The 144,179-nt window shown below is 37.5% G+C and overlaps 1 protein-coding gene across 2 annotated transcripts; it reads right to left on the minus strand.

Moving 5' to 3' along the window:
• Window positions 1-5,331: 5,331 nt before the first annotated feature.
• Window positions 5,332-71,575, minus strand: LOC125146981 (Putative N-acetylated-alpha-linked acidic dipeptidase). Of its 2 annotated transcripts, none has more exons than XM_047823930.1 (19): window positions 71,350-71,575; window positions 68,788-68,896; window positions 64,595-64,781; window positions 57,626-57,727; window positions 46,932-47,057; window positions 45,965-46,151; window positions 43,937-44,030; window positions 37,244-37,342; window positions 36,855-36,940; window positions 35,220-35,339; window positions 32,749-32,831; window positions 27,492-27,555; window positions 23,555-23,622; window positions 20,848-20,939; window positions 19,157-19,247; window positions 14,161-14,425; window positions 13,807-13,888; window positions 9,139-9,231; window positions 5,332-5,682 (listed from the first exon to the last, which is right to left on the minus strand). In XM_047823930.1, exons 1-19 carry the CDS (start codon window positions 71,465-71,467, stop codon window positions 5,493-5,495), a joined length of 2,256 nt encoding a protein of 751 aa, XP_047679886.1. In that variant the 5' UTR covers window positions 71,468-71,575; the 3' UTR covers window positions 5,332-5,492. The 2 variants fall into 2 exon arrangements, with proteins under 2 accessions (XP_047679886.1, XP_047679885.1); XM_047823929.1 differs by having other exon boundaries at window positions 13,807-13,906.
• Window positions 71,576-144,179: the final 72,604 nt, after the last annotated feature.

Below are 144,179 nucleotides of genomic sequence, written 5' to 3' on the forward strand. Positions count from 1 at the left end.
TGGATCGTGTAGGAATTGAAATGTGAGAAATCACGGTAATAGGCCCTAATAATAAGAGATGGCATTCCATGTCTTTTAGACTTTTTAATAACCTTTCCGGTTTTCCAAAGTGTGTATGTTTTATAAACTTCCCTATCAGACGATTGTATAAGGCATTAACCCTTAGATCATATAACCCATGACAGTAAGATGAACATATACAGTACTATCCCTGAGACTAAAAAAGTAACGTTAGTAGACATATTGACTTACTTTTCTATATATATGATTCCAATTTGGTACTTGACTTTTGTGCTGTGAAACCGCTCTATGCCTCCTTACACATACACCTTTCTCCTCTAACTGCACAGCAGACAGCCAGTAGCAGCACTGCCTTCAGCACTGTGGAATCCATTATGGTTCTGAGATTGTCCCAGGAGATTAATGAGAAAGAAAGGTCTTCACTGAGGAAGTACATAAGAACACAGTTCATCTTTAAAGTTCATGCATTGTCTTTCCAATTTTATAAACCAGTGAAATTTGGCCTTAGTATAATCATGAAGTTGCTATCCAAAATATAAATAGCATCTTTATCCTTTCATGCCAGTATAATTTAGTAAATGATTTTACTTTCTCGTTATTAAAATCCAGATCAATGTAAAATTTATTTGGTGTATTTTCTTTTCACGAAGTTAGTTAATTCACCTCATATTTATTTATTTATTTTAATTATTATTATTATTTTTTTAAAGAACACTTTTCTTAAGCAGGCTCGACACCCAGCATGAATTCACGACTGTGAGATCAAGACCTGAGCTGAGGGGTGCCTGGGTGGCTCAGTCGGTTAAGCATCCGACTTCGGCTCAGGTCATGATCTCACGTTTCATGGGTTCGAGCCCTGCATTGGGCTCTGTGTTGACAGCTCAGAGCCTGGAGCCTGCTTCGGATTCTGTGTCTCCCCTCTCTGCCCCTCCCCTGCTCATTCTCTCTCTCTTTCTCTCAAAAATAAATAAACATTAAAGAAAGAAAGAAAGAAAGAAAGACCTGAGCTGAGATCAAGGGTCGGATGCTTAACCAACTGAGTCACCCAGGCGCCCCTCACCTCATTTTTAAATCACACTCAACAAGAAATATATAACTGCAATTTGGTGAAACACATCTTACAACTATAGTAGGTAGAAATAAACAATAAGTAAATTATAAGATGCATGTAAAAGAATAAACAATAATTCAGAATTTTAGTGTTGGAAATTAGAGTAGGTATCTTCTAATTCAACTGTATCATCATGCGGAAGAGAGAACAAAAAAAGTGATGCTTATTGCCATATTAAGAGATACTCGGAGCACCTGGGTGGCTCAGTCAGTTGAGTGTCTCACTTTGGCTCAGGTCATGATCTCATACTGTTTGTGGGTTCAAGCCCTGCATCCGGGCTCTGTGCTGACAGGTCAGAGCCTGGAGCCTGCTTTGACTTCTGTGTCTCCTCTCTCTCTGCCTCTCCGCTGTTCATGCCCTGTGTCCCTCTCTCTCTCTCAAAAATAAATTAATTAAAAAAATTATTAAACAAGAAATACCATTCCAATGACAATATTAAACATGTTTTGATTACTAATTATATGCTGGGCACTGTTCTAAGTGCTTTGTATGTACCAGCTCTTTTAATCCTTACAGCAACCCTATGAAATATTGTTTAATACCCATTTTATAGATTAAGAAACTTAAGAGAGCTTTAATAATTTCCCCATAGTCATATTCCAAGTAAAAGAAGCAGCATTTGAACCCAGCAATCTGTCTCCCAAAGCTGTGCTTCTGTCCCTGTACAACCTCCAGTAAATGACAATTAATGTGTTGCCAAAATACGTTATTAAACCATGCAGTTGCACAAAGTTTTGGGGGGATGCTTATCGCATGCTTACAACTTAACTGAAAATTCACATAATTTTCAGTACTATGTGGGTTTTTATTCATATTTTAGAATGGTGTTGTTCACCTTGTTCCAGGGCCCACGCATCACCTACAGTATGGTCTGTGTATCACTGACATCAATAAAAGCTTTAGTAGGCATGTTCAGGCAGATCCCATTACAAGGCATTGCTGAAATCCTAGTGCCAAGCACACCACTTTCCAGCCCCACCATTTGCCGAACACATCATGTCCCAGACATAACTTCCTATGCACGCTACTGACTATTCACAAAGGAGTGGTTGCTACAGACTGCATTCTGGTATAGAGGGACCAGAGCTACAGTAATGATCAAGACTTGTCCCTAATGACTGGTAGAGGTAAAGATAGCAGGGAATGGGCGAACATGCTGGAAGTCTTTGCAGAAGAGATGAAATGTGAAGAGTAAGAGGGAAGTCTTGTCTTTTCTGAGGGTGAAGCTCTATATGGCATAGGTGTAATGAGAAAAAATTCAGGTTCTGATATCTTGCTGTGTTAATGCCCTTCCAATCCACGTATGCCTAGGCCAGAATTCTTCCAAAAATGTAAATCTTACCTGCTCTCCCCTGCTTAACTTTACTACATGGCTTTTTTTTTTATGCTTTATTTATTTTTAAGAAAGTGCAAGCAGGGGAGGGGCAGAGAGAAGGGGACAGAGGATCTGAGGCAGGCTCTGAGCTGACAGCAGCGAGCCTGATGTGGGGCTTGAACTCACGAACTGTGAGATGATGACTTAAGCCAAAGTTGGATGCTCAACTGAGTCACCCAGGTGCTCCACTACATGGCTTTTTATACAGGAAAATAGTAACACTCCTTAGTGTATCTTCCCAAGCCTTGCATGATCTGATGCTAAATGTATAGACATACTAAATTCTTTGTATTTCTCTAACCTGCCAGTCTTTCTTATTTCTATTCTCTTGTATAATATGATCACTTTGCCATTGGGAATATAGGAGAATAAAACCACTTTGTAACAGTTTCACAGTAAAATTAAAGATGTACATATTTTACAACCCAGACATTTCATTTAGGATAGATGCTGCCCGAAAAGATATTTCTTGTATATTTGCATTGGGAGACATGTTTGTAGGAACAAAAGACAGAAAACATTCCAAACTCCCACCAGCAGGAAAATGAATAAATACATTCTGTTATGTGTCAGCTGTCCAATTTATTGCTTCTCTGCTCCGAACTTACTCTTCATTGCCCGCTCTTTGTAAAGATATCTGGATCCTTTAAAATTTTTTTTTTCTTTTCCGAGAGACATGATGTTAAACTTTGTCAGTAGAAGGCATTGTAGAGACCTTGCAGGAAGGGGCTTTCCTTCCTGGTTCCCGTGTGCTCACCTGGCAGGTCTCTGCCTGCAAAGGACTTCAGTGCGTGGCTCATAGAGCATACAAGGCTTCACCAGTGCTGCCGTCCCGTGGTGCCCCGTCCTGTGGTCCAGGCTGCTCCTCTGGCACTTGCTTCTTGCCATTCAAGGCAACCAGAACAGTAGCCAGGAGCTTCTTTTAAAACCGCTCATGGTTGGTTTGCTAGTGCAGTGCCTCTGGCAAGACAATTCCCCACAATCACAATTCCCACAGTAGCCTAGAGTGCAAATTTCTGAGGAGTTTCACAAGGTCTGTGAGCACAGCACCACAGTGACTTCTCTGCTATTCGGTAAGGCCCGTGGGGTGGGGGAAGTTCATTAGCTGCTCCATCTAAGCCCTAGAGACAGTGACTGCGCCTTGTGTCTGCTACGCTTATATTCTTTAGAGCTCCCTTTACCTTTTACTAGAAGTATCTCCTTACTGCAATGTTATTATAACTAATTATCCTTACAAAAAAAAAAACTTAAATCCAAGTTAGTTAACATATAGTGTAATAATGATTTCATCTATGTTCATCTATCTTGTTTCTCAAGTTCCACATATGAGCAAAATCATATAGTTATCTTTCTCTGACTGAATTATTTCGTTTAACACAATGCACTCTAGTTCCATGTTGTTGCAAATGGCAAGAGTCCATTCTTTTTTATGGCTGAGTAATATTCCATTGCATGGACATTCGGGCTCTTTCCATAATTTAGCTATTGTTGATAATGCTGCTGTAAACATTGGGGTACATGTGCCTCTTTGAATCAGCATTTTTGTGTCCTTTGGATAAATACCTAGTAGTGCAGTTTCTGGGTCATAGGGTGGTTCTATTTTTAATTTTGGGGGGAATCTCCATACTCTTTTCCACAGTGGCTGTGCCAGTTTGCATTCCCACCAGCAGTGCAAGAAGGTTCTTCTTTCTCCACATCCTTGCCAACATCAGTTATTTCCTGAATTGTTAAATTTTAGCCATTCTGACAAGTGTGAGGTGGTAGCTCATTGTGGTTTTGATTTGTATTTCCCTGGTAGTGACTGATGCTGAACATCTTTTCACATGTCTAACGAATCACTCTTTATAATAACTTTTCCTGTTTGTGTTGCTGTGTGGTTTCCTTGTGTTAACTGGGCACAGACTGATAAATGTTGTATTCACTCAAGTCCACTGGTTTATATCCATGAACTACAACCATAGTAACACATGTGTGGATGCACCTTCAAAGGTGAGTGAAAAAAAAATCAAGTCTTAGAATATACATACACAGTATGATTTTATTTATAAACAGTTAAAAAACATACACAAAGCCAAATACACACAAGGGATATATACCATGTGTGGTATAATTATAAATAACAGAAAAACTCACAGAAGATTAAAGGAAGTGAGTATCTCTGGCAGAAGATGAAGGCACACTGGTCAGTGGCACACGGAGGAGTCAAAGATATTGGTAATGTTCTTTTTCTTAATTTGGTTATTTGTGGGGATAGTTCTACAAATGTTCATTTCTTTATTATTTTTCACTATACACATATTATATATACCCTTTGACATAAATAAAATATTCGCTAATTTAATAAAAGTAATTATCCTTTATGGTACAGAGCAACTATGTTTACCAGCAGTGCGAGTAGACCAGAGTTGTTCCACTGGAACACTAAGATAGTGCTCTCTCAGCCCTGGGTGGCCAGTAGGGCCAACACAAGTGTTGAACTAGACTTGATTCTCTGGTAATGTCACATGGGTGTTTTAATATAGTAGGTGTTCACCTTAATTTAACATTTAGTTCAAACTCAGAATAACCTTATATTATTATTTTTATCTACTTATTTATTTATTTTGAGAGAGAGAGAGAGAGAGAGCAAGTTGGGGAGGGGCAGAGAGAGGAAGAGAGGGAGAGAGGGAATCCCAGGCAGGTTCTGTGCTGTCAGCGCAAAACAAGGCATGGGGCTCGAACTCACAAGCCATGAGATCATGACCTGAGCCGAAGTCAGACGCTTAACCACCTGAGCCACACAGGTGCCCCTAACCTTCTATTATTATAGAATAAAAATTGTCCATCTTTCTTTTTTGATTCGAAGGGAGAAGAAGAAAGAATGCTAAGATGTGTGTGTGTGTGCATGTCTATATACATATACATATACATAGTTTTATGTTTTAGTTTATCAATACACCATAGTGATATACCTACCTATTCAACACGGGTTCTCTGAAGAACCACCTAGGCTACTTCTCTCAGGGTCCCTGCTGCAGCCCGCACTGTAAAGGCTGCAATAGCAATCTGTCTCTTCACTTCTCCCCAGGCCTTGGAAGGATCATCTTTGTTTTCGATGTCAAACAGAGCATCATAAATTCCTGGAAACGACTCCCCCGCATACTTGTTGTGGCTGCTTGGAGCGTAGATGACATGCCTGTTGATAAAGACAGTGTGTTATCTATCAGTTGTCCAAATGATACACACAAGAGAAAAACAGGATCGCTCTATCAGCCCTGGACTGCACAATTCTAATTTCATGATATGAATAAGCCACTCATCAGCTGAATTTCCAAGTTTAGTCACTTCCAAAGACCAGTCTATGAAGTGTGTGTTAATTAACTATGTTTTGACTTTTTTTGTTTTTTTACATTTTTATTTGAAGTCCAGTTAGTCAATGGGGCGCCTGGATGGTTCAGTCAGCTAAGCGGCCGACTTTGCTTCAGGTCATGATCTCACAGTACTTGAGTTCTAGCCCCGTGTTGGGCTCTGTGCTGACAGCTCAAAGCCTGGAGCCTGCTTTGGATTCTATGTCTCCCTCTCTCTCTGCTCCTCCCCCACTTGCACTCTCTCTCCCTTTCAGAAATAAATAAGCACTAATTTTTTTTTAAATTCCAGTTAATATTAGTTTCAGGTGTACAATGTAGTGATTTAACATTCTATACATTACTCAGTGCTCATGATGAAAAGTGTACTCTTAAACCCCTTCACCTATTTCATCCACCCTCAACCCTCCCTTCTGTTGACCATCAATTTGTTCTCTATAGTTAAGAGTCTGGGGGTGCCTGGTTGGCTCAGTTGGTTAAGCATTCTACTCTTGATTTCCGCTCAGGATATCATGAGATTTCCCCACATCCATGAAATCAAGCCCCACATTGGGCTCTGTGCTGACAGCCTCCTTGGTCTTCTCCCTCTCCCTCTCTCTCTCTCCCTACTTTGCATGTGCTTGCTCTGTCTCTCAAAAATAAATAAATAAACTTTGAAAGAAAAGAGTCTGTTTCTTGCTTTGCCTCTCTGTCTCTTTTTTTCCCTATTCTCATTTGTTTTGTTTCTTAAATTCCACATATGAGTGAAATTATATGGTGTTTGTCTTTCTTATTTCGCTTAGGATGATACTCTCTAGCTCCATCCACATCGTTGCAAATGGCAAGCTTTCATTCTTTTTTTAATGTTTCTTTATTTTTGAGAGAGAGAGAGAGAGAGAGAGAGAGAGAGAGAGAGAGAGAGAGAAATGGAGCACAAGTTGGGGAGGGGCAGAAAGAAAGGGAGACACAGAATCTAAAGCAGGCTCCAGGCTTTGAGCTGACAGCACAGAGCCCAACGCAGGGCTTAAACTCATGGACTGCAAGATCATGACCTGAATCGAAGTCAGATGCTTCGCCAACTAAGTCACCCAGGCACCCCAAGATTTCATTCTTTTTAATGGCTGAGTAGTATTCCATTGTAGATACATAACACTTCTTCATTATCTGTTCATCAGTTGATAGACATTTAGGCTGTTTCCATGGTTTGCCTACTGTAGATAATAACACTATAAACACTGGGATGCACGTACCCCTTTGAATTAGTTTTTTGTTTTGTTTTGTTTTGTTTTTTTATTCTTTGGGTAAAAACCTAGTGGTGCAATTATTGGATTGTAGGGTAGTTCTATTCTTAACCTTTTGAGGAACTTCCATACTGTTTTCCAGAGTGACTGTACCAGTTTGCACTCCTGTCAAAAGTGTAAGAGGGTTTCCCTTTCCCCACAGCCTCACCAACACCTGCTGTTTCTTGTGTTGATGATTTTAGCCATTCTGACAGGTGGGAGGTGATATCTCATTGTAGTTTTGATTTGTATTTCTTTGATGATCAGTGATGTTGAACATCTTTTCTTTCTTTTTCTTCTTTTTTAAAAATGCTTACTTATTTGCTTTTGAGAGAGAAAGAGAGAGGGAATGAACAGGGGAGGGGCAGAGAGAGACAGGGAGACAGAGAATCCCAAGCAGGCTCTGCACTGTTAGCGCAGAGCACAACTCAGGGTTCAAACACACAAACTACAAGATCATGACCTGAGTGGAAATCAAGAGTCAGACGCTTAACCCAACTGAGCCACCCAGGTGCCCTGAGCATCTTTTCACGCGTCTGTTGTCCATCTGTATGTCTTCTTTAGAAAAATGTCTACTCATGTCTTCTGTCCGTTTTAATTGAATTATAAAGTTCTTTATATATCGCGGATATAAAACCTTTCTCTAATTATGTTTTTATTTTAAACAGGTGACTTAACGTGGTTCATAGCAACAAAAATAACAAGAGCCACAATAGTTGGCACCTACTAGGGATCACGCTTGTTATATAATTTGCCTATAATTTTTCTAACCCTTGAAAATAAACTCTACAAAGTTGATTTTAGCATTTCAAAAAGGAGGAAATTAAGATATGAGAGATTATGGGATCAGTCTCAAGTTACATTGCAAGTAAGTACTGACTTTTCACTATCCCACTTTACCCCCTGAAATGTAGCACAGTTGTGATTATCAAAGTCCTGTTTGTGGCCTGCCAACTTACTACTGTGTTTTTCTCGTTAAAAAGGAAAACACACTAACATGTTACAATGCCTACCTTAAAGTATGAAGAACTATTAAAAACAACCTTGAAAGTTTAACATGACCTAGGTAGAAGGTGATGTTTTATTAAAAGACCTATGTCAGGGCACCTGGGTGGCTTAGTAGGTTAAGTGTCTGACTCTTGGTTTTGGCTCAGGTCATGATCTCACAGTTCTGTGAGCTCGAGCTCCACAATGGGCTCTGTGCAGCTGGCAGCACAGAACCTGCTTGGAATTCTCTCTCTCTCCCTCTCTCTCTCCCTCTACCCTACTCGCACTGCCTCTGTCTCAAAATAAATTTAAAATCTTAAAAAAAAAAGAAAAGAAAGAAAGATCTATGTCAGTTCATGTAATAGCCCATGAAGGGAAGGATAAGTTCCCAAGCAAAGAGGTAAGGAAAGAGGCACAATCATGCTGCCATTGGGAAATGAGTTACCATGCTTGGATCATGCCCAATTCTGATCCTTTGATAATCTATAAACAGACAGATGGGGCTATTTCTTGTTAGTCAGTGATCTAATTCATTCTGCAACTTTCAGTAGGATCAATCTAATGTTCACCACTGATGTTTATCAGAAATATTTAGGATTGTCAAGAATTAGTAAAAAATGTGAACATTAGGGGAGTAAGTAAATATATATTTATTATATACATTTCACATATATTTATTATGTCTTATATACATACATAAACACAAATATATTTAAAATGAGAGAGGGGCTAAAATTATCTAAACCAAAATATAAGCACTGATGTAATTGGGGATATTTTTATTTCCCACCTGTGACTTTGTGAATCTTCTAAACTTCCTACAATGAACATATATTCTTTTATTATCAGAAGTAAAAAAAAAAAATTAAAAAGAAAGGTATATAGCCATCATATTACATTATATGAAGAAATAATATATTTATCATCTACTATATATATTTTGAAATTTTCTATTTGCTTACAAGAAATCAGCTATAGTTTTTCCACAGTGCAAAAAATAAGACAGAATGATATAATCAATAGTCATATTTGTATCCTTACCTATAGAAAGGCCTGTCTGGTAATCCTAAAGGATCAATAAATGCTCGTTCCAAAAACATCAATTGATCATTCATAATTCTCAATAATATTGGGCTAAAAAAGAAAATGAATACAGTTGTCACTTCACGAAAACATGAACACTACACAGCAAACTAAAACTTCAGAACAAAACAGGGTTTCCTGGGTGGCTCAGTCCATTAAGCAACGAACTCTTGATTTCAGCTTGGGTCACGATCTCACGATTCACGAGATAGAGGCCCACATCAGGTTCTGTGCTGACAACGCAGAGCCTGCTTGGGATTCTCTCTCTCCCTCTCTCTGTGCCCCTCCCTGGCTCACACTCTCTGTCTCTCAAAATAAATAAATAAACTTTAAAAAAGTAAATAATAAAATTCAGAACAAAACTAAACACAACTAATATATCTTAAATTCCTATGATATGCAAATTAAGAACAGCATACACAGTTACATTTAAAGAAACCTATAAAATACTATTCTCCTGGGGCTTGTAAAAGCACATGAAGTTATACTTTCCAATTGAAAAGATGACAGTAATTTTTATTTATTTTGAAATAATAATGAATTGACAAACCTAGGCATTTAAAAATAGGCAAGACTTTTTTCATCTTAGGTATTCTAGTAATCTACTCAAAGTAGTCACTTCAATATGGAATGGGATAGCTCATGAAGAGAAGGATAAGTTCCCAAGCAAAGAGGTAAAGAAGGATAATCTATTACTGTTAATGTAAGGTTCCTGGAAAATTATACATATTTTACCAAATGACAGCTAATGTTTTTATTGTTATTAAAGATAAACTATAATAAACACAAGAAATGGTGTTTATCCTTTTAACAAGATTTGAATGTCTGCTGTTATCAAATATCAGATACTTCTAGAGGCGCCTGGGTGGCTCAGTCAGTTGAGCGACCGACTTTGGCTCAGATTGTGATCTCACGGGTTGTGAGTTCAAGCCCCGCGTTGGGCTCTGGGCTGACAGCTCAGAGCATGGAGCCTGCTTCAGATTATGTGTCTCCCTCTCTCTCTGCCCCTCCCCCACTCATGCTCTGTCTCTGTCTCAGAAATAAATAAACATTAAAAAAATTTTTTTTTAAATAGCAGAGACTTCTCCTGCTATCACAGAATTCATATTCCAAAGAGGGGGGTGTTATTGTAATAAGAATGATCCGATATCATTGAAAATGTATCAAGTTTTGAATAGTTGAACAATGAGTTATTAAATTCAACATATTAATTCTGCTATAATTTAACTATTGATAACTGTTATTTAATAATTTAATTCTTTATTTTGTTATATTTTAGTTTTAATAATACTACTGATTCCTATATGCCAATTACTATTCTGAATGGTTATGTAATATCTTCTTTCTTTTCTTTTCTTTTTAAGTAGGCTCCATGCCCAACATTGAACTCATGACCCTAAGATCAAGAGTCTCCTGCTCTACTGTCTGAGCAGCCAGGAACCCCAGTAATGTTTTCTTTAATGTTCAGAGCAATCCTGCAAGTTAGGCAGGAAAGCAGTCCCATTTCATAGCTAAGATAACTAAGACTCAGTAGTTAAATAACATGCCCACATTCACAACTAGAAAGTTTTAGAATGAAATAGAAGCTCAGTACTATTCTTTCAACTGCACTATGTTGACAAAAGGAAAAATAAAATAACTAAAGGCCCCATAATCTGGTTTGAGCTATTTTTAACATTTATTTATTCAACATCAAGAAGTCAGGTTTTGTGATAGTATCAAGGTAAACTCAGTGTAAACTTTACCTGTGAACACCTCACATAAACTAACAGTGGAGACAACTGCATAAAACACAATTTCAGCAAGATACTAAAGGTTTCTGAACCAAATTCATAAAGCATTACAACAACAACAACAACAACACATACACACACACCTCTCTCTGGATTTCTGATCTTGAGGCTACCACTGAAAAACCATGCTGTTCCTTGTACAAAGCACAGCCTAGTTTGAAATAGCCCTGGGAGGTAAATGCTGAGAACACAGGACTTAAGTAAATGGGATTTCTGCATTCCAGAAGCATGCTGACCTTCCCAGGACAACCGAAGAACGAATAAGTCTTCAGGTTGAATACTATGTGAATATGAAGGTACCAAGGAGACAACTTTCTGAATCCTTTGATGGATCTAGGGATTGATTCAGCAGAAGCAGAATTAGAGAAGTGTCTTTTCCTTGGATTTCAAAGTTTGGGTTGAGAAATTCAACATTCAGTTTCATGTACTTTAGCCAGCATTTAGTATTATCATGGGTAATGCATTTTTACAGATGTTTCAGGATTTGTAAACATAGTGTGGAAACACAAACTATACCTTAACTACTATTTAGAGAGGATAGGACAAATACAGAAATATCCAAAGTGAAAGCCAAATGTCCTAGAAAACCATAATCTATGCCCATAAGGCATTGTGCCCGCAAGAAGAAGTATTTTATTTTTTTAAAGATAGAAAATCAACTTCATAGAATATATGGTGTTTGGAATGTCCTTAAAGTTTATTTCTCGTTGTGGATTTTTTTTTTTTTACCCACACAAAAAATTTGGAAAGAATTGGAAAGTATATGGAAAAAAACCCCTCATGTCCACCCCAAGAATAACACAATTATTATACTAATTGGTTTACCTTGAGTTTTTCTCTATATTTGTTCAATAAAAGTATAATCAAACTCTATTTAAATTTTACATATTTTTGCTTGTTTCACATTTTATTATAAATATCTTACATTATATTTCCTTTATAATCATCTATTTTAATGCTTATAAATTATTCAAATTAGTGGACAACTAATTTTTTTTTAGTTAATTTCTCCCCTCTTAGGTAATGACTGTTTGGAATTATTCGGTATTATAATTCCTATCTTTCTCTGAGAAGCCCTTTTTCTCTTTCCAAACTTGAAACTCTTTCCTGAAGAAAAAGTCCAAGAAATGGAAATACTATGCCAAAGTCTAAGAACTCTGTAAACGGCTCTTGAAACATTAGTAGTATGAGTTTGTGCTTTTCCAAAGGTTTTTATTTTTTATTTATTTTCTTTTTCAAAAAGGTTTTCAAAGCAATTCACAATGCTATCAAAAGAGTGTGAGAATGCTGGCTCCAGTGAACCATCTGGAGCAATGTGTATGACCAAGTTTTAAATCATTAGTTGATATGAAGATAGTACAACACTATTTTCATCTGTAATTTTTAACTAGTGGTGAATTTGAAGGTTTTTTTGTCTCTGTTTCTGTACTGGTAGTATCTTCTTTTTTAATTGGCTTGCCCATTGCCAACATTTTCAACCTTGTTCTTTTGGATTTTTTTTTTACCAATTTTCAAAAATATGTTTATGACATTTATTATATTATTCCCTTTCCATATTTGTGGGAAAAGAGGTTTCCCAGTCTTCTATCTTTGCTTTGGATGATTAATTTTCGTATTATTAACCATTTTGGTGTCCTCAAACCTCATTGCTTTCTCATTTCCTTGTTGCGTCTAAACTTGTATTTCACTTCCAAGAAATTTCAATTTTTAGTAAAGAATTCTTCTATATCCATCACTTATGTTTGCATGTGATGTGAAGTGAGAGTTTTGAACTCAACTTCTTATCAGCTGCTAAAAGGCTTACACATCACTATTGTTGAATATGTCTTTCCTCTCCATTTATTTTTGATGTATCCTTCATTATAAATACACTCTTAAATGTCACTCATCTATTTTCGGACCGTCTGCTCTTATCTTTCTATGTATTTTTGCATCAGTCCCCAAGGATTTGATATTTGTAACTTCATAATAAGTTCAATATACAGAAGATGTTCACTCTCAAAATTCTACTTTAAAAAAATTTCCTTAATACCTTCCCATTATTTTTCTCCCATCTAAAAATTCTGTTCCAATTATCTTTTACTTTTGCGATTTTATACAGAATTGATCCTAAACGCTTACTACTAGAAGAAAAACGGCTTCACAACACTTGTTATGCTGGAAAAAGAACTTGTCAGATGGAAGTGGAAATGAGGAACTCCGAGGTAGTGACATTAAGAAGAGGGAGAAAGAAGGTGTGCTCTGGGAATAGGAGAATTTGGTGGGAGTATGATGTACAAACATTGAAAGAATGAGATAAAACTAGAAAAAGCTGGGGTCACAGAGCGAAGGACCTTCAGGGCAAAGGTGGGAATTTCATAACTATTCAGCTGGTAGTAAAGGGGCACTGGCATTTCCCAGCAGCACAGTCGCCACTCCGAATGTTAGAAATGGGTCTTGGAGATGGGGCACCCGGGTGGCTCAGTCAGTTAAGTGTCCAACTTTTGATCTCCACTCAGGTCATGATCTCACAGTTTGTGAGATCGAGCCCCATGTCAGGGTCTGTGCTGATGGTGTGGAGCCTGCTTAGGATTCTCTCTCTCCCCGCCCTCTCTCTGCCCCTCCCCTGTTTGTGCTCTCTCTCTCTCTCTCAAAATAAATAAAAAAATAAAAACTTAAAAAATAAAAAAGGAATGAGTTTTGGAGAGATATGGTAGCCCTGTATAGGATGCATTACAGTGGAGACAGAAATCAGCAAAACGCTTTCCAAAGACATTTCAGCAACAAACATGTCAATTAGTATCTCTATTTCATTGTATCTATTATATGCATAACTTAAAAATGTACAACATACTTGTTTTTGTCCAAGCCTTGGAGTCTCTCACTGAACTTAGAAGCAATTTCTGTAAAATTCTTCACAGCAGAAAAAAGTGAATCTGAAATAGAAACAGGCCCTAATGGCATTGATGAATGGCTTATGCAAAGGGAACAATATAGGAAGTTGTCCTCTTTTGCATTTGACAAGGTATTTATAATTAAATATTACAAGATGAGCATCAATGATATGGAAAGCACTTTTATAGATGTAAACAACGTATCTGATCCCATGGAATGGCAATAATTAATAAATGCACTAAAGTAGGTCATTGCATTTTGGAGATTAAATAAAACCCAGAGATAATGAATTTTGAAAGAGGAAGAAGCTTACCAAATGACACACTGTACATTTTCATTTCTTGAGGATGTTTCATTGAAATATTGTAGATTTTGTCAGCATACTTTCTTAAAACTGTAGCATAATCTCGACCGTCAAATGGGAGCACTGTGGAATCAGCCAGTTCAAACACCATCCCTCCTCGAACCTGGGCCACAGTGAGGTGATACTTAAAAGTTGGATCATAGAACTTCTCCACCAGTTCATAAGTTTCATAGACACTGTGATACAGCGGATAGCTCCTGAATTTGTTTGTTGCCTACAAAAAAATAAAAAAAAAAAAAGAAAGAAAAAAAAAGAAAAGGAAAAAAACATAAAAAACCAAAAACACAAAATATTTCTCTTGTAAGATAGCTTATAATAAAATGCAAGGATCATATTTACTATTAATATTAGTAAAACTGTTTGGGCCAATAACGAATAAATAAAGGAAAGTATTTCAGTGCCTCAATAAGCCACTTACTAATAGGTTAGTATTATAATATTAAAACACACCCCAGGTTTTTAGTAATTAAAAAATATGTGTATACAACATAAATGATAGCATAAAAATTATTTGGAAAGGCCTAACAGTCTTGCCTTCAAGAACACAGGAGATGGGAAAATGTTTTGAAACTTTAAAGACAAGATAATGTTTCATTTCAGTACAAATAATTTAAGAAGGCAGAGAATTGGTAGAGGCAAGGAAATGAGTCTTATATACTATTATATAGGGGAATGTTGCAAATTGTTAATGATTGAAATGCCACAAACAGATCATTCTCTGACAAGCAGTGTGTGAAGTGTGAAGAATAGGCACAGTGAGTTCAGTAATGGATCCAAAGTCTCACTCAGGAGAGAGAAGAAATGCTCAGACATATCTAAGAAACCAAGAAAATATACAAAAGCCAAGAGGCAAGGACCTTTCCAACTCTGAATTGCTGATCTATGCCTTTTGCCTGTTTTATTTAGCTGCTTATCATTTTAGTTGCTCATTTTTTATTGATATAAAAGAACACTTTATACAGTGGTGTGTTGAAGATACTAAGACTCTAAAATTAACCAGAGTTTGAATCCAGGCTTTAGGATTTATTACCAAATAACTTTTGAGTGTTTATTAACCCAAAGATTCTTAGCCTTTCTTTACTGTAGTTTTCTCACAAGTAAAATGTAGATAATATGAACATCGATACTCATCACTACCCCCATCTAACCTTCCCTAACTTCCTACCCCAAAGGCAGGATTAAAGATTTCCTATCTGGGGAGAATAACTAGTCCAAGAGAAAAGACATACAGATTCTCAAATTGTTGCCTCCCCGTGACGCAACCAGAATAGGCATTCTTGATCACTCTTCTCAGAAGCTTCCCATTTGACAAGTGCCACCCTTGTATACAGGACTTCAATCAGCTTGCCTAAAAGACAGGTTGCCAAAGATGACCAGGCATTTGAAAACAGCCTTGACATGAAAGATACTAGACCAATCACACAAATTAAAATAAAATCAACTCAGAGTAAGGAGGTACTGTATGGAATGGAGGGAGACTTAATAATAATAATAATAATAATAATAATAATAATAATAAATAATAATAATAAAGGTATCACTTAAAAATGAATGACAGAATTGAGAAAAATATTCCAGATGGTAAAAAAAGACACAGATAGAAACAAAAGATAAAATATAAATACATTAGAAAAGAATCCCCAGGTATTAAACAACTAATAATAGTTCAAAAAAGAGGAAAGAGGGAAGAAGTGATCAAAGGAAAAAGTATTCCCTCCAAATGTGAGACATAGGTTTCCAGACCAAAGGCCCACTCTGTGCCCAGCCCAGTGAAAGGAAAAATGTATTAACCAACCAAGGCACACACATACACCAGGACAACATGAAAGGTATAAAACCTTCCTTTCAAAATATCATAGAACCAGCATGAAAATAGACACATAGGTCAATGAATGAAATAGACAGCCCAGAAATAAATCCATTCATATGTGGTCATTTAATCTATGACAAAAGAGGCAAGAATATACAGTGGGGAAAATACAGTCTCTTCAATAAATGGTGCTGAGAAAACTGTATAGCTACATGCAGAAGAATGAAATTGAACCACTTTCTTATCCCACACACAAAAATAAATTCAAAATGCATTAAAGATTTGAATGGAAGACCTGAAACATTAAAACCCTTAGAAGAAAACATGGTCAGTAAGCTCTTTGACATAGTCTTAGCAATATTTTCTTGGACCGGTATCCTCAGGCAAAGGCAGCAAAGGCTAAAAGGTGTACATAGGACTACATCAAAATAAAAAGTGAAGGAAACAGTCAACAAAAGGAAAAGACAACCTACTGAGAAAGAGAATATATGTGCAAATCATACATTCATTAATGGTTTACTATCCAAAATATATAAAGAACTTTTACAAGTCAATATCAAAAACACAAACAACCAAATTAAAAACTGGACAAAGGTGGAAAAAAAAAGGGACAGAGGAATAAACATTGAATAAATATTGAATAAATATTTTTTTACAAAGTGTACATACAGATGGCCAAGCGACACATAAAAAAATGCTCAACATCACTAATCATCAGAGAAATGCAAACTAAAATCACAATGAGATATCACCTCATACCCGTCAGACTGGCTATGATCAAAAAGGCAAAATATAGAAAATATTGGTGAGGATGTGGAGAAAAGAAAACCCTTGTGCAATATTGCACAGAAAGCAAACTGGTGCAGCCACTGTGGAAAACAGTATGGAGGTTCCTCAAAAATGTAAAAATAGAACTACCATACAATCCAGCAATTCCACTGCTGGGTATTTATCTTAAGAAAAGAAAAACAGGGGCGCCTGGGTGGCTCAGTCGGTTAAGCGGCCGACTTCGGCTCAGGTCATGATCTCGCAGTCCGTGAGTTCGAGCCCTGCGTCGGGCTCTGTGCTGACAGCTCAGAGCCTGGAGCCTGTTTCAGATTCTGTGTCTCCCTCTCTCTGACCCTCCCCCATTCATGCTCTGTCTCTCTCTGTCTCAAAAATAAACGTTAAAAAAAAAAGAAAAACACCATTTCAAAGAGATACATGTATCCCTATGTTCAATGCCTATTACTTACAATAGCCAAGACATGGAAGCAGCCTAAGTGTCCATCAATAGATGAACACACACACACACACACACACACACACACAGGAATATTACTCAGCCATAAAGAATGAAATCTTGCCATTTGCAACATGGATAGGCCTAGAGGGTATTATGCTAAGTGAAATAAGTCAGACAGAGAAAGGCAAATACCACATGACTTCCCTTATATGTATAATCTAAAAAAAATAAACAACTGAGTAAATAAAACAGAAACGAACTCACAGATACAAAAAACAAACTCTTGGTTATCAGAAACAGGAAGGGTTAGAGGGCAGGCAAAATAGGTAAAGGGGATTAAGAGGTACAAACTTCCAGTTATAAAATAATTAAGTCATGGAGATGTATATGTACAGCACAGAAAATATAGTCAGTAATATCATAATAACTCTGTATATTGATAGATGTTAACTAGATATTGTGGGGGTCATTTTGTAATGTATAAGAGTAGTGAATCACTATGATGCACACCTGAAGCTAACAGGATATTGAATGCCAATTATATTTCAATAAAATAAAAAAAAAGCGAAGCGATCAGGGATCAAATAGCAACAGATTTCTCAACAGCAATCCTGAAGGCTGAAAGTCATTGAGTGATGAGTTCAAAATTCTGAGGATGTAGCATTTTCAACCAAAAGCTTTGTGCCCAGGCAAACTGAGAAAGAATAGTGTGTAGTTGAAATGCATTTCAGACATGCAAGGGCTTTAGATTTCATACACCCTTTTCGAGAAGTTCTTGTAGGATGTGCTCCAAAAACAGTAAAGAATAAACAAGAAAAAGGAAGATACAAAATCGAGGAAACAGAAGATGTGAAACAGGAGAGAAATGAAGGTGCTCTCAGATTTCTCAGTGAAGGAAAATTTCACAGGCAAGGATGTGCCACAGGCAAAGAGAACAAGCAGAGAATTCAGAGTAACAGGAGAAGATTCCAAGGAAAATGAAATCTGCCAGATCGCCTGATGTTTTTAAATATACTAAAAGTTTGTGGTGAACCAGTTATGGATACATGGAGAAGAAAAAAGATATTCTAATGAACAAGTGTGGTACAAGTATATACTGAGAAAATGCAATGAGGGAAAGTACTTGGGAGTTGGGAGAAAAAGTGATAAAGAGCTAAATGCCGTCTTCCCTAATGAGATGTAAACAGATAATACATAACACCGAAAAATAAATAGCAGCATGAGCATATTGTCAGCATGCAGACAGATAGCAGAATAAAACAATTAAAAAGTTGAAAAAATCTGAATCTGTTGAGCAGAATCAGAAGTGGGACAAGCATGGATATGGGATAAGGACCACTGTTTTTCATTACACACTCTTACAGACTGTATGACATTCTATGAACTATGTTCCTAGGTTGCCTTGATAAAAATAAAAACTATAAGTGTCATTGTCATCATTAGCAACAACAGTAGCCAAAAAAATTAGGACTTGTATAGGTGCTCATGGTTTATTGTGCTATTCATCATGATAATCTATTGTGATAAATAAACTTTCATGTTTAATGACTGGGGAGCTAATGACATACAAATCCAAATATTTGCAGGTCTTGATAATAACTAATTTTGAACAATAACAGGTAGAGAGGAATCAAAGACAATTTTGACATTTCTAGTGTAAGTAACTGCATGAAAGCAATGCCATCTAATGAAACAGAAAACATATTTAAGGGAGTTCATCAAAGTTCAAGTTCAAAGGCTCAAAATACCAGGTGCAGGAACTACTCCATTAGTAGTAGCACCATCTCAACCACATCTGCTTCAAATTCCTCTACTTCTCTACTGCTGAACTCACTTTTTAAAATTCAGAATTATTTATTTAGCTAAAATATATTCATAAATAACCTTGAAAATCTTATTGATAGACTTACCCAGTTTTTAGTGTACCGTGCTCTGCCTGAAGCAATTCCAAGTCTTTGGAAGAACACCTCAAAATCATTACCAGATCCCAACTTGCTAATCCTTATAGGGATTAAAACATGAAATTATTTGAGTAATTTCTTCAGGGAGTACAGATTAAAGATTAATTAAACTCCATTCTTTCTACTATAAATATAATTTTTATTTATAAAAATCATGTTAGGCAAGTAACAACAAAAAATAATTGAGAGGAATATCAATTTTGATCATGGAGTATCTACTTCCTTAAGACTGTTTTGGGTAGTAGTGACCATTGTTCTTTTGGGTTCCTGAACCCAATTCCAACATGTGGAGGGGTGTGTGTGGTGTTTCCCCATACCAGCAACAAGCAATTCTCTGGGATGCCAACTGGGTGTCCTAAAATTCAACTCAATTCTGACACTGAAGATAACACCATACTCCATAAGTGAATGGCTCCATCCCAAAAGACTGCCCCTCCTCTAATTTCAGAAGCCAAAAACAAACCCAGGTAGATTTCTCAACAATGGGCTACAGATTAAAGATTCCCCAGTTCCCCTCCTTGGGTTCGATTAATTTGCTAGAGCTGTTCCCAGAACTGGGAGAAACATTTTATTTACTCGATCAGATCACTGGTTTGTTATAAAAGCATACAACTCAGGAACAGCCAGGTGGAGGAGACGCAAAGGGCAAGATGTGGGGAAAGGGCACAGAGCGCTCCATGCCCTTCCTAGGTGTGCCACTCAATGTGGAAGCTCTCTGAACCCTATCTTATGGAAGCTTCATTAGAAAGTCATGATCGATTAAATCATTGCCCATTGCAGATTGATTCAACCTTTGCTCCTAGGGTGGGACTGAAAGTCCCAGCCCTCTAATTATGTGGTTGGTTCTCCTGGCCATCAGCCCTCATCCTTAGGTGGGGATCCAAAGGTCACCCTGTTAACATAACAAGAGGCACCCTTATCTCTTTCATCACTTAGAAAATTCTAAAAATTTAAGTTCTCTCTGCCAGGAAAGGGGCCAAAGATTAAATATATACTTCTTATTATAAATCACAATATCACACCTATGTAAGTTACTTTTTTAAAAAGATTCATTAAAAAAATAATGAAACAAAATAACAAGTTCATTATGCTGGAAAATATTTCCCCTCATTAACTTATTTTACTACCTGTATTTGTTGTGCATGATGAAGTTAAAAGAAACAGAAATTTTTTAGATAACTCAGATGTAAATACTACCCTTAAATTTTTTTTAAGTATTCATACTCTTTAAAGCTATAATCTCATCTCTACTCAATCTTTATCTCTGAGAGATTTATTCCTGTAATTTGCTGTGAAGACACAACCAATACTGAAATGATGCCTATATTTTTCTTAGAGTAACCAAAATATTTGTTAACTGTATGATATTCAGAAAAGAGAAAATGTATCTAGTAACTGGGGGACAGAACTGTGAGGGGAATTACTTTCTACCATACTTTTGACTTACGTAACAGGTATATATAGTGCTTACTCAAAAACGAACCATTTCTTGATGGCCTACAGATTTAACTTCAAAACACAATAATATTTTATTTGTGAACCAAAGCATTGCCTTTTCTTTATCATTGAGAGAAAATACACTTTCATTTTCAACACAACCCCCTACTGTATGCAACAGAGACTCTTGTTTGCATGGTTACCTGGGCTTGCCACTGAACTCAGGGGAAGGACTTTTTTCATTCCAGCTCTCATAAAGAGATTTGCCTTCAAAGCCTTCATCAGGGCTTTGGAGCTACACAGGTTAAATGGGAAAAAAAGAGAATACTTACAAATCAGATATTTTAAAATCAAAATGTCCATCAGCCAGGGAATGAATAGCTAAACTATATTCAGCAAAAGAAGTGATGCAATTCATATTATTAGCAGTCATTAAGAATTACAATAACGAATTTCTGACAATATGGTAAAATGCTCATGCTATTATATACAGGTGGAGCTACTATAAGAAAAAAAAAACCATGAAGTGTATGGACAGGAAGGCCTAATTATTACCAAGCCATCATATTCAAATGAACAGTCCTATTATAAGATTTTTTTGGTCTATTTTTTTCTGAATGCATGAAGGCTGCTCTCAAAAACAGACTTCTCTTATAAAAAAGAAAATGAAAGGAAGCAAGGTGGTTAAGAGAACGTATTTCTTTTAATATCACTTCTTGCCAGTAAGGTCGCTAAAGGTCATTAAATAATACATAATAAAAACAAATGCATTAATATTGAGTATTTATTGTAATTTCAATAAATACTGGGCTTTAACTACATTTTCTGGTTTTACTGATGAGAAAACTGAGGGAGAAAAATAGAACCAATTATTGAATTCTAAACCTATACTTGACATCTAGAACATTAGATGTTATCCCAAAAACATTTTGCAAACTCAACTTCAATTAATGTTCTATAGTTATTCACAGGTTATTTATTATACATTATATGGTACACAATTGTTTTTATTTTATATTTAATAAAAGTCCTATGTTCTGTTTTTCAACAAATTCAATTTTCAAAAATTAATAGAGTACCTATATTGTTTAAGACTTTTTGTGAATGCCATGAAAACAAAGCTCAAAAAGACACATTAGATACTTTCTACTAGTGGGAACTAGAAGTAAAAATGTGAAATTCAATGTGCTAGGTATGTGCAAAGGTCTATGGGAATACAAATAAATCTGCATAAAGATGGGGAGAGAATCAGAAATTATGTCAACATCTTAACTTGCAAAATATGAATAAATAAAGCCACAAAATAATTTCACTCGAGCTTATAAATTTACACAAAACCTTGATATAAGGGACAGTACCACTCTGTTTATTCTAGGAAATGCAAATTTAGAGGTTGAGCTTCTGACTTCAGCTCAAGTCATGATCTCACATTTGGTGGGTTCAAACCCGTTGTGGGGCTCTGTGCTGAAGCTCAGAGCCTGGAGCCTGCTTAGGATTCTGTATCTCCCTCTCTCTCTGCCCCTCCCCCACTCACACTCTGTCTCTCTCTTTGTCTCTCTCTCTCTCTCTCTCAAAAATAAACATTAAATTTTTTTTAAAAAGAAATGCATATTTAGAATAGTGTAGAAATACATAACTATATTTTCAGTTCATCACTAAAATTTAAAATGCTATGAATCCCTCTCCCCCAATAAACAAAACAGAATAACACAGACTGCCAAAACTGTCAAGCATCGAATCTGACTTAGAGTGCTGCGTTTGCAATTGTCCCTGGGTGCCACCAAACCACCCAGAAAACAAATATAACTGCCAAGCTTCCTCAGCATTTACCTTAAATTACATGAATGGTGAAATTTCTCTGAAATACCCTGTTTTCAGGTATTACAGTTTTTATACATTTCATGGAAACTGATAAAAACTACAGGCAAATGATGCAGATCTTGAGTAATGACATGAATACATTTTTTTCAAATTAATTTGCTTCTATTCCTATAGGGGAAGTTAAGTTATAAGATGAAATTCCATGCTTTGAAACCAAAGGTTAGTGATATTAAAATCCCTATCTGAAGGGCAATAATTGTGTTTTTCTTGGTATTTATACTTCAGTTGGTAATTCCATTAAATAGGCAACTCTTTTTTTTTTTTCCTTTCCAGTTCAAATCAGATAATTAACAATAAAAACAAAAATCTGCCATGCAACAACTTCTTCATTATGACTAACTTTAGTCCCAGTGGGTTTAGGAGCAGGACAACTAAAGTGAAGAGTTGCCTGTCAGTCCTACAGGAATTCGGACACTGTCTCTCCAGCAGGTTCTGTACCTTGTGCCTCTGTCGGCACTAAGAGAACTTTAGCTGTCAGCCCAGGTCAGTGGGGCTCAGTGGAATGCAGCTCAAGTCAGGAAGTCAGAAAGGGGGGTACGTGGTCTCACTTAGCCTCTGCCCCAAATTGATTTGACCTTGGAGTCAGTACTTGGTGTTTTTACACATACTCTTTCTCAATCACTTAGAAACTTTAACTCTTCCTGCATCCTGGGATAACTGGTATCATGATATGAAGGAGTATAAAGCAGTTTTAAAATTAAGGACTTAAACCACAGGACCAAGTCCTGGTTCAGCTACTGCACAAGTTGTGTGACTTTGGTGGCTAATGCTTTTTGATCTCAGTGTTCTCCATTTTACATGGGGATGGTAGACGCAATGCTATCCAAAGGCTGCTTCAGGGCAGTTGGGGGAAATGGGATAACACGTGTAAATAGTTTATTCGATGCAATGTTCTCTGGAGTGGGTATTTGCTCTATGAGAGAAAGACAAGCTATAAAACAAGGCAGCTGCTTAACATACTAATGGTATCTCAATGAAACATCATTTGTAGAACTCAAATTTTCTAAAATGATATGTAATTATTTTTACCTCCTTTGTTAGGCTGTATACCAAGCTGTACATCAGTGGGGAGCAATCAACTCGTAGAGTATAGTTTCCTTAAAGATAAAAAAAGAATGGTTTTTTTTTATTTCATTTACTTCATTCTTTCATTCAAAGACCAGTGTTAACTCTTTAGCCAGAAAGATCCTTTTAGAACCTAAGTCCAATCAAAACCCTCCAACTCATGACTCAATAAAACTCATCATGCTTACCTTGGTCCTCAGTTCCATACAAGAAACAACCCCCGTCACCTCTTCAAATCTTCACATCCCACTCTACCCAAGCAGGGACCTTCTCAGGGTCTTTGCACATACTGTTCCTTCAGCCTGGAACAGCATTCTGCATTACATCTGCATGCCTTAAAACTCCCCCACTTCACTTAGACCTCTAATGTCATGTTTCGGAGAGTTGTCCCCTGAACACCCTACCTAAAGGAGCACCCTCTCTTCCCTTCATCCTAGCTACTCTTTCTCTCTTGACCTTGGATTATTTTTCTCCTTATTAGTTACCTCCCACATGTATTAAATATTTGCCTTTTTATTTGCCATCCTCACACCAGACTGTAAGTTCCATGGGAACAGGTAGTCTTTTTATTTGTTGCCATATCCCCAGGGCTTAGTACAGTCTTGGCATTTAGCATTTACCCAATAAATATCTGTTGTAAAAATGCATTTGTAAGGCAGGTGCTCTCCATCTAGTTGTGAATACAGAGCAGAGATGGGGTTCCCATTCCTCAGGAATTCTATGTCTAATGAGCTTGAGAATCTTGCAAACCAGCCAGGAGAGGTGCCCTCAAGTAGCTGTGGGAGCATAGCGAGGTGAGACTAGAACAGGCTGGGGGCCTGGGGAAGGGGAAGTTAAGACAACTTCATCAAGGAATAGCCTGTACAAATGCCCAGAAATATAAAAGTACATGATGTGCTCAGAGAATGGCCAGAAACTCTTATCTCAAAGCTTAAGATCCATGTCTAGGAACGGCAAAAGTTGAGGCTTTAAAAATAAGTAGACACCCCAGCAGAATTGTTCCTGAAACTTGAAAGGCTGGTTCTAAAATTCAAGTGATGGGGCACCTGGATGGCTCAGTCGGTTAAGCATCCGAATTCTGCTCAGGTCATGATCTCACTGTTCACGGGTTGGAGCCCCTCATCAGGCTCTGTGCTGACAGCTCAGAGCCTGGAGCTGCTTCAGATTCTGTGTCTCCCTCTCTCTCTGCTCTCCCTTATGCTCTCCCCCCCTCAAAAATAAATAAAAAAATTAAAATAAAATAAAATTCAACTGGAAGAAGAAATATGCACAAATTTTAGCTACCGCAATTTTTAAAACAGATAAATAGCCAATAAGAGTGTAAACCAGAGGGTCAGAGAGATAGTTTGGCAGCATTTATTGCAATGTATTGCACATATACCATGAGCAAGCAATGATACTGTAGTTCTCCACTCTCGACTTGTGTAGAAAAATGTAAGGCAGGCAAATAAAAAAGATATTGACTACAACAAATGGAAACAATCTGACCATCAGCTGGAGAACTGAGACATAAATTGTTCTGTTGAATACACTGAAGAAGTTTAATTTTCAAGTGGAATAGATCTATATATACTGACATGGAAAGTTTTCCATAATATGCTGTTGCATGAAAAAGGCGAGATGCAGGACCATTTAGCCTGCAATATGTAAGATTGCATAAGATTACATAAGATGTAATATGTAATGAAAACCTGTATAAGGTAGTGAGGGGGAACAGAACATAGTGATAAGAAGGATAAAGTTGACCAGCTTGATTTGAGTTTCAGCTCAATTCTTTACTAGCTGTGTGATCTTGGGAAAATTACTTAATCCCTCTGAATTCACAGTTTCCTCTTCTACACAAGGGAGACAATAAAGTACTCACCTCAGTGGATGATTGTGAGTATTAAATAAATTTTTACACATAAAGCCCTTAAGAGAGTACCTCCGACACTGTTGATAGGTTGTGTGAGCTGAGTTCTATATATGAATGTCAGTGTGATGGGAACACCCCAAACTGAGAACAGTAGTACCTTCAGAGAGAGGGCTGAGTTTGACATTTGTAAAGATTTTTGCTTTGTCTGTAAATTTTGCATTTTAACATGAGAAAGCCAGTGTATCACTTATTGTGTTATTTTAAAAAGTCATACTTAATAAGATTTTAAATATAAACCAAAGTAAGGTAAGTGGTGTCCTAATCTTAGGGTAACATGTGTGTCATTTGCTCTGGGTCTTGAAAATGATGGGGAGACCATGCAGCATTTTAAGGCAAGGAGTGACATAATCAACAAATTCCAATGATTTAAAAATATACATTAAAAATCAAATCTTGCAAACAAAGCTAGCAAGAAAGAGAACATTATTCTGCTTTTGAGAAATATATGTTTATGTATTTATTCTGTGTAGCGAAGGGGTTTCATCCTACCATGTGTTTGTTTTTAAATATGGGTAATAGTTCCAAGCTAATATTTTTGAACTTTTACCCTGTGCAAGGCACAGGTGTGGGAGTTTTGTAAATATTAACCTCTTTTGCCCTTCTAAGAGCCTTTGAGGTATATGTTCTTGGCAACTCTATTTAGAGCTGAGAAAACTGAGACACAGAAGACAAGTAACAAGCTGAGGTCATACAACTAGGAAGTGGCTGTGCCACGAAAAAGGCCACACCCTTCACCATGACCATAAGAGGAGGGGGAAAGGATTACTGAACTGCACTGTGTGAGCCACCTTGGGGATGATGTAATTTAGACACCTGGACAAAGAAGAAATGTCAATGCCAACATGCCTCTGTCAAAAGGCATTGTCTAATTATTGTGGATGTGAAAAGTTTATCAATATACTACCAAAAAGATTCTCAAAGTCTACCCTTCATTGACTCATTCTTTGCTGCATGAATGCAACTCATGTGTCTTTAACAAGACATTAGGAAACCAGGAGTTATCAAGAAAGATCCTGTCTGTTACTTGCTGAAGAATATAGCCCTGTAAAGCAAATAATTGTTTAGTAATGGTCATGAGGAGAGCTACAGACATGGCTTCCCTGAAAAAGTACCATTTCAGGAAGACTGTAAGAGTAAGAATGAAACAGATAGAGTGAGTGTAGAACAGCCATCCTAGGACAAGGAACAGCAGCTGCAATGTCTGGGAAGTTGCATGTAGTCAAGAACAGATAGATGAATGGGTATGGAGGGTAGTGACAATGGACTGCTCGATCTTGGAAATAGACCTGAGAATGTCCTTTCGATTGAATCTCTACTTATCAAAAGCAGATCCATTCTTAAAGGCCAGTCTTGAGTGTCTATCTCATTTCTCAAGCCTTTCCTGAACTTGCTACTCTTCTCTCCTCTGAACTCTCAGACCAGCCTCATTATAGCCTTCTTATAGTACCTGCATATATTAGAATCCTAGACTAATTTATTTCCTCATTTGTACTGAGTCACAAACTTCCAAGTGCAAGACTTACTAACTTCTGATTCCTCTGAAATACTGGAAAATTCATTGCATACAGAAGGGCTCAGTAACTATTTCTTGAATAGGAGGAAAAAATATTTAAGAGAAAATATACCTGGACATCAGTATTTCTTCCCAAATCTATCTACATGATATGATAAAACTAGCATTATATTTAAATTACACTTTTTTGCTACCCCATTCTAAAATCACAGAAATCTTCCGTTCTATGATTTACTGATTCATTTAACAGGTATTTACAATCCCTAGTGCAGACAAGGTAATCTGCCAGGTGAAGCAAATCAGAGAGGGCTGCTTTCCCAGATGAGCACTCTAGGTCTCACAGCTGCTGTGAGGCAAGGGTGGCATCCCAACACATGGGATGGATTTGCCTTCCTTATTAGTGCATAATTTATGAACTAAATGGCTGCTACTACCATGATCACACCTTTTCCTACAAGACCAATGAGATTCACCTTCTATAGAAGAATCAGCATTAATATAGGCCACACCACGCTCTTGAAGGAGTCTGGAATTCTCCTACAATAAAAAAAGAAAGAAAAGCATAAATATATACCATAACCTCCCCCTAAAACAATCATCTCTACATTTGCTGTGTGCAGCTTTCTGAATTAAGCTGACCACAAAACTGATATGTAGGATTCTCAAAGCGAGTTTGTTTGAAAGAATTTAAGTAAAGACTACTGCTAAGAAATAATAGGCAAAACATTTTTAAGACTAAAAATTAAAATGAACCTTTCCATCTTAATATGGTAAATAGAAAAGGAGTTGATTGCTTAACCATACCATAGTTTATCCTTGAAGAAATTCTCTTAGCAAACATGAATGACCTAAGAAAGAAAATCTGTGAGTGGAAATTTTCCCATGATTTTTTTTTAATTTAAATAGAGATTATTACCCAATTCTCAGGGAATAAATAATCTCAAATTTATGGGTTAAAACTATGTGAGGTTTCTTTCTGGTCTATACTCAGAAGCCTGAAGTTCTCCTGTAGGATACCACCACCTACTGGTCAAGACTGATCATTGCACAACTTTAAAATGCTGACAAAAAGTGCAGCAGTTTTTTGAGCTATTAAGTGGATTTGAGTCTTCAAAACATGCAATTTCCTAAGCGTCCTGACAGTAAGAAAGAGAGTGGAAAAGATTTGCAACTGTAGGTGGGGAAAATAATTGAAGGAGATAAATAAACCTCAAAATATTTAGGCTCTTCCTGATGCCACCATAAATCTTTCCTGTCTTTAGGAACACTACTTTTTTTTTTTCCCCAAAGAAAATTGAAGTTTACAGGGCTTCTCCTAATTCCTAGAGAATATAATAGGAGCCAAATATGTTTTAAAGCATTACTGGAAGTAAACGAGATAAATTTTAAGTTTGCCTATATTTACAGCTAATGCTTCTATTACACAAAGCCAATAATATATGCAAGTAAAATTAATTTATTTAAAATTTTAAATCCAGTATAGTTAACATACAGTGTTATATAAATTTCAGGTGTATAATATAGTGATTCAACAATTCAACAATTATTCAGTGCTCATCCTGATAAGTGTACTTTTAAGTCCCCTTCACCTATTTCACCCATCCCCCCACCCTCCCCTCTGATAGCCATCAGTTTGTTCACTACAGTTAAGTCTCTTTCTTGGTTTCTCTCTCCTTCTCTCTCTCTCTCTTCCCTCATTGTTTGTTTTGTTTCTTAAATTTCACATATGAGTGAAATCATATGGTATTTGTCTTTCTCTGACTGACTTATTTCACTTAGCATTATACTCTCTGGATCCAACCATGTTGTTGCAAATGGCAGGATTTCATTCTTTTTGTGGCTTAATAATATTCCATTACATATATATGTGTGTGGGTGTGTGTGTATATATATATATATATATATATATATATATACACACACCCATATATATATATATATATATATGCCCATATATATATATATACATACACCACATCTTGTTTGTCCATCTATTAATGGACACTTGGGCTGCTTCCATAACTTGGCTATTGTAAATAATGCTACTATTAACATAGAGTGCATTAATCTTTTTGAATTAGTGTTTTTTGTATTCTTTCAGTAATTACCCAGTTGTGGAATTACTGGATTATAGGGTAGTTCTATTTTCAATTTTTTGAGGAGCTTCCATACTGTTTTCCACAGAGGCTGCACCAGTTTACAGTCCGAACAACAATGCATGAGGTTCCTTTTTCTTCACATCTTGCCAACACTTTTGATTTTAGCCATTCTATCAGGTGTGAGGTGATCCTTCATGGTTTTGATTTCCATTTTCTTGGTGATAAGTGATGTTGAGCATCTTTTCGTGTGTCTGTTGGCCATCTATATATCTTCTTGGGAGAATGCCTGTTCATGTCTTCTTCTACTTATTATTATTATTTTTTATCAGATTACTTGTTTTTTTGTGTGTTGAGTTGTAATAGTTCTTTGTATATTTTTACAAATATCTTCTCCCATTCAGTAGGTTGTCTTTCAGTATCATTCATGGTTTCCTTTGCTGTTCAGAAGGTTTTTATATTGATGTAATCTCAATAGTTTATTTTTGCTTTTGTTTCCTTTGCCTCAGGAAACATATTGAGAAAAAATGCTGCTATGGCCAATGTAATAGAAAGTACTGCCTATGCTTTCTTTTAGGATTTTTATGGTTTCAGGTCTCACATTTAGGTCCTTAATCCACTTTGAGTTTATTTTTGTGAATGATGTAAGAAAGCGTTCTTTGTCAAAGGCTAATTGACCATATAATTGTGGGTTTATTTTTGGGCATTCTATTCTATTCTACTGATCTATGTGTCTACTTTTGTGTCTACTTTTGTGCCAGTACCATACTGTTTGGGTTACTACAGCATGGTAGTATAACTTCAAATTTAGAATTATGATACCTCCAGCCTTGATACCTCAACCTGTAGATTGCTTTGCAGCAATCTGCATATATGTCTATATGTCATCTGCATATAGTGAAAGTTTTGCTTCTTCCTTACCAATTTGGATGACTTTGATTCTCTTGTCCAATTGCTATGGCTAGGCCTTCCAGTTCCATGTTGAATACAAATGGTGAGACCTCCTTGTTTTCTTCTGGACCTTAGGTGAAAAAAGTTTTGTTTTTCACTATTTAGTATGATGTTCAGCTGTGGATTTTCGTTATTATGTTGAAGTATGTTCCCTCTAAACCTACTTTGTTGAGGGTTTTCATCATGAATGGATGTTGTATTTTGTCAAATGCTTTTCTCCATCTGTTGAAATGATTATATATTTTTTATCCATTCTCTTGTTGATATGATGTATCACGTTGATTGATTTGCAAATATACCACACAGGAATAAAACCCACTAAATCATGGTGAATGACTTTTTAAATGTATTTTTGGATTCAGTTAGCTAACATTTTGTTGAGGATTTTTACATCTATGTTCATTAGAGATACTGGCCTGTAGTTCTCTTTTTGTGTAGTATCTTTATCTAGGCTAGATATCAGATTATTGTTGTCCTCATACAATGAATTTAGAAGCTTTCTTTCTTCTTCTATTTTTGGATTAGTTTGAAAAGAATAGGTATTTGTTTTTGTTTTTGTTTTTTTAAATTTTCGGTAGAATTCACCTGTGTAGCCATCTGGTCCTCCACTTTGGTTTGTTGGGAATATTTTAATTACTGATCCAATTTCATTGCTGGTAATTGATCTGTTCAAATTTTCTGTTACTTCCTGATTCAGTTTTGGTAAATTATATGTTTATAAGAATTTATCCATTTCTTCTAGATTGTCCAATTTGTTGGCACATACAATTTTTCATAATATCCTCTTACAATCTTGTGTATTTCTGCGGTGTTGGTTGTTATTTCTTCTCTTTCATCTCTGATTTTGAGTACCCTCTCTTTTTCTTTGTTTTTTGGGGTTTTTTTGTTTTGTTTTTGGTTTTTGTTTTTTTTTTGTTTTTTTGTTGGTTTTTTTTTTTTTTTGGATGAGTCTAGCTAAAGGTTTACCAACTTTATTGATCTTTTCAAGAACAAGCTGGTGGTTTCATTCATCTGTTCTATTATTATTATTTTTTTTGTTTCTATTTTGTTTATTTCTGCTCTAATCTTTATTATTCCCTTCCTTCTACTGATTTTGGATTTTGTTTGTTCTTGTTTGTTCTTCTTTTTCTCCTTTTGTTTGAGATTTTTCTTGCTTCTTGATTTAGGCCTATATTGCTATAAACTTCCCTCTTAGAACTGCTTTTGCTGCATCCCAAAGATTTTGGACCATTGCGTTTCATTGTCATTTGTCTCCACGTGTTTTTTTAATTTCTTCTTTGATTTCTTGGTTGACCTATTCATTGTTTAGTAGCATGTTGTTTAACCTCCATGTTTTGTGGTCTTTACAAATTTTTTTCTTGTGGTCAATTTCTAGTTTTATAGCATTGTGGTCAGAAAAGATGCATGGTATGACTTTGATCTTTCGGAATTTGTTGAGGCTTCTTTTGCGGCCTAATATATGACCTATTCTGGAGAATGTTCCATGTACACTTGAAAAGAATGGTCCAGTGTGTCATTCAAAGCCCCTGTTTCCTTTTTGATTTTCTGATTGGATTATCTATCCACTGATGTAAATGGGGTGTCCCCTACTAGCATTGTATTATTATCAATTAGTTCCTTTATGTTTGTTATTAACTGCTTTATGTATTTGGGTGCTTTCATTTTAGGCACATAAATATTTACAATTGTTGTATCTTCTTATAACTGTATCTTTTATGATTGTATACTGTCCTTCTTTGTCTCTTATTACAGTCTTTGTTTTAAAGTCTACTTTGTCCACTGTATTACTACCCCAGATTTCTTTTCACATCCATTTGTATAAATGTTTCTCCATCCTTCATTTTCTATCTGCATATGTCTTGAGGTCTAAAATAAGTATCTTTTAGGCGGAATGTAGATGGGCCTTGTTTTTTAATCCATTCCATTCCCCTTTGTTTTTAGATCAGAGTGTTTAGTCCATTTACATTCAAAGTAATTATTGATGGGATGTAACTTATTGACATTTTGTTACTTGTTTTATGGCTGTTTTTCAGTTTTTCTCTGTTCCTTTCTTTGCTCTCTTCTCTCATGGTTCGTTGGCTTTCTTTAGTGAATTACTTGGATTCATTCCTCTTTATTTTTCTCAAGTCTATTACTAGTTTCCGATTTGTGATGACCATTTGGTGTGTGTATAACATCTGCATAAAGGTAAATTTACTTTTAAAGGGGCCTATCAAATATTCTGCAGTGAGACTTTCTACCTCATTTTTAGCATGATTTAATTTAGAGTCAGTCATTAGGATATAAGGAACATAAATCTGAAAAGTATACCTTACTGTATAAGCTCAAGGGGTTATTTTAATGTGGTTAGCTTTAGTAGTTAATTTGCAAAGGGTAATAGAAATGTGAAACCTTATTTTGATATTTGGTTTCTAGTGAATTTACTTATTTGCCATAAAACTCCCAGAAAATGAAAACTAAATTACTTTGACAATTGACATTAAGTACCTTTAGAAGTTGAAACAAAACAGTTCTTTAATGACAAAGAGATTTTTCTTTTTGGACAAGGATATGTTGTTTCAGATTTTCTGGAAAAAAAAAGTTTGAATATGCTCTCACTGAATTCACTTGTTATTTTTGCCTCCTTGATAAGTCCTAACTGCTTTGTTGTGTAAATTTATATTGTAGCAAATTATCAACTAACCTCTGCCCACTCAGTAGAGCCAAGAAGACCAAATTCTTCTGCATCCCAGCTTGCAAACAAAATTGTTCTTCTAGGTCTCCATCCTAAAATATATGTGTATACACATAAATGCTGGGAAAATGCATTATACATCCAAGACACTATAAAACTCAACAGCAAAACAACACTAAAATTCCACTGTTTGTTTAGAAAATGTGAACTGTAGTGAGAATTTTTACTTATATCATTTCCTTTTGTGAGATGTTAAAGCTGATTTGTCAGTACAAACGAGCACATTTGCACTGAAAAGTGGGGGGGGGGATGTAGACATACCAAAAATTCCATTAGGTCATAATATTCTAAACAGTTTATAATGATTGGATACACACAGGCAGCCATCTGTGCTCTGCAGCTGCCTGGAGTGAAAGAAGAAAGTGCTAGATGTGGTCTGTGCTCTGAGAGCAGATCGAACCGAGAGAAAATTCCTTACAACTCTTCCACACTCTGGCATCATACACGCAATTGTTCAGTGTCAGCTGGTTGTGTGATTTCACTCCATTCTTTGCCAGAATTAGTCAACAGAAGCTCAGTTAGCAATACTGATGTCTGTGGCTGCTGCAATAATTCAGCATAACTCAACAAGGAGGTAATATGGCTTGGAGTGATAAACACTGACCTTGGAGTTAAAGAAAGATCTTATTTCAAATCCCAGTTCTTTCACCTACTAGCACTATGACCGAGGGGAAGTTATGCAAGCTTCCTCCGCTTCCCTCTCTTCATCTGTACACCAGAAAAAGCAAAGTGAGATGAAGATACTCCTTGATTGTTAGGAAGATTAAATGGAGTCGTGTTTACAAACACAGCACTTCAAACGTGCTCAAAAATGTGTCATTTTTTCCGCAAATAGTTCATTTCTGCTTAAGAATGTGTATCCCTACAGCTGAGTCCAGTGTTGTGTCAATTTGTTAATAATATAATTCAAATTTCCTATGAATTATTATTCCTCATCATTGCACTCTCTTGGCACACTATCATTGTCACTGCAATGTTTTGTATTTATCATAGGGAATCTTATTGCAAAATCATAAAATTTTTTGTGTTCATGTTCAACACTACCTAATTTATGAGCTTTGTAAATTCAGATCTTCATAATTCTGTGTTCTTAAAACATAAAATAGCTTTGTGGAAAAAAATAATAGAGCCCCTTTACATTTTGTTTTAAAGAGAGACATGGTTTTGTGGGCTAGTAGCCAGAAATTTGAGTTTATTTTATTTTTTTAATTTTTTTTTAACATTTATTTATTTTTGAGACAGGGATTGACAGAGTACGAATGGGGGAGGGTCAGAGAGAGAGGGAGACACAGAATCTGAAACAGGCTCCAGGCTCTGAGCTGTCAGGACAGAGCCTGACGCGGGGCTCAAACTCACAGACTGCGAGATCATGACCTGAGCTGAAGTCGGACGCTTAACCGACTGAGCCACCCAGGCGCCCCCAGAAATTTGAGTTTAAACCTGGGTTCTTTGACTCTGCCACACACTAGCTATACAGCCATGGATGACTCACTCAATTCTGTGAAACTTGGTTAGCTTATTTGTGAAATGAGAACAGAAATAACTAAGTTAACTTCTCCCTGGTTGCTAGGAGTTCAAAACAAAGAATACGTGAAAGCACTTTCTCTGTGAAAACAAGTATCGTACAAACTTAATACAGTTTTGCTGTTGGTTGTTATTGCTGCTAAAAAAACACGGGTCACAATTAGAGCCCCCACACCCTGGTTTGCAGGGTCAGTAAAGAGAGTGGACTTTCTGCTCTCAATGTGTGATTTATTTTAAAAAGCAATCATTTGAACTAAGTGTTATCTTTGTTTTCATATGAAGATTCTAAAAGGACTGAAGCAATGGAGCTAGGAGTTTAAACCTAAGTTTTAGGAGAGCACACCAAGACTGAGGATGTGGGGACGAAAACATCAAACTTCTGAGAATCCTGTTAGACAGACACCAAAACTTCTCAGAGGAAGCTTCAATCCCCTCCCTTACTTGATGCCCTTGACCTGTTGTGTGAGGCTAGAAGGGCCGAAGGAACTTCTGCTCACAGTTCTCTGATCAGGACACGTTGGCCCATGACCTAACTTTGGTTTGTCTTCTGTGAAGAAATGCGTCTTCACCTTCTTTGTTGTCAAGAGCGACCCCTAACAGTATAATTCCCTTATTTCAGATTTTAACTTTATAAATATCAATAATGTAAACATTATTATATAAATAAGCAAAAATAAGTAAACAATATAATTATCTAACCCACACAAGAAACATGGCAACTAGTTACTGAAAGCTGTTCTATGCTACTAGGTATTACCAAGCACTTGATGTTTGCACGTATCCTGTCAGGTGGTCCCTCTCTCAGACCTACGAGAAGGTGGTAATTTTACACACTTTACAGAGGACCAAACTGAGATTCAGAGAGGATGATCTTTTTCCCTTGCTGTTTACATTACCTTCTTTTTTCAGTGTCCCAAAACTCCTCACAATTTCATGAACAACAGCTGCTCCACTCTGAGGGTCGATGCCTCCAAACACCCATGAGTCACGGTGACCTCCAAGAATGACATATCTGTCTAGGAAGCATCATTGCAAAATTATTTGTCATTCCAGGTCAATAACAGAGCGAACTGCAAGTGAGTCAAGAACATCTAAACACAGAGCACTCACGACTCAAAGAAAGAGCAAGGTTCCTGAAGACTTGTGTAAATATACTATTTTGGTCTGATTTTGATGGACAAAGAGAGTAGATGGGACAAGCAAAGGTATACTCAGTGTACAATGTACAATAACAATCATAAACATGTAAGTGACAGGGCACCTGGGGCACTCAGTTGGTTAAGTGTCCAACTCTTGATTTCAGCTCATGTCATGATCTCACGGTTCGTGGGTTCAAGACCTGCATGGGTTCTGCACCGAAGGTGTGGAGCCTGCTTGGGATTCTCTCTCTCCCTCTCTCTCTCTGCCCCTCCCCCACTCACTTGCACATGCTCTAAGTAAATGTAAAAAGAGACATAAGTAATAATAAGTAAGTATGGAATTATTCTATCCATCTCTTTTTATAATTCTCTGTCACTCCTCTCTTAGCTACTTAAAACTTTGTTTCCAGTATTTTCAGAGTAAGAGAACACAGTGGCCTCATAGTATGTTCTCCACTTCCTACTCCCATTCAGTTTTCAAGACACAGATCAACGATTTTACCTCTCCATGACCTTTTCCTAGCTTCCCCAGGGGAGAGAATTGCTCCCACTCTCCAGCTCTCAGAGCAATCCTACCATATCTGACAAAGCATTTACCACGCTTGAATGTATGGCTCCTCATCCCTGGCTTATGTCTTCATTTTTTCCCTCCATCCCCAATGCCTAATACGGAGCTGGCACAAAACAGGTAGTCAGTGAGATTCAATGAACTGCCAGTTATATATTATTTAGTACCCTCTGGAAGTATACCAGTATTCTTTACTCCTGAAAGAAAGCATTCGCTGCTTCTACAAAAAATATGTGATTTAACTGTATGCCTGTTAGTCAGAAATATATTACCCTAATTCTTAAGGAATTGAAACACAATGAAGTAAGACTATTTACAGAATAGAGTAAGCTGCAGGGTATCTGAAATTCTGTGGAAATCATGTGTCTATAGATCTCATTAACTTCAATAGAAGATAAGACTACATAAAGGATTCATTAATTCAAGGTTACCTTAATCTTCTAATAGTGTTATCTTTCACATAGATGTTTGTAGTTAACATGAAATATTACCCCAAGCAAACTACGTGGTAAACAAATCCAGAAAACCCAGAGAAAAGACCTCACAATGATCCCTCCCTGACCTTTCTCCCTCGATCCTTTAATTGAAGCATGCACAGCTTCACATTTACTATCCTTGGGCATCTAACCAACTTAGCCCCACGTTTACTCTTCTTCAAACATGTATCCCAATACAAAATTACCTCAATTTGTATATTTTGTGTCCATGTAAGTTCCATTAGGGCCAAGAAGTGCTTTGTTCACCTTACATTCCCAGAGCTCAGAGCAGTGCCCGGCCCGGAAGGATTGCTCAATCAATATTTGCTGAGCAAATGATTAATTTACCTGGTTCCACTGCTCCTCTGAGAGTTCCGATCACATTGTATATTCTGGTTACTTTATTGTTAGAATGGATGTGCATCTTGACTTTTCTAATGCAAAAATAAAGAATGCATTCTGAAAATCCTGGTTAAAACTTTGCCACCTGCAATTTTTTAACTCTTACATCATTTTAAAGATTTCTAAATGTACACATGCAAGAATTACATTGTCCAGCTGTCCAATACAAATGATGTAAGTGTATTCCCCTCTACAACCTGTGGCTTTGTTCCCTTTTGGTACCAGATATATTTTACTTTTCCAGTCATCCTCTGTAAGTATTTTTTGTTTTTTTGTTTTTTTTTTTGAAAAAAGTTTTTCTTGCCTGAGAGTTACAATAAAAATAGTCTCTTAACTGCGAAGAAAAGTTTCCAATAAAGCCAGGGCCAACATTGTAGGGCACTTGGAGACTTCCTTTCCAGCTGCTGTCTGGCGGTGCTGATCCACCCATTTTCCTATGGAACACAAAAAGTATTATTAGCTGAAGAAAAACTTTGGAGCTATCAGCTAAAATGTCAATGAGCTTGCTTTCTTGAGTGCCTGCTCATGATAGCTTCAGGAGTCAGGGATATGCCAGTTAACCCTTACTCGGACTCGTAGGAGGTAGAGTCTAAGTTCCTAGTCTAAAGTAGACTAGGTTCCTAGTCTGAAGTCTGAAGTAGAAGTTCCTCCTACTTCAGAGATGAGGGCGTGAGGCTCAGAGAGATAGGCAACTTGCTTGTAGTCATGCAGCTGGTAAGTGGTATAGCTGAGGGTCAAATGTTTGGGAAGAATCCAGACTCTTCGTTCTCAGTTTCTAATAGAAAGTCTGTTTAACATGCCTCCAGGGAATGCTGTGAGGAAAGAGCTCTGATGTCAAATTCTGGGATTTTCCATTTTGTTATTTCTCCTACTGATAAATATATCCCCAAATATGGACATGCTAATCTTTCACAAGGTATCTTCACTCATAAAGAGCAAAGGAAATGATTTTACTTCAATCAACAGTCTGTAAAAGCTTCACGAAATTTTTGCAAACTTTTTAATTTTTATTTATTTATTTTTTAAGTAGAGGGGCACCTGGGTGGCTCAGTTGGTTAAGAGTCTGACTTCAGCTCAGGTCATGTTCTCACGGTTCATGGGTTTGAGACCTGCATCAGGGTCTGTGCTGACAGCTCAGAGCCTGGAGGCTGCTTCAGATTCTGTGCCCCTCTCTCTCTCTCTCTTTCTCTCTCTCTCTCTGCCCCTCCCCCATTCACGCTCTGTCTCTCTCTCTCAAAAATAAATAAACATTTAAAAAAAAATTTAAGGTAGAAAGATTCAAGCAGACTAGCCAGTACATGCAACTAGCCCTGGTTATTTCTCAGCAGGTGACTGAGAAAGGTAATATGATAGTGTTTATGGAATGAAGGAGTTCTTGTGGTTTTATCTCAACATATCTGCCTTTATTCTTTTAAGAGCATTGACTTATTCTTGGTTTGGGCACAGAAACCTTTGCTAAATTGCAGCAAATAGAAGAACATGGTTCAAGAGAAAATGAAGAGTGTGGAAAATATCAATCTATCTTTTATGACTTTATCTCTCATCATAGAACTTCATGCACCCTAGGCTTTGCAAAGGAGCATGCTTTACAGTTCCCTCTTTGTTGTGTGCCTACACACAGGCACTGTTCCCTGCCTACCTATTTGAGGAAATTTGACTAGTTCAACTTGACCTAGAATCTAGTGCACACACAATGCTAAAGCAATTGATTAGATTATCTTCTCATGGAAGCCTAATTATAAGTAATATTCTGTTTTAAAATGCTCTATCAGGGAGTAAATCCTTTTTTTCCCCCCATATCACAGAGGAGTTTGGCTAATAAACATAATTTCAAGTAACATACTATAAAATTTGTCTTTTTATATTAAAATTTCACATAAATAGCATCAAGTAATATGAAGGGGCCTTTTACATTGGTAGAAAGCATAATCCGTCAAAACAGCAGAGTACTAAGTATGTAAAAAAGTTGCAGAGCACAGGGGCACCTAGGTGGCTCAGTCTGTTAAACATCTGACTTCAGCTCAGGTCATGATCTCATAGTTCATGATTTCGAGCTCCAGATCAGGCTTTCTGCTGTTAGCACAAAGTCCACTTCAGATCCTCTGTCTCCCTCTCTCAGCCCTTCCCCCCATAAAATAAACATTAAAAAAAAAGTTGTGGAGCACAAGTGAAGAAAAATATACCATGCTTCATTATATGTAAAATATTTCTATAATGATATATTATAAGTTAACAACACTAATTGTTCTTGAGGTGGAAATGGGTTAGATGGAAACCTCTTCCTGTATACCCCTTTGAATTTTGAACCATGTAAATGTATTTCCTTTTCAAAATAAAAACATGAAAAATATAACAAGGTAATTTCAACAGGAAGAATAATAGCCAATTGTATATTACTACATAAGGAAGGTAACGATTAGTCCATATTCCCACAAGATAATAAACTATAAAGCAGAAATTATAGTGTTCCACAAGGACAAGTAAACAGATGACTAGAATAGAATATAATAGCTGAATATAAGAATTTGATGTATCAGTTCAGGAAATATCACAGATCTATGGAGAATAGAGGTTTTAGTCAATAAATGTTACTGAGATTATTAGGAATATAAATTCTTTAGGTACTTCCCTCACTCTATAAATAAAAAATAAATTCCAAGAAAATTAAAAAGTTAAATATTAAACTTCCAAACCATAAAAATTTGAGGAAATATACATGTTGAAATGTCTCTGAAAGGACTTGTTCAATAAATATATGCAAACAGCACGGCATTTAAAATCTATATCCTGTAGCAAATCACTTTTTATGTGTGCATTTGGCAAAGATTTACGGTCTACGATGTTCAAGACATTGTGTTATACTCAAGACATTTGTGTTATAAGGAACACAAATATGTACATGACCTTTTTCCACCAAAAAGTTTAGTCAGAAGTTAGTCAGAAGAAGGTACATATAAAGTCAACAATAATATAAAACAAAGCAAGACCAATGGTAGAGAAAATTCTAAAGAATATAGACAAAAGACAGCTTGATTTAGCTTGTGGGAACATGAACAACTTTTTAGAGGTTTTACTTATCTGAATTTTAAAGGATGAGTTAAGATCCGGGCATGGGAAGATGACATGGAGAGCATTCTAGGTACTAAGTATGACATGAAGAGGTACAAATGCAGAGAAGTATAGAGCAAGTGTAAGGCATGGTGATTGTTCTGGCTGGGGATTAAGGGATTAGGGTACCATGACAGAAGCTTGAAAAGAAGTAAGACTGCTTCTGGAAAGATGGAGATGAGCTTTACCCTATTCTTCTGGTTAAGTACAACAACTAAATTCTCTGGGCCATAAGTATATACAACACACATTAGGCTCTCAAAGCCTAGGCTGGGACTTCAGGGTATAAGAAAAGACAAAGATGAGTTCCTCTGTTTATTTTTTGGCTTATCTATCCCAGACTTGGAGCTGAAGAAGCTGACAAGCCAGAAATGTCATGTGGCATATCTAGAACATGCTATCTGACAAGAGCTGAATGCATGCTCTTCCCAAGCACCTATGGAACATTTTTTCAGGGTAGACTATATATTAGGCTATAAAATCAGTTTAAATGAATTTAAATGGCTGCAGTCATGCAACCCTTTTATAAATTATACAATCTGTTTATTAATCCAACCACAAAAGGAAGAATTTAACAATTAAAGATGGGAATTTGGGAAATATATGGAAATATATAGGGAAATCAAAGAACTAACTCCTAAATACACAATGGGTGAAAGAAAAAAATGCCAAGAATAATTAGGAAATACTTAGTGATGAATGAAAATGCAGACATGATGTATCTAAACTTATGGGATGCAGCTAAAGCAGTGCTTGGAGGAAAAGTATAGCTGTAAACATCTACATTTAAAAAGGAGAAAGACATTGGGGCACCTGGGTGGCTCAGTCAGTTGAGCGTCTGACTGCAGCTCAAGTCATGATCTTTCAGTTGGTGAGTTCAAGCCCCGTGTCAGGCTCTGTGCTGACAGCTCAGAGCCTGGAGCCTGCTTCTGATTCTGTGTCTCCCTGTCTCTCTCTGCCCCTCCACCATTCATGCTCTGTCTCTCTTTCTCTCAAAAATAAATAAACATTAAAATAAATTTTTTAAAAAAGGAGAAAGACATCAATCAATAAACTAGCCTTCCACCTTAAAAAACGGGACAATGAAGGCAAACTAAACTCGTATTGAGCATAAGAAAGAGAACAATAAATACTGTAACAAAAATAATTACAGAAAAGAGGAAAAAATAGAGAAAATCCATGACACCAAAAGTTGATTCTTTGATAAAATTGACAGATAACTGCATGATAGATGCTATTATTATTGTTATTGTCATAATTATTGTTGATACTGGTATCAATCCTAGTAGTTTCTCAGGGAGGCAAATGAAAACCATATAATCACATTCCCTTCAACAGAGATATAAAGAAGAATAGAAAAAAACACATGTGTCCCTTTTCCCTCCCACCCAAGTAAATGTGGTTTTGCTTTACTATAACTCACATCTCATCAACTCTTTTTTTAATTTTTTTTTTTAACATTTACTCATTTTTGAAAGACAGAGAGAGGCACAGCACAAATGGGGGAGGGGCAGAGAGAGAGGGAGACACAGAATCTGAAGCAGGATCCAGGCTGTCAGTACAGAGCCTGATGTGGGGCTTGAACTCACGGAATGTAAGATCATGACCCGAGCCAAAGTCAGCCGCCCAACTGACTGAGCCACCCAGGAGCCCCTCACTTTTTTTTTTTTTTTAATAGGCTTCACATTCAGCCTGGAGTCCAACACAGGGCTTGAACTCACGACTCTGAGATCAAGTCTTGAGCTGAGATCAAAAGTCAGACCCTTAAGTGACTGAGCCACCCAGGCACCTCACATCTCATCAACTTTTTATTGAAATTTGCAACATTCTTGGGCCATTATATGACTTTATATCTCTTCTTGTCTTCACACACATTTATGAAGAAACTTTCATGTTATGATGTTAGCAATTCTTTTCTAATTAATACACAATGCTAAACGGCTAACCTTTTGTGGGCATCTGAGAATTGACTATCAGGGACAACTAGCATACTCCTAAGTGTGCATCAGGAGTAAATTTTCACAGTGAAATTCATAAACAAATGATATGTTCTTTGAAAAAAATATGTAAGACTAAATTCCTGAAGAATATTTCATTATATCCTAGAAAGTATGAAAGATGAGATAGGAGCTGTCTTATTGCTTTTAACATATAAAGATCATCTCCTACTTCCATGTAGATTGTATTTCCAAAGTTCCTTTTAAATTATGGTGTTTTTAATGCAAAGTCCACTTTTCCATAGAAATTATGTTATTAATGATGATTGTATTTACAAGATGGCTTAGAGAAGCTGACTTGAATACATTAGAGATAAACTGCATTTGTGATTTTTTTCTGATCAAGTAATTCTAATACACATTTAGGACCTAGCCAATGCTGACCTAGTTAATAAGAGCAGTCAAATAGTAAACATGGCTAAATACACTTCAAATAAATTCCATATGATCTTCCTTCCATGCATTCTTTTTTTAATTACAAAGATAATACAGGTTCATTTTAAAAAATTAACATAATTGAGATTATTCTGTCTTTATGTATCTGCATATCTATATATAGATATTTCTATAGATACCTAGATAGGTAATTCTGCTATTTTCACTTAGTAGTATAGCATAAGCATGTTTCCATAACATTAAATATTCTTGTGCAACATATGTTTTAATGGTTCTATGCACTATCATAGCCATAGCTACATATATGACTTACTTAGCAATTTTTGAAGATCAGTGTTATTGACAGTTTTCTAATACTACAAGTAATGTTATAATTACTTTCATCTTTTAAATATGACAAATATTTGACTTGATTTACAAATATGTTTAGACAAATGCATAGTCTGCTGTGCCCTCAAAAGTTGTGCCTGGATCCTGAATTCTAACCACACGGTAAAAGCTGAGATCCTATAAATCAAAAGAGACGAAGGTGCTGTTCCTTAAACTGCCCTTAAATGGGACAGATCCCTCCACTTCTCCGAATATCAACCTCCTCAATTGTAAATAAGAAGGGCATTGTATTAGGTCATAAAAAGTTTTCTTATAGAGACTAGAATAAAATGATCAAGAATGCTTTAAACTCAAATAAGAAAAGGTACTAACTGGCAAGATGCTTCTTTCACAATTCTACTTTCAAAGAAGTCATGTTCTCTCCCTCCTGAAGGACACTGGACAAAGGACCTGCAGATGGGACATAGCACGGCAGGAAAGGAGAGAGGGTTCCAGTGTCAGGAAAGCAGAAGGGGAAGAGGAATAAAGATAAAGATAACATGGAATTGATCTCACAATATGGTGTTCCAAGTCATCCAAGTACTAGACAATATATGGATTAGATGAGTAAGAGATTTATTAGGGGAAAAGCCTGTGAGAGAAATGGGAAGGGGGTGAGGGAAAGCTGAAACAGCCAATAGACTGCAATGCAGGTCTCATATGAGGTAAAGGAGAAAAGGAAGGAAGAAAAGGGTCATGGGTGGTGGCATCTAGTTGGACAAACCTGTCATGGAATCCTGAGCCAAAGTCTCCCATGAGAAGAGTCCTGGGCCTCCCAATAATGGGCCTGTTTTAGTGTCCCTGCTGCAACTAGTCACTGACTGGGAACACCAGTAGGAAGCACGGCCTCGACACAAACAGGGTGGTGGATTTCAAAGCACTGTCACTGGAGTCATTGATCAGTCATGCCCCCTGCAGCTGGAAACTGAAAGTCATTCTCATGACTGTCACATACCGGATAGCACTACATAAAGTAAATTCCAGAAAATAACCACTATTCTTTAAAATGGTGATAAAATTGTAGGTTCCACCATCTAACAGAATTTCAGTGTTTCTGAATAGTGGAGAAATATTCAGATGTTAATATTGCCAATAGTCAAAGACTGCCGATAAAGAGAATTATCCAAAGAGCCATCTGTTTGTTTCTTACACACTTACTCCAGGAACTTCTGTGCATCATAGTATCCAACTGGATGAACGGGAATACTTGGAAGACCAACAGCCTCGGTGATTCCACGTCTGTAAGCATATTCTGAAAGAAGCTGGACATGCTTCAGTACAAACCGAGTCCCTTTCAAAAGTGTTTCTGTAAATCCCATTAAACACATTCTTATATTGCATCTACTGGAACTGTTAAAATAAAAAGACACCTTCAAACGTTAGCGAGTATGTGGAGCAGCTGAAACTCTCATACATTCTGTGCAAGCGTGTAAAATCATACAGTCACTTTGGATCACTCTTTGGAAAAGTAAGGTTAAACAGAATTGTGCATTAGGACACAGCAATTACTCGTAGGTATTTACTCAAGAAAGGAGGAAAATATATGTCCACATAGAAGACCTGTACAAAATTATTCACAGCAGCTGAATTTGGGCAGCTAAACACAGAACACAGCACAGATGTCTGTCAACAGCAGCATGAATAAATGATCTGTAGCCCAGCCGCACAACAGAATTCTACTCAGCAACTGAAAGAACAAACTACTAAGACACACAATAACACGGACAGATCTCAAATCAGTATACTGAATAAGAACAGTGAGCTACAAAAGAATATACACTGAGTCCTTGTATATGAAGTTCAAAACCAGGCAAATTAATCAATGGTGAGAGATACCAGAAAGTGCTTGACCAGAAAGGAGCACAAGAGAACTTTCTGGAGTCATGAGAATGTCCTATATCTTATTTTGAGTGATATAGACATATGCAATTTAAAATTTTCATTGAACTAAATTCTTAAGATCTGTGTATTTTATTACATATGAGCTCTACTTCAAAATAAAAACCTTCTGTCATTTCCTCAGATTAAAAAAATAGGAGTTATTTTTCCATTGTTTTCTCCAAATTTTTAAATTATCTAATAAGAACAAGGTGATGGCAAAAGCATATTCATTTTATGAGTAAAATGATGTAATGATACATTACGTGGGACTTATTTAAAAATTGTCCTATGTAACAATAAAAAAGGCAGAATAAAGAGATGAAACAAGATTGACAAAATGTTGATAATTATCTCTATGTTTGTGTATTTTAGAACTATTCCAGAATAAAAAGTAAAACTAAAGGGGTAAGAAAAAAAAAAAAAAAAGAATAGGGAACAAAAGGAAATTCAGTAAATACAAGCCCCATAGGGATAACATTTCTCCCCTAAAATACTATCATTTAAATTTGAGGATAAGCAACAGAAATATTCCAGGTAAGTTCATTTTATGTTCATAAGTTTAGCTTTGTAAAACAGAAATTTAGAGAGGTTGCATTTTTTTTTTTTTAACTTGGGAGTAAAAACCAGAAGTAAGTGAAGTTAAGGTATATTTATGTGATTTTATTACAGGATAACATGTATTGTTTTTAAAAAAAATCTATGACAGTATACTATGTTCTAAGAAGATTCATAAATCTTTAAAGGACTCTATATTTTAAATGTGCCATTTTGGGGATTTGTAAAACTTCTTTTCTGCTATCCCTTATCAGCAACTAGGAAATCCAAAAACTGTAAAAGCCATAAATTTGGAGGGAATTTACTTGGCATCAAAACCTGATCTGATCCAAACTCATTTCACAGCCGATCTAATTAGAGCAGACATGTGGCTATTTATATTATTTATTTTTATCATTTATTATTTACCTCTGCTTAGGATGATTATTCATATATTTTGCTGCAAAAGTATTTATATGTCTGCTTCCTGGATTCCATCCCAGCCTCCTGGGTGTTACGAAATCAATGGTATATGCATCACATTACTTTTAAATGTCAGAAAATGTCTGGATTCCAAAACCCATCAGGCCCAGGGGTTCCCAATAAGAGATCAGGAAGCTAAGGCAATACTTTTCAGTGTCTGAAACTCTTTAACTTACTTCTTTGATGCACAGAGAATTTTAAAAAGACATACTTTGTTTGAAATCCTTTAATAAAATCACTTTAAAATGTTTTTAAGTTTCCTGTGATGATTAAGGCCTGATCACTCACCATTTGCTGGGTAACCAGGTGTGAGAGGGTCCCCTGCTCCATTAAGATTTAAGATATTTCCACGCTGGACACCGCCACCAGGTAGATTCCAACCATCTGGATAGGACTTCACCCCAGGAGCAAAGTAATCAGCAGGATCTGAGTACAGAATGACTCCTTTGGCCCCTGCCAGCTGGGCATTTTTAACCTGGAAAACACAACGTCTTTTTTATTTCAGGTTGGTTGTTCCAGATTTGATAATATCGGGTTTTTTGAAATTACACTTAAACTTTGTCATTTAGACCTGCAACAAAGGACATCTCACAGAGAACTGGCACTTGCTTTTTCCTACTTTAAGTTCTAAAAATGGGTTTCTAGGGCTAGATCAGCCCCCACAGCAGCAGATTTGGAAAATGCCCGTAATAGCGATAGCAAGTACTTGCTGTTTTCTTGCATTAGTCTAGAAGCACAGGAAGCAAGTAGACCCTACAGGCCAGATTTCTATCTTTTATGGATGGAAGGGAATATTTTGGAAATTTAATTTCTTACAAAAGAGGAAAAAAATTTACAGGTCAAAGTGACAGTAATTTTTAAAAACTGTTATGTATAAATTGTTTTCTCTGAGTCCCTACAATAATAATTACTATTAAAATTTAATTAGGTAGATATTTTCAAAGATAATATTTAAAACAAAGATACGATGGTAACAAAAAATCCCATTCATGCTTCTTTGTAGACCACAGGCATAATCTGTAAATATGGAAAAATCTGCTCTGTTCTCCCTGAACTTCCTCATTGGCCCAAACTCCAAAGACCCCATTAAAACCTTATCTATAAGCTAGTACGTGTGTCCTCCCCATAAGGTAGGCATGTTATATAATATGAGAAGATTATAGTCCTCAGAAAGTTTGAAGGATATGTTTCTACACATGTAAGATATGACATAATTTTTTGTATTTGGGGACAAGGAAAAACAAATGACTTTTACCTTATTTCCTCTGAAAATTTTCCCATATCTGGCAATCACAATCTTCCCAGAGCAATTGATTTTCATGTCCCTCTCTAGTTTAAAGAAGTCTTCAATCCGGCCATAGTTAACATACACTAGATCACCCTGTTGAGATCAGGAATGATTTAGTACAAGTAAGATTTAATACAAGGAGGTTTCCCTGCATGAAGACTGTTTCCCATCTTTGAATGAGGGAAGACGCAAGAGAGTTCAAGGGGGTCAGAAAGCATGAAACTCAAATAAGAGATTCAAGAGAGAAGAACTTGAATTAAAGCAATTGGCTGGGTTAGAGATATATGAACTTAACAGTAAGGTTTGCTTATATGTCTCCTCTATAGTGGCTATTAAAGCTATAGAAGTGTTCCCCCCCCCCCAAATGTATACAAATATACATATTGCCACTGGCAATTTGAAGGGTCCAGGCTCTCTAGGTTAAGAAACTCTTGATGAGAGCTTTATTCTTTTAGAAGTACATTCACAAATAGTAGATTAATGGGTCTTTACAACCACCAGGTAAGGAAGAAAGGTCAGGTAATTTTTAAGGGCTTTATGGGTCTGGTTTCATATTATTAGTATGACTGTGTGTAAGTCTTATAGCATCTCTGAGTCTCAGTACTCTTATTTGCAAAATGACCAGTGTTCTTCATTTTTTCTTACCTACTCCATAAATTAATTTTGAAAAGTAATGTACTCTCTCATACATTTACTTGACATCTAAAATCATACCTTTAAGTCTAATATCATACCTTTAAGATCTAATATCATACCTTTAAGTCACTATAACAAATGCAATTACCAGCATATTATAAGTATTAACATTTTTAGGAGCAAATTTACATCAATTTTTATATGTATCCAAAGGCATATAAACACTACACTGATTTATTATTCAATATCATCCATTTGAAAACTACAGGAACACACTCTTCAGTCAGAATTTTACCGTCCCATTTCTCCTTAAGCTTCACTTTTGTCCCCCTTTCCCCAAAAAATTTTACTCTAAAGTAAAATATATATGTTCTGGACACTGGGATGTGCTGCCCAGATTCCTCTTCAGTGATGACGTTCTTGTTCCAGTTTCAAGGAAGGCTCTCCGCAGACATCCTTCAATTCTCAAGCCTCTCCAGGGATTGCCTCAGGTACAGACAGCCACCATGCTCAAGGTCATGCCCTTTCTTAGGATGTCACACATTAGTGACAGATCAGTGTGGGACTATAAAGACTTGGACATCACCCTACTAAAGAATTAGTGGGTCAACCAGGCAATTAGAGAAGAAATTAAAAAATATATGGAAACAAATGAGGGGCGCCTGGGTGGCTCAGTCGGTTAAGCGTCCGACTTTGGCTCAGGTCATGATCTCACAGTTCGTGAGTTCGAGCCCCGTGTCGGGCTCTGTGCTGACAGCTCAGAGCCTGGAGCCTGTTTCAGATTCTGTGTCTCCCTCTCTCTGACCATCCCCCATTCATGCTCTGTCTCTCTCTGTCTCAAAAATAAATAAACGTTAAAAAAAAATTAAAAAAAAATATATGGAAACAAACGAAAATGAAAATACAACAATCCAAACGCTTTGGGATGCAGCGAAGGCAGTCCTGAGAGGAAAATACATTGCAATCCAGGCCTATCTCAAGAAACAAGAAAAATCCCAAATACAAAATCTAACAGCACACCTAAAGGAAATAGAAGCAGAACAGCAAAGGCAGCCTAAACCCAGCAGAAGAAGAGAAATAATAAAGATCACAGCAGAAATAAACAATATAGAATCTAAAAAAACCGTGGAGCAGATCAACGAAACCAAGAGTTGGTTTTTTGAAAAAATAAACAAAATTGACAAACCTCTAGCCAGGCTTCTCAAAAAGAAAAGGGAGATGACCCAACTAGATAAAATCATGAATGAAAATGGAATTATTACAACCAATCCCTCAGAGATACAAACAATTATCAGGGAATACTATGAAAAATTATATGCCATCAAATTGGACAACCTGGAAGAAATGGACAAATTCCTAAACACCCACACTCTTCCAAAACTCAATCAGGAGGAAAGAGAAAGCTTGAACAGACCCATAACCAGCGAAGAAATTGAATCAGTTATCAAAAATCTCCCAAAAATAAGAGTCCAGGACCAGATGGCTTCCCAGGGGAGTTCTACCAGACGTTTAAAGCAGAGATAATACCTATCCTTCTCAAGCTATTCCAAAAAATAGAAAGGGAAGGGAAACTTCCAGACTCATTCTATGAAGCCAGTATTACTTTGATTCCTAAACCAGACAGAGACCCAGTAAAAAAAGAGAACTACAGGCCAATATCCCTGATGAATATGGATGCAAAAATTCTCAGTAAGATACTAGCAAATCGAATTCAACAGCATATAAAAAGAATTATTCACCATGATCAAGTGGGATTCATTCCTGGGCTGCAGGGCTCATTCAACATTCTCAAATCAATCAACGTGATACATCACATTAATAAAAGAAAAGATAAAACCATATGATCCTGTCAATTGATGCAGAAAGGCCTTTGACAAAATTCAGCACCCTTTCTTAATAAAAACCCTTGAGAAAGTTGGGATAGAAGGAACATACTTAAACATCATAAAAGCCATTTATGAAAAGCCCACAGCTAACATCATCCTCAATGGGGAAAAACTGAGAGCTTTTTCCCTGAGATCAGGAACACGCAGGGATGCCGACTCTCACCGCTGTTGTTTAACATACTGTTGGAAGTGCTAGCATCAGCAATCAGACAACAAAAGGAAATCAAAGCATCAAAATTGGCAAAGATGAAGTCAAGCTTTCACTTTTTGCAGATGACATGATACTATACATGGAAAATCCGATAGACTCCACCAAAAGTCTGCTAGAACTGATACATGAATTTAGCAAAGTTGCAGGATACAAAATCAATGTACAGAAATCAGTTGCATTCTTATACACTAACAATGAAGTAACAGAAAGACAAATAAAGAAACTGATCCCATTCACAATTGCACCAAGAAGCATAAAATACCTAGGAATAAATCTAACCAAAGATGTAAAAGATCTGTATGCTGAAAACTATAGAAAGCTTATGAAGGAAACTGAAGAAGATATAAAGAAATGGAAAGACATTCCCTGCTCATGGATTGGAAGAATAAATATTGTCAAAATGTCAATACTACCCAAAGCTATCTACACATTCAATGCAATCCCAATCAAAATTGTACCAGCATTCTTCTCAAAACTAGAACAAGCAATCCTAAAATTCATATGGAACCACAAAAGGCCCCAAATAGCCAAAGTAATTTTTAAGAAGAAGACCAAAGCAGGAGGCATCACAATCCCAGACTTTAGCCTCTACTACAAAGCTGTCATCATCAAGACAGCATGGTATTGGCACCAAAACAGACACATAGACCAATGGAATAGAATAGAAACCCCAGAACTAGACCCACAAACGTATGGCCAACTCATCTTTGACAAAGCAGGAAAGAACATCCAATGGAAAAAAGACAGTCTCTTTAACAAATGGTGCTGGGAGAACTGGACAGCAACATGCAGAAGGTTGAAACTAGACCACTACTCACACCATTCACAAAAATAAACTCAAAATGGATAAAGGACCTGAATGTTAGACAGGAAACCATCAAAACCCTAGAGGAGAAAGCAGGAAAAGACCTCTCTGACCTCAGCCGTAGCAATCTCTTACTCGACACATCCCCAAAGGCAAGGGAATTAAAAGCAAAAATGAATTACTGGGACCTTATGAAGATAAAAAGCTTCTGCACAGCAAAGGAAACAACCAACAAAACTAAAAGGCAACCAACGGAATGGGAAAAGATATTCGCAAATGACATATCGGACAAAGGGCTAGTATCCAAAATCTATAAAGAGCTCACCAAACTCCACACCCGAAAGACAAATAACCCAGTGAAGAAATGGGCAGAAAACATGAATAGACACTTCTCTAAAGAAGACATCCGGATGGCCAACAAGCACATGAAAAGATGCTCAACGTCGCTCCTTATCATGGAAATACAAATCAAAACCACACTCAGATATCACCAGTCAGAGTGGCCAAAAGGAACAAATCAGGAGACTATAGATGCTGGAGAGGATGTGGAGAAACGGGAACCCTCTTGCACTGTTGGTGGGAATGCAAATTGGTGCAGCCACTCTGGAAAACAGTGTGGAGGTTCCTCAGAAAATTAAAAATAGACCTACCCTATGACCCAGCAATAGCACTGCTAGGAATTTACCCAAGGGATACAGGAGTACTGATGCATAGGGCCACTTGTACCCCAATGTTTATAGCAGCACTCTCAACAATAGCCAAATTATGGAAAGAGCCTAAATGTCCATCAACTGATGAATTATCAGATAAAGAAATTGTGGTTTATATACACAATGGAGTACTACATGGCAATGAGAAAGAACGAAACATGGCCCTTTGTAGCAACGTGGATGGAACTGGAGAGTGTGATGCTAAGTGAAATAAGCCATACAGAGAAAGACAGATACCATATGGTTTCACTCTTATGTGGATCCTGAGAAACTTAACAGGAACCCATGGGGGAGGGGAAGGAAAAAAAAAAGAGGTTAGAGTGGGAGAGAGCCAAAGCATAAGAGACTCTTAAAAACTGAGAACAAACTGAGGGTTGATGGGGGGTGGGAGGGAGGGGAGGGTGGGTGATGGGTATTGAGGAGGGCACCTTTTGGGATGAGCACTGGGTGTTGTATGGAAACCAATTTGACAATAAATTTCATATATTGAAAAAAAAAAAAAAGACTTGGACATCTTAGTCCAACCCAGGACAGTTCTGAAGGGCTATGCTGACTCCAGCCGATGCTGTCCCAGAGCTGGCATTGAGGGTGACTGCTCCTTCTGCTCCATCTGGCTCCCTTTCCCTCCCTGACACAGGTACTGATCCCAAGAGAATGCTTCTTAATGAATATTTAGCATACTAAATTCCACTTCGGTTTCTGTCACCTAGAATCTGGGAATGCTTGGAAGTCTTTTTTCTTGATCACTGCCCAACTTCCCTTGATTAAGAATATATATATGTATGCTTTTACTCATATGTGGAACTTAAGAAACAAAACAGATGAACATATGGGAAGGGGTGGGGGAGGAGGGGAAAAGGAGAGAGGGAAATAAACCACAAGAGACTCTTAACCATAGAGAACAAACTGAGGCTTGATGGAGAGAGATTGGTGGAAGATGGGCTACATTGGGTGATGGGTATTAAGAAGGTCATTTGTTAGGGTGCCTAGGAGGCTCAGTTGGTCAAGCACCTGACTCTTGACTTCAGCTTAGGTCATGGTCTCATGGTTCCTGGGTTCGAACCAGGGTTTGGGCTCTGCACTTAGCAATGCTAGCAGTGTGGGGCCTGCTTGGGATTCTCTTTCTCTCTCCCTCTCTCTCTGCCTCCCCTCTGCTTGCTCTCTATCTCTCTCTCAAAAATAAATTAATTAATTAAAAAACTTAAAAAGAGGGGCACCTGGGTGGCTCAGTTGGTTAGCATCTGACTTTGGCTCAGGTCATGATCTCACAGTTCATGGATTCGAACCCCGTGTTGGGCTCTGTGCTGACAACTCAGAGCCTGGAGCCTGCTTCGGATTCTGCATCTCCTTCTCTCTCTGTCCCTTCCCCGCTCACACTCCGTCTCTCTCTCCCAAAAATAAATAAACATTAAAAAAAAATTAGGGATACAGTAAATCCCTGTCCTTGGAGGAACTTACATTTATGTGAAAAGCAGAAAGATAATAATGAATTAAAAAGTAAGTAAATTATATGGTATATTAAAAAGTGATAAGTGCTGTCAAAAATTTTTTCAAAGTTTAAATAGAATAGGCAAACAGTAACTAGTACTTGGGTGGGTGCAATGTTAATAAAAAGAGGAAAGTCTACTGAGAAGGTGACATCTGAATCTTTGCTTCAGTAAAGGGATTACTTTTAGCTCTTGTATTTCTTCTTCAGACAATGCAATATTAATACACTAATAATGATAGCACTGTAGTATGTCTCATTTATAATTGTTAGCCTTCTCTGGAGCTCACTTTTATTCTGTGAGTATAGAGACATTAACCAATCTGATTTCAGTGAATTTTGTTTTAGTGTCAGTGTCCTACCTGAAATGTATCTCTATTTAATATCACTAACTTTGGGGACACTACTTCCTAAAATGTCTATAAATTGTGGCTATCTTTTGATAAATCTGTAATCCTCACAGAACAAATTATGATGGAGGTGGGATTGGAGAAGATATTGGTTTAAAAATGACAGGACACTTTGAAAATGAACACAAGTGTGATAGATATGTCCTCTGGGCACTTCACAAATGCAAGTTGTCACTGTTATTTAGAAAAAAGCTTTGTTTTCAGACAATGACCTTCTTGTAAAGTTTACACTGTACCATTGTTCTATGACTGGGAATAAATACAATCTTGCACTGTCAGCCTAGAATTTTCCGTGTCTTTCAAGCTTCCATCTTCCTGTTCTTGTTAGCTGAAACAGAACTGGGAGGAAAGACATGAGGCTCCCAAAGTATAGTTGTTAAACCCACAGAATCAAGACCTGGAGTCTTACTGGGAACAAACTATGAAGACCTACCAAAACTCAGCAAGGTGGGAACCAGAACCTGTGTTTTATAAGCCTTCTCGATTATCATGATATGTGCTGAAGTTTGAAAACCAAAAATTAGATTACATATATTTTTAAAGTTTATTTTGAGAGAGACGGTGGGAGTGGGGGAGAAACAGAAAGACAGGCAAAGAGAGAGAATCCCAACCAGGCCCCATGCTGCCAGCAGAGAGCCCAAAACGGGCATGAACCTAGAAAGGCCCGAGATCATGACCTGAGCCGAAAACCGAGAGTTGGATGCTTAATTGACTGAGCCACCCAGACACCCTTAGATTATATTTTTATTAGACATTGTCAAATTGCTCATTTCAAATAGCCTAAAGCAGAGCCCAGTACTTTACACTCCGGAGAATTCAGATGTAGATCTGAAGATAACTTACAGTGAAAAATATTAAGCCCACATACAGACATATATAATTTTAAAAAGAACTAACATTGCACTAGCTGAGTTACAGGTGACCCAGTGAAGCACACCAGCCGCAAATTCATCTAATATTTGAACACAAACAAGAATCTCATGCGGAATCAGGGGATCCTTCTAGCTTTCCATTAATCTAGAAGAGTTTAAATCTACTTGAAAGAAATAAGTTAATAATCTCTATGACTCTTAGGAGTAGAATAATTCTGTCAAAGTCCAAAAAGTATTTGGGGATTTTAACTGATTATACATTAAGCCCACATACTAATGTGGGTATAATTTCCTCCTTATAACACTCTGTCTTCTTATCTAGAAACATAATCTGTTTCTTTTTTTTTAAGTTTACTTTTGAGAGAGAGAGACAGAGAGACAGAGCGTGAATGAGAGAGGGGCAGAGAAGGAGACACAGAATCTGAAGCAGGCTCTAGGCTTTGAGCTATCAGCACAGAGCCTGAAGTGGGGCTCAAACTCAGGAACTGCAAGACCTTGACCTGAGCTGAAGTAGAATGCTTAACCAACTCAACCACCCAGGTGCCCCCATAATCTGTTTCTTTATACATAGTATTTTCATTGCTCAATAAATTTCAGTGTTTTTCAACTACTTCATACTCACTGAAGACTTTTAAAGTATATTTTATATTTTACAGCTATCTTAACTTAAAAATTTTTGCTATATTTCCTCTTATTACATACTATCTGTCCATATATATTTAACTCCAATCTGATAATATTAATGTTATTTTTAAATAATGATGTATTAGTATTTTTTATATATTCTGGTTATACAGATTTATCACTGTAAATAATGAGGAGAATTAATAAAGAAAACCCAAAGTTTAAAAACATAAGAACAATTGGGCAATATCAAAATTAAAGATATATTTTCAATAAAGGAAAGCTTAGATAACATGAAGAAACAGGTGAAAAATTAGAAGATACTTATAATATTTAAACCAATATTGAATACATAATTAAAATATTTACGAAATACTTAAATTCAGTAAGAAAAAAGCCTGGAAATTCAACAGGAAAAGGAGAAGGCTATACGTAGTCATTGCACAGAATAAAAACCAGAACAGCTAATAAATAACTATGTATAGAGACAAGCAACCTCACTGGTAATCAGAGAAATGTGAATTAAAATAAATTAAAACACTTAGATGGGCAAAAATTATAAAGTTACATAATTTCAAGTGTTGATGAAAATATATAAAAAAAGGATGTCAGTGCAAGCAATAAACTGCTACAGTCTGGACATCGGGAAATTAAATATTCCTATAAAACAGCAATCCCATACCTGGTTTACCATGAACAGAGAAACCCTGGCAAGCCCAAACAGGGACACGTATGAGGTTACTTGCTGCAACACTGTGGTCATGAGGACTTAAAAGTAAAGCAGTGTTGGCAACTAAAAAAATGGGTAAGTTACATGTGGTGTGCACATATCATGAAATGATAGGCAACAGCAAAAGTGATGAGCTGCTCTGACAAAGCAACAGGGTAGATTTTTTAAAGGACGTTGATTGAAAATAGTAAGAGATGAAGTAAGACCTAAAATATAATGCTACCTATAGAAATTTAAAGTACATCAAACACAAAATAAAGTCATATGTTTTTAAGAACACTGTGTACATTGCTAAGGACACAAATACACTGGGGGGAGGGGAAAGGAATGAGATCGAGGATAGGGATGAGAGATGAAAGGAAAAGAAAATACATTTAAATTAGGGATCATACATGGGCCCATGATGGTAAGGCGCCTTAACCTGAGGAACAAGTCTAAGTGATGTCAGGACACGTGAGATCTAAAATATACTATCTTGGGGCATCTGGGTGGCTCAGTCGGTTAAGGGTCCGACTTCGGCTCAGGTCATGATCTCACAGTTCATGGGTTCGAGCCCCACATCTGGCTCTGTGCTGACAGCTCAGAGCTTGGAGCATGCTTTGGATTCTGTGTCTCCCTCCCTGACCCTCCCCTCCCTCGCACTCTGTCTCTCTCTCTGTCTCTCAAAAATAAATAAACATTAAAAATACATTAAAAATAAAATAATATACACTCTCTCTTCATTTCCAATTGTTAAATGCCGCATTTCTATCTCAGGTCAACCATAAAATAATTACAATTGTATGCATTCTATTTATGTGCCAATTTTAGAAAGAATTTTTCTAATATTATACCATTAAGATGTAAACTATTCATATGAAATAAGTTTCATGAAATCAATAGAAAATATTCTTTGATTCAAAGCTTGTGTTTTTAAATTATAAATAAGCCAGTAAAGCCAATACATCTGAAAATAAAAAAGAGTATTTTTCTCTCTTATTAAAAAATATGGCACTGTTGCCTGATATTAAATAATCCTTACGTTCTTGAATTAAATCCTCATTGATCGGTGAAGATAGACTTTTAAATATTCAACTCTAAATACAATTTTTTTACTTAGGATGTTTCCAATAATAGCCAACTCTTACCCTTCTATCGGGTGGTATTTCAATATACCCAACTGTCAATCAGCAACTTCTCGTAAATATACCATATATCCTAGGCATCTCAACCCAGTACATCCAAAATTGAATCTACTTGCTGTCAAATATTTTAATGGGAAAGATAATTTTTAAAATATATTAATAAATTATATTCAACTCTTTCAAATTTACCTTTCTTAGCTTTCTTCTAAACAACAAAGTACCACACAAGAATCGGATTGACTGTAGAATTTCAGATGATAGTTAAATACACTGCTTTATTGAATAGACCACACAAAATTTTCTAGAATAGACATTCAGGCTCCCCATTTGAAAATGGCAACAATACTCTTATTCAAATTCTTTGAAAACTAATCACTGCCATGCAACAGTAGTAATTAATGTATTTTCATACAATGAAAATTACTTGGCAATAAAAAAGAATGAACTAAATGCTAAAACGCAGGAATCTCATAGACTATGCTTAGTGAAAGAAACTGGACACACATGATTACATGCTATACAATTCTATTTAGGTGAATTTTTAGAATAGGCAAAACTAATCAATGGTGGCAAAAACAAATTGAATGACTGACTGGGAGTCTGTGTAATACCGATTGAGAAAGGTCATAAAGGTACATTCTGAAGTGACTGTAATATTTTGTGTGTTAAGGGGTTTGGATTACATAGGTATACGCATTTGTCAAAAGTCAATAGGGCCGCCTGGGTGGCGCAGTCGGTTAAGCGTCCGACTTCAGCCAGGTCACGATCTCGCGGTCCGTGAGTTCGAGCCCCGCGTCAGGCTCTGGGCTGCTGGCTCAGAGCCTGGAGCCTGTTTCCGATTCTGTGTCTCCCTCTCTCTCTGCCCCTCCCCCGTTCATGCTCTGTCTCTCTCTGTCCCAAAAATAAAATAAAAACGTTGAAAAAAAAATTAAAAAAAAAAGTCAATAAATGTACATTTTGCATTTCTGCATCTCACTGGAGTAAATTTTATCTTTAAAAACGGTCAACAAAACTAATAGTCCTTTTCTTATAAAGAAATTCTAGTTTCTTACCTGTAAAAAAGGAGTAAATTTGGATTATATGAAAAATCTTATAACTGTTTAATTGTTGCCTGCATATATGAGGAATTCTGTTTGTTATTTTTATTTCATCATATTGCATTTTTACCTCTGGCATTCCCTGCGGGGAGAAGGCATTAAAAGGTGGCACAACGTCCGAAACATTTTCATATCCTGGAGGAGGTGGTTCAAATAATGATGTGTTAAAAATCTAGAAAAACAAAATACGATAATCAAAAGTAAATCAGGTAAAGTTTGATTGCTACAAGTCAAACACAAGGAAAAAATGTGTATATTCTTCCTTTTCAGTACAGGGTTAATCAATCCTTCAGTATTTTGCAAATACCTATCAAATATCCAGCACTGTGCTAGAAGTTGTGAGGATTTCATCAGAAGAATAAACTATAGACCCAGAGAGGACCTATAAAGCACCAGGTTTGATTTAGGAGGAAATGTTAATACCCAAATAAAAAATAGCATTGTATTATAAATTTAGTCCCTTATAACATCGCTAATTTGATTATTTAGCAATAAATTACATACTAAATTCATTTCAATAAAAAAATACATTTCAAGAAGATCCATATCTAATAGTACCTAGACACACTGAACAACATTCACACTTGAACTAAAAATAAAATATTATGTTTTTAAGCATATCATTGAATTGGGGGGGGGAGGAGTAAGGAATACTCAGAAGACAAAAAAGTGGCACATTCCAGGATTTTCAGGATTCTCGGGAATCCTGAGAGGTTGCACTAAAGTTGAATCTAATGGAACCTGGGACCCCAAAAGAGGGGCACACGATGTTTAAAGAAAGTCTAGAGATGGTCCAAATAATAGAGTCTTACAAGAGACCCCTGCATAAAGCTGGGTCTCCAAAATACAACAACCTTCAGGATTGAAGATACACTAGGGATAAACCTGTTGGATGTATATATGAGGACTTGTAAAAGAAGAGAATAGAAAGAATGTGAAGGAGCTAAATTTGAATATATAATGACTAAGAATTTTCCAAACTGATAAAAACTATGAACTCTAGGATTCAGGCTGTCCAATGAATCCTGACCAAGCTAACTAAAAAATAATCTACACCCAGACCCATCATAGTTAAACTGTAATATTCAATATAATACTTAATGTTAAAAGTTGCAAAAGAGAAATTACACAAGATACCCAAACAGAATAAAAATTAGATTGGTAGCTGGTATCTCAATAATGTAATGCATAATGCATAAAACATCTTTCCTTTTGAAAATGAAATGAAAGACACATTTTCTACCAAAAAGTAACTGTTTGGAGCCAACAGACATTCACTGAAAACAAAGAAAACTTCTAAAGGTATCATTCAACAAAACAAAGCCTCTAAAAGAAGCTCTTATATGATTCAAAGATTGGTAAGCAAGTTATCGCAAATATATGGAAAAAATGAATAAATATGGACTGTATGTAATAATAAAAGCAAGTATTATTCAAGTTGAAAAGAATAAGGTTGAATTAGAATTCTGGGTATAAATTGATAGTGCATGACCAAAGTGAAAGTATTCTAAGATGTTTGTATTGTAGAAATATTGATTGAATTATGACATTGTTAAGTAGGGATCAGATGTTTTAGTTTCCAAACTACTAAAAAATAAAACTAATAAGATCAACCACCCAAGACAAAAAAAAAAAAGGGGGGGGGGAACAGAAATCATCATGACCTAGGACATTCCAGAAAGTTACAGACTTTATCTTACATTTTTAGTATGTGCAAGTCTGTATAGTTTTAATCTCGTGGGAACCAGGGAGGTTTCTTTCTTTTTCTAATCCTTATGTTTGGAATGGTTCTCTTTGGTTATTTACTTATTTATTTTTAACAAAGCAGATGTACAGTGTGTGCTTGGGGCAGAAATGGAGCCATACTTTAAGGTTTTGTTGAGTCATTTTGATCTTAGTAAATGTTAAAGTATAGCTTCTCTGGGAGCCCAGAGACAGAGCCTACAAACATGAAGAGTTGAAAATTCCCTTTATTTTATCACAACCATAAGTTGAATTATATATTCACTTCTATTTCTTAAATCACAAGCTTATATTGCCTGTGTTTCAGATTCAGGTGTTCTCTATTGACATTGTGACAGCTCAGCTCTGTTTTTGTCCTTCGGTCCCACCTGCAAATGGTTTTGTACTATCACCATCTCCCAGTGTAGCTTAATTATTGTGACTATTCAGAGCAGAGCTGTGTGGTAAACTGTCAATTTTTGTTCTCCTGCACAACACACACAAGTTCCTCCTTCCACAGGCAACATATAAGACCAGTGTAGAATCTATAGATTCTACCAGAAATGTTTTAAATATATAAACACATTATTTTATCTTTGTGTAGAGATAACATATGATATAGAATGAACTATATACTGCCTTTTTTTATGTCACAAAAGGTTAATAGAGATTTGTGGACCAAAATTATTTTGGTTATATTCAGAAAACATAATTTGAGGCTATATTAGTGAATTTTGGAAAGAGAACAATGCTCTCTGGTATATAATCTCCTTTTGATAAAGTCACCAAAAAAAGTTGTTTCCTTGACTTTAAAAAATGTCTCCCACTCAGGGGCGCCTGGGTGGCTCAGTTGGTTAAGCATCTGAGTCCAGCTCAGGTCATGATCTCACGGTCTGGTCTGTGAGTTCGAGTCCTGAATCTGGCTCTGTGCTGACAGCTCAAAGCCTGGAGCCCTTCGGATTCTGTGTCTCCCTCTCTCTCTGCCCCTCCCCTGATCATGCTCTGTCTCTCTCTGTCTCAAAAATAAATTAAAAAACAATTTTTTAAGTGTCTCCTATTAGAATAAGTCATAAACGTGGTCTAAAATCCACTTATTTGGTGATGCTGTAAAACTGGAGATTATCATAAAGGCAAATTGAATGAAAACAACTTGAATACTCCACTGGCTGAAAGACTTGCTGATGTAATGGCTGTGTTTCTATATGAATTTGTACTGTACTTTATACTACAGTTTCTTTTGTGATCTTTCCCAATGATTCAGATGAGTTTGTACCTTATGTGGCTCATGGAAAAATTATGGGCTATATGGAGAATGCAGGGACTTTTGGAGGGTAGTGGTTGATTTGGCTTCATTTTAGATTGCCTCGGGAGAAGCAGATATTTGGTGCTCTAGTTAGTATAACGCAGGTCACTGTTAGTCAACACAGGTTCACTCCTGGTCTCCCATTACCCTTTGTTCCACTGCACTGGCCAGGACCTTAATTAAGCACAATGTTGAAAAGTGGTGACAGATATGCTTAACTTGAAGGGGATGTTTTCAGTGTCTCACCATCAATTTTGATAGTTACAGTGACCTTTATCAGGTAATGTCAACTAACTTCTTTTCCAAGTTTACTAAGAGTTTTTGTCATGAATATATGTTTCATTGTGTTAAATATTTAGGGGGGGGATGTCTTTTGAGATAAGTATATAAGTTTTTCTTTTTCATAATGATAATTATGTTATCTATCTATCTATATATATATTTACTACACATTTGGCTAGTATTTTTGCAATGTCTTTGTTGGGTTATAATTTCTAGATTATACTTGCCTTAAAAATGAGTTGAATTTTTAATATTCTCTGAAATAAGTTGTGTTGTACTGTATTTAAATGATCTTTACAAAAATGATCTTTCACTTTAATCTTTCACACTTAAAGGAAAACCAGTTGGTCTTGATGCTTTGAGTTGTGGGAATTTTTGAATTACGGATTTAATTTCTTTAATGTTCTAAAACTCTTTGGATTTTTAAAAGTGCATTCTTATGTCAATTTTCATGTTTTTTTCCATTTTGCATTTCATCTCAGCTATGAATTGTTGGCATACTTCTTCCTAGTACTTTTTTTATCTTTTTGAATTTTGGCAACATCTAGAGATATGCCTCTCTTTTTTACTCCTTATACTATTTATTTATGCATTCCTTGTATTTTTTTTTCCTTATTGATCTTTGTCCTTTGGGGAACATAAGGGGTCAATCAGGTGGATTACCTCATTAGTGCTGACCAGGTAATTCCAAATTGACTAGTTAAAGGCTACATTCCTGGGAGAGGCTGAAACTGTACTAGGTTAGGTATTAAATCTTGGTTTGCTGAAGTGGGGCTTAGTACAATTAACTCCATTTTGGGCCTGTTGTATATTTTTCTTTAACAGACAAAAATGAATTGAAACACTTATGTAGTAACCCTCTCTATCTCTTAATAAGGTTTTTGACTTTGCCCTAAAATTGACTACAAGATAGACAAGTTTTTTAAGTCAGTATTTGCTTGGTATTTCTTTTTGTTTTGTTACTTTCAAACTTGCTGTGATGTTACATTCAAATCACTCCTTATAAAATAGTACACAGCTGATTTTATTTAGTCTGACATACTATGTTTTTAACCAGTTTTTTTCCTTTAAGTTTTTTTTCTAATTACTTATATACAGCATTTAAAGCCCATCTACCTTCTTATTATATGATTAATACTCTTCTTTTTTTCCCCTAATGCTGCTTTTGCTTTTGGCAAGATTGTGTATCCTGCACAGCTGTCTTAACTTGGGCTCAAATAAAACTCTTTTCCTTTTCCTTTAAAAGTTTTTAAAAGGTTTGTTTATTTTGTGTCAACGGTTGAATAGCAACTGCTTCAGGAAAGGGACATAGGGAGGAAGCAAGGCACTTGGAGAAGTCTGTGACTCTTTGTTCAGGTGTACTTGGATGAAAATAAAAAGGAAGATGAACCAATGATATAGCTTTTAAAAAATTAGGAAGCTTTAGGCAGTGTGATATTGTGATTTACAATAAATATATATTTGATCCTCTTTCCTTTTCTGGCACTGAGCTCCTAAAACCTCCTACAAGGAATTTCCTGATGAGAGCAACAAAGGGTCTATTGCTAGGCTAACGAGGTAACTTTTGACCCCACCTAAGGATGGGGTCAGGTGGGCCAGGAGAACCAACTTTGTGATTAGAGCCTTGGGACTTTCCGTCCCATTGCCCACTTCCCACCAGGGAAGGGAGAAGACCTGGAAGTTGGATCAACCACCAATAGCCAAAATTTAATCATCACACTCAAAGGACAGGGTTCAGAGAGCTTCTGGGTTGGTGAACACATGGGAGTGTGGGGAGACTGGCACTCCTAGAGAAGGCATGAAAGCTCTGTGCTCTTTCCCACATACTGTGCTCTATGCATCTCTTCATCTGGCTATTGCTTCATGTCATTTACTGTCCTTTGTACTAACTCAGTAATCTAAAATGTAAAATGTTTTTATAAATGTTGATTCACTCTAGCAAATTAATCAGACCTGAGGAGGGGATCATGGGAACCTCTGATTTCTCCCAATCTGTCAGAAGTACAGGTAACAACCTGCTTACACTTGGCACCCTGAGTTGGAGGGAGGCTTTGGAACTTCCAGTCTATAGCCAGTAGGTAGGTCAGAAACACAAGTAACAACCCAAGCTTTCAAGTGGCATCCTGAATGAGTGTGGAAGGGGACACTTTTAGAAGACTGACTTCTTACCTATGGAATCTGACACAATCCCCAGGTAAACAGTGTCAGAATTGAACAGAATTCTAGAACAACCCAACTGGTGTCTGAGAATTGCTTATTGAATGCGTGGGGAAAACACTCGCCATCTCAGTAGAAATTGGTCTAGGACCCAAATGAGAGCTGACACCATTCAAGAAAATCTCCGAAATGAAATTTCTACATGATACCTTTATGTTATGTGACAGGCTTGAAGAATTTAATAAATGCTTATAATAGCAAAAACAAATAATGAAATGGAATAATAAAAGCAAAGAAGGAAAAAAGAACTGCAAGTTTGCTATTTTCCTCATTGTATATAGATAATCCCAAATTTGACAGATCAAGACAAAGGTTTAAGTATATGTATATATTTTTTAACATAATATTTTATCATTAAGCAATTTCCCTAAACACACTTTTATAGACTGCTTAGTACTTGATTATATATAGATAGATATGACACCTTATTTAACAAATGTTATGGGACCATATGCTGTACACTGATATTCTACACACCTTTTTTAAAAATACTTTTTAAATTTTGAGATTAATATTTTAAAAAGATAAACTATTAACTAGTATAATTTTAAAAAGTAGCTAATATGGAAAATTTTGAATCATGTTAGGAAATTTAGCATGGGATTATATGACTGGCTACAAAACTAACAGCATATTAGCCATTAAAAGATTGATTCATTAGTTGATAGAAAGTGATTGACATATTATGAAATTTTTTTAAATCTATACATATTTAAATCACATGACATTTTCAGTTCACTGATCAAGCTGGACATATTTAGAAGGCCCCGCTAAGAAAAGGGCTGAAGGAAACTATCTAGATTAAAAGAGGTTATTTTAGTTAAGATATTGTAGCTTTAAAACTAAGGTATGCTAAATAGGATTAAAGGTATGAGTTTTATTTTATAAGCCTTCATATTGAATATATATCACGATGAGATATACCTCAGTTACTTGTATTATCTCTTCTTTCTCAAGTATGTACCCTAACTTGCAAACAAGATTGTATATTCTTTAGATATCCTTCTACAGACTTGCCATCCAAACTCTTCTCCTTCAAATGCCACATCCAAGTTCTGGGCACAGAGCTGAACACATGATCCTAGGAGACATATCATTAAATACCAGTAAAAACCTAATGACTCAAACTGTACACCAGGTGTCCTGAGTTTCCTGATAGCCCCAAACTTATGCAGTTTCTTTTATAGTCTGAACCTATCAAAAATGTGTTTATTTTAGTTGCTTGGAAGTACTAATATATTACTATATATTAGTATGCAATACTAAAAAAACAGGAAATACAACTGTCATCAAGCATTAATTTCTCATAATTTTTCCAACATCACATTAAATTCAAACATCATAGGAAAATAGCTGATACTGGTAATGAGATATGAAAAACATTCACAAGTTTCAATAATATTAATTTCTATCAATAATTAGAGATGGTATAGGACCATTCTTTCATAAAAGGTACTTGAAAAAAATAGAGATAAGGGTAGTTTCTTATGTCTCCCTTTTTTTTTTTTTTTTTACCTCATTTCCGTCTTCATCAATTATTGAGACGTAGTTGGGATGAGTCTTATTTGGATAGGACAACAGGACATCATAATGGGCTAACTCAACAGAATCCAGGCCAAATTCTTTCCACTGGGATTGAATTTGCTTTGCAAGCTGAAAGTTTTGTTCTGTTCCTGCTAAATGTGGCATCCGTGTAAAATTACTGGTGAACAAAAATTGAAAGTCGTTAGAAATTAATGTTTAGTCAGCCAGCATCCCAAATGAACAACCAAGTAAGGCAGATTTACATCTAAAAATTGCTTTGAAATGTGATACGTTAAAAAAAAAACAAAGCAGCACTATTATTGCATCAAATAGATCCTCAAAGTGTATTTTGAAGGTTTCATTCTGTAATTTGTACTCATTCAAGGAAAAACTGGAGAGACTGATCTTTGTAGAGAATTGTTATGTGCGATCCTTTGGACGTGTCCCCATAGTAAATGACGAAAGTATCGTATCTTTCCTTAAGACTCATGCATCTTATAACTTTTATGGAATTATTTATTTCACTGTGTAAAATAGATTTGGGAGGTAAAAATTATTTTCCTACAAAATACCAAGCTGTGATGTGCCAAGAATGATTGATAATCACATTTATTTTTAAAGACTGAAAGTTAGAGCCAAGTGAGAAACCTTTTGATTAGCAATCTGTATAAAGTATCTTCATTAAGGAATAATCTAAAAATATTTACACAAGTTCAGACTGAATCTCTTGTACTCCATTCATCATGCATAGTAATACACTTAAAAATCAATGATGATAATTAGCCTGACCAGGAATATCTTTAATTAATAAACTATGCAGCCAAAATTTTAGCCACCAAAAATATTGTCATGAGTTTATTAATCTCTCATTTAATATATCTATAGAGTGGTGCTTTTTGTTTAAATTTTTCTTTTGTGGAAATGTGTTGTTTCTCTGAAAATTCAGCTCATTTGTATTTTCATCTTAAACCACTTAAAGGAAAAAAAATCCATATGACAATGCATCACGTATCATAAAAAGATATTTATTTCTAGATCATGAACTTCTTGAGCTTCATGAACTTCTGGTTCTGAATATGTAGGTTTTCCTAAAATTAGCACATGTCCATCCGTATAGTGAGTTTAAAAAAAAAAACTAATAAATAGGCAACATGGCTATGATACTTAATTTTACTTAATACAAATACTTAATTTTACTGTGTATCTGAATTTTTGACTGAAAAATCAACTGCCAAGAATAACTTCCAATTTTTTTTTAAATGGAGTTTTTGTTAATTTTTATAACTCCATTAAAATAATTTAAGTTATGTTTACAAAGATGGTATTAAAATCCTCATTCAAAAAATGTTTAAGGGCTTAACACCCTAGGGGCCAAAGGTGGGCTGCCCCAAGATGGGCCATTTTGGCATGAAGATTATTCTGAGCTGAAGGCAATCAAGACCCTACAGGCTCAAAAGAAAGTTTTGTCCCTCCCTTAACAACACAGGAGAATCGAAACTGGTGGTCTTTCCCCGAATAAGGGTTACTAGCAGAGATAAATTTGATCTGAGTGATCCCTCTGTATAGGCAGGGCACACATCTATTACCAAACATCTGTTTTTCTCATTGCCCTGTGAACCACATTTCTTTCACCTGAAGTCTCAGACCCCTGCCCACTTCTTAGTTCAGGGTGACATGTATACTCATTTTGTCCTGCTTTGGAATTTCCATGTCTGTGTGGAATCCCTGTGCGTATGCTATTAAATTTGATTTCCTCCTGTTAATCTGTTTGTGTCAATTTGATTCTTAGTCCTGGTAGAGGACCTTGAAGGGCACAGGTCATTCTTGCTCCCATACAACCTCTTACACAAAGTTTCTAATGCGTATTTACAAAATGTAGTAACAGAAATACAGAATCTTAACAGGCAGCTGAGGTGTCTCTATATCCCTTCAACGTATACCTGCAGAGAAAAGAGAAAAAGAGCCAGCATGGTGCTATTTTTTTCTACATTACACAGATGGCAAACTGTAACATAAGTAAAATGGATGCAGATTATGCATATTTTCTGAAGTCACAGTGATAACTCTGTCCCTGCATCTAAGAAATGGGGTGTCTGGCTGGCTCCATCAGTAGAGCATGTGACTCTTAATATCGGCATCGTGAGTTCGAGCCCCATGTTGAGGGTAGAGTTAACACACAAAAAAATGTTTTTTAAAAAGAAAAAAGAACAGTTGCCAATGGGGAGTCTTGAACCTGCTCTCCCCACCACCAAGAAAGAGGGAGGGAGGGAGGGAGGGAGGAGGATGGATTATTATCAGACCTGGCTATTATGAGTGAAATTCCTTGGAACGGTTTTGTCATTACCAACTAGGATACTACACTGTGCTACAAGCAGGGCTAGAACCCACTCATTTGGAGCAAAGCAGGTCCTAATGAAGAGTGGGAAAAAATCCATTTCCAATGATAAATAAATTAACTGGCATAAAACCCTACAAGGAGTATATTTGAGGTTTTGCCACTAAATTGTGTAATCCTGGCCAAATCTTCATTTTCTCATCTGTATATGGGGAGAATATTGTTCCCTCACTACTTCCCAAAGATCTGTGGCTCAGTTAGGTAACTGATATTAAACTTCAGCTCTTAATTTTTATTATGTTAATCAATTAAGAGGTGTGTTGCAAGTAAGTTGTTGATCCAACTAAAATACAGGTTTTAATCTCTTTCTTTTGTGCTAATGGTGAAACTCCTTGAGTTCCAAACAGAGGAGCTTGGTCAGGGTCAAGGAGGAATAATCAAGAAACTGCTTCCATTTTATTCAGGGTCCAGAGAGAGAAATTAAAGCATTCATTTTTCTTCTTTGCTGGTCAGTCTATGTCACAGGTTAGGAAACGAAGAAGGAAGCAGCAGCGACAGCAGCTCTGTCTAGGAAGGAGATTGTATTTTGCCGGACCTCCACTTTTATTTTATCTATTATACATAATTATAGTGAAGTAAGTCCAAGAGTCAGAGGAGGAATTTCCACAAAATTTAAGCTTCAGGGTCTCTCACTTGAAATGGCCCTTCCAAACACCTGGAAGGTGCCCTAGCGAATGTTTATTTATGGCTTTAATTCTATTGTAATTAAAACAGACATATGTATGTAGGATCATGTGTGCACACTTATGCTTATTATATGTGTGCACGTAAATATATGTGTATATATACATAACTTCCCTTTATATAAAATCGTAACTTTTATCCACTAAGGAATCCTTCAATCACTAATAGGGACTTCAAGTATTCTGCTTTGAAAAACCTAAGTGTTCTAATCAATTACATACAATCATCCTACACAAGTGTTTTATTTTTAGTTGCTTTGCAAATACTCTTTAAGTTTACTCATTTACATCTTTTGCTTTACACTACAGATAGCTATTTCAGGAACTAGGGAGCTAGTTTGCAAACCCTGTCACATATATGCTCTTTAATCATCCTTGTCACAACAATATCATGGTCCCCACTTTATAGAGGTGGAAATGCGAGCTCAGGAAAGTTAAGTATTCACCCCTAGTGATTTTACTGTCAATAGGCAAAGATGGAATTTAAACTCAAGTATATCCAAGTCCAAAATCCAGATTTATTCTTTTGACTAGAACATAATGTCTTTTAAAACGGCAGTCAGCAAACTATGTTCCCCTGACCAGATCCAGTTAACTTGTTTCTGTACACTCCACAAGCTAAAAATGGTTATTATATTTTAAATAGGTAGTGTATGTGTATGTATATATATACATATATGTGTATATATATATGTGTGTGTGTGTGTGTGTGTGTGTGTGTGTGTGTATATATATATATATATAGTGACCTATAAATTATATGACATTCAAATTATAGTGCCCATAAATAAAGTTTTATTGAAGCTGCCATTCTTATTTATGTATTTTCAATGGCTGCTTCTTGCTACAATAGCAGAGCAGAGTAGTTGTGACAGGGGCTGGTCCTTCACAGACAAGTTTGCTGGGTCCTCCTCAAAAATGGCTCTTGTGATACAGTTTATCTTAAAGTATAATCCTCTCTAAATGAAATATGATACAAGATTTTCAACAAATAAAACTTCTTTTAAAAACTCAGCTCCTATATATGAAATATTGGATCAATATTTCCAAACAGAATAACAATTTTCCAACAAATTATCCATATAAACTCTCAAGTATATGCTTACTATAAGAACCTCTTGATGTTCTCAGCTTTCAATTCATCCAAAAATGCCTTCTTCACATTAGGCTGTGGAACAATCTTAGTAGGTTCGCTGGAGGATTTTATAAACCACCCTGTAAAATATATGCAAATATAGGAATGAGACATGAGCTCATTGACAGGACCTACTTTTCCTCATTACTGTATCTATCATGTAAAACACAAATTATCAATGACGTCCAGTCTTCTGGAGTGTAATTTCTCTTGCCCACTTCCACTGGAAAATAATCATGCAAACACTTTGAAAATACAGATCAGTCACAACATATTTTTTAATACAATTTCAATGACGAGTATTGCTGTTATTCTTTAAAGAATGTTTTATAAGAAAAAGACTACTAAAATAAGTTTCAACTAAGGGGGATAAAGAAAATCTCTTAAAGGTTAAGGAAAAAAGGAGATCCACCTACTTTCTTCTGAAACCTTCTATTTCCAGTGACTGCCCCTGTGCTGAGAATAAGCACTTAGTAAATGTTTATAATGAATTAATTATGAATCTATTTCAAGTACATAAATTATTTTAGTGAAGGAAACTCAGACTTGTCATTTGTTCTGTTTCCCAAACTCAAACAAAATGTATTGAGAGTCTGTGTTTCCAGTTGAAGCAGGCTGGAGACGTTGGACTTTAGAAAGCTACAAGGAAACTACAGTTTAGTTTTCCCAATGGCTTTGCAAGATGCCCACTGCTGAGGGAAATGGGGTATCTTTACAGAGTTTATTTGGAAAAATGATATGATCTTGTCATAAAATGGTTACCAAAATCACCCACCCAGCTTTCTTGGAACTTTCCAGTTACAAATCATATACATACATACACACACCCATATATACATACTGAAATAAATGGTTGGCAGCAAATGGAAATTTAATTCCACCGGTACATAAAACAAAAGGACTTGGGTTAGAGTGTGGAATCAGGGAAGTATTCATTGGGGATGAAATGCTTGAATTGAGAGCTGAAAAAAATGAACAAAATGAAGAGGTGGGAGGCCTGTGGGAGAGTGGAGAGCAGAGAATCTTAGGGAAAAAATTAACAAGTCCTAATAAAGAACCTATTCAGGGGACGCCTGGGGGGCTCAGTCGGTTATGTGTCCAACTGTGGCTCAGGTCATGTTCTCACAGTTCCTGAGTTTGAGCCCTGCATGGGGATCTGTGTTGACAGCTCAGAGCCCTGGGCCTGCCTCAGATTGTGTCTGCCTCACTCTCTGCCCCTTCCCCACTCTCTCTCTCTCTCTCTCTCTCAAAAATGAATAAACGTTAAAAAAAAAAAAAGAAAAAAAAAGAACCTATTTGGTGTTAGCCACTGAGCAGTGTACACGGAAGGGGCTGTGGGCAACAGTAGGAAGAATAAGATTGCCACCATGAAATGCAGTTTTTAATCCCTGTGCCAGCCTTACCAACTCTATTTCCCAAATCTATTTTACAGCTGAGACCATTGAAACTCAACTTGAACTGTGTCCTAATTACTGAGCGCCTATCTCATGCAACCCCCACAACAACCCTGGGGGTGGGGGTGGTTACTAACATCCATACGTTAGTTATAAGCAGAGTGAAGCTCAGAAGTCTTAGTCACCCCAGAAGTCACACAGCAAGTCAAAAAGAGTGCTGGATTGAGTCAAGGTTGCTGGTCTATGCCTGGTCTTCTTAATCCCAGAAGGAGAATCCAGAATTCAGAGCAGGGGTGAACGACATTAGGCTAGACCTGTACACCAACGTCCAATGAGAAACATCTCCTCACCAAGAAGGCACTAGGAAAAGTGCCAACGCCCCAATACTGAGCTAGAGGGTTCTGGTGCTACTTCATTTGCTATTCCGAATAAATTCCAGAAATTCTCCTCATCATAAAGATTGGAAAACGGAGGCGAAGAGAGACATGGTGAACTGTTCAAAGCCACGAAGAAGTAACAGAGTCCAAATGAAAATGTAAGAGTCTGAGCTGGTCTGTGCTGCCCCTAGTTTTTATGGAAGTTGGGCTAAGTCTGCGAATAGGTACACAGAGAACGCCCCAGAACACCTACAGGCAAAGATCTGTTCAGAGCGCTAGCAGTAACAGCCAGTTCCCACGTGTTCCCCTAATTACGTAACTCGCAAGGACGACGGTATGAGGACAGAAAAGAGTCCCGTGCAGCAATGCCCGGACGTTTACTTACTGTATACATGAAGCAGCCCGGGCAACACTAGAGTCCCTGCCTGCAAAGCTCCCTGGACGACGTGGTTCAACTGCCGACGCTGACCTGCGGGAGTACGTCCTAAGACTTACCAATTGCTCACAGGGCTCGAGCGGGTGGGACCTGCTGAAGTCCAGTTTCATGGGCTCTGCGCTCCACTCCTTACCCGCGGTGACTGTCCAGAATCCAGCCCAGCGCCCCCCCCCCCCCCTGACTCGCGGGGGCCGGTCCCCACTTTCCGCCCCCCGGAGGGGAACGCGCCACAGGACAGGACCGCGCTCGGCGGGCGGCCCGCGAGTCCCGGGAACCGCGGGACTGCGCAGTAGGCTCCGGCGCGCGCGAGTCCAGCCCGCCCGTACCGAAGAGGAAGCCGACGATCAAGAGGCCGGCGGCCAGCGCCAGCGCCCCGACGCACAGCCAGCGCGGGCGGCGCCAAGCCGCAAAGCTCGAGTCGGCTTCGTGAAGGGGATTCCACATCTCGGCGCGGGCGGCGGGGCCTCCCCAGACCTGCGCCTCTGCTGTGGTCCCGCTGCAGCCTCGCGGCGGGACGGAGGACTCCTTGGGCCAGGGAACGCCTCCGGGCTACTGCAGGCTGGCTCCGCTAGCGGTCCGGGGCTCCGGTTTCCCCGCCCCAAAGCAGCGCTAGCTCACTCCGAGCCAATCAGCTCCCTGAGTTTTTGCAAAGTGCCAACACCCGCAGTCCAGCCACGTGAAGCTGAACAGTTACGACTTGTGAACTTTTCTGTACGCCTATATACAGTAATTAAAACCTTCCTTAAAAAGATAAAGGCAGAGCAGCATCGCATTTTGTATCTTAAAGTATCTTGTGTGTATGCATAGAAAAATGTGAGGGTAGGGTTTGGACCGAAATGTTTACAGTATTTACCTCTGGAGGGTGGTAACAGTGAGGGAAGGGAGAGAAGAGGGTAAAAGATGTACCTGAGTTTCTTATTTCCTATACTTCTATGTACATTTCTTTAAATACTAAGCAAGTTTTATTTAGTAATAAAAATTAACAGGAAAAAAACCCCTGCATTTTACTTAAATATTACAAATGTGGTTTTTCTTAAAGTATAAGAAGCTGTTTTCTTCTATGGGAAAGGTATTCTGCTCTTTTTCGTTTTGTTTCGTAAGAATTTATGTATAATGCTGTATGCCTATATTTTTTAAATTTATTTGTTTTACTCAGGAATGAAGATTTTCATATCAATACATAGATTATATCCTTTACTATTTTTAGTAACTTTATAATATTTTAAAGAATAGGTGTGAAAATGCAATTTTTATTCTAAGCATACCAAAGATTTCTATGTGTATCTGATTCACATAAGAATTAAATATATTGAGGGGCACCTGGGTGGCTCAATTGGTTAAGTGTCAAACTCTTGATTTCAGCTCAGGTCATGGTCTCATAGGTTGTGAGATCAAGCCTGGCCTGGGGCTCTGTGCTGACAGTGCAGAGCCTGCTTGGGATTCTGTCTCACACGTGCGCTCTCATGCTCTCTCTAAAAATAAATAAAAAAATTTTAAAGAAGAATTAAATACTTTGCATTCAAGATGAAATTTGTTCTGGAAAATAGCACCACAACTTTTGTCATGAATAACCTTTTAAGAAGAAGGACTGGCCCTTAAAGAACTTGAATAAGGAGAAAGCTGCTTCTGGACACATGAAGCAGAAAGGGCTTTTTTATTCCATTCATAGCAGAATAACCAGAGAATGTCAGTGATTTCTATGTGAGAAGAAGCAAGGTAATTGTGATTTGTATGGAGTAAAGTGAAAACTTACTGCGAATTGTTTGGAATATAAAGGTAAGAATGAAGCTGATTGGGAAAAATTTTGGCAAAGGTGGCAGTTTTGAAGGTCTATAATGGGAATTCTGAGAGAAATATTAAGACCTAAACTGAAGGGAATTGAGTTAGCATGTGTCTAAAGAAAGGTCTTCAAAGTTCTTGACAGAATATATGGGAGAGGAAACCGAAAATCCAATTAAAATGCCGTATTATTGAGAGAGAGGAGGAATATGGAATGGAGAGATACTACACTGTTTATATCAAACTAGAAACTAAAAGCTAAAATCTTTGTTTTGTTTTAAATCATTGGAACTCTTGTGCACTGTTGGTGGGAATGCAAAATGGTGCAGCCACTATGGAAAATAGTATGGAGGTTCTTCAAAACTTTTTAAAAAACTACCATATAATCCAGCAAAATTGAAAGCAGTGTATCAAGGAGATATTAGCACTGCAATGTTCATAGCCAGGATGTGGAAACAACCTAAATGTTCACCAATCAATGAAGGGGTTAAAAAAAATGTGGTATATACATACAGTGGGATATATTCAGCCTTGAAAAAGAAGGAAATACTGCAATATGTGACAACATTAATGAACATTGTACTAAGTGAAATAGCCAGTCACAGAAGGGAAAATGCTGCATGTTTCCACTTATATCATGTCTAAAATAGTCAAACTCAAAGAAGCAAAGAATAGAACAGTGGTTGCCAAGGAGTTGCTAATCAAGGGCTATAAAATTTCAGTTATGCAAGATGAAAAAGTTCTGGAGATATGGTGCACAAAATTGTACCTATAGATAATATTGTGCAGTATCGATGACACTACTGTTTTGCACACTTAAAAATCTGTTAAAAGGGGACCAAGATATGGAAGCCACCCAAATGTCCATCGACTAATGAATGGATAAAGAAGAGGTGGAATACATATAGAATGGGGTACTATTCAGCCATAAAAAAGAATGAAATCTTGCCATTTGCAACAACATGGATAGATCTACAGGGTATAATGCTAAGTGAAATAAGTCAGTCAGAAAAAGACAAATACAATATGATCACACTCAAATGTGGAATTTAAGAAACAAAACAAAGGAACAAAGCAAAAAGGAGACAGGGATGCCTGGGTGGCTCAGTCGGTTAAGCGTCTGACTCTTGGTTTCAGCTCAGGTCATGATCTCATGGTTCTCTGGTTCGAGCCCTGCGTTGGGCTCTGCACTGACAGTGCGGAGCCTGCTTGGGATTCTCTCTGTCTCTGCCCTCTCCACTCTCCCTCTCTCTCTCTCTCAAAAATAAATAAACATTAAAAAAGGAATACTTTTAGAAAAAAGGAGGCAAACAAACAAACCAAAAACAAAAAGCAAAAAACAGACAACTATAGGAAACAACCTGGTGATTACCAGAGGGCATGTTAGTGGGGGATGGGTGAAGTAGGTGATGGGGATTAAGAGCACCCTTACCATGATGAGTACTGCGTGATGTATGGAATTGTTAAATCAGTGTACTGTACACCTGAAATTAATATAACACTGTGTTAGTCATACTGGAATTAAAAACAAGAAATAAAGTAAAAGCAAAAAGCAAAATAAATAAATAAACACATACATATATACATAATCTGTTAAAAGGGTAGATTTCATATTAAATGTTCTCACCACCATTTTAAAAACAAACTAGATGGCAATTCTAAAAACTAAAGGATGCTAAGAGGCCCAAATTATAACCAAAACAACAAATTAACAAAGATTTACCTTCCAAAATGCTAATCTTAGATTAATTCAGCATATTTACCTAATTAAAAAATAAACAACAAAAATAATTATTATTGAAAAGATACAAACATTCCCACATACAAATATGGCAAGTTTGTCTCTTCACAGTCTTGAATTTAAAATCATACATAGTTGATTTTAAATCTATCTCAGTCGGGGTGCCAGGTGGCCCACTCAGTTTTGGTTAAGCTACTGACACTTGATTACAGCTCAGGTCATGATCTTGCAGTTCATGAATTCGAGCCCCTCATGGGGCTCTGCACTGAATGTGGAGCCTGCTTGGAATTCTCTCTCTCTGCCCCTTCCTTGCTCTATCTAAATAAATGAATAAATAAAGTTAAAACAATATATATATCTCAATTGTTCACATAGGCAATTATAGGTAAGTTGTTCAGTCTTCTCAAAATTACCAAGACAGTAGTCAGTTCTCTTTCTCTGTACCCGTGACTCACCATCTCTCTGTCTCTCTCTGCCTCCTCTCACCCTGCCCGCTCACTGTCAGTGGAACCTTGGGACACTGTAGAGCTATAAGAGTTATCTAGATCCATAAAGGCATCTGTTCCTAACAAATAGGAAAAACATGATAAAAGTGTATGTTTCTATCAAGATCACAGGTATTTAGACTTACACGTTAGAAGATATTTTAAATAGCATAAGAACCAAAGAAAATTAATTTTAGTGATATAACCACATGAATGGGGTTGCAGAGTCTTATGAAAAGAATAACTAGGAACAATCCAAATTTAAACATGCAATCTACATGGATTTTGAAATCTCCACAACCATTTAGTGGTTTGATGCAGGGACTACAAAAGGGCATCACAGGCATAGATGTGACTATCTCTGGTCAGTATCTCAGGTAACTATGCAAATTCTGTACATCTAAGAGAATATTCTTGAAGACTCTTTTGATGACAGCTACGTTTCCTTTGTGAAAAAGCGTATTTTTACCTCCAGAATATTTAGATTTAAACATAGAAATATATGGGTAATGGAACTCATTAATTATCAGAAATTTAGGCATATTTAGTATTTCAAAAATGTGATGTGCGATATTTGAGAGGATTTGGAATATTCAGTTAGACTTAATTCTAAATTTAATCTGTATAATAGAATAATTGAGTTCACCTTTTGGGTTTTAAATTGAAATTACTTACTATATTTATATACAGTTTTACTAGAATATATATAAGAAATTAAGATTCTCCATAATTATAAATTAAATTTATTAGTCTTATAAGAATTAATTTTCAGTACTTGAAAATTTTTGTTAAATGATTGAAGTGGTTTAAAATTAATAGAATCCATTAAATGTATAAATGCTATTTAAAATGTTTAACAGTATTTAATCAAGTGTTTAAAAGAAGACTAAAAAAAAGTCTCATAGTGATTGTTAAAATTTATTAGATTTATAAATAGAATAAGGTACACACACTGAAATTAAAGCCACTAAGGAAGAACAAGGTTTTTTAAAATTTCTAACTATAATCAACCAAATACTGATTATGAAAATCAAAGCAAAACTCTGAATATTTTTTTCTATATAAAACCTGCCCTCAAGAACATTAAAAAAAAAAAAGTGTCACAGTGTCTAGCAAAGTTAATTACTAGCTCCCCCATTAACACTTCTTTTCTAGACTAGATGACATCACTCCTCTCAAACTTGTTGGCATTCGTGAGTCTCCTTTGCCAGTCCTTTAAATGTTGGGGTGCCTCAAGGCTCTGCCTTTGGTCCTGTGTTTCTTTTTTCTATAGTATCCCTTGAGGTGATTTCAAACTCCAAGTACTATCTATACTCTGGCAGAAATGGGCTAGAGGTTCACCAGACATTTCCCTGTTTCCTAGGCACACAGCTAGACTACAAATCTCAGTTTCCCTTGAAGCTAGGTAGGCCACTTGGGTGTGCAAGGGCTACCAGAATACAGGAGGAAGTGATGTCTGTCACTTCCAAGCTTGGACCTTAAAAACCTCCTACACAGCGGCACCTGGGTTGTTCAGTTCATTAAGTGTCTGACTTGGGCTTAGGCTCAGGTCATGATCTTGCAGATCATGGGTTCGAGTCTCATGTCAGGCTCTGGGCTGACAGCTCAGAGCCTGAAGCCTGCTTCTGATTCTGTGTCTCCCTCTCCCTCCCTCTCTCTCTCTGTCCATCCCTCCTCTGCTTGTGCTCTCCCTCTCTCTCAAAAATAAATAAAACATTAAAAATTTTTAATAAAATTTTTAATAAAAAAATTGAAAAAAAAAAAAACCAACACAATCTTCCATTCTCCCTCCTCACATCAATCATTTGTCTGACTGCAGGCAATCTAAGAGAGGAATCAAGGCCCTAAAGGATGGTAATAGACTCAGGATGGAAAGGACATCGATTCCTAAATCATTGCTTGGAGGAGTAACCAGTAATCAAGAATGCTCAATTAGACTCTATAAAAGTGAAAAATAAACTTGTATTTTTTTAACCAAGTAGATTAATTTGCCACAATAGCTGGTGTCACTAAATATTACTGATATTGATGGAATCCTCCATTTTTTCATGTTTATTGCCAGACTAGACTTCACCTCTGAGATCCAGAATTAAATATCTAATTGCTTAATTGAGATCTCTACCTGGAAGTCAATTAGTCCACCCAAACTTCACATGGTCAAAGAGAAGTTGGTTTAGTACCCAACTGTATTAGTCAACGTTTGGCAGAGAAACAGAACAAATAGGATACATACAGCTATGCACAATTGAAGATCTATTGTAAGAATTGGCTCACGTGGTTAGGGAGGCTGAGAAGTCCCTCAATCTGCTGTCTGCAAGCTGGAGAACAGGGGAAGCCAGTGGTATAACTCAGTCCAAGTCCAAAGTCCTGAGAAGGGGTGTTAGGTGGGGAGAGGTATCTCTGGTGTAAAGCCCTAAGTCTGAAGGCCCACAATGTACATCCCAGTTGAAGAACAAAGTAAAGGAATTTACCTTTTTAACATCTTTTTGTTTTGTTTGGGCCCTAATTACATTAGTGAGGGAAGATCTTTTTACTCAGGCTACTGAATCAAATGCTGATCTCTTCCAGAGACACCCTCACAGCACAGACACACTCAGATGCAATGTTGACCAGCTATCTGGTGTCCCCTATCCCAGTCATGTTGACATAAAATTGACCATCACGTCACCTCCCAACACCACACCCACCTCATGTTAGACTTCCCTGTCTGCCCTGTGTGAATCAACGACACCATTCTCCATTGCTGTTCAGGATGAAATCTTAAGTCCTTCTTTATCTATTTACTTATGCAGTATTTATTTAGTTTGTCCTATGCGTTAGGAACTATTCCTGGCACACCAGACACAATAGTAAGCAAACTAGACCTGGTTCCCGTTACCTCTTGTACTCATAGCCAACTTCTACCAGTTCTCCTAAAAAATAAGTACGATCATTTCAATCTTTGGTTTGAAAATCTTTGCCTTTACTTGTTTTTTTACCCCCTAGAAAATAAAGTTTAAATTCTTCCTCGAGATATACACATTTTTCCAAAACCTGACACAAATCTATTCTTGTAGTGGACATCTACCTTGAAAACCTCATGCCCCTGGGCACAGTTACTTGAAGGACGACCAGGCACTTGATTGAGCTTCGAGGAAAGTCTTTATTGTGGAGCTGTTGAATTGGAGTTTGAAGCGGCTGGAAGTGTTACATATGTGGCCAGTCAGCTTCAGCCTACCACCACACGGATCCAATAACAGAGAAAGCAGGATTAACTAGCACGGAGAAGGAAACGAGTGTCCAGAGAGGAGCAGAGATAGTACCCAAAATGGAGGACTCCTCTAATTCCTGACCTTCAATTCAAGATCTCGGTTCCAGTGTTTCTAGAGACCCAGTGTCGTTCGGGCTCTTGGGTTCCATGAAATATTCTTATGTCTCTATAAAAAAGCCCTGCTCCCTTACCCAATCTCCTTTTTTCTTAACTAACTAGAGTTGGTTTCTTTTACTTAGAATCCTGAATAATTAAGCTCTTGAGTCTCATCTCTCCTTCAGCTCTGGCTCTCCATTCTCTACCCACATCACCTCCAGAGGCAGTGCTCCTACTGCAGATACCTTTGTCTGGTTGCTCATTGTTCCTGGGGGCCATTGGGGTGGGGGAAGCTCTCCTTTGGTTCCCTCTTCTGATACCGAACTATTAAAAGATAAACTGAGGCATAATAAAATTTTAAGAGTTTATTTAAGAAAAGTCTATTTGAGTCAGGCTTCTCCAAAGTGGACGTAGTTAAGAAAGTTCCACTGACAGGAGCATGGTGAGAGGTTTTACAGAGAAAAGGTGTAAGGAAAGTAAGGAAATTGCAGATTGACTGTAGCTTAAAGCCCACTGGCTAATTGTGGCTGGTTGTCATTAGCATTTAAGATTTTTTTTTTTTTTTGAGAGAGAGAGAGAGAGAGAAAGAGAGAGAGAGAACAAGCAGGGGAGAGGGGCAGAGGGAGATAGAGAAAGAATCCCAAGCAGGCTCAATGCAGAGCTTGATGTAGGACTCAATCTCACGACTGTCGGGTTATGACCTGAGCCAAAACCAAGAGTGGGACGCTTAACCAACTGAGCCAACCCAGGAGCCCCTGTCCTTAGTTATTTTTATTTCTTAACCTTGAGGCTTAGATTTGGGTTTTCTTACAAAAGCTGCCGTGGCATTAGAACCACATCAGTCTACTGGCCTCTTGCTTAACTTAACACTGCTCATCAGTGTGTGGGATTTGGGGATTCATCCAAATCCAGTTTGGATGGATTTTGGATTCATCCAAATCTAGTGGGTATAGAAAGGGTCTCTTGCCAAAGACAGTCTCTAATGCAAGTCATTTATTTAGGTTTATAATGACTTTTGTTGTTGTTGGAGTAGGAGTTTGTTAACCAACTATTTGAGGGCTCTGAAAAGACTGTGAGCTACCTCACGCTTTGTATATTGGGGTACTCAATGCCCTCTTAAACTAGAATACTTTGTTATTTTTCCTCAGAGATGTCTATTTTAGGGGTGCTTGGGTGGCTCACTCAGCTAATGTCTAATTTTGGCTCTGGTTATGATCTCGCGGTTTGTGAGTTCCAGCCCTGCATAGGGTTCCTGGCACTGACACTGAGATACCTGCTTGGGATACTCTCTCCCTTTCTCTCTGCCCCTCTCCTGCTCATTCTCTCTCTCTCTCTCTCTCTCTCTCTCTCTCTCTCTCTCTCAAAATAAATAAATAAGCTTTAAAAAAAAAAAAGGGAAACTCCTAAGGAGCGTTCACCTTTTCTTCTGCCAAGAGCTGAGCTTAAACAAGATGTTTTTTGAGCTACTGGCCAATATATGCAAATTAGTTCTTTGTGTGGCATAAGGTTACTTGCTAGAACAGCTTTGTGGAAGAAAGACCTCTTTACCCTTCAGAACTGGCCAGAAAATATGCCATTCCTCAGGACTGGCTTCTCTGCCTTGGACTCTGACATGATCATATGATGATGTACACTAATGTACTCCAGACAATTCATTTCATTGTTTCTTGCCCTTTCTGGTGAAGAATTTAATCTGTTCTGTTCCAGGTCCTCCCCTTCACAGCAGGTAAGTCAAAGAAGAGCAGAGGATTATGGGAGAAGGGCACCAGAGACCTGAGAGTGAGGATTTCAAGGTGTTATTTTCCAAAAAGACTGAAGAATTCTGTCAACCAGCCAAAACACATTTGGATTAGAATTTCTTTCTACATGTCTTTTTGTTCCAGTTTTTAAAAATTTTCTCCTTTAAAAATGTTTTTTAGTTCAAATTAGATTAAAAAACAAACAAACAAAAAACTGTAGCTTTGTCCTAGCTGAACTGATAGAACAAGGAATGTTTCCAGATCTCAGACCTAAACAGAGGAACAGAGTATTCCCAAGGAGGCAGGCCAGTGGGAGAGGACCCTCTTTGGAGAGCCCAGTAACAAGAAAGTTGATAGGAAGCGGAAAGTGGAAAGGGAGTCTCTCTGAACATAAGCCTATACCCTCTGGACAAGGGCAAAGTAAGACTTGCAACATAGTTTCAGATTCCAGAAGAAATGACATTCCTGCTCTGCCCTGCCAAGATACCCTTTTGTAGTTTAGCTTCTTGCTCACAATGCACACTCCTATCTTTCTTACGTACTCTTCCTGTTTCTTGGGAAGCTGCCCGGTTCCATCTGCATTTCTATTTGGATATTTGGAATTTATTTTATTCTCATTAGCATATATTACCCATATGTTATTCAAATGGATTTTGCTGTTCTGTGGAAAGAACTCTAAGCCAGGAATCAAGAACTGTGATCTTACACATTTATAAGATGTAACAAGGTAATAATAACTAAGTTATTTCTTATGCACTCTATGTCTAAGAATGTGACAAATGTTTACATGGACAGTTGGAAATAAGTGAAATGTTAGCTGGGCAACAAACTATGAGGGTAGATATATGTGATAAAATTTAGTTTGGTTACAGAATAAAATATAAATAAAAATTTCTATGGTTTATGTGCATTCATTAGTGTACTTTGTGTTTAAGCATAAGTGAAGAGTATTTTAGACAGATGTTGCAATTTTTATGGTTAAGCCAAGTTACTCAATAGAAGTGAAATCTCTCTTTATTATTATTTTTTGTCAAGTCTAGGGAGCTGGATGTCTTACTTCCACTAAAAAGCTGTACCCACAGCCTGGGCATTGCAAGACCAGAATATTTACTATCATGGATAAGTAACACAACTGAATTATGCCCTTCAGCCAGGGCAATGTGGTGTTATGTAATAGGGTAAAATGGAAAGGAGGGAGAACATAACTTTACTAGGATGTGAATCTAAGATTCTTAAAAGGGCAAAGTGGTTTTCTCATTTTTAAGTTTCTGTTTTATTTTTGGAGAATTGAGGTCACAAACATTCATTTCCCCTCCCTATTTTCACTATTGACTTTACATAAAGATGGAGTAAGTAACTGACAGAAAGACCCTTTACTGGACTTTGTCATCCCAGATAAGTGCTCTTATTCAATTAAAACTCTGCACACAGGAAAGTAATTTGGATTAGTAAGCAAGTGGGAGAGATGTCTGTGCTAGTTCAATAGGTATGGTGCTATTTCAATAGGTAGGACACCCTTATTATTATTAATTATTGTTATTATCATTATTATTGTAACTTACTTTGTGTCTATACATGCAGTTTATACATTCGTTTGGGTTTATACAGCAAGACTAAGGTAAAGTTATCACGGCGCAAAAATATGGAGAAGTTCTGTAATGCAGGACTTCACAACATTAAGACTTTTTTTTAAGTTTATTTATTTATTTTGAAAGAGAGGGAAAAAGAGTGTGCAAGCAGGGGAAGGGTGGGGGAGAGAGAATCCCAAGCAGGCTCCGTTCTGTTAGCGCTAAGCCTGAAGCGGGGCTTGATCTCACGAACTATGAGATCATGACCTGAGCTGAAATAAAAAGTTGGAGGCTTAACTGACTAAGCCACCTTGGCAACCCCACAACACAACAACTTTTAGAAATACTAATTAAAGGATTCTTTTCTTCTAAATAAAGGAATAAAAACTAAGTATTTTTTATACCATTAATTTAAATTTCAGTATAGGCTATATATTACTAATGATAAATGATGGGCTTCTATCAGACCCCCTTGGAGCACAGATGCTACCCAATATGGATTGTGCACCCTGGAGTCACTCACCTTGGGCCCTGGTCAGGTATAAATATTTAATTCCAATTTAGTAATCCCTCAACTAATAATGGCTATAAGAATCATTTATTCTAGTTTGGTTTATTATTTGTTGCTTGACCTAAATTCTGCAAATTCTTTCCTATATGTCTTCACATTCTGTTCTTGAGCCACATCCTTCTGAATTCAGATATTTCTTTGTACTGAAATGAACTTTATATATGTACATCCACAATTTTGAGAATTCATGTACATACCTAGGGGTATATGTGCAGTGCACCTTTATTTTTCCTCTCAGTCTCTGCTTCTCCCAGTGTCTGTTGATCGCTGATCTTCCTGCACCATTAAAAATGTAGTTCTCTTCACAGGAGGAGAATATTCATGGAGATCTCAAATGAAAAAATTCCTCTCATTGGACAGAAATGTGTATGACCTGGCACTTCATATATTACAGCATTTATTATCTTCCCTTGATTGAAACAGTTTAGGTTAGGTTGAATTGAATTAGGTTGAATTGAAATAGTTAGGTTAACCATTTTATGTCCCATTACATGTTAGGGAAGCACGCTAATTTAACACATATTCCCTACATCCTTGCTACTTTTCATTCTGTTAAACTCTGTGAATCTTTTGTAAGCCACCTTGAATCTTTTTGTGAACTAAGTATAGAAATGGGGCCCTTCCGTGCTCCAGCCAAATTATATGTGCCTGTTATAAGTTGAATATTTCCTTCAAGACTTATATATTGGAGTCCTAACCCCCAATACCTCAGAATGCAATCTTGTTTGGAGATAGGACCTTTCCAGAGGAAATTAGGTTAAAATGAAGACCTTAGAGTGGGCTTTGATTCAATATGCAATATGACCGTTGTTCTTATGAAAAAGGAAAATTTGGACATAGACATTCAGAGGGAGAGAATGCCTTGTGAGAACAAGGCAGAGATTAGCGTGATGCTTCTACATGCCAAGGAATGCCAGTAATTACCAGGAAACACTGGAAGTTAGACTAGGGGCATGAAATAGATCCTTCTCCCGCTGCCCTTGGAAGGAACTGACCTTGCCAACACCTTGATCTCGGTCTTCTTGATCTTGGACAGTTGCTAATGTGAGGAGGCTTGAGACAGCTCCAGAGATGTGAGGCAGATCAATTTCTCTTGTTTAAGCCCCTCAGTTGTGGCATTTTGTTGTAGCAGCCCTGGAAACGAATGCAGTGCTTCTATAAAACAGTTATCATATTAACTGCAGATTTATTTTCATTGGTGTTTTTTTTTTTCCCATCCCAGAGTATGCGTCATCAAGAGAAGTAACCTTGTCTGTCACATGCTTTGCTCTGTGGTAGTTTTGTAGAGGACACAAAATGTAAGACATGGTTCCTACCTTAAAATCCAAAATGTATTCATCAAATACTTATTGAGTGATATAATTATGTTAACTAGCACTCAGTCACCTTGCATGTCATACGGTGGTGGAGACAAGACACGATGATCCCTACTTTTATGGGGCACATAGTCTGGAAGACACTGGTGGGGTGGAGCATGAGGAATATTCACAAAGGAAAAAAAAAAGAATATACACAGATAAAACAATTGCATGTTATGTAAATGGTTTGAAGGAAAAGAAGGCAAACAGTGGTTTTATAACAGTAACTTCAGTGCATACAAATACGTGATAATTGTCAAGCAGGAAAGAAACAGCTGTGTATAAAGAACAGGGAACAGTGATCACCCTTGGCCAAGGGATGGTCTGGGAAGGCCTCCAAGGGAGGGCATCAGAGCTCAATTACAAAGAGCAGTTGATTTTGATAGAGCGTGGGGAAAGAGCCCATTTATACTTGTCAAGATGAGAATGAACAAAAACTCCTGCGTCATTAGCAGTCCATTTGTCTGGAGCATAGAGAAGTAGAAGAAGTAGAATAATGTAGCAATGATAGATATTATTTTTTTAAGGCTTACTAAGTGCCAGGGACTGGAATAAAGATTTACATTGTCTTAATTACCTTCATATTTCTTTTTTAAACTTTTTTTTAACGTTTATTTATTTTTGAGACAGAGAGAGACAGAGCATGAATGGGGGAGGGTCAGAGAGAGGGAGACACAGAATCTGAAACAGGCTCCAGGCTCTGAGCTGTCAGCACAGAGCCAGACGCGGGGCTCGAACTCATGGACTGCGAGATCATGACCTAAGCCGAAGTCGGTGGCTTAACCGACTGAGCCACCCAGGCGCCCCCCTTCATATTTCTGAGGTAGCCCGTAGTTGTCCCCGTTTACAGATGGGGATTGAAGTTTATTCCACCATTGCTTCGAACTCATGTTATTATACCCTGCCAGTTATCACCCAGACTTCTCAAGGATCGCTGTGATTTGGAAAGAGGTCTCTAACTTCACAAGCTGTTTTTTCCCTGAAGGAGACTGTTCCCCAAAACACAGAGTGCGATTTTAGAACACTCTGTCTTCTGAAAAAACTACACATTTTACTTTATAGTAAACAAAAGGAGAAATAGAGCTTCTGAGAAACAGTAACGTGACCTGAAGACATTAAAGCAGGAGGATATGGGGGGAGGTAAGATCCCTTGGCACTTAACTAAAGGGAAGATCCAGATCAGAAATTTAAGCATGTTATTAGGATGGTTTAGTGTGCACAAGAAACATCTGAGGTGCCTGTTAATAACTCCTATTTTCAGGCACCACCCCAGGGGATTGCTAATGTGAGGAGGCTTGAGACAATATTCTGTTCTCTCCTCGCCAAAGGATTAGGGAGGCAGTGTGCACCAAACTTCCTTCTCTGCAGCAGGCTTGTGGCCTGTAGGGACCAGAATTCATTCATCTTTTCATTCCCTTTCCCCCTAGGACCCAAGATCTTGCTCATTATAAGCATGTGGATGAATTGAACTATCAGAGTGAAAAACTCTTGTCAAAAAAGAATCATTAGGATCGTGCGAATTGAAAAAGAGAACAAATTCAAGAAAACACAATTTGTAAGCCTGGGAGTAAGAACACATGAGGTCCAGGGATGCGACATGTGACCAGTGAAAAAGATTACAATGAAATCTCTAGCCAATTGTATTTGAGTGATCTGCTGCTCAGGGCACATGATTAAGTTCCTAGCAGCTCTTATGTTTGTTGGGTACTTTTCTTCTGCAGACTCTGAAAGCATTTCGAAGGCACTGTGTCACCATTAGGAGACAATATAAAACACCACTTGATTAGAGTCCCCCACTCTGGAAACATGCAGGCACCGTTCTTTCTGCCGAATGCCATAGAGAGGAGGTGAATAGCTTTTTCAATTGAAATAGCAGGAAGACATGTAGGAAAGCACAATATAATTTTCTGAGTTGGAAATTAGTTAGAACTCAGGGATATAAATGCCCATCTTCTCTAAGCCATGCTGGATGCCAATAGATACGAATGAAACCTATAAAAATGGAAGGATCAAATGAGCTGGGGTCTGGATTTAAGAAGTCCTCATTTATTGACCTGAATAGAGTTGGCATTCTAATAAATATCTGTTGAAAGAATAAATATCTGGTAATAAATAGAAGTAACAAATTTAGGAAATACATACTCTCAAGTGTTCCCTGGTTTGTCGCCCGTACCTCCTCTGTCACTGGACCTGGATGTAGAGGTCCTTTCTCCTAGTTGACACTTCCAGGTGATTTTTTTCTCTGTCCTCCTGAAAAATCTCCACAGCATGATGCTCATATCATCAGTTTTTATTAGTTATTACTCCTCAAGATTTTATCATGTGTGTATTAAGGTCAGTCTTTACAACACTCCTGTTATAAACCTCGGTAAATGTCCATGGATTAAAATTCCAAAATCCTGGCCACTTTCTCAGAGAACTTCCATTCTACCTCAGCTCCCCAGGTCCTTGGTTGTGCCCTAGAAGAATCAGTGGATAATTCTGTTCTGTCCCCACCACATGGACTAACCTGTCCTATCTGTTTGTGTATGTTCTTTCTTCCTCTGCACTACTGCAGGTGAACTGCCCACGATTCTGGTAACATTTATGCACTGGATCCCCTTCACTTTCTCTTCAGCAATTAGACTCTCTTCCTTAAGCAATATTTTTTCATCTCAGTCAGATTAGTCCCATAAATGTGCAAGCTTACTGTAATACCTTTTTAAAAACAACACCCTTCTTTAAAATAGTCTCCAGCTATAACCTGATTTCTCTGCTTCCATATACATCAAAATCCCTTGAAAGAGATTTCTTGTATTCACTCTTGGGTTTCTTTCCTTTCTTCCTGTTCTCACTGGAATGGACTCCAAAAGCAGCTCATCTCAAGATTACCCGTGACTTTCATAGTTGCCCCAGTGCAATGTTAAACTCTCAGTCTTCACTCTAATTAACTTTTCAGCAGCAGTGATGCCATGGATGAATCTCTCCGGGAAATATTTTCTTCATTTGGCTTCTTGTCACTCCCTTTACTGATTCTTCTCATCTCTCTGCTGGAGTTCACGGAGATTCAGTCCTTACTTCCCTTTTCTTCTCTATCAACACTAACTCTCACAGCCATATCATTCAGTCTTATGGCTTTAAGTATTGTCTGTATTTTGAAGACACTCAAATGTTCTTACTCTGAATTCGTAATTCTATTCAACTGCTACTGATTGTCCTCACTTCTGTAGTTAAGAGAAATCTTAAATGTAATATATCCTGAGTCGGACTCCTGATATACAGCTCCTTGATATTGATCTTCCTGCACGATTAATGTCAACTTCTCCTTCCAATTGCTTAAGCAACTTGGAGTCACCTATCAATGGACTTCTCTCTTTTTCTCATACATATTTGCTCCATCAATCAATTCCATTAATTATACCTTCAAAATGTATAAATAATCTGGTTTTTCCTATCCCACTGCTAACTCTTCTCTAGGTGGTCATCATCTGTTCCCTAGTAAATACAATACTTTTGGTCTCTGATTTAGCATGTGTCTCCCTCCTCTGGTCTGTTCTGAACATGGAAGCTGGATTGGATTGAGTAATGTTACCCCTGTATCCTCAACTCTACAATGGTTTTTCACCAACAGGCCCTGTGTGATCTCCCCCCATTTTTTTTTTCCAGACCTAATTTCTTCTACTCTTTTTAGGCCTCATTCATTAGTTACACTGTCCTCCTTGGTGTTCTTCACACTCTACATATGCTCCCAACATAGAGCTTTTACTCTTACTGTTCCCCCTTCTCTGAGCTCTCTTCCTCAAATACCATGTATTTCTCCATTACTTCCTTTAAGCCTTTGCTAAAATATCAATTTCTCAGAGAGGCTTTCACCAACCACAATCTTTAAAATTGCCCCCCCCCCACCCCACACACCAGCACTATCTATCCCCCATCCCTAATCAATTTTTTCTAATAGTATTTATAGCTATCTGACTACTATGTTTTACTTATTTATTTATTGACTCTCCTCTCCTCTAGAATATAAGTACAATGAAGGTATGGATTTAATTGACTGTTTTGTCTCCAGCATCATAGAGAATATCTGACACATAGTAGTCACTCAATAAGTAAGGCTGGAATACTTCAAAGTCAGAGAGTTCTGGGTTCTGGCCCGCAGCTCCTGTACTCACCAGATATAGAAATAAAAATAGTGAGAATATTAGAAACATCTCTGTGTTATTGACCAAAAATAGTAGCATACTCTTATTTTCTACAAGGAACCAATTGATCACTACTGAAGAAATATAGAGTGATAGTCATACTCATGGAATGGCATTTAATAAAAATACATTTAACTGTTAGATGCTTTTTGTTATATTTGACAGAATGATTGGGACTTTTTGCTTTCTAATTCAGATGGACTCTTAAACCCTTTTTAACAATTAGGTTAATAAGGTCTCATTTTACCTGAAGACTTCCTGATTTCCCAGTCACTCCTTCTTCAGCATATTTTATATTTATCTTCATTTCAGACCCTATCGCATTGTATAATTCCCTGTAATGACTTTATTTCCCCAACTAGGCAGTGTTGGCCTTAAAGAAAGGGATGATACATATCTATCCTTGCATTCACAGTCACTAGAACTGTTTATGTTACATAGTAGGTTATCATAAATCTTTGTGGAATAGATTAGGTAATTTAGACTTAGATGGCACGAGATTGTCAATAAGTCACTGTTATTACAAATAAGAGAATTATAAAACAAAGCCTTGTTTGTAGACATATTAATGAGGAAGGGAACCGTTAGAACATATCCTCCAAATTTTGGATTTAAGTACCCCAGAAAATGTTAATAAACAAAAATAGAGAGGTGCTTTATTTTTATTATTCCTACATTTTGCATTACCCTTATTTAGTCACCAGATGTCACTAGGAGACTGTAGTCCATGCCAGTCTTTCTGTAAACAAGAAAACAAGACTTGACATTGAAACAAGAAACAAATCTATTTCCCTGTACAAACACTTTTGAATGGTAAGCCTAGCAGCTTTAGTATTTTATTTTTGACCTGATTTTCACATAGCCTAGTGTAGAAGAAAGAACACCAGACTGGGAATCAGAAATCAGGGGTTTTAGCTCCAACTCTGGCATATTTTAGTTCTTTGACTACCTGTTAAGTTTTTATACCTTTCTGGACTCTGACAGGTTTCTTCATTTGAAAATAAGGGTAGCAAAAGATGATTTCTATAAACCTTCCAACTCTAACTTCTGATTCTTCTATTCTCTCCTCTTGCTTACTCCATAAGAGAGTAGCAAGGGACCCTTCACCGATAGTGGTGACTGGGAAAGTCAACTCACATGAGAATTCTGGGTACCCTATTATGTACTCAGTTTTATTCTAAATACAGGTTCCCCCGGATTGTGACCTTCTGTGAAGCTGGAAAACCTTTATGTTCTTTCTTAGTTTCATACAATCAATCTCCAGATGTTGGTCGACATGTGTGAAATCCCTTTTCCATGTAGGGAACGATCCATTTTATTATAAAAACATTACACAAAATTTGTTTAAGAGGTCACATAAATATGATACTTTTAGCAACAGCCATGTTTGGGGTTTCGCTTTCACTGGGAAATGAATTATTTCTTTTAGGCACTTCTGAATATTCTCCCTCTTTGTTACCAGTTCTCTGCACTGCCCACCCATCCACCTACCTAAAACCTACCTAAAACATACCACTTAATCTTTTATTCATGATGTTCCACGGCAACCTGCAATCATCAACCACTTCTAGAAGGCTCAGACACTGTTGCTATTTGAATGCCTCATTCATCTCTTTCTGTGCATATTTATGCATTGGTTAGATATTTATATTGCATATAGTTCATTTCATGGAGACGGTTCTCACATTCTCAAACCATTTCTTTGTAATTCTTTTACTCAGAGTTAAGCCACAGAGTAAGTATTTTTGAGAATAACCTGAATTAAATGGAGCCTTTAACTCTCAGAGCCACCATTCTAGTACGAAATTATATAGACCAAGTTCACAAATGTTTTTATAGAATTTATTCATTCCTGGAACATATATTGGTTATTTATTAAGCATTCCACGTTGTTGGTGTTCTGGGATTTAGACAACAAGTAACACACAGTGTGGCATGGAGACAGTGTGAAGAGGCATTTAACACATCAAAGTGTCAGATACAGTGGCGTTATATGCAGCGTGCAGTGAGGCTCCAGGAAGGCAAGCCTAGCCTGTCTGGGGGAACCAGAGAAAGCTTCACAAAGGATTTACAGACTTACCCTTGAGCTGACTTTCATGGAAAGTCAGGAGGTTTGGATGGGAGGTTGGGAGGCTATGTCAGACAGAGGGGGCAGCAGAGGCAAAGAAACAGAGGTACAGGCCTGCGTATTAAACCAGAGAACTGCATGCACTTGGTCTGTGTTTGTTGGTTAGCAGGCAAAAGGGTGATTTGCTGAGAGAGAAGACTGAATTAATAGTACCCATTGTTTTCTCTTTGAAATTTATAAAATGTTATCTTGCCTTTCCTTTCCTCTTTGTGTATTTTGGTACTGTTGAAGGTTCAGTTCTAGTGTTTCTTCGGGAACTGTTTTTCATGATCTTTGTCAATTTACAGAGAATCTACATTCCCTATAGTCTGTGACACATTGTTACTCTTTATATGTTAGTTGTTTAATACTTATATGGGGCTCTTGTCCCAGCTAGACAGTGAGTTCCCCCAGGTCATGTTTGCACGTAATAGTCACTTTGAATTATTATTATTACATGGAGGGTGGAAGGAAGGAAAGAAAAGAATGGGGAAAGAAAAGAATATATATATATATATATATATATATATATATATATATATATATCATAGGTAATACAGCTGGGAAATCTGCAGTGCATGAAGGTTTTAGAATATTTGTCATTGTCCAGGACTCTCCTGAGCATGTGAAACACAGGGAAGTCCCAGGGTAGTTATACATGTCACTGATACATACATATTGACTATGTTTTGTGAGGTAGAAAGGGAGAAGAGAAAAAAAAAGACACAACCTGATAGAGGGATATACACTGGGCAGGGAATTTAAACTCAGCATGTATGGATTATATAAAATTATATCACATTTTAATAATAGATACTAAAAGAGACCCCTAAAAGCCAATAGTGTGGTCCTTTCATTGCTCTGCCTTAATATTTTTAAGTCAAACTAACTCCTTGAAGGGGAAGCTTCTGGAATGGTAGCTGCCAGAGATACATAAGCTGCCTGGGGGAAGGGGTAGGACAGGCTGAAGTCAGACAGACATGGGGGTAGGCGCTGGTTCCACCACTTGGTAGCCCTGTGACCTGGAACAAAGTCTTCCTGCTTCTCCTGCAAGCTTTAGTTTCCTTGCCTATGAAATGCAGGTAATAATGCCTCCTTCTCTCTGGGGTTTTGGGTTGACTAAATGAAATGGAGCATCTAAAGAACTCAGCACGGTGCTTGACACATAATTAAGTGCTTGGTAAATAATAGCTATAATTATTATTGACAAGTTTGGAACAGTGAAACACAAAAGGCTGGACTTTGGGTTAGAGAATAGGAAGTGTGGGTCTAGCTTCATTATTCGCTTGCTATGTGACTTCAGTCACATATTTTTTCTCATCTATACCATGGAGAACTCTACATATTGTACCTCACTATCACATGAGATAGTGTATGTGAAACACTGTACAACTTAAGGAACCACTTTTATTACTGCCCTGGTTTTAAAAATGCAGTGTTCTAGGGGCGCCTGGGTAGCTCAGTCGGTTGAGCATCCGACTTCGGCTCAGGTCATGATCTCACGGTTCGTGAGTTCAAGCCCCGCGTCGGGCTCTGTGCTGACAGCTCAGAGCCTGGAGCCTGTTTCAGATTCTGTGTCCCCCCTCGCTCTCCGCCCACCCCTGCTTGTGCTCTGTCTCTGTCTTTCAAAAATGAACAAACATAAAATAAAAATTTAAAAAAAAAATGCAGTGTTCTAGGGGTGCCTGGGTGGCTCAGTCGGTTAAGTGTCCGACTTCAGCTCAGGTCATGATCTCACTCTTTGTGAGCTCCAGCCCCACATCGTGCTTTGTGCTGACAGCTCAGAGCCTGGAGTCTGCTTCAGATTCTGTGTGTCCCTCTCTCTCTGTCCCTCCCCTGCTCACATTCTGTTTCTTTCCCTATCAAAAATAAATAAACATTAAAAAATAATAATTTAGGGGTGCCTGGGTGGCGCAGTCGGTTAAGCGTCCGACTTCAGCCAGGTCACGATCTCGCGGTCCGTGAGTTCGAGCCCCGCGTCAGGCTCTGGGCTGATGGCTCGGAGCCTGGAGCCTGTTTCCAATTCTGTGTCTCCCTCTCTCTCTGCCCCTCCCCCGTTCATGCTCTGTCTCTCTCTGTTCCAAAAATAAATAAAAACGTTGAAAAAAAAATAATTTAAAAAATACAGTGTTCTGGGCCCCCAAGATTGAGCACCTGTGACTTGTTCTGCCTGACAGCCTAGGACTGATCTACTTGCAGAATTTTAGTGCTCTGGTTGCTAAAACAGTATCACATGGCACTGTGCAAAGTACAGTGCTCATTTCATGAGTTTATGAAGGCACACATGCCAAAGTTGAGAGTCTAATTGAAAACCTCATAGTCTTGTCTAGTGTCTTACTAGTACTTTCTGAATGAAAATCCTCATAAGTTAGTGAGTGATACGGAGTTTGGGTATCATGATGATCATAAACTTTCAAGTCACAATGGACTGTTACTCATTTGTAGGTTATTTAGTCAATTATTCTATCCACTATTCCTAGGAACTGTTATGATTTAGAGATGTACTTCTTGTATCTACAAGTAAGCAAGATGCCCTAACAAAATTTTCCTTTATTATTATTTTTTTTCAAAATTTATTTTTGAGACAGAGAGACAGAACATGAGCAGAGGAGGGGCAGAGAGAGAGAGGGAGACAGAATCGGAAACAGGCTCCAGGCTCTGAGCTGACGGCACAGAGCCCAGTGTGGGGCTTGAACCCAAAAGCTGCACAATCATGACGTGAGCTGAAGTCGATGCTTAACCGACTAAGCCACCCCGGCATCCCAACATTTTCCTTTATTAATGCCAGATCTCACTTGCAAATGTCAGCTTTCTTCTGAATCTTTTCTTCAAATTGTACTTCAAAACTCTCTGAAGTTCAGTTTCCTCAGCTGTAAAGAATGGGTATTCATGGGGCGCCTGGGTGGCACAGTCGTTTAAGCGTCCGACTTCAGCCAGGTCACGATCTTGTGGTCTGTGAGTTCGAGCCCCGCGTGGGGCTCTGGGCTGATGGCTCAGAGCCTGGAGCCTGCTTCCGATTCTGTGTCTCCCTCTCTCTCTGCCCCTCCCCCGTTCATGCTCTGTCTCTCTCTGTCCCAAAAATAAAAATAAAAAACGTTGAAAAAAAATTAAAAAAAAAAAGAATGGGTATTCATTTGGTGGCCTCCATGCTTTCTTGAAGCCCTAAATTTATACTAGCTCCCACAGTGATAGTGGGAGAAAGTTAAGTCCCCTTGTTTGTATGTCTTCTCAAATAGATCATATTATCCCGAAAGTAGAGTCCTTTTAAAAAAACTTGGCTTATTTCACAACATTTGCATAAAATATGAAGTTAATGCAGTATACATCACTTACTTATTTATATTGTTATGTTTGTTTTGTATTATCTGTAGTAATTCATCAAATACTCATGTAAATACTTTATAAAATAACTCCACATTAATCATTTTATTGTGTCTTATCTGTACTCACGTGAAGAACATAAGGTAGATAAAACTCTATTATTAATTTCTTACCACAAATGATCACATTGAGGTTCAGAGTTTGTACCCTTGCTCAATGCCATATAGCTAGCAAAAGGAGGTGACACTATTTAAATACAGGTCTTCTGACTCTAAGCTTATTTCAATCCACCAAGAGTGTTATTTAAATCAAAATATTATTTGCCCAGACAAATTAAACATGAAATAAGTTAGTTGGTTTTAAGGGATTTCTTTGTTTCGAAGTAGAGGTGATAAAATTTTCATTCTTTTCAAAACACTGGTTGTGTGGTGAAACTAGACACTTCCTGTGTCTCCTGAATTAGAATGTCATTATTTAATTTGAAGTATTGTTAATTCTTAAAGCTTTAGACACAGTCATGTTTATGCATAGTTTTGCAAGCTTACTTCAGAGGTAGACATAACATGATTGTGTTTAGATTTTCTACTAATGTCTCCATCCATGAAAGCAGATAACTGAGGGGTCCTTCTCCATACATCATATGCATGGATTTCGTCAAATTATCAACATGCCACTTAACTTGGCTTCCTTGTTTTGGAAATCTCTTAGTTCTTTCATAATACTGCAATATTATAACTCCAGTGGAAAATGTGATTTTGATCATTTTGTGTTTTTACAAAGAAACAATGGTCAGTTATTAAATGTTGATTTTATTTATATTGAGTTACCATTAAAATATCATATAGTGATTTTTAGATTATATGCTGCTTCCTTTTAAAAATACTTGGTGATGGGATCACATGTGCAGATTAATAAAATATACGAAAAAGTAATAGTGTTTGAAGAATGATACATGATGTTTGAAAGAAAAGAGAAGAAAGAAGGAATTTCCCCCCAATTTAGGCATTATTTATTCTTTTACAATCATACAATTCTAGATAAAGTGGATTATTGGAGTTTATTTTATTGAATATCTTTTTTTTTTAATGGCAGAGAAACTAGAGGCATAAGTGTTTTGCCAAAAACTGCACAGTTAATTGGTAGCAGCACCAAAACCAGAACATGAGTTACTTTTCAACTATGTGTCAGAATCCCCTCCAACATCTGACTTCGTCAATAATGTATTACTTAATAATTAAATAGCATCTAGCAGTTTGCTCATCCCATGTGCATTGCAGATAACTACCATAAATATTGTAAACCACTGGGGCACCTGAGTGCCCATCTTTCCTAACACACCACAGCCAGATTGTCCCCTAGTACAGCTCTGAGCCCTTCTCCCCATTCCCAATCATTCTCAGCCTCCATATTCTATGCTTCTTTAATCTGGCAGACAAGAGTGTCTTCCTAAAGTCTTGCAAATTCTCAGAACAAAATCCTCAATGACTTATTTAAAACAATGAATCTAAACTTCTCTAACAAGGTTCTACAAAATCTAACCCTATCCACTAGTTTTATGATGGAGAGGGAAGGCACACATGAGGTGATTTTTAAATTTTAAGCTGAAGAGGGGTAAGGGCTGCTTGCGGGTGTAAAAGGGGGGTCTTAATCCTAAAATTGAAATCAGGCATAATGCATGAGGACAAAGAGGAATCAGAAGCAATGGAAGCAAGATACAGTTTTTTCTTCAGAGGAGAAGCTTGAGCTATCAAAACACTCTTTTAAAGGAAAATGGCACAAGTAAAGTTTCCTAAGGGCTCTTCTCCACGTGGTGAAGGCTGGGCCACCTGGTGGTTCCTGGGGACTGGGACCCAGCCATTTCAGTTAGATGAGGTCGCAAGTAAAATGCACACCTTACCTTCCCTCTTAATCTTCAGCCTTTTTCTAAACAAGGGTCACTGAATTCTTGATCAGTAGTAGCTTGGGTTGTTTGAAAAAGTTCTTTTGATCTGTGTACTTCTTAATGCATTGTTAATTTAATCTTTGCCATGAGACCAAACAAAACCTTTTTAGGTACATGTTGGAATAGTTCTTTGAACAAGTCAGAAAAGGAGGATGATACCTGAGGCCAAGAACAGAGGGCATGCGTGATAGGGACAGATTTGCTAGAATGTACACACTCTGGCCTTTTGGACTGAACTTAAGAGGATCTCTGCTCCATAGGCACTTTAGGGAATATACAAGACAATCAGTTAAAGTGTAAAAGAATATATTAGCACTTCTGTGAGTCGTTATTTTTATCTAAAATTAAAATACTATTTATGCTTGTTAATATTTAATATATATGTAATATATATCTTGATATTATTTGTATATGTTAATGTATACTTCAGTATATATGTACATATATTCATTATTCATATGCATGCATATATATTTATTATTCATATATACATATATTTATTTTTCATATATATTCATTGTTCATAGATTCAAAATACATTCTCCAAACTTTTCACTGATCTGTTGAAGCAGTTTGGAGACTACTGCTGTAGACCTTCTCCTCATTTGCTTATGAACCCGGCAGAACTATTCATGTCAGAATTTTGGAATGACACAAATGGTTTAGAGATGAATTTTTTAGCCTCCTGGAGTAGCTAGGAAATGTGGTTGGAAGATAATGTGGGTTTGCCAAAACCAGTGGAACTGAGAGGGCAAAGAGAGGATATTAAAATGCCTTGCTTTTCTCCTAGACATTCAATAGATAACACACACACACACACACACACACGCACATGAGGGAAACTAAGGTCCCTCGAGATGTGTTTATTAAATTGCTTAAGACACAGACCTCATTATAAGAAAAGTAAATATTTCAGGTCTATTTGACTTCAAATCCAACATCTTGCTTTGAGAGAGAGAGAGAGAGAGAGAGAGAGAGACAAGGAGAGGATGCAAGTGAGTGAGGGGCAAAGAGAGAGAGAGAGAGAGAGAGAGAGAGAGAGAGAAGCTGGGCTCAGGTAAGAGAGGCTGGTGTTTTCTTTTCTTTTCTTTCTTTTTTTTTTTTTTTTTACCCAAAGCAGGGCTCATGTTTATCCAAAGTGTGTCTCAAGGTCACTCAATAAGGGACTCCAGCCTACAAACCCTGAGATCATAATGACCTAGCCGAAATCAGATGCTTAACGACTGACCACCCAGGAACCCTGTCCTTTCCTTTATCTAAATTCTTCCTATCCTGCAAGACTCAGCCCCTCTTCTCCATGAAGTCTTTACTGATGATTCCAGTGCTCTTTAGTCAGTCTCTTTTCCAAACTCCTGGTGCAAATTTTGTTTATTGAAGGTTTTTGTTTATTGAAGGTTTTACTCTACTTCAAATGTATAGGTGTTTAACACAATCTCAAACAACACTATGAATTTTTTTTCTTTTTTTCTTTTTTGTAAACTTAAATTTTAGTTAACATACAGTGCAAAACTGGCTTCAGGAGAATTCAGTGATTCATCACTTACATAAAACAGCCAGTGCTCATCACAAGTGCCCTTCTTAGTACCTATCACCTATCTAACCCATCTCCCACTCACCTCCTCCACAAACCCATAGGTTGTTCTCTGTCATTAAGAGGCTCTTGTGGTTTGTTTCCCTCTCGTGTCTTTTTCTCCCCCACCTTCCCATATGTTCAATCTGTTTTGTTTCTTAAATTCCACACATGAGTGAAATCATATGGTATTTGTCCTTCTCTGATTGACTTCTTTTGCTTGGCATAATGCATTCTAGTTCCATTCATATCATTGCAAATGGTAATATTCATTCTTTTTGATGGCTGAGTAATATTCCATTATATATATATATATATATATATATACACACACACACACACACACACACACACACACACACACCACATCTTCTCTATCCATTCATCAGTTGATGGACATTTAGGCTCTATTCATAGTTTGGCTATTTTGATAATGCTGTATAAACATTGGGGTGCATGGACCCCTTTGAATCAGTATCTTTGTATCCTGTGGGCAAATACTTAGTAGTGCAATTGTTGGATTGTAGGGTAGTTCCATTTTTAGCTTTTTGCGGACCCTCCATGCATTCTCCAGAGTGGCTACACCAGTTGGCATTCTCACCAGCAGTGCAAGAGGGTTCCCCTTTCTTTGCATCCTTGCCAACATCTGTTGTTTCTTGTTTGTTAATTTTAGCCATTCTGACAGGTTGAGGTGATATCTCATTGTGGTTTTGGTTTGTATTTCCCTGATGATCAGTGATGTTGAGCATCTTTCCATGTGTCTGTTAGCCATCTGGATGTCTTCTTTGGAAAAGTGTCTATTCACGTCTTCTGCTCATTTCTTAACTGGGTTATTTAGTTTTTGGGTGATGAGTTTGATAAAGTCTATAGATTTTGAATACTAACCCTTTGTCAGATATGTCATTTACAAATATCTCCTCCCATTCCGTAGTCTGCCTTTTAATTTTGTTGATTGTTTCCTTCACTGTGCAGAAACTTTTTATCTTGATGAAGTCCCAATACTTCATGTTTGTCTTTATTTCCCTTGCCTTCAGCCATGTGTCTAGTAAGAATTTGCTGCAGCCAAGGTCAAAGAGGTTTCTACATGTATTCTCCTCTAGGATTTTGGTGGTTTCCAGACTCATATTTAGGTCTTTCCTCCATTTTGAATTTCTTTCTGTATTGTGTAAGAATGTGGTCCAGTTTCATTATTTTGCATGCTACTGTTCAGTTTTCCCAACGTTTGTTGAAGAGACTGTCTTTTTTCCATTGGATATTCTTTCCTGCTTTGTTGAAGATTAGTTGACCATATAGTTGTGGGTTCATTTCTGGGTTTTCTATCGTTGATCTATAACACTATGGGTTTTCATAGGCAGAACCTGTGAATTTGTTACATGGCAAATGGAATTTTGCAAATTAAGGTGATGAACTTAAAAATAGTGTGATTATCCTGGGTTATTTGGGTAGCCCCAATCCAATCACATGAGTCTTTAAAAGTAGAAAAGAAAGACAGTGAAGTCCATCAAAGATGTAATAGAAGAAGATGCAGGAAACATGCCAACCATGAGGGAGACTTGACCCACTATTATTGGCTTTGAAGATGGAGGAAGGGTGGGACACATGCTAAGGAATTCATGGTGTCTAGAAGCTGGGAGTGGCCTTCAGCTGACAGTAAAGAAATAAAGACCCCAGTCCTACAATAGCAAGAAGCTGAATTCTGCCTATATCCTGTATGAAGAAGAAACTCCCTTAGAGACTTCAAGAAAGGACACTGTTCTGCTGACATTTGGATTTCCACTTTGTGGGACCCAAGCAAATGAAACTGGCCAAGCCCACTTGGACATTTGACCTACAGAACTGTGAGATAATAAGTTTGCATTGTTTTATATTGCCAGTTTGTAGTAACTTGCTAGAGCAGCTATATAAAATTAATACAGCTGTTATCTGTAATTTCCAGGTAAAAGTTCAGGCCATAGAGTAGTTAAGTTCACACAACTTCCAAGTGTCAGAATTGTATCTTTCAAGTATACTCTACTTACTCTTGAACATGCATGTCCCATGGTCTCTTTTACTTAAAGTAGAGGACCACATCTTAAATATTTTATTTTTCTATCTTCTCCGTATTATCTGGTATAGTCTTCGACACACAAACATCCCAGGAGGTGGACATTTACTGTACTTTCTGAATTCCCCATGAGTGAAAGACTCAATGCCCCAATAGCAGAGAGTGCAGTCAGTCACAACCTTCAACTATCATCCCCTTCAGAGACCATCCCAACTACATAGCTACCTTGCCCAAAGACACATTCTTCCCAGAGTGGCCCTCATAAAATGACTAATCCATATCAAGGTAGAAAGACAGCTATGTTTACCCAAGTTGGGAGAATGCTGAAGGATCTTTGTAGCTACAGAACTGTCCATGGGGTCAACTGAGGCCGGTGAGTTTTCCTTGTAAATCCTCTTCTCCCTACTCCAACCTCTCCTATCTTTTTCTTTCCACAGGCATACAGATGTGGATCCAAGAGCATTTGTTAACATTTTGCAAACGAATCTGCTTCTGAGGATCTTTTTCCCAGGAACCCAACCTGTGACCTCCTGCCAATACCTTTGGTTGGTTACCATACCTAAATATTGGATAAAGTTTATTTTACTTATTAATATGGTAAAATATTAGCTTCTTGTCACAAATTTCCAAAGTGTTCGAAGAAACTATTTGAATAGTGTCTGTAAATTCTATCTCTCATTTTATGAATTTGAGGGTTGCAGATGGCAAATTTTGTAAATAATCTCACTTTGGTTAGTGTTTTGATGGTGCACGTGTAATATAATAACATAGAGTATAATATAATAAAGTAGGCTGTATTTTTACATGGTATATCTGTCAGGTACTATAGGGATAAAGGTGTAAACCAGCACATTCAAACAAAATCCACCCATTTTATGAGTAACTGAGAAGATAACATACAAAGTTGATGAATACCCTCTCCCTATTTTATCCCCCACCCTTTCATTCTTGCTGCCATGTTCCTGGCTTGTGAGTGAGCTAACTTATCTGAGGGTTCTAGGACTAAGGGAAGCTCTTCAGCAGACACTTTTTTTCTTCTATTCTTGTTAAAGTTACTGAAACCATCTTCCCAGTACCCGTGATACACTCTGTCCCCTCCTGGCCTTTGTGGTGCTTGTTCTGTGATCTCTGTACCTCCTGCCTTCCAGGAATCCACTGGCCACTAGGTAACCTTCTACCTTATGCACTCTCAAAACTTGTAGTCTAAAAGCAAAACCCTTTCAAGTGTCACAGCTTGAAATAACAACTCCTTTCATCCCATCATTGTGATCTCCTTGCCTTTGTCTCTCTATCATTTTTGGTGTTGTCAATGAAGAGTTTTCTTTAATTCCCTTTGGAGCATCTTTTCACGAATGCTTCAAGAGCCTCTCCTCCTACAGTACAATTTATTAGATATTTATATACATTTTCCCCAGGAGAAATGCAGTTCAGCATTAGGTTTTCGTTATATTCAGTTTCTCCTGGTAATTGTGTTATCTACTTTTACTTCACGCTGGCATCAGAATAGGTGGGTAGTCCTACAGTCAGTGGAGAGGAACTTTAAGAATATATATGTATTCGATGCACTTGTCGCTTTGTACAATCAGGAGGTAGAATCCTGAGACCTCAAGTCAAAGTCCACATTTAAATCCTCAACATTCAGCTTCCTATGATGCATGCAGACATCCCTGCCCTTTGAACACAGTACATCCCATAATAGTTGTTTTTCAGTGAATGCACATTTACTGGAGAACTGAGGTTGTTTGCCAGTCTTCTAATGCCCTGTGCTATACTTCTCAGCAGGTACATCTTCATGGACAAAGTTGTTGCCTTTGTGCTTCCAGTATCCAAGCAGAGGCAGGACCATAAGTCATCAGGATAGCATTCTAAGAGTACCTCTATTTCTTCCTGTTGGCAGTATATCCCAATAGACTAAATTTTATCTGTTATTTCATCTTATCTTTGGTAAGTCCATTCTGCAAAAGATATATCTCAACAGCAGCCAAGCTCAAGCAATCAAACTCAGTCTTATCTTTTTAATCCCATTTCATCCCTCCATACAGCTATTTTGGCCAGGTGTGCACTGTGATTGAATTCCTGCTCAGGTTCTAGGTGGTTTGTTGTTGTTGTTGTTGTTGTTTTGCTTTTGTCTAATTATCTACAATTTTAAGATTCTTTAGATTATCTTTTGCTCATTTCTCCTATTCACCTGTATGAAGTCTGTCTTACTCTTGCTCTTGCCTGCTTTCAGAGCATCTTTTAATAACATCCTTATAAATATTCTACTTCAAAATGCCACAGATAAATTTGATCAGCTGCCTCATCGCTTCCATCAAATTCTCCTCCATGCCCACTCTTTCTGCTCCAGCTCCCTTTCCATGGATAAATTGGATGCAAAGGGCTCTCATTACTGAGTACAGGTGCTGCTGTATGCTGGAGTCCTGGAGGCACCAATTTGATGCTCACAATAGTCTTCAAAGCCAGTGACCGGAAGTTGGGCTGCATTTCTTCATGTAGCAGAGAGGAGTATCTTTCTCCCAATTTTAGTATGGCCTTACTCCACATGAATATAAAAAATTTATGTTTGTATCTCAGTAATTTACAAACTTTATGGTGAAACAGCTCTTTTAGTTTTTTACTTACACTTCCCACTTTTCCTACAACTTCTTGGCAAAAATACGAGTCCGCAGGACACTGAATAAGAGACCAACCTAAGAGTAAAGCTAACCTAAATGTAGATAGCCTAAACTCATAAAATGTTTCTCTATGGAGGCAAATTCTGGTTGATAGTGGGCAACACCTGTTTGCTTAGATCTCCCCTTTATGGTAAGTCTCAGTCTTGAAATGCATGAATTTCATCTCCTCCCTGGGAGATCTGGATGAAAAGTGGCCCTGAAGGAAGTCATAGGGGCCTGATGAGAACAACCTATAGAAGGACACTATGCAGGGAGTGGGAGGGGATCATCATCAAGAGGCTGCCAAGTACATATCAGTTATCAATGCTAGGAAGCTGTGTAGACACCAGAAATATACTTGTCACTTGTCTACAGACAGCACTCCCAGAAATGAAGGCACACATCTTTCCTTGAAGGTCTGGAGGGTTCATACCTGTGTCCATCGTGCCTGTGCTACTTATGTCCCACAGGAGAAGCAATCAAGGTAGAGATTATAGCATGGACCCTGGTACCAGATTTAGAAAACTAGCTCTCCTATTCACTGTGAAAGTTACTTAATTTTTCTGTGTCTTTCTTCCTTATTTGGAAAATGGAAATGATAAAATCTGTCTTATAGGCTGTTGTGATAATAAATGTTTATAACCATACCTAACAATCTATTCAATAAATGTTAGTTATTTCAACATTATACAATTTTGCAAACCAAAACATTCCTAATAATCTATCCTATTTTCTTTCTTTTAATGTTTATTTATTTATTTTGAGAGAGAAACAGAGCACATGTGAGCAGGGGAGGGGCAGAGACAGAGAGAGAGAGAAAATCTCAAGCAGTCTCCGTGCTGTCAGCACAGAGCCCAATAAGGAGTTCGATCCTATGAACTGTGAGATCATGACCTGAGCTGAGATCAAGAGTTGGATGCTTAACCAACTGGGTCACCCAGGCGCCCCCGTCCTATTTTCAAACCACTTAAGAATATCCATCCTGGGAATTGGGAGGTACAGGCTTTCAATTATGGAATAAATAAGTCATGGGGATGAAAGGTACAGCATAGGGAATATAGTCAATGGTTTTGCAATAGCATTGTATGGTGACAATGGTAGCCACACTTGTGGTCAGTATAACATAATATATACAGTTGTGGAATCACTGCATTGTATACCTGAAACTAATGTAATACTGTGTCAACTATACTTCAATTAAAAAAAATACTCATTCCAATTATCATTTAGAGAACAGGGTTACCATAGTTTCTCTGTATATTTACTTTACATTTTTCTCCTTATGTTTTACTCTAGCACTTACTTTCTCTACAATCAGTTGGAAACTCTTTCATGGACAAAAATCTTACAGCTATGGTACCTCATCTATACCCTTCAGTATGACATGTAAAATGTGAAAGCCCTACACTAAACTAATCCTTTGCATATTTTATTACTGTGCTTCCAAAGGACTTCCTAATTTCTTATCTTCAATACTTCATGTATATGTCATTGATACAGAGATGGAAGAGGTTTTGCATACCCAGCATTTCTCTTGAAGTCCAGTCCCTTAGTTACTCAGCCATTGATTTTCTAGAATGTGTGTCATTCAGATGTCCACAAAAAGCACTACATCACATCTCTGTTTTTCAGTAGACTCCAGATGTAGACATGCCTAAGAAACCAACAGTTGTAAATCAACTTTTCAGGAGCTAGGATGAGACAATAAGATCACAGTTTGGATTTGTTTCAAAAACAAAACTTTTTTTATTCATTCGTTATGTCCAGGGATATTTCCTCTAGGTCCATATCTTAAGATATTATGTAGAGAGACCAATTAAGCAATTTTAATAAATTAGAATCAGAGAAACATTGGAAGATGCCTAAGGAGACATAATGATTAAATACTATATGACATTCTGGATGAGATCGCAGGACAGAAAATGAATGATGGATAAAATCTAAGGAAATCTGAATCAAGTATGGGCTTTGGTTAATAACAATCCATATAACATTGGTTATAACTAATAAGTTGTGTCATATGAATGTAAGATGATAACCATAGGGGAAACCAGATGCGGGTATACAGGAACTCCATGTACAACCTTCACAACTGTTCTATAAATTGAAAACTAGTATAAAACAGAAAATTAATGAAAATACATTGAAGTTACCCAAACATTTGTTGACAGGAGCATTCTCCCATCTGTCTTTTTGTTTTTACAATCTCTCTTCCCATTCTCCTTGCTAATGGTAGGTGAGTATGCTCCCTCTCGCATTGACTCTGACCTGGCCACATGACCTGCCTTGGCAACTGGAATTGAGCAGAAGGTGCATGCACCATATGGCTCAGTGCCTCTAGCTCTATCCCTCTACCATTAAAACAGTATATCCATATAGTTACTCCTTTTACCTGTATTTCAGAATGAGAAAACAGGTGGAGATGAGCTGAACTGAGCACTCAACGTAATTTGCGTAAGATAAATGTTTGCCGTTCTAAACCACTGAGATAATGGGAACATTTGCTACTACAAGAGTAAATTAATACTCTTGTTGATGCCCTTAAAACTAGATTCAGTTATTGTACTGTCTCCTTCATTAAGCCTTACCTAGGTGTCTCCATTACTCATTTATACTTTCCAGATTTAGCAAGTAAAGATAGAGGACTTAATGTCTTTTAAAAATGTGTATAGCCTAATTGATTATAAGCTCTTTAAGGCGGTTCCTAATCTTAATCATACATTCAGCAAAATATGTCGTGTCCTATTGTTCCTGGCACTTTAATAGCCTTTGTAAATATAATGGTGTATGAAAACAGACAGGAGCCGTACACTCTTCAAGGTTTTAAACTACTGGATAGAACAATAAACAAATAATTACAATAATAAATGTAAAACTATAGTTCTATTCAATGTTATTTAAAGACACCAGTGCATGGCCCTTGAGGGTCTGTATATGGGACATTTAACCAAGTCTTAACTTCAAGGGGAGAATAGACTTCCCTGAAAAAACTGACTTAAGAGGCAGGAAGGTTGAGGAAAATAGTCCAGCCTCTGAACAACCCATTGATATAAATAAGCAGTGTGGCTGGAAAAGACAGAAGAATGAAGTTACCATGAGATGAGATTGGAGAGACAGATAAAAGACAGACATGGCATCTTTACCCTAAACACTAAACTCAGTGTCACACACTTAGTATATGGTCAGCAAATAATGATGACAGGACGTGTCTTGACTAAGGTTAGCTAAACATTTTAACAAACATACTGGATGCTTGTGGCCAGGTGATGGAAGCACTAACATGAATAAGGCATAAGCCCTAAACTCTAGGGAGTTTATATACTAGAGGCTGTAACAATCCAGTGACCATCAGCCATAGTTGAATACTATGTGACAAAAAACAAACAAAAAAAGGGGACAAAGATAAACAAACAAACAAACAAATAAAAATAACCCTCCAACTTTATGAAAAAAAGGAAAAATGCTTTACTGACTTATGAAATCCAAACACATGTTAAACAACCAAGCTGCAGGGAAGAGATTATAGCTGGTCTTCGGAAAGACCTGAAGCCAGAGACTCTAATGCTGCCAGGATTCTTCCTGTGTCTTGTATCTGTTTTTTCATCTTAGACTGGCTTTCTTCTGATAAGGGTATACTGCTGTCTTCAGTTTGTGAGTTCTACATTTCTGACTTTAGGCATCAGAGAGACTCTAATAAAACTGTTTCTTGTTGACTTTGGCCCAGTGACCAGTCCTTGGAGCCATCAGTCAGGATTGGGGCTACAAAGTTAAACTATGTGAAAAGAAGGAATCCTGACACAGCAACACAAATGAATCTCAAAAAAGATTATGGCAAGCGAAAAAAGCTAGACACACACACAAAAACTGTATATTATGGAATTTCCTTTATATGATTTTTTTAATGTTTATTTTTGAGAGAGAGAGAGAGACAGAGAGACAGAGCATGAGCAGGGGAGGGGCAGAGAGAGGGAGACACAGAATCTGAAGCAGGCTCCAGGCTCTGAGCTGTCAGCACAGAGCCTGATGAAGGGCTTGAGCTTGAGCTGTGAGATCATGATCTGAGCCGAAGTCGGACACTTAACCAGCTGAGCCACCCAGGTGCCCCCCTTTCTATGAAATTTTTAAAAAGGCAAAACTACATTGAGAAAAAGAAGAAATGGTTGCCAGAGACTGGAGGAAGAGCTTGAAGTATAAGGAGTATAAGGGAATCCTTTGGGGGTACTGGTAATGTTCAATATTATTATTTTGGTGGTGGTTACACAATTTTATAGATTTGTCAAAATCCTTTTTTTTAACTATTTTTTAAGTTTATTTGTTCTGAGAGAAACAGAGACAGAGCTATTGGAGAGGGGCAGAAAAAGAGGGAGACAGAGAATCCCAAGCAAGCTCTGAGCTGCCAGTACAGAATCTGACACACGTCTTGAACTCGGGAAATCATGACCTGCGCTGAAACGAAGAGTTGGACACTTAACCGACTGAGCCACCCAGATGCACCTGTCAAAATCCTTTTGAATTATATTCTTAAAATTGGTAAAATTTGCTGTATGTAAAGTATATCCCAATAAAGCTGACTTTTTAAAAAGCAATAAAAATATGCAGATGGTTGACAAGCAGTCCTAAGAGAGAGAAGACACTGGAAAGATCATACCAAGTGTCCACCACAGATACAGTTTGGTCAGTGGCACACCAATGAGGAAACAGAGGTATGGGGGAGCAGGGAGGAGACACTGAGAGATGGTAGTGATTTACACGTATGTGAGGAGGTGTCAAATGTTTGTTTTATCTGTGATTGAGAACAAAGGTCAAAAGGAGCTGTTCCCTTGAAGATTCCTAGAAGTTCAGCAAAACAGGCACTTCAAAGAAAGTAACTAAAAAAAGATGTATATATGGGACATGTTGGAGAAATGGAAATGACTTGGGAGAACCAGAAGGGAAGAATGAACTGAATGAGAGAATTTCTTTCTTCCTTCCTTCCTTTGTTTTTTTTTTTTTTTTTTACATTTATTCATTTTTTTGAGAGACAGAACATGAGTGGGGGAGGCACAGCAAGAGAGGGAGACATAGAATCTGAAGCAGGCTCCAGGCTCTGAGCTGGTAGCACAGAGCCCAATGCTTACTTAAATATCAGCCAGGGAGTGGCAGAAATTTTCTTTTTAGAATTACAAATATGCCGGCAATTAACTCAAAACCTTTTGTTTTTAGCCAACACTTCTTTTGTCTCCACGTTTGGAGAATTCTCTTTTTCATTAGGGAATTTGCCAGAGACACTGGAGATCATCAAGAGTCTAGTAGAGCCATTGCACAGCCCAGAACTGAGTTCTATATAGCCAGGCTGACATTGCTGAATTTTGCTACTCTGGCATTGCCTGTGGTGGTGAATTTATCTTGATAATTGTGTTTTCTAATTCTTTTAAACTTTGCTGCACTTTGGAAAAATTGTGTGGTGTGATTTAATGAGCTCTAGTGCAGGAATTGAAACTCTGGCTTCTTAAGATTGTAGCATTGCTCATTTCTTCCTTCAATACATATTAATGGAGCCCTTACTATGTGCTAGGCATGGCTCACCCAGAGTTTATGGTCTAACCACCAGGTAGACAAGTAACTATAAACATATATGGTAAAAGCTATGTTTGTGCAGGTAAAGGGAACTGAAAGAGCTAATGGCACAGCAGCTAACAGTGTTAGAAGAAAGTCATGGAGACATCCTCTGAAGTTAAAATCAAGAGAAGAAGAGGAGTGCACCAAGGGTGGGGGGGGGGGGGGGAGATGGGCTGGAGATAAGGAGAATCATGGAGTCTTAAGAAACTGAAAGATATTTCTTGTTTAAGGTGTGTATCTAAGAGAGTTAAGTAGGCAACTTGGAGAGACCATTTGGAGTTAAATTATGAAGAACCTTATGATTCAACTAAAGATTATTGTTTATGCTAAGGGTATCTAGTCATTTGTCATTAGGACATTGTACATTGGAGGTTGAATCAGACATAGGTAATGTTTGCTCAGCATTTCTTTCCTTGGAAAACCAATCCCTCCCTATGAAGCAGTGGTGTGAATTACCACCACTGCCCTCCCAGCTACAAGCATATGTACACGACTATCAGAATGCCTCATCTCTTTGGCTGTCGTGATTGGTTCAGAGATGAGAACCTGATCCAAGCAAGGCCACTCAGACACTTCCCATGAAATTGGATATGCTCATGTCAGAGAAAAGGGGTTCTCTATTCTTTGATGGAAAGCTACAACATTAGACTAAGGGGTGTTGCAGTGGCAATATATCTTACCCAACAGAGAGTGAACATGAAGCCAAAATGCAAAAGAAACACTGTAAAGGGAAGGAGAGTTATATCTCTTTAAGTCCCTAGATCCAGCCATGCCCGAAGCAGCTATCACTCTTACACTTTCTAGTTATATGAACCAATTATCATATATATATACATATATATATATATGTATATATATATATATATAAAGGATATATATATATTAAGGATATATTATAAGGATATTAAGGATATATATATACATATATATATTAAAGATGAATTGTAAACTCTAAAGAGTACTTGAGTCATGATTACACTTTGAACACAAGTTCATTTGGGCATGGAGGAAAAAAAATTTAAATAATTATTCTCACCAAAGAGTGGTAAGTTATTCATAAAATAAACTCCTATAACAGACTTTTGCATATGCTATGATTTGGAATTATAATTAATTTCAGTTGCCTCTGTGTTGGGCTCAGTTCTAAACTCTGTTCTTTGTTTTTATTAGTGTGTGAAACCATCAAGTATTATGTTTATTCAAATGCTTATGGTCAAGTATATTTAATTACTTGGAAAAAAATTGTTTCTACCCAAAGAATGTTATTTTAATAGAGAGATTGGGGCACTATTTTTCTTTAATATGATTGGGATAACAAAACTGGAAACATGTTTTCACAGCACCACTTCCTCAGAGATATTTATTTGGTCGAGAATTAAGGGCGTCCCTGGTATTGTAGTGCATTTACCACATCTATTTGCTGTCTTTCCCCTCTCTCCAATATTTCAAGCCCCCTTTGCCAATGCACCAGGAAAAAAAAAAACAACAACAACCAAACTGTTTATTTTGCTCCTCAAATGGTAGATCATTGGTTCTGTCACATTCCAAGATGCTCACAATACCTTCCTTGGACTCAAAGACAACTGTGCCCACATTTCCAGTCATTCTGCTGACCTTGTTAGGAAACAGGCTGATAAACTATGTCTGAAAAATTCACTATGCCAGATGTTCGGGGAAATGTTTCTTATGAGAAAATATATCTGATATATTCTAGATATGGAAATTACCCTCAGTTTTCCAGTGTCTGATGTATTTTCCTCAGGTATTTCTTCAGTAAGCTACCTGGATGGAATGAGGATAGTAATAACGGCATTGGCTTTTCACTCAAGAGTTTGGAATTTTCCCTACAGACATGAAAATATTTTTTTCCTCATTCTTCCTTGTTAGACATCCACCACTGTAGTGAAGCTGAACATCTCTTTTAAGGGCTTATTACATACATTCTGAGAAGTTAAAATAGACGTGACAGTTTATGAAACAAACTATAGTTTGACTTGCACAACAAACTATACTAAATTATGGCATGCATCATACATTACATAACCCCAAACTACTTTAACGTCACCTCATTTAGATCCATGTGTTACAAGACAAGACCACAGGTGAATGGGTTTATCCTAACTCTAAACTCATATTTTTCAAAGAGAGGACCATGATTGTCTCACTAATTTGTCTTATTTATAAATTCTGACCAATGCTTACTAACTTCTGCTCTAAAATCACTATGTCCATCTAATGTCTCCCACCCTCAACATTAGTATAAGTCCTATAAGTACCTCTTCCTAAGATTTCTGTCTTGAGAACCATGGATACCCTTGTTAGCAAGTGCTGTCACTTGTTCAGCAAGCTTAATAAACTTGGCTTTGTGTGATCACCAGGTATCCCTGTGGATCCTTACATAGAGGCTTGGATTAGTCATGCACAGTGGCATTGTTTTCCTCATCATCCATCAAGGTATCCACACTGTGCTCTTTGCGCCTAGAATTTAAGTCCTTGTAACTAGGGATATAACATTTAGTCTCCTCTTATTAGTTAATGGAAAGTCACCTCAGATGAGATGAAGACCAGGGACTGCTTCTTGTTCAAACACTGTTTTCTGACTGAAGTAAATCAAAACTGTGTCATAGTCAACTCTTTTACTTTTGAGCAGTGGCCCTGGTTCTACAGAAACTGTGAAACACAGCCATGTAAAACAGTGATATAGTCATGTGTTCTCAACAAGCAAGCACTAGCCTCTGGTTTGCTTTTTCTTCCAACATGCCCCCATGTTTGGAACAAGGACAAATGTGCAGAGGCTATAGAAAGGGAACCTGAATATCTACGTAAGCAGCTGGCACCTGTTTTTCACTAGCACGTAAAATATTCCTGCTGTGAATAATTATCCCTTTCAGTACAAATAACATGTCTTCTCCATCATGATATGTGTGGTTGGACTACATTATTGTTAGGTCCTTTGCAAACTCAAGTCTACTTGAGGCCATAAAAATTGGAAAGTAGGTAAACTTTGACTTTACTAATTATTCAGCCCATCATTTCCTCACTCACCTCATATTGGTTCTGTTTTGCTATTCTTTACCACTGTTCATTAATGTTTTTAGTGTATTAATGTTGTCTTCATTTGCCCAGAATCCCTATTTTAGACCTGTATCCAAGAGAACATCATTCTTATTCACGTGATTTTATTTCCTGTGCTAGACTAAAACAATCAGAATTAAGTTTTTGATAGCTGAAGTTTACAAGTCCAGGGGATATTTGATTTTATCAGAATATTGCTGAAAAAAAAAAACGCTGAACCAAAAAGTTGATGTTGGTATTCCATGTGCCATCTATATATTAGTTACCTATTTTTCATATGCATCATGTCAGCCCTGGACAACAGTAGTTTCTAATTTACTTTATGAGCACATCAAGGACTCAGCCAATATTGTGTCTTTCAATCTAATGCCTAGGCATATTCAAAAACTACACATAAAAATTAGCTGGATTATCTTGAACATAATTATGTGCTAAACTATGAATTTTATATGTTTATCTCATTAAATTCAAGAAACCTGGACAGAATGGATTTATAACCCGATTTTCCAAGTTTTAAGAGATTGGGAAATTTGCTCAATATCACCCATTTGGTTAAGTGTTAGACTTTGCTCTCAAGAAGCTTGCAATCTTGCTGAATAAATAACGATATTCAGAGAACAGTTATGTAATACCATGAAAACAAAAGACGTATCCCAAGACAGTACCTTATTAATTGTCCCACCGAATTTGTGGAATCTAAATTTTCTGAATTCAAAGGAAGAAGAGATGATGAAATAGACTATATTTGGTAAGCTCCCTAAAGCAGATGGATAATTACACTGGATTTCAAAATGTATCCAGTTGCAGAATGTTTTGTGAGAAGAGTTGTGATGAGCAGAGGAACAACACATTCTTGAAAGGAGATACTGTCAGGAGCAATAATTTGGATTACCAAATTACCAGTGGTATTTTCAGTAACCAGTGAAGTCAGGAGCAGGACATGGAGGACGGAGGAAAATAAGGAACGGATAGCCACTGGTGTTGAGGAAGGTGAAAAGTGTCTTTGGTAGCCACGCTATCTCTTCTCCCTGGGAGCCATGTGGTAGTATAAAAACATTGACAATTCAGGTTTGATCTAGTGGAATGTACCTGCACTAAGAGTTGCTACAATTTGAAAGAGAACTTGGAAGGATGGCCTGGCAACTTCCCAACACCAAGCAGCATCATTTGTTCATTAGCCTGTCTGCCAGTATGTTTTTGCTGTTTGCCTTTTTAGTCTTTTGAGCAGTAACAAGACAGAGATATGTACAACAGAGAGTAAGAGAAAGAAAAATCAATAAATATGTGGCTATAATATGGATGTGGCAAATGAGAAGGAAACTGATAGTTGTAAGTGCTTGCTGTGGACAGTGGTAAGACTTTTTTTTTTTTTGCACACATTGTTTTACTTAATTGTTACAACAACTGTTAAGAAGTCAGTGTTATTGGGGCACCTTGGTGGCTCAGTCAGTTAAGCGTCTGACTTCAGTTCAGGTCTTGATCTCATTGGCCTGCTTCAAATCCTCTCTGACCCTTGCTTTCTCTCAAAAAAAAAATAAATAAAAGTTAAAAAACAAACAAACAAAAGTCAGTGTTATTTATCTTCTTTTTTTGCAGAAGTGAAAGCTGAGGTTAAGGAAAATTTAATATCCATCCCAAAGTCATGCAGTTACACTAAGAAATAAAGTCTTTTATTAAAGCCAGATCTCATTGATTGCTAAATCCATACTTTCTCATCAAATAAATCTCTTAAACAAACCAGAAAAAAAAAAACCTTTAAACTTTAGTGAGCAAGCATCCATAGGAAATTTAATAAGCAAGATACTCAGATAATAATTCAGTTAGTGTTTCTGTTATGTATTGCTATGTTGCACACTACCCAACACCTAGTAGCTTAAAATGAATTTTAATTACTTTTCGTTATTCTGTGTTAACTGGGCTCAGCTGTATGGTCCTTCTGCAGAGGTAGACCAGATGTTAACTGGTTCTGTAGTCATTTGGAGGCTCTGCTGAACTAGAATTTCCCAGACAGTTCATTCAAATGGCTGCAGTTGGTGCTGGCTGTTTTCTCAGAACTGAAGTGGAGATGGGGCTGTTGGCCAGAGTGTCATGACTCTCTTCCACATTGCCTCTCCACATGGTTTGAGCTTCTCCCAGCATGGTGGCTGGGTTCCAAGAAGAAGTGTCTGCATGCACAAAAGTATAAGCTACAGATCTCATAAGATTTGGTCTTAATGTTCACACCCAGTTTCTAATGCCATATTTGATTGGCCAAAACAAGTAATTGCGCCAACCCAAACTAAAGCGGTAGAGAACAAAATTCCACCTCTCAAAGAAACAGGGACAAGGGATTTGGGGCCATTTAAAAACAATTACAGCTTACTTGTCTGTGGTAATAATGGAGGTAGAGGATAAGAGGAAGGGAGAGGTGAGTATCAAAAGCAAAGCTCTCCACAGAGACATTAGAGTGTGGACAGTGTGAACTTGGATTCAAGATTGAGACTCCAAATGGATACAGAAACAGGAAATTCCCCAATGACTGGAAACAAGGCAGATGAACATTTAGACAGTTTCTCGTGGTTTCCACACTCAGGCTGCAGGTACAAGTCTAGTTTAGCATATTATCTGTTAACTAAACTTATTTTTTAACAATGCATTGGTTGATTAGATATCACTAGAGAGTTGAGAGATGATGATATTCCTCATATTACTGGTGTGGGACCCTTCTGCAATGAAATGTGTTTAGTTAATTACATGTGCATATATTCTACCAGTGATAGTATAATTTTTACCATATGGGTAGGAATCCTGCCCCTGTTTTCACAGCACTGTTCATTCTTCATGCTCAATAAATGCTGTGACTTGCCTACAGATTCAACTCATTGAGATTGTTGTAAAAATAAATGCTGCTCAAGAGAGGTCTCCCTGTCACCCTCAGGTAACCTCCTAAGCAAAAGGAAACAGAATGAAATCAGCCAACCATTTTATTTCACAAAGATCACTGTCTAGTCATTTCAAACAACAACCTTTTAGTTAGTATCCTCAGTGCAGAAACCTGCAGCGTACAACAGGGTGAAAAGTTTTATTTTACATTGACCTATCTTGGGGACAGGCAAGCACTTGCTGAAGAAGCAAGTTCTCATAATTAATTAGTAATTCATTATTGCACAGTTGCAAAGAAACCTTATGACCTGTTGAGACTTAAAATCGGCACAATCATCAATGTTTCCATCATTTCAGAATATGAAGCAATTTCAGTCTGAAGTGCACAATTTCTGGAAACTTTCTACATGTTTCTGTTCTTTTACACCAATTTTTGAAAGTCAAGTTAAAAAAATAAAAACATTAGGCTGCTCTGGCATTAAATGATTACTTTTCCCTATTATTAACAATTAAATAGCATTTACTACTAATTAACATTTCATATTTTTTGCCATGAGCATAAATGTATTTTAATTAGAAAAGTCAAGTAACAAAAGTTTAAAATCAATTCTTTGAATTTTAACAAGACTTTGAAGGTGGGATTTTTTTCTTAAATGTGAAATATGTTTGGCAGAGTAAAGAAAGAGCAAATGAGTTTTTAATCCTTACTGGGAAAATGACTATTTATAATCATGTGAAATCATATGATAGGAGTAGGAAGCATGAGAACAGATACAAGTAATAATAAGGAAAGCATTTGTTAAGTTTTTTCATAAATCGGAGGGCACGTGTTCCAATGAGAAAAACACAGCTGCTGCTGATTGTACTTTAATATAAAAAATCATTGTAAAGCATATCAAAAATGTAGCTATCTGTTCTTCAGTATCTTCAGTCTAAAAATAGTGCATATCCAAAAAAAAAAAAAAAAACATAACCCAAAAGGAGAGTTAATTGTATTGATATACATATACGGAGAGCTTTTGATACTAGTCAACATAAACATATTATAATATTTGATAAACAAGTTGGACATATAAAAATAGTCTGAACTGTTCAGTTAAATCATTAAGGGATTTCTGCTTCCAAAACTCCAGTGAAGTTTTTCTAAGCCACTGATCCAATAGTTCTGTTGGTTCTTGATGAATTGGAAACCTTTGTTTCCTTTCCACCCCTCTCAAGATGTTCTTCTTCTTGATCTTAGAGAATGCCTCTGTGACCTGGTTGTTCTGCTTATCTGATATCCTTTACCTGTACAGTCTTCTTTGAGGGATCTTTTTTCTCCCCAAATTGTGTTCCAGATGCCTATCTTCCAAATTCCACAGAAGTCATTCAAGATTCTTCAAGATCGGCCTCTACTTTGTGAATAGTTTCATCTCTAGCACTCCCAGCCCTTTCACGTTTGTTCCCTAGCCATGGGAGATCACACAAGCTGAAGTGTGTCTCGATACCTTTGTACATGTTCCTTCCCCTTTCTGGAATATTCCTTATTTATTTATTTTTTTTAACCTGGTTCATTTCTTTTTTTTTTTTTTTAAATTTTTTGTTTTCAACGTTTTGGGACAGAGAGAGACAGAGCATGAACGGGGGAGGGGCAGAGAGAGAGGGAGACACAGAATCGGAAACAGGCTCCAGGCTCTGAGTCATCAGCCCAGAGCCCGACGCGGGGCTCGAACCCACGGACCGCGAGATCGTGACCTGGCTGAAGCCGGACGCTTAACGGACTGCGCCACCCAGGCGCCCCTATCTAGTTCGTTTCAAATTGTGCTTTAAGATCCAGCTGAAGTGTTGCTTCATCTGCAAGGATTCCTCGAAAGGAAGTTCGTCATTTTCTCCCATTTGCTACCATATTACTTTATATGCTTCTTAATTATTGCAATATGTTGCAATGTATTTATTTGATTGCATGCAGAGTTCTACAACTAAACTTCACATTCTTGAGGAAAACATCCATTTCTTATTAATCTTTGTATTCCCAGGGCCAAAACCAAGACCTGGTGCACAGTAATCTCCAAATAAATTTACATTAAATGAGTCAATTCCTTCTCTTGAATACTGTGCTTTAGGGTGTGTCAAGCCTGTATTCAAATCTCATTCTGATACTTAGATGTGTGACTTTTAATTATCTCATTTTTCACAATCACATTTTCCTCATCTGAAGAGAATGGTACCTACCTCACAGAGCTGTTTTGAGGATTGACATTATATAATGCATGTGAAATACTTAGCACAATGTCTGACATTTAAGTAAGTACTCAATAAATGGTGGTACTTACTACTGTAGGGCTTAAGTTGAATATGAAAGGAAGTAGACACCACTGAAATTTAGTAATTTGGAATAAAAGTGAGGGATCAAGGGAATGAAATCTCAACCAGATTGAATGAAAGTTTTGTTGGCAATAAAAGAGGGAGAGAGCTGAAAGAAAAAAAATATTGTAGTGACAGAGTGGAATGTCATGGTTTAATATTTCATAGTAGAACATTTCTGTGAGATGAAAACGTCCATGATATGGTCATAAACAAGGGTAGAGGAAGTGGATTATAAGTAAAGATAATCAGAGTTGAAACAGACAGGGAATTAAATGTTGCCATATTAAGGTGTTGTCTTTGGAAATTTGGGTATTAAGTGGTTGCCAGTGAAATTTCAGATACCAGAAAGGCTTTGGGTTAGGAGGAATAGTGTGAATCAATTGCCAGATTCTTCAAAATATATTGAGGAGCAACCAAGAAATAGGTAGAAGATAGTGATGAGACTTGGGTGAAGGGTGACTGACACAGGAGCAGAGAACGACGAATTGAAAAGTTCAAATAATTGTGACTCAGCCGCTTGCTTTTGTGAAGCAGGGTGCAGGACAGAATGAGAACCCTCTACACTAGAGCAGGCACATTATGCCCCCTAGATCTGGTCTGCTGCCTATTTTTGTAAATGAGGCCTCACTGAAACACAGCTATGCTCATTCATTTTTGTATTGCCTCTGGTTGTTTTTCTGTTAGAATGGCAGTGTGGAGAATTGCTACAGAAACTGTATGGCTCACCAAGTCTAAAATATTTACTATGTGGCCCTTTACAGAGGAATTTTGCTGTTTTCTGCTCTAGAAAGATGCAGGCAAAGCAGTATCTTCGAAACTGTGCTAGGATCCAATTTATTCAAAGAACTGGAGAAACATTTGGTATGTAGTTGAGAATATGGAGTGAAGAATGCTTACTTCTCAGAAGCAGTAACGTTTCAGAAGACATGATGAACCTTTTTTGAGATGGAAATAGGGAAGCAGAAGAAATGGTGTGGGTGCAGGGAGAAAGAGTATTCAGCAATAGGGGAATGAAGGTCCACCAGAAGGTGGCGAAACTGAGAGGCTTCTTGTTGGGAAAATTATTCATGATTTCTAAGCATGGCTAAAGAGGCTTAATGGTATTTTATAGCCTCAAGTTGCCAAAAAGGAATCTTGGTGTCAGTTTCTATCAGAGAAAGTGTAGGCTGAAGCCTCAGGTCAAACATGTCACAAACATGACAGCAAAAATTTGGTTGGTCAATAATGGTGGAGGTCTGGTTCAGATCACAAGCCTGAGGACATGAGAAGATAGATAGAGGTGATTCCACTAGAAAGCACTTAATCCTTAGGTCACAAGGCCTTGCCTGTCCCATGGATTACTAGACCACAGACCAATATGAAAAACTCTTTGGATATCAATAAGCTCCCATTTCATTTCACAGTATAGTATTCCAGAGATAGATAGATATAGATAGATGATAGATAGATAGATAGATATAGAAAAATATGTATCTATGCATATACAGTAGTTATGTATCTACCTATGTATTTATCTATGCATCTTTGTATGTATCCTTAGTCTTGTATATGTATAGAAAATTTTGCTTTGGACATTTTAGCTGATGAATTTGTTGAACTACACCATTAGTTCAACTTACTACAGTTCATATAAATTAGTTCAAACTACACTGAGAACAAATGAAACAAAAATGTAATAAAATATAAAATGCTCATGACTTCCCTGTAAGTGGTTACTTCAGTCAGCTTAAGACAATCCATTGTTAACAGACATTCAAACCATTGGACCTTATGTGAATTAAATGATCAAAACTCAGCAGTATATTCATTATCTGTACTATACACTTGCAAGTACATTTATTTACCACAGGTTTTTTAGACATCTGTTATTACATTGTGATACTATTTGATGACACTGGCAGAGTGAAAAGTAACATAAATCATTGAAAAGGTTCATTACCTATGATGTGAAACTGGGATAAAAAATAAATGATAAAAATAATATGTATCCAACAAATATATCTACCAGCATAGACAAAGGGTCAAAGGCAGAAAACTTGAGTCCAAAATTCTAAAAGCACAGTGAATAACCTTGGAATGATGCATAAAGATTCACATTTAATTTTCACTTAGGTCTTAGATAATGCTAAAGGAGAAAATGGCAATGTAATGTGATCAGTCATAACAGGAATAGGAATAAAATGCTGCCTGAGGGAATGACAACAAAAGATTTCAAAAAAATGTTACATTTTTCTCCTAAGAAGAATGAGTGGGAACTCAATACCCATGAAGAGAGGCAGTGTTTGGCTTACATTACTTCTCTCACAAAAATACCAGGAGGAAAGAAATACTAAGAAAGTCAGGTTATTTTTCAAAGGCATTGCTGATTTTGAAACACTTTTCGATTTCAGGTACACATTCAGTGTGTATTGATACAAATCATGGTTTATTCATCTTTACTTCATTCTTTTATACAATATTTTAAAAGTTTTTATTGAGACACTGCTGCGTGCACATCACAGTGGTAGATTCTGGGTAAACAAAGACAGGATCTTCAGAATGCTCACTCACGTGTTGAGACAGATGATACAGAGGACACGGGGGCCAAGCAATTCCTGGGGCAATGCCACAGGAGAGATGGAGACAGGGACAGTGGTGGTATAGAGGAAGCTGTCAGCATTGCTCAGGAGGAAGTTCTCACTACAGAGAAGACAATTTGTTGTAGCAAACTCATTACAATATTATTTTTTAGTTGAGAAATACTAAATGTTCCTTTTAGGATAAAGCTTTGATAGGAAAAAGACTACCAGAAAATGATGCCAAGAAAGACTTTCTGTTTGCTGCAACAGGAATAGAAGTAATAAAAGTTTTCAAATACATTGCATTCTACTTCAGTGTGGAAAAGGAATTAGTTTAGCTAATCAGTTTTATTTTTTAAAGGTTAGAAGATTACTGCACTTGTCCCATTCAAAAAGGAAATTACTGCTGACCTCTTAAGTCTCTTCCCACACTGACATTCTGCTAGTTAATAACCATTGGAAATGTTAAAAATAAACAATATTAAGTTTTACCTGAGTTTATGCCGTACTGAGGATAACTTTTCTCAGACATCAGAATGTGTTATATTAGAAATACCTCTGATTTTGTTAATATATTTTATCCTATTTTTTAAAAAGTCAGTAGTATCAAGTACACACACTTGCTGAACATCTTTTTTAAATTATTTTTGAGAGAGAGAAAGGTAGTGTGAGTGGGGGTGGGGGAGAGAGAGAGAGAGAGAGAGAGAGAGAGAGAATCCAAAGTAGGCTCCACACTCAGTGCAGAGCAGGATGGAGGGCTTGATCTCGCTACCCCTGAGCTGAAATCAAGAGTCAGTTGCTTGACCAACTTGAGTCACCCAGGCACCCCTTGCTGAACATTTTTAACCCAATTGACTTGTAATTTAGAAAGATAAATCATATTGCAATGCCAGTTTGATAAAGCAAATAAAAGAGAAGTAGTGTTATTTTGGCTGTGTATTTTTAAATTAAAAAATACACATTATGTTAATGTTATTTTTGTAATATTTTGGGAGCTGCTTATGTATGGCCTCGGTTATTTATAGTAGTCTGGGATCAGACCTAGAACACAATCTTCTTATATCAGAGACACAGGCACTGAGTACAGAAATCGAGTGGCAGGTGCTGAGAGGAAGGGCAGTGTAGAGGGCAGTAAGCAGTACAAGCACCCCTGACAGTAGGGGTGCAGAGAGCACGGAGATGAAATCTTCAAGTAGCAACTTTTAGATGCACAGGAGACCCACCTAAGGAACACCTGCAGCAGGTAGCTCACTGGGTACCAGACACTGGCCTGAGTTTCAAGGCTGAACTCTGACTTTCAGCAGGGACCCTGGGGGGAGCGAGACAGGCCATTTTCTCAGAGTAGCTAGGGTCTGGGACAGGTGACAAAGACTTCTCAGGTACAAGGAATGATTCACATGTCCAGCTCCCAGGTACAGTTTATTGGAAGGATGCTGAGTTTAAAGAGAAGCAGTAGTTAATTTCTTAGGGAGGTGGTCTCTCTTTGAACCATAACATTTTCATCCCTTCTATAGCCCCTTTCGTATCAACACAGGCTGTCCTACAAATCAGTGATCAAAGATCAACTCAGATTTGAGTATTTTAAAACCAATACTTCTAGGGTTCTCAAAATTATTTCTGAATTGTCTAAGAAAAATTACTTTAGTTATTCATTAGTAAGAATTTATAGAGTTTACTTTGTGTACCAGTTATGAGTTAAGTGCTAAAAATAACAGGATGAGTAAGATATGACCTTTGCCCTTGAGGAGTCCCTGGTCTAGAAGGCAAATAGACATGAAAAGTATAATACAGTAAGATAAATTCCATTATCACAAAACACATGAATTACATTCACCTTTCTAAAATATAATTTTTTTTGCTCAGATATCTCAATATCTCAGAAACTCTCAATATCCCCCATTAATTTCTGACTGAATGAAGGACTAACATACATTTTGCTTTGTCAGTGTACCACGTGACTAACCCTTACCTTTCATCTCCACAAAAATTCTCCTCTTCACTTTGTATTCAGATTCTTGTGATCTAACCAAGCTGAGTCAACTGTCAACTCTTAGACATGATTCACTCTTTTCTGTACCTCCATTTGTGTGGAAATTTTTTCCATCTTAATATTCCCACTTTTTTCCTCTCCATCTTCTGAATCCATTTAAGCCCATGAAAAATATTGTCTTCTCCATGGAGACTTTTCTGAATTCTCCAGACAGGGGCAATTTTTCCTTCATTTAGAGACCAGCATGATAAATTCCATGTTTCCCACTTACTGCTTATAAACATTGACCACTGACTAAATATTACTGAATTATCTCCATTCAACCCTTATCATTGGATGATATTTAGAGATTCAGAGCAGAAACCATACCATGGTGTCTTTTGATTTTGTATATGCCTCATGGTTTTTAACCCACAGCCTAATGTAAGGTACCCAATCAAAAAATACTGTAAATTTCTGAATATAATGTTGTTTTCAAAATTGAGTAAACCTCAAAATTCCAAATGAGAATTTTACAAATGAAGTTATTTTGCCTGAGAAGAATATAAATGTACTTCTCAGTTAAATGTATATGAGGTGATCTATAATTAGATGTTTTGCTTGATTTATGGGATTAGTTATACTATGACATTTAAACCACATATTTTGTAATCAATATAATCATTAAGAAATAACACATTTCTCCCTCTTATATTACATGAAAAATTTTACTCAAACTCTTACGTGAAACCCCATAATGGAGATCTTTATCTTCAATACTTAATCATCATCATTTTCACTGCAATCTCAAGAATTTTCTTAATGTGTGATTCTTATAGTCTCTGGGAATATGGTTTCTAATAGATTCCATTTGTGTATCTTCCAAACAGTCTTTTATTTCCGCCATTTGTTCTGTGGACATAGACTCATAAATCTCCACAACATAAGCAACTAGGATATTTTAAAAAATTAATAGACTACTTTTTTGTAGTTTTAGTTTTGTAGAAAAAAATGAGTGGAAAATACAGAGCTCCTCATTCCCTCTAGTTTCCTTTATTATTAATATCTGGCATTAAGGTGGTATATTTGTTATAGTCGATGAGTCAATAGTAGTATGTTATTGTTAGTTGAGGTCCTTAGTTTACATTAAGTTCACCCTTGTGTTGTTCATTCTATAAATTTTTGACAAACGTGTAATGAAATGTATCCACAGGGGTGCCTGGGTGGCTCAGTTGGTTAAGCACCCGACTTTGGCTCAGGTCATGATCTGGTGGTTCATGAGTTGGAGCCCACATCAGGCTCTGTGCTGACAGCTGAGAGCCTGAAGCCTGCTTTGGATTCTGTGTCTCCCTCCCCCTCTGCTCCTCCCTCGCTCACCTTTGTCTCTCTCTTTCTCTCTCTCTTTGAAAAATAACCATTAAAGAAAAAGAAATGTATCAACAATTACAGAATCATTCAAAAATATTTCACTGCCCAGTGTTCTATCTATTGAATCATTCTGTCTTCCTCTCCTGCCCTTGAAACCCTGATATTTTCCTCCTGTTTCCATAGTTTTGCCTGTTCCAGAATGTCGTGTAGTTGGAACTGCAGACTCTTCAGATTGGCTTATTTCGCTGAAGAGTATGCATTTACGGTTTTTAACTGCTCGTTTCTTTTTATTGTTGAATAATATTCCTTTGTATGAGTTATTGTTTGTTCATCTACTGAAAGACATTTTGGTTGCTTCCAAGTACAGTAATTATGAATGAAGCTGCTATAAATATTTGTATGAAGGTTTTTTTGTGGATATGTTTTCACTGTACTGATCTTAAGGAAAGATTTGAAATAAATATTTATATAATATGTAATATGTACAATTTTGAGATCATACTTTTCAGAAGTAATTACTGAATTTGGTTTAATGTCTTTACACTTTTTTAAAAAACTTTCTTCTGTTGCTCTCCCTAAGTGTGTGGTCCAACATTGACTGAAGTCCTTTGAAGCTGTGGACTCTTCACCTCCTAACCAGACAGCTGGGGACTTGCTAGCTAATTGTACCATTTGCAAGCTGTATCCTGTATTTCGGGGTTGTTGAGACTATTAACACAGTAAATGGTAACTCTATTTATTAACAGTAATTTAATCATAACTTAGGCTATAAGGCATATGGGAAAATTCCTAGCATATTTTTCAAAAAGAGCAGGGCTTGAAAAATCAACTGGAGCTATGAAAACCCATCTCCCAGAGTGGCAAGAAACCTTATGGTATTGTGTAAGTAAGACATCCAAGCCTCACCAAGCAAACTCCCACAGAATTGACAGCTGTGCATCAGCACTTAACTTCAAACTTAGTTTCCATCAGAGATGTACAATTTATAGATTCTCAAATCATACACACTCCTCGGAGTATTATATAATCCTTGAAAAAGTGAATTTTCCTGGATTTGTTTTTATTTAAATATTTTATTAACATATTAATTTTATTCATATATATACTTACACATGAATTATTTTATCTCTGTTTCCAGGAAAATTATAAGCTGACTGCAGAATTGAAGGCATACACTACCATCCTGAAAGGCAATTCTGTGCTGCAGAATAGAAAAAGTTGGGGCTATCTAGGCATAGCAAAACAAGCTGAGTCCCAGCTCAGTGATTTTCTACTTGCATCAATTTGGCAAGTGATTTGACCTTTTGGAATCTCAATTTCCCCCTGTGTAAAACTGAGATAATAATGCTTATCTTCATGGATTATTTTATGAATGGTAAGTAATATTTGTAAAGTTCATAATAATAAATGATCTTCAAATAGTAACTCTTGCTTAGATCCCCTTATTGAAATCCTTCCTCTGAGTCCTTTCTACCATTCTATTTTTCAGCAAGATATGTAAGTAGCTTAAGAAAATTGGCTCATACAATAGATTTTTAAAAAAACAAATTTGTCTTTATATCCTATGACTTAATCTTCTAAATCTACCTCATATGGCATCCCTGAAAATGAGATAAATAAGAATAAACTGTTAAAAACTACAGAATTGTTTTTATATTATTAAAATGTCAATTATTTAAATTTCTCTTTCTCTTCAGTCAAATTTTCTCCCCTGGGCAGCAAAGCTGACTACAAGTGCTTGCTAAACTTTACTTATTACAGTTTGATCCCTAGGAAAAGTTATTAACTGCTCTACATCTGCTTCTAAGTCCAACCATTTCAAAGAAGGGAATTATTTCTTCAGCTTGGGTCATGTACCCAAAACTAGACCAATTAATTGTGTCCAAAGAGATAGCATAGTATAGAAACATGGACAAGTCAGTAGGCTTACAGACTATTGGAACTACAAAAAATATCAATGATTATCTTTCTAATGACTTTATTTTAAAAATTAGTTAACTGTGACAACGAATGTTCATAGACTTGCCCAAGTGGCAAAACCTGGAATGGAATAAGGATCCAGTGTTTTTCTGATATGTAGGTATTTAAGGGACAATAAAAATAGATGAAGAGGACAGAAAAAGGAAAGAAGGAGAAGGACAGGAGAGGAGGAGGAGGTGGGAAAGAAGGAAGGAAAGAAGGAAAGAAGCAAGGTTGAAAGGGGAAAAGAAAGGAAAAAGCAGCTGCCACTGTGATTATGTTAATGGAATGAGTGAGAAAAAAGGTTAAAAGTGGCTTGATGATGGGAAGCAAAGCCACAACCACCTGCATCTATAGACAATGAATAATTAATGCCTTATGTACAGCAAGTAGAATCAATGCCTTATGTACAGCAAGTAGAATCAATAAATATTTCTATTTGATTGAAATTGTCATTTTTAACTCATTTTTTTTTTCAATTTTGCAATAGATGTGTTTACCCATTTAAACTTTTCACTCATCTTCCCTTGTACTTTGGTACAAGTCTGCAGGCTACTTCACACAAAACTGGCTCTTGGGTGGATCAAACTCTGGGTACCATCATAAAAAGGGAAGACAGTTATTTGGTTCTGCTTAGTTTGGAATATCAGCGTAAAATTTAACACTTATTACCATAAAATTTAACACTTATAACAAGAACTACTTCAATCAAAATGCAAATTTTAGGGATACTTAGGTGGCTCAGTTGCTTAAGTATCAGACTCTTGATTTTGGCTCAGGTCATGATTGGTTTCAGCTCAGGTCGTGATCTCACAGCCCTGAGTTCGAGTCCTGTATTGTCCTCCATGTTGACAGTGTGGAGCCTTCATGGTTCTCTCTCTCTCCTCTCTCTCTGCCTCTCTTGTGTATGCAATCTCTCTCTCTCAAAAAAAATAAGTAAACTTAAAAAAAAAGGAATGTAAATTTCAGCTCTTGCTATTAATACCCTCAGTGACTCATTGGTATAGCTGATAATTACTTGAATTATTAAAACACTAGCATAGAAACACTATGTTTTCTTCCTCAAGGCTCACCTCTAAACATATGTACCTTTGAGATAGTACTGTTTATGTATTGTGGTATTTTCCTTAGAGCCATTCAAGTCTGTCAAATGATTTATTCAACAACATTGACTTCTTGTCTATTAAATGCAAGCAGATGCTTAGGAGTGCAAAGGAAAACAAAATAATTTTTAGGGAATGAGTCTAATGGAAAGAAAACATCTTACAGAAGTCAATTATTGACTTTTGGTAATAGTAAACTAAATATTTTTAAACACATTTCCTTTATAGCCTGACAATAAAATTAAAAAGAAATATGACATTTTCTTAAAGCCATTAGATAGCTAAGAAAGCAATAAACAATTATGCACCAATGTCTGCAAGAAACAGAAATTTAGAGATAAGAGCCTGGTTTTCAGAATTGCTTCTGCTCGGTGGGCATTTGCCAATCCAAAACAGATATCTGACAAGACTGAATCTTTGGGAAGTTTCTTGGGTCTGTGGAGAGTTAAATTGGAAGCCAGTGTTACCAAATATGCTGGACCTGGTAAAGCCCCTGTGATTGGGGTTGGAACCAGAGGAGATACACTCTAGGTATACGGATACATCAGAGGTAATACATCTTAGTTTGTTCGGGTGGCCAAGAAGTATTCATTTCCTGAAATTGGGCTAAAATATGCAAGTAAATCTAAATAAATATTGAGTGTATAAAACAAAGATATACTGTCTCATGGGGCTTAAAATATGTAAATAGTTAACATCAATTTTAAAAATGCATACAAGTTTAAGGGGGAAGTGTTCTAAGGTGGCTGCATTGTCTCAGAAAAGATAATCAATTAACTCAAGTACATGTTACAATATCGAAGAAACCACTACGCATAGTAAAAGAAGTATAAATAGATTTAATTTACAATGGGGTATTAGAAAATAATCTGCAAGCAAAAGAAGGCAAGAAAAAAGAGAAAAAGATATGACTGGGGAAAACGGAAAATTCAGAGCAGGATTGTAGATTTAAACCTAAATACAAAAAATATTGCATGTAAATAGATTTAGTACTCTAATTAAGAGATAATTATCTGTCTGGACACACACACACACATACCCTCAATTTTATACTGTTTAAAAAAAGACATGTTAAGAAATGCACAAAAATTGCGGAAAATGAGGAAAAAATATGAAAATGCTTGACTTAATTGACACATATGGAACATAACAAGAAAATGCACTTATAGAATGTGATTCTGTAGGAAGCACATTATTTTTATTCCCACAAGTAGCACTTAACAGCAATTAACCATAAAGCATACTCATCAAATTCAAAGGTTTGAAATCATATAGAATATGTTTTCTGGTCACAATTGATTTAAGCTAAAGATCCATAGGTAGTAAAACAAACCAAAAGAACCAACCTCCCCCCTCAAAACCCCCAAACCAAACAAACAAACACAAGTCTTTAAAAATTCCCATACATACAGAAATTAATCACTATACTCCTAAATAACTCATGGGATTAGAAATAAGTCACAATAGAAACAAGAAAATATTTAGAATTGCATTATGCTGAAGCTACTGTACATTGCACTCGTGGCATAGAGCTAATGCAGTGTCTATAAACAATTTTATAGCGTCCGTGCATATTTTAGAAAATAGCAAAGATTAATAAACCAATAAGATAATCATTCCTCCTCAGCAAATTAAAAAAGGAACTAAAAAATAAAAAATAAAAGATGGTAGATAATAATAAAGAGCAGAGATTAATGACATGAAAGAAAAATCTATAATTGAGAAAATAAAACTAAAAGAGAGTTCTTCAGAAAGACTAATTAAATTGATAAACTCTAAGAAAGACTGATCATGGAAAAAAGAAAAAGCCCCAAAAAATCAAAATCAGGAATGAAAAGTGTACATTAATACTATTCTGCAGACATAAAGAATAAGGGAAGGTTTTTGAACAACTCTATGCCAATACATTTCAAAATGTAGATGAAATGGACACACTCTTTTGAACGATAATGCATTCTAAATTGACATAAGGAAAAAAAAGAAAAAATCCTCATGGTTTTATATTTACTAAAGCAATCCAATCCATAATTAAATAACCTTCCCACATCTCAGCGCAAGGACAAACTGAAAATGGAACAGAAGAGACAGTCCATAAATATAACATTGCCTGATTTTTGAAAAAAAGTAGCACTGCATTGTAGTGGGAAAACACAGTCTTTAAAATAAATGGTGCTGGATCAATTGCATAGCCATTTGGATAAAATATATTTATCTTGGGCCGATTTCACACCATATGCAAAAATTATTGTAAGGTAGATCAAAGATCTAAATGTGAAGGTAAACCGTATATATTTTAAGGAAAACATAGGAGAACATATTGACTTTGGCGTAGGCAGATGTTTTTTAAGCATTAATCACAAAAGAAAAAAAACTAATAAATTGGACTATATTAAAACTTAGAACTTCTTTTTATCAAAAATATATCAAGGGAGTGAAAAAGTAGCCCATAAAGTAGGAGCATATCCAATTAGTTAAATCAAGAATACATGAGGAACTCCTAAAATCAGTGAGAAAAAGACAGTCACCCAACAGAAAAATAGAAAAAAGATTGAAATAATCATTTTAGAAAAAAGATCACTAGGGTCTGAATTTTTGTGTCCTTCCCCCCCCCCCCCCCCATTCATATTGGAGTGATTTGCCCTGTGTCCTACCCTCCCTCGGGGATCTATGAAACTGAATAAAGGAAATATCATCTAAAATGGTTTCAGGAGGTCAGAAGAGGGAATTCTCACACCCTACCATTCACTGCAGCCCTTTGCAGACCCAACAGGAAGATGCCTACCTTCACTACCCCAGCAGGAGGAAGGATGATTTTCTCCCTGCCTGGCAACAGCGGAGCAAATAAGAAACTGTCACAACTCAGCCAATGAAAAGCCACCACACTTCCAACACCCAGTTTACTCCAATGAACTTCTTGCTTATAACAACCCTTTTCAACTCCCATCTTTCCCCTTTGTTCTCTGAACTCCTCTATGACTTTTGCTGTAGCTTGCCTGTCCCTAACTGCAATTCCTCTGCTATTCCTGAGTAAATACATTTTGCTGGTAAAATAAGTGGCTGTTTTGTCTTAAGGTTGGTAGATACAAGAATTGTTGATTTTTTTAGTCTTTTCAGCTTTTTACTTGTCAGGATGGAGTGGTGATTCCAAGCTCCTTATATGCTATACATGTACTTTTTATACACATGTATATACATGTATATATTTTCCCACAAAGAAAGCAACAAAATCAAATGACTTCAAGGATGAATTCTACCAAATATACAAGTAAGAAATAAGAGAAGTGTTATACAAAATTTTCTAGAGAAAAGAAAAGTTGGAAATACCTTCCAATTCATTTTATGAGGCCAGCATAAACTTAATGCCAAAACCAAACAAGAACATTAGGTGGAAGGAAAGTAATGGGTGACTTTCATTCATACACAGAGAAGCAACAATCTTGTTATTAATACGTGAACCCACTAATAGATGAAAAGCACGGGGCACTTGGGTGGCTCCAACTTAAGCATCCAACTCTTGATTTCCACTCAGGTCATGATCTCATGGTTCAAGTCCCACCATCGGGCTCCATGCTTACAGAGCAGAGCCTGCTTGGGTTTCTGTCTCTCCCTCTCTCTCTCAATCTCTCTCTCTATCAAGATAAATAAATAAACATTCAAAGAAAAAAAGCACAATATATCACATATTGGTTCTATCCCAGGAATGAGGGCCTAACAATAGAAAGCAATTAATGTGATTTACTTCCTTACCAGAATAAAGCAGGAAAATCATACACAGTGGAAGCCATTGATATAATCCAACAATCATGTATGATGAAGTACTCTTAGCTAAGTAGGAATAGATGAAAACTTTCTTATTCTAATAGAAGTTTTTAGCAAAAAGCCTATAGCAAATGTGGTTATGAAATGTTGAAATATTTTTCATTGATATAAGAAACAAATGCCCACTATATTTATTTCTCTTCCAAATTGCACTACACATCTAGTGAAAACAGTAAGGCAATGAAAAAAATGGTATAAGGATTAAAAATGAAGAAATAAAGCTCTCATTAGTTTTGAATGATATGAGTACATGTGTAGAATATTCAGTAAACCTATAGATTGATTATCAGAATTATTAAGAAGTTAGCAAAAACATTGGTACAAGGTTATACAGTAAAATTGGCTTTCTATAAATCAGCAATATACAATTAGAGAAAAAAGGTACTATTTATGACAGTATTGATAAATTATATGCCAAAAGATGTCTCACAATAGCCTTTAAGAATCTCAGTGTAAAAATGTATAAACCATTTTTGAGATTTTTTATATGAGTTTTAAAAAAGAAATTGCAGGTATGTTCATGAATAGGAAGATTCCATATTTTAAGACATCAATTCCCTTCAAATTGATCTGTATGTTCACTGGATAAATCCCATTCAAAATCTCAGCATGCATTTGTGTGTGTGTGTGTGTGTGCAAACTGATAAACTGATTCTTAAATTATACTGTTTTTGGCTCAAACAATGGTTAAGAAAAATGGGGATGAAAATATTCTCCCTACTCGTAACTGAGACCTGCTGGCTGTCCTCATGAGTAGATCTGCCATATTCCCCTCTCCCTTAAGATAGTAATATTGAACTGTAATAGAAAGGGCTGGCTCTGGATGGATGTGATATTGTAATTTATAATAATGTGCATTTGGTTTGTATCCCCATTTCTGGCACAGAGCTCTTGAAATCTTTGGAATTTATTTTTTTAAGTTTATTTATTATTTTTTGAGAGAGAGAGAGTGTGTGCACACATGAACAGGGTAGGGCAGAGAGAGAGGGAGAAAGAGGATTCCTCAAACTCAAACTCATGAACCATGAGATCATGACCTGAGCTGAAATCAAGAGTTGGACACTTAACCTACTGGGCCACCCAGGTGCCCCAGAAACCTTTGGAATTTCTTAAGTGAAAAGTGTGACAAAAATGTCTTTTGTTACATTAATGAGGTGACTTTTGGACCCCACTTAAGGATGGGGACTGGTAGTCAGGAGAACCAACCTTGTAATTAGAGGGTTGGGACTTTAAGTATCACTCCACATCCCCCCCTCTCCTCCAAAGGTTGAATCAATTGGCAATAGCTAACAATTTAATCAATCATGACTTGGTAATAAAACAAGAGGTAAAAACAAAAACAAAAACAAAACCCCAAAAGAACAGGGCTTGGAGAACTTCCAGGTTGGTGGACATATGGAGATATGTGGAGAGTGCCACACCTAGAGAGGGTATGGAAGCTCTGGGGCCTTGCCCCTTTCCTTGCCCTATTCATCTCTTCCATCTGGCTGTCCTGAGTTACATCTGGTGATCTGGTAAATAAAATGTTTCTCTGAGTTCTGTGAGCTGTTTGCTCTAGCATCTGAGATGGGGGATGGGTAGGGAAGTTTTATAGGCCTGAACCCTTAACCTGTGGAATCTGATGCTGTCTCTGGGTGTCAGCACTGAATTGAGCTCTCGACACACTGCTAGTGTCCAAGAATTGCTTGTTGCTGTGGGAACCCTCCCCTACATCCACTCCACGCCAGTGGAATCAATGACCAGGATCTTTTAGTTGGTGTCAGTGAAGTGGGATTTGCTAGAACAGCCCTGGCTCACAGAAACTTGTGGTTTGGGAAGAGAAAGGATGTGGGAGACAAGGAACCTTTGATTCCTGGGTGGCCACATGGTCACCCACAGCAGCAGCTATGCTGAAAGCAGTAAAAGTTGCCAATGACATTTAGAAATGGATACAGTGCCTGAGGTGTTGGTTCATGTGATGCATAAAGAAATGCAAACTAATAGGAAAAAGGCAAAAGACTGTATCTCTTGGTTATGGTTGCCTGTAACAGCTAAACTAAAAGAGAACGCTCATTCAGACCTTGATGCTGGACCCAGCTCAGACTTCAGTGAGTCTGAGTTGAAGCCACTAGCCTCAGAGCTGTCCCTAAGGGAAACGTTATTCAGGGACAGCAGAATATACCTCTAAGAGCTCTCTGGTCACCAAGAAGGTAGTGAACATGGGGTAAGGGCAAAGCCACCAAACTATTGAAAGCAGAGGGTATGGTATGATGGAGTTGTTTCATCTTGTGGATCAGTATCATCAGCTTTCTGAGGACTTTTAACTGAAATGGATCATGAGAGTAACAGGGGGGCTGTTTTCCATGGTTTTGAATGGTGCAGAGTGGAGGAGCATGTTTAGGTTAATGCAGGACCCAGAACTCACTGAGGAACAATCACAGACAACTGTACATGATCCAGACACACAGGAGGTTACTCCCGAGTGAACAGCCAGCCTGGTGGACTGCATAAAAACCACGTAAGGTCAGTTTACCCTGACAAAGCAGACTGTCTATCTCCCTGTATGAATGCCAGTCAGGTGGAGTACCCCAAATGAAGTAGCTAATATGCTTTGTATGCAAATCTCATGGGACTGGAGTTACAATGACCATGATCTTCCCCCACTGAATCTTCCAGTTACTCAGGTCCTGGTAAATGCTACTGTTAGAGAACCTGGCCTGGATCACCAGCCGGAAGAACTAAGCGGCACTCAGAGATCTTAGAAGGTAGGAGGTTTATTTCACATCTGCAGCTGGCTCAGAGGAGATAACTCTCCACTCTCCAGAGGTCTGAGCCCCTCAGCCCCCCAAAGCATAAGCAGAGAGAACAACTTATAGTCTGCTACTTCCGTATTCCATATTAGTAGTAATTTGGTGGGCATGGCAAGTGGGGTAGGAAGAAGAACCCGGAAGGGGAGTCTTTGGTCAGGGATTGGAATTTCCCTATCAGTCCTGTCGGCCATATTATAACAGATCTTTCCCTATCACTATGGTTAAAGACGGCCCTTTCACACAGGCACCCTTGGTATTGCAAAACCAAAACAGAATCCTGGAAGCCTTATCAAATTTGCTGTCTTATTTTCTTGAGTCTCCCAGATGCTAATAAAAACAGTAGGTTAAATAAAAAGAGAACAGGGAGAGGTGGACCAGACAGTCAAGAAAATCTTCCCAACAACATGGAAATTTTTAAACAGTTATTAAGATAATAGGTGAAAAGGCAAATTGATAGGAATGGAACAAAGAGAAAACAGAAAGGGGTTAGTCATGAAATATGTCCCCACAGAGTGAAAATCTTTAGGTGGTTAATAAGAAATGGGATAAAAGGGCACCTGGGTGGCTCAGTCAGCTGAGCATCTGACTTTGGCTCAGGTCATGATCTCATGGTTCATGAGTTCCAGCCTTGCATCGGGCTCTGTGCCTGGAGCCTGCTTCAGGTTCTGTGTCTCTCTCTCTCTGTCCTTCCTCTACTTGTGCTTTCTCTCTTTCAAAAATAAATAAACATTAAAAATAAGAATAAGAATAATAAAGGAGTGCCTGGGTGGCTCAGTTGTTTAAGCATCTGACTTCGGTTCAGGTCATGATCTTATGGTCCATAAGTTTGAGCCCTTCGTCGGGCTCTGTGCTGACAGCTCAGAGCCTGGAGCCTGTTTCAGGTTCTGTGTCTCCCTCGCTCTCTGACCCTCCCCCATTCATGTTCTGTCTTTCTCTGTCTCAAAAATAAATAAACGTTAAAAAAATTTTTTAAAAAGAATAAGAATAATGAAAAGAAATAGGATGAATAGGAGCACTTGGGTGGCTCAATTGATTGAGTGTCTCACTTCCGCTCAGGTCATGATCTTGCAGTTTGTGGATTCGAACCCCACATTGGGCTGTCTGCTGTCAGCTCAGAGTCATTTCCAATCCTCTGTCGCCCTCTTTCTGCCCCTCCCCCACTTGCACTCTCTTGAAAATAAGTAAAGATTAAAAAAAGAGAGAAATGGATGAATAAAATGGACATTGATGGTGTTAAAACAAAGGGTGTAACACAACACTACCAAAGCTTTAGTGGGGGAGCAACATGAATCCCGGTTGGTCCCCAAACTTTAAAGGGATCCAAACAGGTCTGCTCTATTTACTGCAATTTGGAGACACTTGAAAAGCTGAGAGGCAGAAATCACAATGAGAAAACTGACCAGCAATCCCTTGGGGAAACAATTACACCGCTTAATCAAAGTAAAGAGTGAGCAGTGGGACAGGTTCCTTGGCTCAACCCTTGCTGGAGACCCAGAGACTTTTGCACAAGAGTGGGTGAAATGGCCAGGGAGTAGAAAAGGGGAGTTTCTAGGAAGTTCTAATATAGAAGCCCCACAAACTGTGGTACCAAAACCCACTGGTGAAGCTGTGGGAGGAGATCATGGAGATGGCGTGACCACCGACTGACACATTAGCTGGCACTGGGCAATCAGATGTCCCTCACCCCCATTCTGGTCCTTCAGATATGCTTTTCACCCACCATCCCCACAGCTGGAGTGATTTTTTTAGGACAAAGCCTTGAGAGAACAATGTGCCGTTGAGACCATCTGGGCAGTACCTGTGACTCAACCGTGTTAATGCCTGTATATAAACTTGTAAGATTCTGGCATCAGGTACAGAGACCCACTCATCTTGCAGCCATCTAAACAAGCCTCGTGAGTAAGTGCCATCCACCAATCTGGAATGTTCTGTCTCTTTCTTCCATCTCTCATTACCTTCCTTGTACGTGGGCCAGTTTGTAAACCGGTATTAAGTCCTGACTGGGGTTACAACTGACATGTTAAAGAACAAAATTCAACAGAGTAAATTAGTAAATTAGAAGATCCAGTTGGCTTTATTAAATGACTAATGAGTCAGGTAGCACACCCACCTAACAAGTAGAGGGAGTAGAGGGGAGCTTGGAGGAGTTGTGTAACATGGAAGGTTTTTATAGGAAGGGGGATGGAGCAAGCTGTTAATAGCCAAAGAAAAAGATTATTCCAGCAAGGTCACTTTCCCTTAGTGGAAGAGCATGGAGTCTTATGCAGATTACCTCATCTTCCTTTGGGGGACAGAGAAGGCCCTTGCTGCAGATTACTTTATTAGCACAAATCAGAATTCCTGAATGACCAGTTAGGACATATTTCTTGGGGAGGTTGGAACTGCAGTTAGATTAGGTATGAAACCCCAGTTTGGTGACTTGCTTCAAGTGATGTCATTTCAAGCCTGTGGCGTTCTTTCAAACAAAGAGGTCTTAAAAGCAACAGGGTTGATAGGATTATGAAAATAAGAATGTTTGAGCAGGCTTTACAAAAAGAAGTTGTGTCTTTTCCACCTGGCTGTTTTAAGGAAATGGATATGTCTGGTTGGGGAACATTTCCCCTACCTTATTTTATAAAACTGTTGATGAAGTCCTAATAGAGGCTAAAGGTGGGAACATAAGCCTTGTTGGAATTAAGGTAAAAGCTAGTAGGAGAATTGGTATTGAAAGAGGACTCAGTCATTTTAACTACCTCAGTTGGTACTATGCTGTCTCTTCTGATTGGATAGGGCCCCCAAATGTGGGGTGACCTGATCGGGTGGAAGCCCAGAGCATGGGTGGTGAAATATTTCACATGAGGCAGAACAAGGAAGATAGAAGTTTATGGAATACATAGCACAGGAGCAGTGGGCAGGACAGCAAAGCAGAGGCTGTCTGCAGTGAGGCAGTGGGTCGGGTCTGTATGTAAAGGGGGAAGGTGACGAGGTATGGGAGGTATGGAATTTTCCCGTTTTGGGTACCAGTGCCTGGGTATAAGTAGCCCATTGGTTACTTAGGGCCTATGGATATTTTGAGGTGGGTCCCCTGATGGACCTGTTTGTAACCACCCACGGGGTCAGTATGGGTCCTTTTGCTTTGCTCTGTTGGAGAAGTGGATAAAGTACACCAAAGAGGGCTGATTGGACTGCAACAAACTCTGGTCTCTAGCTTAGAGACCCCTCCTCCGGTTTCTTCCTTTGTTTGCTGTGTGCGCGAAAACCCCCACAGATATGGAGGCTGTCGGCTATAAATTACCCTCCCCACTTGCATTCGGGCTCAGACCTTTGGAGAAACAGTCTCCTCTGAGCCCACCAGTGTAAAATAAATCTCCAATCCACCAAGATCTCTTAGTGCCGCTTGGTTTTTCCGCCAGCATTCCAGCCTGGTTCCGTAACAGCTCTACATTCCATTGCTCAAAGTGGTCTCTACATGTACTTTTTGATTAAGTTCTTCTTTCCAGCTTATCTTATAATGTAGGCAAGAGACCCAGCAGGCAAAGTATGATGGGAACCAAAATTACCCCCTCAGGTAATAATGATTGACCTGATGTGAGCAAGACCCCACTTGATTGTTCCCAAGACAATGATGGACTTGATCTTTACCGCCCACCGGCTCATACCCACCAACTTTGTCCCACATTTTCCTTGTATAAACCTCGAAGTACTTTCAGTGCTTTGGAGACAGCTGTTTCCCCTGTGCTGGGGTCACTGAAATAAATTTTCTTGTTTCCAAGAAACATGTCTCTCTGCCTTTGGGCTTTGTCAGTGGCAAGCGGCCAATTCTGGTCTGTTTGGGACCCCCAGAGCCAGGTGCTCTTGCACCCTTGGGCCCCAGTGACAATTTTTGGCAAGCCAGCCAGGAGCTGTGCTTCTGGTTTGTCCCACCCTCTCCGGACTCCCTGGGACAGAGCAGCTGTCCCTGGTAGGGTGCCAGGGCTCACCCCTCCTTTGCCTAAGCTAGTGATTATGAAAAGTTGGAGCTAGGTACTTGTGGCTAATCGACCCTGGGCAAGGAGAGTGAGAACAGTCCCTTGCAGCTCCTGAAACTTGTTTTGTTTTGGGGAGACTCTTTTTCATTCATCCTGGACCAGCATCAACTGCCTTAACCACACTTGGTTAAACACACTTGAAGAAACAAACTGAAGAAAAGTGTGGGCTCTAGACATTTGGTTCCTCATAAGTTCTCATCCTTCTTTGGTTTCCTGCCAATTGGGTCCCTAGAACCATTTGTTTCAGGTTTTCATAACACATTTGTTCAGGCTTGCACAGCTTGTTTGCATGTTTTGTGGTAGGGACCGTTGTAAGCTGTAATCTGTAAGATACCATTGGAAAAAGAATAGCTATATGGTAAACAGGAAGGCAGGAGATATACATGGAGGTTTCTGTTGGAATCTGTGAGAGTGTGTGTGTGTGGGAGTGCTAACCCTCCCCTCCAAAGATGGGGAGTGCTAACCCTATCTCCTCCAAAGCCCCCTAGGGACAATATTGGCTGACTGTTCTACTTTTAGTTACAGACCGATGACAAAGAAGATGACTTTTTTATTTTATTGTAATACCACCTGGCCTATGTATATGTTAAGCTCAAAAGAAAGAGGGCCACTGAATGGCTCTCTTAAATTCCTTCCTCCCATTCAGTTGCCCCCAGATAAGCAGTTTTGGTTTGGTTCTCTCAGCCTATCTAGGAAACCATTTGGTTCAGTTGGGGAAGCCCCCAACTTTAGAGGAAGAAAAAATGCTAACAGAGGCATTCTGGGCTTCATTTAGTTATAGTTTTGTTTCTTCTGTGTTCTTTCTGAACCTGTGTCTGGGAAGATGGGGAATAACTGCTCCCAAAGAAAGTCCATTAGGAAGTATTTTGAATGAATGGTGCACAGGGCTGAAAATCAACCAGAGGAAAGCCAGTTTTGCAGGAGGGAGAGTCAGGAGATGGAGACTAGGGAATGTTTGTCCAAGCTTTGAATCTGCCTCAGCCTTGCCTGTGGCACCCCTGTGCATCTGCCTCTGTCTCCTCCTTTTTCTCTTCTAGTACCACCCCTACTGTGGGTCACGTAGCCGCTCCCATACCATCCTCGGTGCCTCCAGCACCACCAACTCCTGCTCCTCCTACCCTCACAATTGAGGGGCAAAAAGAACCCCAAACTGTTGGACCACCTTCTTATGAGGTTCAAACTGAAGCACCTCCCAAATCAACTTGAAGGGGCCCAGGGACTTCCCTGGACTTAAACCACCCACTTCAGATTTCCCCACACGAGCCCCAGGTGAAATTGGGGAACAAACTGACTTTTTTAGTGGATACAGGTGCAACATATTAGAGCTAATTCAAGGTTGTTGGTTTAAATAAAATAGACATGTCTTTTGGAGTTATTAACATCCAATATGTTACAGATAACCAACATTTATTCTGCCTGAATTTATTAGTTAAATTCATGTTGCATCCGTTGCAATCTGTCAGCAAAAAGATGACTTAAAATGATGGTTAATTTCATCTGTCTCATAAGTGTTCATGAGTAATTGTTGAGAGCACATAGGTTAAATAAATAAAAAAAACTTTATAGCTTCCAAAATTTTTGGTAACCTAAAACTTTGAAGTTTTGCTACGTTAAATGATAAATTGGGTTGAATTCATTGGAAATCTATTTTTTTCAAATAAGATAAAATATCAAGGGGGTGCCTGGGTGACTCAGTGGATTAAATGTCCGACTTCAGCTCAGGTCAGGTCATGATCTCACAGGGTGAGTTCGAGCCCTGCATCAGGCTCTCTGCTGTCAGCACAGAGCCCCTTTGGATCCTCTGTCCCCGTCTCTCTCTGCCCCTCACCTGCTCACTATCTCCCTACCTCCCTCAAAAGTAAAACAATAAACATTTAAAAAAATTTTTAAATATCAAAACATTACTTACTAACCATACATAGGTTTATCCTCTTTTGTGTTATTGCAAAGAAACTGAGGATACTTCGGTCTGTTAGCAAACATGTTTTGTACTTTATCCAAACTGGTACTATGAAAAAAACACATGTTTCCAGAAATTATAAAGTGTATACATAAATTTGTCAATCTAGAGAATCTGGTGTAACAGAGGGTTGACAATTGGTTACTACTTAGTTAATTCTAAAGTTTCTAAGAGTTAAAATCCTGTTAAGTGTAATTAAGACTGCTAGAAAATGATAAGGAAAGCAACTCTATGTAGGCAAAATAAGATGTATGTTTGATAAGAAAGTTATAAGAAATGGGAATACATTTTTGTTGAGGAAGAAGGAGATAATCTAGTCCTAAAATGAGACTGGTTATTTACAGAGAGAAGGTTTAGAACAAAATCTGTACGTGGAAAGTAAGTTGCAGAAAGTTTGTAAGAAGGGAATATTTGGAAAAGATTATGCTTTGTCAGGAGTGACTAAGATTGGAATGAATGAATTTTAGAAGTATACTTATAAAATATTGGAATTTGTTTTTCTTCCTTTCTGTTAAAATGGCAAAGTATTTTAGGTTATTGGTTTTCTCTTAATAAGAAAGTATAAACAAAGTTTGTTTGTTTGTTTTATCTTCCCCCGAAACCAAAGTTTCTGTTTTGTATTCAATTAAGAAAGTTAAAACTTCCCAATATTAAAGGAGCTAAGTTTTACGAACAACTATATAACCTTCTTTGGGTCTCCTGTTACCACCTTGATTAAAGAGATAATTAAATATTAAGTTTTATAATGATCTATAATCCTATTTTGGCATATGCTTTAAAATCTTCTAAAGTTTTTAACAAAATTTCCCACAAATTTAAATTCTAAATGAATTCATTTTGACTACACAGGCTTGTTTATTCGGTAAAAGTCACATGGGAAGCATTGTCATACAAATGATGGCAAACCTTTTTAGGTTATACTGTATGGGTAAATGCTATAACTGTCCTAGATATTATATGAAATACCTAAAAATTTTAATATGTCCTGGCATAAGGTCACTATTTGACATTCTAATTATTGAAATGTTGTGTGTCACAAAAATAACTGGATTTGCTTGTCAACTGCATTATGATGAACTCTCATCAGTCTTCAACCACATCTATATTTTAGTCTTTTGTCATGTATAGTTACTGTTTTGATGCTCTTGCAAAATGTGTTCCTCTCCAAGAATATTCATGAAAAGGACTTCTGACAAATACAGGTTTCTGATATCTTTGAGATAATAAAACTAAACTAAGTAAGAGTTTCCAGAACTCATGCAAGAGCTACATTCAAACAGAACAACAATTAGTAAATTAATACTGAATGAATTGAGGAAGATAATTTGTAGTTTTAAGGCTCTTGTTTGAAACATTGCTGCTTCTGGATTTAAAGTAAGTTTTTCTTTTAAGGTATCTGACTTACATAAATATGAGAAAATATTCCTTTGTGAACAAATTGAAACATTTATCTTTTCTTTCTGCTTGAACCCACCAGAACTCAGAAACTTTCAGTGAGTATTCTTTCTCTCATGGCTATTATAATTATTTGAATAATTATAATTATTCTTATTCAACAAGAATCTGTTCTCCTTGTAAAAGAACACCATTGAAAACATTGGTCATTTACCAAGGCTTTGATTAAAAGGTCATATTTTGAGAAAGACATACATAAACTCAGGTATGATCAGCTTTATGGAAGTAAGTTTCTCTTGATGAGACCAATAGAGCCCTCTGGAAATGTTGGCCTGATACATTGTTTACAGAGGTTCCCAGCAGCCATAAAACAAGGTAAGCAAAGAAATGTCACTTTCTGACAGGAGCAGGAACCTCAGGATATACTGGGGATCTCAAAACAAAGAATTCACTCATCTATAAGTATTGCAAATCTGATGACAAGCATTTGGCTTGGCTTCTGGCCTTGAGAGGCTATTAAAGGTTAAATCTCAAATTTCTTATAAAAAGTTCCAGCAAAGCAGATTTAAAAAGGCTTACATGGTCGATCACTATTCTTGTCATGCTTATGAAAATAATTAGGCCAAGTTTGTTAGAATTTGACTTGTTTTACAAACAGATTAATCTTAGTTTGGCTCTCTTTGATGGAAATGAAGGTGATTTTAGAGAGAAAAATTGTGTTTTAATAACACACTTTTTTGGATATTAGATTCTACTTCTGATTGTCTTTGAATATGTATTATTTGCTTAAGCTAGATCACTCGAAGTTAACTTCAGAGAAATTGTCACAATAGCTCATGTATAGACAATCTTTGTGCTTGTTACTCTGTGGGGATAATAAAAGGACCCCATGAACACATGATTAGTTGAACAGCTGGACAATGGGAGGCACTTTCTTATTAGGATTTCTTACCACTCCCTCTCAGTTCACAGTAAGTCTGAAGTTGTCCATTGGACTAGCTCTCTCAAATTATTCACCTGGGTCATGTGGACCTCTCTGAGGAACTACCAGATGGAGCTGAATATTTCTTTGGGTATACTTTGCTCTCCTGAAGGGGAATTTGCAGCTCATCAACATTTAAAAGAACGAATACACCCCACCCCAGTATGGGATATGTGGTACACAGTGGAGTTGGGTGGCTAACTGCCAAGCAAGTCCAAGTGAATGAAGCAGCCTCCTATGTATTAAAAAGTTAAATAGTGCTCAGGAATCCTCCCAGGCATTGGAATGGACTCCGTGACAATCGTGTTACTCAACTACCACCTTGACCGATTCTATGTGACTGAGATGACCAAATTGCTCCTTAAAAGCCAGAGCATACCCCATTCCATGGACTTGTGGAAATAATGGATGATGCGACTTTTCTTGTAATTGGATTAGATGAGGGACTGGGGACGCTCAGATCTCCCAGGACAAGTCATCTCCAGCTTGCCAGTAATTTCTTATAATTGGGATTATCTTAAAGCTAGACACAGGGTAAAGATGTCTTCCTGCTGGTTCTATCCCTTAGCCATATTTGTCCCAGAAACTACCTGTATCGACAAAGAACTACACGTAGAGGCCCTGGCCAAACATACAGCAGCCACCTTTAACCAAATCTGGCATGCAGTCACTCTCCTAAAAGATGAAATCACATAAATATGAAAAGAAGTCCTCGGAAACCAATGGCCCTTGATATCTTGACTTCAGTTCACTGTTGTGTGTGTATTCCAAGTTATTAAAAAAGTGTGTCTGAAGCCATGAAAGATTTAAATAAACACATCACTGTTATGGATGCCCTACCTCGGATCCTTTCAAGCAGTTGGCTAAATCCAATACCTTCCAAGTGGAAATATGTCCTGCTAAACACTGTTAGACTTCTTGTCCTTTTTTCTTTTTGGTGGTTGTTTGGCTTTTTGTATTTGTCCAATGGGAGTCTGTGGTGTTTGCCTTAGCTTGGAGTTACCCTTGCTGTTTTCTTCAGCAGGAATGAAAAAGACAAAATTCTCCCACCCTGTCAATATCTTCTATTCCAAAATCCCTATGTTGTCCCCAGCCAGCAAGAAGTAGTTACAGAAGAAATGATCAACACCCCTTGTGCCTTTCATAGAAATAGAATGATGATTTGACAGCAGAGATTTGAAAGAAAACCCAGTCACCTTAACTACCTCCATTTTTTTTGTCAGTCTGTACTTTCTAAGTGATTGAGTTCTTCTTACCAGCTTATCTTTTAACTCAGGTGAAAGACCCAGCAGGCAAAGCATCCCACAATGGGAACTGAAACTATCCCTCAAGTACTAACGACCGCCCTGATGTCAGCAAGACCCTGCTTGATTGACCCCAAGGCAATATCCACCTGATCTTTACTGCCCAGCTGCACATACCAACTAATCTTTGTCCCACGTTTCCTTATACAAACCTAGAAGTATTTTCAGCATGTGGGAGACAGTCTTTGAGATGTAAGTTCATTGTCTTCCTAGTGTTGGCCCCACTGAAATAAATTCCTTTCTGGTTTTACCTCCACTTATCTCTCTGTGCTTGGATTGGCCAAACCTGGTCTGTTTGGGATCTCCAGCCCAGGTGCTCTTAAACCCTTTCAGTATGTTTGAATAGACTTTATGAGAGGTGGGTGCATCTCTTTTACCTGTTTGTATTATGGGGATGGACATTGTATTTGACTGGGGAATGTTTCCCCTTCCTACTAGAAAACAGAAGGCATATAAATCTGCCCTTCAAGCAATACTAATTGGGCATGCTAAGGCGGAACCACTAAGATTGCCTGAGCCTACACCATGTGGAATAGAAGCTTGAGTTCTGGGTGGACAAATTCTCTATGTGATGGTTCTATGTGGGACATAGACTGGGGTCTATGGCAGGAGCCTGTCAGCACCTCCAGTGATGACTACAGGTCCTTTGGACTACTGGTCATAGGGGCATTTATTACCTTGCTATATGACATTATTCATTGAAGCTACAGGATCATGTTGCCTGGAGAATGCAAGAAGGACATATGAGTCAGGATCCTCTTTTCCTGTAGGACTGACTCTAGAACTGTGGGAGGAGCTGCTGCAGTTGGAGAAAGTGAACATAAAGCAGCTTGGTGGGCTAAATTGCATGCTTTTTTCCTAGTAGTGATGGAAGGATTGAACAGTGATGAAAGCCCCTGTGTTTGGCTTTTTACTGACTCATGGACAGTGGCTGATGGTCTGCCCATATGGTCAGGCAGGGAGGCAATGGAAACCACACCTATTAAAAGGATGTACGTGCAGGGTACAGCATGTGGAAATTTGAGACATGCGTTAAGGTAGAACATGTCAATCCCCATTAGAAGAAATCCCTTCTGGGTTTGGAAGGTGACTGGAATTGACAAATGGACATCCCCGTGTACTCCCTTGAGATGGCCACCTGGGTCAATGAGGCAGGGGATGCTGCAGCACTGCAGAGATGGGCTGCATCTAGACATAGCCCTTTTGCAGTCTCTGAGGGATGAAATGCCTACAAGAACTGTGCCAACAGGAGAGACAGAGACTGCAGATAGCAGTGCGGTGAGTTCCCTGGTAGGAGAGTCCTGATCATAGCTAGCAAGTGAGACCAATGCTAGTAGCCATGGGGTGGGGGTGGGGGGTCTACAAATGGGTCCTAAGAGGACTAGGCACTGAGTCTGAATGGAGCTTTGCTTACCTGGTGGTAGATATAAATGCTCGGAGTGCTGTGAAAGAACCAGAACAAGATATTACACCCATTTGGACAGCTGACCATTATTTCTTCAGACAAGAAGCACACCTTACAGCCCATTGTGTCCAACAATGGGCTGAGAAATATTTTTCTCAGGGTACTAGTTTGATGGAGAATTGGAATGGGCAATTAAAACATTGGCTGTTTAAAGAGAAGGGAAATAAAATCACGAAGGGCTGGCTTACATGGCTTCACCAATATGTGCTCACACTCAACGTGAATATGAGTGGGGCTATGTCCCCATTGGAGAGGTTTCTTGTTTTTCTGATGGATCTAGGGAAGAGGGGGTGTGGAGGGTGTTGGTATTCTTTCTTTCTCACATAATCTTTGCTTTTTTGTTGTGTCCTACTTGGTGGAGTGGTCACAGCACTAGGGCTACAACTACAAGGGCTGGAAGCAAGATGATTCCTAAACATGAAACTGTAACTATGTTTTAAACTTTATGTCAGAATTCCTAAGGGGCTGATGGGGCAGAATGTGCCTTCACTCCATCCGGCAAAATTGGAGCTAATGGTGAATGCAGTTATATTGCTTAGTGGTAAAGATAGCTCTTCTCTAGTTCTCCGCATGTGTAACCTGGATAGAAGTGGGATGAGGACAGAACATGCTAGATTAGCATTGTTAATCTGCAACCTAGACCAGCACAGTGACTGAACCTAATGTCCCTTCCAAGCTGGAAAATTTGGGTACAAATGGAGAGAAAGAATGATAGTAGTTATGGACAGAACCTGACAAGATTGAATGGAAATCTGCAAACCTGAGTAAACTGCCCTAGGAGACATTTTCATGGGGTATGATGAGGTACTGGATAGTTATTAATGTGATTTATAATTAAAAATATATATATTTGATCTTCATCCCTGTTTGTGGCACTGGGTTCCTAAAACCCCTGGAATTTCCTAAGTGAGAAGAGAGGCAAAAGTGTCTTTTATCATGTTAACTAGGTAACCATTGGATTGAACCCGAGGATGGGGGATGATTGTGCCAGGACAATGGACCATGTGATTAGAAGGTGGGAACTTTATGTCTAGGGGAAGGGCCTGGAGGTTGAATCAATCATCAAGGGTCAGTGATTCAATCAATCATGCCTATGTAATGAAGTCTCCATAGAAACCCCAAAGAACAGGGTTTGGAGAGGTTCTGAGTTGGTGGACATATGGAAAGGTGGCTAGAGTGGCACACTCTGTATAACACTATAGCTGAGTTATAGTTGGAGTCATACAGTATATCACCCTTTCAGATTGCCTGCTTTTATTTAATAATATATATTTAAGTTTCCTCTGTGTTTTCTCATGGCTTGATAACTCATTTTTTTAACACTAATTTTCCATAGTCTGACTGTACTGTGTAAATTAATAATTCCTTATTTTACAACATTTTGGCTTACAAAAGTGTTAATAGGAATGCTTTACTTTTGGATAACAGGGGAAACCTGTAATATTCCAAGAGCCACACAGTGGTCAATCTAAGATTGACCTAGATTTTGAGTCCTAGGTCAGCATTCTTTCCATGAAAATAAACTTATTTTTCAATTGGGTTTGCTCAAAAATGGGTTGAATACAGGTCTTCCTATACTTTTTTTCCCCCATGAAAAACAATGGACCAGAAGGCAGTATGCTGATGTATACATCCATGTTGATTATTAGGGTGTATTGATGAGAAGAACAGCATGGGAGTATTGTCAGTTTCTGTCAAGGTAGATACATGGGCTCCTAGCTTAGCAGTTATCCCTATGACAATGGCTATGGACTACATGAAGGTGAACTGAAGTCTATAAACCTGGGAATTACTATGTTGAGGTCTTGGTTAAATGTTAACAACCTCCTGCATTCAGAAATATATTACAGGTAAAGGCAGATAAAATTATACAGTAGCCAAAAGGTGAGTTTATTACCAGTTCTTTTAAATTAGAGCAAGGAATAAATAATCAACTCAATGCAACACTTTTGCCACTGGTAAGATTATTGTCTTTCCAGGAATGAATTCCTCTTTGGGGTTTTTCTTTATGATTCTGAAGTTTCAGCTCCAATGTTCAAGCATGTGCTCACATCTACTGAACTTATGTCTCTAACTGATCAAGTGGAAGTGTAGCACATAGGTACACTAAATTTCAAAATTATCTTCTTCATCTCATCATGATGATCTATGTTACAAACCAGAGATCTAACTACTTATCCTTTATTGTAAT

Source organism: Prionailurus viverrinus, chromosome D1 (assembly GCF_022837055.1).
Source record: "Prionailurus viverrinus isolate Anna chromosome D1, UM_Priviv_1.0, whole genome shotgun sequence".
NCBI classification, from domain to species: Eukaryota; Metazoa; Chordata; class Mammalia; order Carnivora; family Felidae; genus Prionailurus; species Prionailurus viverrinus.

Bases quoted from the DNA above. Each gene is read 5' to 3' on its own strand.
- LOC125146981 (XM_047823929.1), bottom strand. From the start codon at position 71,467: ATGTGGAATCCCCTTCACGAAGCCGACTCGAGCTTTGCGGCTTGGCGC. The intron at 19,248-20,847 runs GTAACCATGCAA...AATCCCTATAAG, and splicing joins GAGTTCAGTGGCAAGCCCAG to GATTAGCAAGTTGGGATCTG. The intron at 9,232-13,806 runs GTATGTTGTACA...TTTCTTTTTTAG, and splicing joins CAAGGCTTGGACAAAAACAA to CCCAATATTATTGAGAATTA.